This window comes from Sebastes fasciatus, chromosome 11 (assembly GCF_043250625.1).
Source record: "Sebastes fasciatus isolate fSebFas1 chromosome 11, fSebFas1.pri, whole genome shotgun sequence".
NCBI classification, from domain to species: Eukaryota; Metazoa; Chordata; class Actinopteri; order Perciformes; family Sebastidae; genus Sebastes; species Sebastes fasciatus.
In genome coordinates this window covers 24,952,742-25,066,541 of record NC_133805.1, presented here as the reverse complement: position 1 = coordinate 25,066,541, position 113,800 = coordinate 24,952,742, and the positions used below count along the sequence as shown (strand labels likewise).

Sequence of the window (113,800 nt, the reverse complement as noted above, 5' to 3'; positions counted from 1 at the left end):
TCAAACAGCAAAAGGATGACAGGAGGAGCACTAAACCTGCATTCACTCTGCAGTGCTTCACCTGATTCAAAGATGTTTTTACCTCCAACCGATCACTCTCTTTATATATATCATGAAGCGGTTTTGAATGATGTACTGGAAAACATACAGGCTCCAAACAATGAATGCACTGTTAAATGCACAGATGTCGGGTATTTACAACGAAACAGAGCTCAGTCACAGCTTAAGGAAGCAGCGAACCGGGAAGATTAAGCGCAATTGAAATGGTTTATGTTGGAAGTCACCAAGGTGCTTCACTGCCAGAGTAGATTGTCTATGTTATTGAAAGTGTCTGGAAAATACCCCCGACTCCCATCATGTCGACTCCATTCTTGTCTGTCTGGGACAATATTTGCAGACAGTGACTAGGATCATTGTAGCGGAGGGTTAAATCAGTCTGAATCTGAAAGTCTGATCTGAACAGATGTAACACCATTAAGAGTCTACAGCCATGCAAGCAGCTCTGCGAGGCTGAATGCTAACACACGCTCAATGACAATGTTAACATGCTAATGCTAAGTATGTATACTTTTTTACCATGGCCACATTCCAAATCACATACTTTTTATTTTTACTGCAGCTGCCCTTACAAAGTACATACTGTTGCATGCAGTATGCGCACAATTGAAACATACTCGTAACATTAGGCTCGTTCGAGATGAGCCGGGACTGCGCAGAATCGATCATCAGCGATCGGCGCGCAATGCATGCCGGTTAGATTTGTGTCCGACTTGATCTCGACTTGCTCTGACATCATGCACACGTGGGCAACGAGATCGAGGTCCGAACACTGCAAGACCCAGGGCATGATGGGAAACGCCTGGCTGTCGCCTGATTGGCTTAGTTTTGACAACAAGCACCACGTGTTGTAGAAAGCCCTAGCTCTCTGTGTAATTGTAATAATTTACACTAGATTGCAGGCTATGAGTCTCATGTTGTGCAATGAAGGTTTGATCTGTTAATAAACACATCTTGTGTGGTTGATAATAATAATGAAGGTTATTTGTATAGCACTTATCAAAACCAGTGCTCATTACAAAGTGTTTTACAAGGCAGACATAAAAATAATAAAGGATAGAATCCAATGCCAGATACACGCACATTTCCACATATATTTACAAAAAAATATAAATGAATCCGAACATGGTCTGCAGATCAGATCTAGCAGGATGTAACTTTTCCTGTGACTTCCTGTGAATTCTTTGAAGGCTGCTGGAAACGGCAGCTTTTTGTCTCCGCCTCCTGCTGCTGCTGCCGCCTGATCTCGTCTACTTTCCAGTCGAGGCTCAGTCCATCTCGAACAAGCCTTTTGTGAATTGAACTTTGACCCTCTTGCTCTTATATCCACTGCGCAGAGGATTGTGGGTCAGAAAAGCATTTTGGCTTTCATACTGCAAAACAACCACGTATGTATTGGGACACACTAAATCTTTCTCTGGCATACTAAATAGTATGGTAGTATGGGTCAAGACATTTGACTTAAAAACAATGTCAACCTCATGGTGGCGCTCGAAGAAAAGTCAGTGGATAAACAAAGTGATTAGGCTTCATCTTGTCTGTACAACATTTCATTGCAATCCATCCATGAGTTGAAGAGATATTTGATCAAGATGGTGGACCGAATGACAGAGAGACAGACAGACGTTGCCATCGCTGGCGCCCCACTTGATTTACACCAAGAAAGATGTCTTCCATTAAAGTCAATACCATCTGTGTATAATCAAAGTTTCTGCAGGATTTCCATGTTTGTTTCGCTATTTGGCGTTAATCTTCTGATTTTTTCACTCTCTTGACATTGTGTTTTTTACTCACTTATAAGTCAGGCCAACATTGCCATCCCCAGAGCCAATAAAAATTCAAGGGATGTTGAACTTTAAGCTGTTCTAACAAGCCGATCAGGCGATGAGTGTTTGGCTGAATGTGTTCCTCAGAACTCAGCTGGTCTCCTCCTTTTTGGACCAGCGTGTCATTTTAAACATGTCATGCTGTAGAGAAGACGGCGACTGTTTGCTCAGCTGTGGAGCTTCACACCAACATCTGGACGGAGTCTCTCGTTAGCCTTACACAAGCACAGAGCAGCACTGGCAAAGGCCAAAAAGCAAAAGAAAAAAGGCAAGCTGGCACCTCTCAACAAACACAATCCAGCGTACAGGTAGGTAAGGTGAGGAGGGGACGGGTTTTGCCATCTGCCTGCAGCCTATACTGAACATACTGTGGCAAGGAGACACATTTTCCGGATGCATCTGCACGTAGGTGGGCAGTGTTTGGAGAGGTTACTAAGGCCAGGGTTTGGTATTTCTAGGTCATATTTCAACAAAGCGGGGCCACATGAGAGCCGGCGGGAACGTACCAGAGGAACGTGCTCGGCCTAAAAAGAGCGTCTTGACAGGTTGGTTTAGGCACAGAGCAGAGAAATTCCTCAGCAGTTCTGTCATCCCGTTGAGATTAAGAGCAGTGCTGAGGTCGGCCGTAGACCAGCGAGGGCGTGTAGGGCAGACGCACTGGGCCACTTCCTCACCCGGGGGTCACTTACACAACCAGCAGACACAGTGTCGTAAATTCAGAGAATGAAAACTACACTGAAACAAATCACAGAGGAGTCATCTTCGAGTGGGACTGATGATGAATTGTGTTTCTCTTTCAAGCTGGGTGGTATTGTGACTTGGGTGGCATTCGGAGGGATGTTTCAAAGGATTTGCTATTCTTTGATTGTTGATCCACTGTACTGTCTGTCTGTAAGCTCTTCATCTCTTACTTCAAACACTTGTATTAATTTGTTTGTGAAGCAATCTGTTTTGTTCATTTTAAAACGCCCAGAGGAAGCCTGGAGAACTGTTGTGATTGTGAGCTTCTCATTTTCTTGAATCAAAATGAATCCCTTGTTTGATTGTCTTTGAAAAATCTGACTACAGAAAGAAAAGTGAAAATCTCTAATTGATCATAAACAGTTTTCTGTTTAAAAGCAAAGCAACTCAGTTATTGTACTTCAGGATTACCTTCACATAATCTAAGATGTTTTAGTTTTGGGTTCATCAACAAGTACGGTGAAATAATACATGGCTTTTGACTACTTATTTAAGTTTATAGACATTATATACGGTATATAGACAAGTTATTTTCATTATACACGGCAGTGACTATTATTTTAAAGTTGATTGTACAGTATGTAAACAACTGTGGTTTTATTTTCAGGGGACTTCTTTTTATTTTATATTTTGGTTGTGATCATGTAGTGATCAGGAGGCTGGAGCCGCGGTCTCAAGGTCCCGCCCACACACCCATCCAATCCAATCATGAGCCGAGCACGGCCGCTAGCGTGAGCCACCTAGCTGCTACGTTAGAAAGGCACAACAACCATAATATCTCTATAACAACATTTATGATCAAATTGACACATGTTCTATTACACAGGCTCGTGACGGTTATGGAAAGTTAAAGTTACGTCTCCTCTCTCGTATAATTCCCAAGCCTCCGGATGTGCGGCTACTGCCCTCAGAGCAGCTGTCAATCACAGCTGTCAATCATGACGTCTCACCCCCTTTTTATTGCATCAAATAAATAAAACCAAACTTATCAGAAAAATGAACACTTGAACATACATCAGAGTGATAAGAACTACCTAAAATGACAGAAACTATCTTTGGGAAAAATTTATTTGAGGCGTAACGTACATTAACAATATTCCATACACTAACAATGTTCTGTACGTAACCTTTTTTCGACGATCACTGAATAAATACTTCCAGGTTGTGCATAAAAGTTATATGAGTGTCATCTCACAGTTCCCCGTCTTTCATTCCCAGCCAAACAAGAGACCTCCACGTCATTTCTTCCTGTGAGATTTGTGCAAGCTTGCGAGTTGCGCCCACAGGGTACCGACTGCAGCTTGAGAGGGGATGAATAGAGCAGCAAAAATGTACATTTCAACTTAATTTATGCATCTCACAGTACTCTAGTCTGTATGAAATGATTATTATGCCATCACAAGTTGTTAAATATATTCCCCTTTGTTGAATAAATGCTTTCAAATGAGTTTTTTTTACATCATTGCCACGCACTGACTGCAGCAGCAAATCTGTCAACACGGATGCTGTTTGCATGTAATCCTGCGCGCATCTTGATGTTACAGCGGTGTTATTTAATAAAAGTTTAATAAATTTCATGTTTATTATATCAATCAAATATTTTTTACTTTTAAAATTTTCATTAACACTTTCATTAATGCTCTGTACTGTTAATGATCTTCCGTACACAGTGGAGGTGTTACTTTTCCCCACTTTTCTCAAAAACTATTGGTCCAAAAGACATTAATCTAATCTAATGGATCTAATGGATATTCCCCCGGAGAATGAGCACATAAACATGCTTGTCAGGCTCTTAACAACAGAGGACTGCTTACTTTGACTTTTTCGTTTGGCCCATGTCCCATCCATTGAGGGGGTGGGATTTATGAGCTCTACTGCAGCCAGCCACCAGGGGGCGATCCAGACTTCTCCACTCCACTTTGGGGAGCTGTCATGTGTCCATCTTTACAGACAGTCTACAGACATGGATGTATTAAAGTTTTACAGCCCGCTGGAATCGTCTCAAAAACTATCCAGAGACATCGGAGTAGCCATTAGCAGCACTGATATGCCCTTGAACACAAGTTTTGATCACGAAACAGCAAAGGTAAGGCGTACATTATGGTTATGGCTGCTCATTTAGTTTCTTGGTGTTGTGAATTGTGTTTTGTTTCGGTAAAAAAGCTTTTAGCCGAGCTTCCTCCTGTTATGTGGCTATGCAGGATGAATATGTTGCCATAACATGTGCTTATCCTGGTGTTTGGTTGCAATGTGTGCAACTGCTGCCCACACAGGCATGAGGGACATTATGGCTCAGGTTGCTATGATTAGAAACAGTGTTTTCTTAGCCTACATGTCATTGATTTAAAAATATCGGCAAGTTAACATATCTCATATCTGAACCATTCCTCATATATCAAGGAAATGTACCAGCTTCCAAATTAAGATTAACACCTGTGTTAGCTAAAGTTAGCTCGCTACATTACATCATATTCAGCTGGGACCTGAGACTAACTCTGCACTGCACAGACAACTGCTTTCAGTCAGTGTCCACTCTGCCCTCCTAACTGCTGCTAACCATTTCTGAAATCACTTTACCTTTTTAATTAGACTATAGAACAAAATATTAGGGTTTCCTTTTTCTGTTGTCACATCCCGCTGCACAGCATGTAGAAGGCAAGTTCAAGTTTGAGCGGGGACTAGGTGAAGAGCGCTAAACGGTGGAATTACAACTTCCGGGTCAGTCACGTGATGCCATTGAGCCCAAAAGATGTTTTCCCATGTAATAGACTTACATTGGGAAAGAGACGTCTGTAATACATAGCCTATGTGCCAACCTTGAGACCCTCAAAAATAGGGAGGATTTCCAAACTAAAGCAGGGGTCTGGGTCCTCCCCCAGGAAAATTACAGTTTCAGAGACCTTGTTTCCTGTATTTTGGTAACTTTTAAAGAATGAAAATAACTAAATATTAAGTACACTGCAACAGCATTTTTTGTTAAATATGCTTACTTTTAATTTTACTTTTAATTCTCAGGAAAGAAAACTGAATAATCCAACCCTCTGGCATGAATTTCTCTGAAAGTCTCTGTTATAAACTAAGATATTATTCATCAGTTTTTATTCATTCATTCATTTGTTTTGCCCCTGCTTGAGTATCTATTTCTCTTAGTACTCTCTATTTCTCTCTCCTTCTCTCACTCACTGAAGGTCCTTTCAGACACAATGCGACAACGCCACCACTGCGCTCTTAAACACATTATTTCCAATGGCTTGCGCTACGCCACGCCGGTTTTGCTGTGATCCTGTGATGTGTGGCGAGCACAGCTCAAACCACGCCGCTGTGTCGCGATCAGTTCTCCTCCGCCGGGAAAAGACATTTGGTGTAGCTCTTTCGCCGTCCGAGTGGAAACAGGAGGGCCTATAGACGCTGTACAGTGCCAGAAACATGTTGAAATGATGGAAAGGAAAAAAAGGTGTGAAAGATTGCCATAAATCAGGAGAAATGCAGGAGAATTGTGACCCCGGGAGGAAACTGAGAGAGGGTAATGAAAAACGGATGTCTCTCGGGAAATTCAGGAGGGTTGACAAGTATGCTGTAATCTTCTCAGTACAAACACTTATATAAGCCTTATTTAAATAATTAGATCCTAAAAGTTGTAAAACGCACTAATAGCAAAATCCAGACACGAAAATACACTGTAGATAATTCTTATGTAATCAGTTAGAACTAGTCATTACCTGAAGGTTTCTCTTTATGACATTCAGCATTAATTTAGCAGCAAAAAACTATTTTTAATGTACAGATATAGAGGAGTAATGTCTACCTGAGCAGAGAATGAAGTCGCTCTCCCTGTGTGTGTGTGTTATAATCTGAGCTTCTCTGTGCTTTGTTTGCCTTTTAGTGCATGTGAGCGCGCCCCACTGGCTAGCTCACGGCCACCGCTCTGCACTGTGCTCATTTGGCGGTTACAGCCGATTACGCCGGCCCGACCGACGCGTCGTCACAGAAGCGTGGCGCTCACCCTCCATTACCCGCTCAGGTAAGTAAACACTGTTAGCTCTGTCAGCACTGTTGGCTTTGTTTGCACTGTTAGCACCATTAGCTGTGAGCCGCTTGCTCAGCCACTGCCATGTGGAGGCAATAGATGTGCTCTGAATTTGCCAACCAATTTCTTATATCACAATGATAATAAATAGATTCACAATAGTGAGAGTAGTGAGTTTCTGTATTTTGTAAATAAGGTGCCAGAGTGAATTTTAAAAAAAATCAAAACAGACTAATAGAGTTTATTTATTATGCCAGTGGAGGATCCCACAGACCCCCCGCCCCGATAGAGGGCCGGGCTAAGCCCTGAATGTCCTCAAATCCTAGAAAGAGATGAGTTATGGGCTTTTTAATGTTTATTTATTTTATCTGATAAATATTATTAATGTTTGTTTATTAACAGTAATTTTGCAAAAGCAGGTTGAGTATCCTCGTACTGTTCTTCCGTCTCCTCCTGCCTGGCCCAGTGGTTCAGGAGTCTGGCTGGATCTATTAGCACTTAGCTGTTCAGGATCCGGCCGTAGCCTCTCAGACTGCAGTTGTTCAGCCCGCTGTGGTTTTCCATCCAGAATCTAAACAGACCAGGAAACAATACTCCTCTGGACAGTAATCGAACACTTGTGGTATTAACAGCATCCTACTCATGTATTATCTTTGGGTGGATGAGACCAATGGGAGGTGGCAGTGCTAAGAGTTGGTGTTGTTCTTGGTCTGAATCTCTGTCTGAAATTCCAGAGTCACTCCAGTATTTACAAAGGCGGCACGGCCAGCAGCTCAGCCAGTGCGCCTTCTGTCTGACAAGATTCATAGACGGGGTATGCGGAAAGGCTCAGACTTGGACAGCAGGCCAAGACATGGCCTTTCTCAAAGTCTATTAGGCTTTAGGTGCAGCAGACATTATCTGAGAGCCAGGCCTGCAGACCTTAAAGTGATCGCTCTGAGGACTGATGGTTGTTTTATTTTGTTTTGTTTTGTTTCAACTTGGTATTCATACAGCGATCCGAATAAGACATTTTGTTTTAAAAGTTAGATTTTGGTCGAAAGAGTTGAAAGAGCATACTTTTATCTCACTGCCAAAGCAGACGTCTCCTGCAGCAAGCGGAGTGATGTTGTATCTGGAATATGGAAAATAGTCTGACACAGTTCATGACTAAGCTTTAAAATATTTAGTCTTTGTTCCTGCAAGGAAACACATCATTTACGAGATACAGTGCTGCACATGATTCTGCAGCAGTCCAGCCAATCACTTAAGGCATTTATTCAGCAGAAATTACAAACATCCAGCTTCTCAAATGTGAGGATGTACTGCTTTTCTGTGTTTAATACCATTTTAAAGTGAATAGTTTTGGGCAGGTCTGTTGCCATATTTTAGAAATACCGAGGTCACGAGTTTGAATTATCCCACAGTGCATCAATCTCACAATCTCAGCTCCAGATTCAGGTGATAATCCTCTGTAGGTTCATCACTATGACCGGCCCCTTTTTATAAAAATATGGATTATAGCCACTTAAAGATTCTTTTACATGGTTCATGTTTTAAAACGAATCAGCTGAAAATGTTAAAAAGCTGGAGATGGCTTTTTCATTCAACTCATGGGGCGTCATGGAATGTTAGCTTAATTGGAACGTTATCTTATTTAGCTAGCTTGCTATAACTGATACATTTTGCCAGTGAGTTTTCATTTCAGCCGTAAAATTGACCGTTGCTGGTTAGAAACTGTGGGCTTCCTCCGGGTCTGAAAAGTGAAGCCATTGCAGAAGTGCCTTAAACCTGCATTCTTTCTAATAGCCAGCAGGGGGCGACTCCTCTGGTTGCAAAAAGAAGTCAGATTGTATAGAAGTCTATGAGAAAATGAGCCTACTTCTCACTTGATTTATTACCTAAGCAAACATCGTAAACGTCGACCACTGCCATGGTAATCAAGCTCCAAATCCATCCAATCCATATTCGAATGCTTCAGGGGTTTTCTGTTTTTTGTTTTTGTATACAAGTATGTAATAATAACAATGTATAAATCCCAAAATAGCCTACGGAATAAGGAATAATCCCACAACAGTATTCATTATTCATATTCAACTTTAATTATTATTCGTTATTCTCAAACGGATCTCGCTGTTTGTTATATGTAGAGGTGTGTGTGCGTGTGTACAGTAGTGCGGCAGCGGCGCTGTCCCAAAGCTTTTAATACCTTCGAATATTTCTCAGCGAAGCTTCGAAGCCCAAAAAATTATATTCGGGACAGCCCTAATGGTCTTAATCGCTAGTTTCAAGTCTTTTTCGATACAGCATGATGTTCATTTAGTAAGTTATGGTCCCATTTAGAGTCAAATAGACCATAAAGAAGCAAGGTATGCTTTAGGGCGTGGCTACCTTGTGATTGACAGGTCGCTACCACGGCATTGTCCGGTCTGGGAGTTGTCTGTGTTTTCGTCTTACAACTTTAACCCTTTCACAGTATTTTTTGAGTTTATGACAGTTAATTATAACCTTTTGGTTGCCTAAAAATGTCTTATTCAGCATTCTGTTGTCCTTAGCTCCACCCTCTCGTGTCACTTCTGGTTGCAAAAAACCAAGATAGCGACGGCCAAAATGTCAAACTCAAGGCTTCAAAACGGCAGTCCACAAACGAATGGGTGACTACGTCCACTTCTTATATGGTTAGAAATGACAAGACTGCTTATGTCTACCTCTTTCTGAAATCAAGTACCAATTGTATCAAAGATTACTATCAACTTCAAGTTGTAAATCTGTCACTGTTATCATAAACTGCATACGTGCAGTTCTAAATTGGAAGCTCGACAGGCATAGCGATAGTTGGGGGCAGCGTCTCAGTGGTGAAATTGTGTTTGGAATTTATCCCTATTTCCTGACATAGCAGACTCTAAACTCAAAAAAGTAATGGACGGATTAATTGATAGTTAAAATAATCTTTGCAGCCATTCAGAGCATTAATTTAACTCAAACAACTATTTGCAATGTAAAGATATAGAGGAGTCATGTCTACCTGAGCAGAGAATGAAGTTGCTCTCCCTCTGTGTGTGTTGTAATCTGAGCTTTCCTGTACTTTGTTTGTCTTTTAGTGCATCATCTGAGCGCGCCCCACTGGCTAGCTCACGGCAGCCGCTCTGCACTGCGCTCATACGGTGATCACAGCTGATAAGGCCGGACCGACCGACTGCGTCGTCACGGAAGCGTGGCACCCACCCTCCGGTTCCCCCTCAGGTAAACACGGTTAGCTCTGTCAGCACTGTTGCCTTTGTTTGCACCGTTAGCTGAGAGCCATTGGCTCAGCCATCGCCATGTGGAGGCAATAGATATGCTCGAGATGGCGACGGCCAAAATGTCAAATTTGAGGCTTCAAAACGTCAGTCCACAAACCAATGGAGTGATCAATGACGGATTAATTGATTTTAAAATAATCTTTCCATCTCTAGTCTACTATTATTAAATCATGATATAATAGGATGCTCAGGGTGCCAAGAAAAAAAATCCTCTATTCATTTTCAATGTTGCTCCTGACAAGTAATAATGCCCTCTAGCACTTGACCTCACCCATCTATCTAACCTTCGGAGGTATAATCGACTCTTTACAACCTCACCTCTCACTCACCATTATAACACAATTACTCTAACTGCTATAGGCTGCAGCCACAGACGGTGATCAGTGACAAAGTGGTCAGGACAGTTAACAGTTTGCGTGTGTCATCCTCCATCTGCCACCATAGCTCTCCATCACTGATGCACACAGAGAAAGAGACAGAAAGCGAGGGTTGTTATGTGATGTGGATGGATTAATGCAGTTGTCAGAGGGTAAGCGGTGTCCTCTGATAGCAGCAGGAGCTCGTGAGAGCAGAGTGGTGAAAATCTCAGACACGATTTAAACAAACAGAGACACAGACGCTGGCCTGGCTGGCCCGGGAGGCCCTGACAGAATAAGGCCATGAGAGATCACACACTGCCATCTCCAGATCAGCCCGAGAAGTATTCCCACAATAATCACTCTGTGAATGCATACAAAATTTCCCAGATGAGTCAGGGGCAATGATATGCCGGCGTCAATTATTTTATTTCATATTGAAATGAGGGACATTCAGAGGTCAATGCACATCTCTCGGAATTAGATAAATGAGACGTCAGATTGATTTGTGTGAAAAAGGGGAGAGGAATCTTTCCTGTCTCCTTGCTGATTATTCTTCTTACATAATGTAACGACCATGTAGCAGTGGGGGTGAAAGAAGATATCGATACACATGAGTATCGAGATATTATGTTTTGTGATACTGCATCAATTCGCTTTTTAATTAACCTCTTAAGAACCTGATGGCCTGCCGGCAGACTCTTGTGGATCCATGGAGCCCAATTGTATTCATGTGTGATGATCCATTTCACATTGGGACTTTTTTTTTGCATTTTCCTAAAATTTGATTTTAAAAAATCCCAATGGCATTGCCTTGCTTACAGTAATGCAATATATCACAATATATTGAATCGTTATATTGAACCCAGGTATCATGATACATATCATATCGCCAGATTCTTGCCAATACACAGCCCTATGTAGTAGTGAGAAAAACTCTTTATTTGTAAAATATCTGTACAATAGTTTAGATGATATAAATCTCGATATAGCATACATTAGGTTAGGTAGTATCCAGACTGGTGTAAGCTGCCTGAAAATAGATTTCTTTCTTTGCAATAAAAAAATAGCCTTGTATAAAATAAATTAACACTGTCATGAAAAGATACCTTTATGTTTCTATTGGTGGTTGTTGAGTAGCAGTTCACAGGTTCTCATTATTTGCCACTACCTCACCAGAAACAGCCAAAGCATAAATTCTCAGAGAGGTTTGACTGCCACTCCTCCATGCTTCTGTGCTTTCGTGAGTCGCAGGTCGACTCTTGGGGGGAGTTTTCCCTTTGGAAACATCCCCACCTTCAGGCCGTGCTCTGTTTCCACCGGCTGACAGCTTGTCTCAGTGGCATCAGCTCCTGCTGGAAACATCATAAAAAAAGAAGAAGAGGGGGAAAAAAATAATTTAGATTCTGAACTCAGCACCTCAGAGGATTCAGACTCAAACACTCTACCTACAAACGGCACTCCCTCTCAAGGTTTTTCTTCTACCGTCATTCATTGATGGAGACGCAGCAACAGAGTGATGATCTCTGTTATTCTGAAAGTGAAGGTGTGTGTCCTTGTGAGTCATGATGCCTCGCTTCTGGAGGAGGACTGTAAACCAGATTGCATCAAAGTTTTGCTGCATGTGTGTTCATGTATTTCTGTCTTTGTGAAGACTAATGTTTTTGGCCTTGAGAGTGAGGACATTATGGAAAGTGAGGACATTTATGCCAGTCCTCGTCTTTGCAAGTGAAATATCAGACTACTTCTATTCATGGATTAGCCCTGGAGTAAAAATGAGCTAAGGTCTACTATTGACTGCCTCATTCTGTAAGCCAGAGGCAATTGACTGTGTAGCAACAAAAACACAAATCAAAGCATATCAACTAGGGCTGTCAAAGTTAACATGATAAAACAGAGTATACAGAGTATACAAGTTAAAACAATTAAAAAATGAGTTGAAATGACTAGAATGAAAGCATAAGATCATGAAGACTCTCCGGGCATTGTGTATAACACGTTGCCTTTGGGTAGTCATCAAGTACAGACCTGAAAACAGACTACACATGCCAGGTTCATTCAAACCAGTACTCCTACGCAGGAAAACTACTTGGCCTCCAGATTGTTGTGTACCAATCAATATGTGGTAATTTGATTAAACACACATTTATTTAGGTACATGTACCCCATGAATGCACAATATGAACTGAAATACTAAAGTTTTTAAATTTAGATTTTGTCACAGGACCCATTATTATTTCAGTTTTTTAGGCCCCTGGGAGATCTTGAGTCGGCGGACAGGGAATGTTGCCCAGTTTGTAATCCGGCCTTGGTTCTAATATAAATATCCACATTTGCAATCATCTTTTTAGCCTCGTCTTCTCTGTTGTCTTCAGTGTTATACAGTATAGACCTTTTGAAACTTGACAACATAAACACTCTCAATGGGCCCCTTTGTATTTCCTGTTGCAATGTTTGTTAATGCGGTAGCTGACAGAAAGTAAACTTGGACCAAAACTGTTGCCCTGGCAACAGAATGGCAATGAAAAGGTCTATATGTATTATCTATATTTCATCCGAAATCGCATACTATGTACTACATACCCAATAGTTGTACTATCGTTCAACATACTTTTGTGTGAATAAAGACTAGTATGTATCTTTTCGGACGCACCGAGCAGTAATTTACGTCGTCACCTCCTGAGAGCCTCCTTGCTGGTTGGAGACGTGTAACCATGGTAACCTGTGCCCACCTCACATTACCAAAACGAAGGTTTGTGAAAATCAAAGTCTGAAATATTTAGAGAATATATTACGCCTAGCAAAGTGAAATCTTATACTTACAGTTAAATTGAAGCGTTATTGACGTTACCGTCTTTTATGAATGTTGTTGTCACTACCGCATTGCATTGTGGGATATACCGTACACCACATTAGCTAATGATGATCATACAATCAATAAAAAGGTAAATTAGGATTTGTTTGAGGTATAAGACTATGGTTAAGGTTAGGGAATGTATCATGTCTAGGGCTTTAACTAATGATTATGAATCTGTCGATTATTTTCCTGATTAATCAATTAGTTGTTTGGTCCAAAGCCCAAGATGACATCCTCAAATGTCTTGGTTTAAAAAATTACTCAAACTGATTATGAAAATAGTTGGTTATTAATTTGATAGTTGACAACAAATCTATCTATTCTTGCAGATCTAATTATGTCACAAGTATAAAAGTACAACTGTGTATGAAATATACTTTTGTAAAAGACAAACTTATAATAAGAAATAATGTGTGGTGTGTGTGTGTGTGTGTGTGTGTGTGTGTGTGTGTGTGTGTGTGTGTGTGTGTGTGTGTGTGTGCGCGTGTGTGTGTGTGTGTGTGTGTGTGTGTGTGTGTGTGTGTGTGCGAGCGGCTTGGTTGCGTAGCACAAAATCTGTTGTGCTAGCTATTTTAACAGCGAACCTGCTCTGGGTGATTAATTCAGATGATTCAGGCCTTTAAAATGTCAACTGCATCGGTGCTTTGAAAGACTTTGAAAGTGAAAAGAAAGGGCAAAGAGTGTCGAACAGAAAAGCTACAGTACACTTACAACTAATTAAACTCCTGTCTCGCTGTATAAATGAAAGCTCAAAGCACACAGACTTTTCTCTGGCTGCCAGCCTCGACCTGAAGCTCGGAGCGCGTCTCTCCCTGCAGCATAATGTGAGGAGCTGCTTTACTGTGCAGCGATGCTTATGTTTATATGCACGTCACAAATATACCAAGTTTGCCTCACTCCGTTCTGGCATGTGGCCAGAGGGTTTTATGATTAAAACCAGATTGTGCTTGCCCAACTCCGAGAGGCCAGAAAAATAGATTGCAGTTACGCATACTCTGCACAAGAGGGAAGTACAGAAACATGCACGTCTGTCTCCGCAGCATCTGTAAAGGTGGACTTTTTGAAGGAGCTGTGTGTTTAATTCTCCCCATCTGCTGGAGGGACTTTTTCACAGATGTCATCTTGTTATTAAGTCTGCTCCTGGTTCACAGTCAGTAATGATACATCTGACTGTGGCATGAGAAGAAAGCTTTAGTTCCTCCTCCTCATCAGCCCCTGACAGTAAATTAAGCCAATTCTGAGTCAGAGCTACGATCATCCTGTAAAAATAATGACGCCTCTTTTGTGTCACATGACTGGAGTCAAGTGGCTGTGGGGTCTTCCTTCTCCAAAAACTACTGAGTTCCTGCCAACTCTTAGTGATGACTAAGTTACACTGCAAAAAAAAAGTCTGTCTTAATATTTTATCCTCCTTTTGCCTTCAGACTCCAGTGATTAAAGTGATTAAAGTGATTAAAGTGAGAAAAATTAACAAAATTCCAAAAAATGTTAAGCTGCTTAAATAAAGCTCCCCTTAACTTTGAGAGTTATGTTTTAAAAAGTGTGAATAATCTTGTTTTGCAAGATCAGATATTCTTCAAATCTACAAAAAAAAAAGTTGAATTTTACTCCAGCAAGTGACATTTTCTCACCCCGCTGGCTGCTTTGGACCACACGTGTCACCAAACTGAAGACTAAATACTCATTTCTCATTTCACTTGCCAAGACAGACACATTTTGCAGTGTAGTGAAGGCTGGGAAATCATGTGACATCAACAACAGCAGACACATTACGCCCCCTCCGCCGCCGCCCACACACACACACACACACACACACACACACACATAGACATCAAACACACACATAAACCCTTTTTCGTAACAGGGAGGAACACTGCAATTCATTTACTGACTGAAAACTACGCTGCCAGTAAACACGGCGAACGTCATCAGCTGAGAGCGCTGATGGAAACATCAACACTGTAAGAAATCTGAACTTACCATGAGTTGTTCCCCTGCCTGGTCCCACTCTGACCTCCACTCGCTGCAGCAGGGTCTCATGTTTCAGGCCCCCATGGCACTGGGGCAGACCACCCCCCCCCTCCTTCACACCATGCTGGTGCTCTGGCAGCCTCTCCCGGGGTAGGCAGGGGTCCTCACAGGCTTGGGAGGCGGGTACGGGCCCTTCCCACAGCGCCCGTTTTGAGGGTACATAGGAGGCTTCTGAGTCCTCGAATTGGAGGTGCTGTTGCCAATAATGACCTTAGGGTCGAGGCTCTGTGGGTGGGGCTCAGGATGAGTTTGGCCAACGTGGTTGGAGTCTCTGGTGGGATACAGGTGAGGCGGGTGGCCATTTACACCCAACCTTTCGTGGTTGACGTCCTTAGTGTGGCTGGGCGGGGTGAAGCGGCTGGTTTTGACGACCGACGCCATGTGAACAGGCGAGGGAGAGTTAGTTCTTAAGATGATGCGGTCTTCGTCGATGTGTTGCAACGCCTGGACTGGAGCGGGCTTGTGATTGGGCAGCGGCGCTACCCTGAGGTCACCTGGATGAGTTGAGCCGTGAAAGTTAATGGACGACCCCTGAGTGATGCAGGGCGCCTCCTCGCTGATGTCGATCCTGGCTGTGAGACGATCAATCTGCTGGACCACCTGAATGACAATAAAGAGGGTCGGTACTTGGAAACAAACTAAGTACATTTACTCAAGTACTGTACTTGGAGCTGCTACGATTAATAATCGATTAGTCTATCAACAGAAAAATAATCACCAACCATTTTGAACTATTAATTGTTAAAGTAATTTTTCATGCAAAAATGGCAGAAAATGTTTTCAGCCTGTCAAATATGGAGATTTCCTGCTTTTCTCTGTATATCATGAATATCTTTGTGTTTTTGACTGAAAAAACAAGACATTTAAAGACATCAGGTTGAACTTTGAGAAAGTGGGATGGACATTTTTTACTATTTTCTGACGTTTTATAGACCAAACGATTAATCCAGAAAATAATCGGCAGAATAATCGATTATGAAAATAATCGTTAGTTGCAGCCCTACTTGTATTTACTCGCATATTTAATTACACTTTATACTTCTACTCCACTGCAGTTCAGAGTGAAATATTGTACTTTTTACTCCACTACATGTGTTTGACAGCTACAGTCATCTTTACGTTACTTGTGAGATTAATAGAAGGGGTTAAAACTTTCCAATATTTCACAAAAAGCAAAAAATAGAGAATATTCCAAAAGAATAATAAAGATCTGTGTAGCCGAATACATTTTTTTCCTCTTTCCTCTCCCATTAATTATCTCACAACCCCTCAGATTTATCTTGTGACCTTTGGAGGGGCCCCGACCCCCTGGTTGGAAACCACTGGACTAAACTAGCTGTATGTAAAGTAGTTAACACCTTTTTACAGCAGAACAAATCTGCTTATTCATGGCTACATCAGTATTAACAATGTAATGATGTCATATGTGATGATATATCAGCAACAGGGGACATTTTTCATGAATGAGTACTTTAATTTTTGACACTTTTAGTACATTTAGCTGACAATACATACGTAGTACACAAGTTTGTCTGACTGTTCAATAATCAACAACTCAGCCAATCACTCAAATCAAAGCTGGTTTATTTTTATGTCCTTACTGGCTTAATTCACAATCATGGATGTTTATTTATTTGTAACGTTGCTTCAGGACAACGTCAGGCCTTGCACAGATGCATTCAGCTGTGAATCAATGCTATTTTACAGCTGCATGCAAAATGGATACTGTAAGAGCAAGGCATAATTTAGTAACAATCTGAAGCCAGGCTTTTTAATGTGCTGGCCGCAGCGCTGCCAATATTCTGCAGCGTTCTGCAAAAGGTCAGTGCAAATCGTTCTCAATCACCGCTTCGGTAAGAGATGATAAGTGAGTCACAAACAATGCAGTCAGCATGCACACACACACATGCCGATATGTTCTCATGACCATGGACACACAGATACGCGACGTGTGTCAAACTGATTTGTCTGCATCTGAGCTTTCTGGTTAATCGTTTTAAATGTCACAACATCCAGGGGAGCATTGATAAAAAAAGGCTGGGACATCTGCACCTGACGCAGACCTTCATCTTTAGACGCCTGCATGTAAAGAGTAAACATCTATAATGATAGACCCTCCTACCTCTTTCATCTCCACGTGAACTTGCTTCAAACCCCCCAACACATCCTCCAGATCTGTCACCACTTGTCTGATTTGATCCCTCACCGAATCCTGCCTCATCTTCTGCCTCGCCACCTCCGAACCCTGGCGCTGGTGGTCGCTGGTGGTTGTCGATTTTGAGGGCTCTGGACTGGCGATGCCTGAGGGTGGGACGCAGGGTCCCCTCTGTCTGCTTTGGTTCAAGTGTTTTTGTGGGACTTCAGTGGGGAAGAAGCCTTTGTGAGGGCCACCGCGTCCATTACAGCCCTCCTCTGATCCACCCTTCAGCCTGCTCCGGTCCTGATGGCTATCTCTTTCCTCCCCTCCCTCAAAGAACACAGGCCTCGGTCCACAGTGGCCATTCGGCATGTGTAAAGGACCCAGATGGAGATTGTGTGGCTCCGAATGATAGTTCCCAGAGTTGCATCCACAACCTTCTTCCTCCTCCTCCACAGAGACATACCTGACAGTCCTCCTGTGCCTGTACCCTTGACCTTTGACCTGAAGATGGGGGAGAGGATGTGGTATCCCGGCGTTAAAGGGGTGTGCCCTGGCGTCGCCGTGCACCACACAGCCACACTGTTCTCTGACAGACGGGTAGTGTCTCACCCCCGGCTCCGGCGGGTGGCTCCACTGGGCAGGGTTCAACTCCCAGGGGCAAACTTGGCTCAAGTCGTCTGACTGGCTGTAAGGGCTCGGCCCCGCGAATACAGGCCTCCTCTGTGGGCTGCGATGACCGCTTCTCTCAGCTCTGTCCACTGCGAAAGCTCTCCCTCCTACGTCTTTAACCCGAGGAGCCTGGGTGTCTCTCCTGCCGTCCAGAGATGGGTGGTCTGTCTGTCTGGCTGATGCTGGTCGGTATCCTGGCCCACCGTGATGGCCGTACTGCTCATAGTGGACGCAGTGCTGGCAGGAGCAGGGGGCGGCGGCGGAGGTGGTGGTGGTGGTGGTGGTGGCGTTGATGTGCTGGAGAAATCGGTGGTGTCCCGTTGATTGTGCGCCTTCTGTGTACATGTCCAAAGTAGTCCAGAGGCTTGTGTGGAAAACGCCTTAGAAAACAATTGGTTTCCTCCCTCTCTCTAGCCCAGTCATTCACTCGCTCTGTTTTCCTCATCTGAGTCTTCCCACAAGAAAACTTTTTCTTCAGCTCTTTTTTTTCTCCCTTCCTCTCTACCCGAGACTTCTCCCTCCCCTTCCTTCCTGTCTGTTGTTTCCCTTCTTCTTCTCTCCTGTAGTTGTTAATCTCTGCACCCGTTCTTTTCTTTTGCCTGGACCCTCTTTCTCCTACTTCTGCTAACTTTTTCTCTACTCCTTCTTCACCCTGTAGCCCTCTCTCCTACACGGGGCCCCTCTCCACCTCCCTCCCTCTCCGTCTCTCTTTCTACCTCTCCCGCCTCGTTGTTCTGTCTCATTTGCTGCTGCAGGCTTCCAGTCTCTCTCTCTCTCTCTCTCTCTCTCTCTCTCTCTCTCTCTGTGACTGTGTATTTCCCGTTTCCTCCCCTCCCCTCTCCCGCTCTCCTCTCTTTCTCCACCTCTTACTCCGTCTCCTGCCTCTGGTATATTCTCTCACATAGTCGGCTGTACCTGAATTTTTGAATTCCTTCTTTTCCCCTCCACCTCTAAAATCCAGCCGCCTTGTGACTGAGGCTCCTCCGGTAACGGTTTCCAAATGTGGCTTCTGTCTCTCAGAGAGTGCGTGAAAGAGTCCCAGCTCCGGTGCTGAGCTCATTAGCCCAACTAAAGCCTTTGCACTCTGCAATTAAACGCTGCCTGGGATTCCTCGGCCGGAGACTGAGGGAGGAGGTGAGGGGAGGGGAGGGGAGGAGAGAAGCACTGGGGGAGGTGGGGTTTCTAACATACACAGACGACGGAGTAGATAGCACTCTGAGTCAAGGAGACAGAGCCACTGCCTTTGTACACGGGAACATTTTTTTTCACTATTCTCCTTTTTTCTACCTCTCTCCCCACCAATCCTTTCCCCTCTTTGTCCTTTGCCACTGCTGTCATTCCCACTCTATCATTGTCTCGGTTAAAGTGGTTTCACCTCAACAGTTGAGCAAAACTTCACTCTGCCGAGGCAAGCACAGACATTATAGCTGCGCTATATAGGAAAGCACGCACCCTTCTTCCTCTCAAGTCCATACAATAGTGTTTACATGCCACTTAAACAACTCTCTGACAGAAAAGTCAAACCATATGTTCAAGACATGTTGAAGTCGTCATGCTTTTCATTATAAATCAATCTCCGCTCACTATAGATAACTATAATCCCAGGATGAATGGAACAAAAAAGTCCTCCATACAAAAGTAGCAAAGCAAGATGAGCAATCAAGATCTCTCTCTCTCTCTCTCTCTTTCTCTCTCAAAAATAGCATAGCAAGGCACCCGTGTTGTGGCTCTTAATCCACAGCGACTGAGGACAGCGAGGCGTTTATTTTCAAAGAGAATAACTGGAGCTTTGAAAACAATGGGTTGTAAAAAGAACAAAAAAACTACCGAGAATAACAGCAGAGGAAGATGAAGGGGATACATCCATCCCAGCGAGAGGATGAGCAGTCCGGTCCTAGCTGCTGGGAAAGATTGTTGTCGTAGATGAAACACATCTGGAGTGGCTTCAATTTAACACACACATATATACAGTATATATATGTTGCTATTTGACGCCCTGGGAGTGAGACCATATGTCTCACTCCCAGGGCGTCAATTAGCAAGCCTTGGGCAGTGGGCCTCGGCATCTTGCTACCGACACGCAAGCATTAATGAGTATGGTATCTCTGTATGAGATGCACCAGGCTTTCAACTAACTCCAATGTAAACCCACCTGCAGCATTATTAGATGCTCGGAGCAACTGACGTAGCATTAAGAGCGAGAAAGTCTGCTAAGGGAGGGAGGGAGGGGTGGTGAATGGGTGAAACAAACACAGGACTTACTCAGGGGACCGGCGTTCGTGAAACCAAAAGTTGAGTGATTTTTACTGACGACGTTATGTGACGCTACGCAGCAGTACGTTATGTCCACAGCTTTAGTTATGTTACAAGCATACTTATTATGAGCCGAACCATGATGTATGTCTAATCCTAACAAAGTAGTTTTGTTGCCTAAATCTAACCGCCACCGTTTCACAACATTAACCATGCATTACAACTTTAACCCCCACCATATTACAACGTTAAGCATCTGCAAACCTGCATCAAGATACTACGCAAAAGGCTGCTGACGCTGGGGGCTTCTGCTCAAACGGCAAAATAAATATGTAGGGATGACATCACATTGATATATAGCATACACTATATGTATATATACTAGGGATGTGCATTTCAAGCAAAAATACTATTCGCTGAGCTCGGTAGCGGTCGCCACAGCTTTTCATCGGAATTGCATGGCAGCTCGCCGCGGGCTGCACTCTGCCGCAGCTCTGGTGTGAATTTGGTGTTACACATCCAGCAGACACAGAGCAACATTATCATTCATTTGCAGTCATGTTTCTGTCCACCTGGTAGATGTAAGTCCAATATTCACTCTCCGTTAGCTCAGTTTTTGGTCTCCACCAGCTCCTGAGGGAATATCTGGCTCTTTAGCTGCTAAATGCTCCACTATGTTCACCAGCTACTTGTGTACAGCTGGTGTTTTGATGCTATGAGAGCGGTGAAAGTGAATCAAAACTAATATAATATATAAATATTTATTATAGCCACTTTAAATATCCAGACAGGAATTTTTGTTTTTTGGTTTACGAGTGAATTAAATGCCTGAAAAATCAAAGTACGTCACATTGCTGCAAAATTCATCCAAAAATCCAACATTGTCATTAATGAGTCCTTACAACATTACCCACAGTAATCTAATACACTAAGAGAGAAATTAAAGGGACAGATGCACAGTACAGGTAGCCTATAAACCGTATGACAAAATCTTTGATAGTTGACAAATTTCTATTTTATCGGTATCAGAATACAATAGACAGTATTGTCATATGTCTCACTTCTAGTGTACAATAACCATCTGTTATAAGCACAGTCACATTTTGTAGTCTCTCAATATGCACAGAATCTGGCTCATTGTAAAATGATGAGAAGTTGAGCCACCCGCAGCGAACAGTCGGTCAGCCGAGACAGAAGAGCAATCTGGCTCTGCTTTATTTATTTATTTATTTTGAGTACCCTGTGTCCTTTTAACCTTTTTGGAGTTGCATCATCGCTCCACTTTTGAAACTCTTTTCTACTCTTTTTTTTTTACTTTCCTTGACTCGAGCAAATTTTTACCTGAGTAGGACATTTTGGTATATTTTCCACCCCTGAATATAAGCTCTTCACTCCGACTCCGTCTGTCTCATACATATGCATATATACAATCCAGACAAAAAGACAAAAAGACGATAAAGTCGATAAGAGGAGACAGTAACACCTCAACCTGTCATCTTAATCTCAGTATTTCTCGGTAGGGGTTCCTCGGGCTGATCCTTGTCTACGAGTTACAAAAGGAATATCAAAAGTTGTAGTTGTCATAGTGTCTGCACTCTTACCTATAGGTGGGTGTAGTATGTGTGCGTGCGTGTGTTGCCTCAGAAAGTTCCCAGCTTGTTCAGCTCTTACATCACGCTCTTTTGTGTTGGCCTGCCCACCACCCGCTTGGCTGCACGACTGGAGGGCAACCATGAAGTGGAGAATGGGAGCCACACTTCACTGCTCTGCCACTCTGCATTCTCCTGTCCTCACCAGGGTCAAGATGACCTAATTAGAACATATGGATACCTCTCAACGAGCCTATAACAAGAGCTCAATATGGGGTCGGTGATGTGTCAGATGGTATGTGGCCTATTTACCGTACCTTCCTGCAGATGCACGAGCCCAGATATTTACTGATGCAGACGCATTAGTTTGCAAGAGATACTGTATATGATATGATTGTTTTGTCTGTGATATCATTATACTGTATAGGCTAGATTTAGCCTCATTAATCTGGCTCCCAGTGTGTCATATTGATTTTAAATTTTAAAGAGGACGCATCATGCTTATTTTCAGGTGCATACTTTTTGTTTTGTGTTTCTACTAGAACATGTTTACCAGCTTTAATGTTCAAAAGACAATTTTTCCCATACCGGCTGTGCTGCAGCACGTCTTTTCACCCTCTGTCTGAAACGCTATGTTTGAGCTCCTGCCCGAAAAGCCCAATCTGCTCTTATTGGTCAGCTGGCCCACTGTTGTGATTCGTCAACCGAACCAAACTCTTCGCACTCCGCTCCAGCTCCACTCTAACTACTTTTGTTTGAAGGCTTGCCAAACTAGCAGCTAGGCAGGTATTATGCAAACGTGTTACTTGGTGACATCACCACGTTGCGGAAGAAAAGGCGGGACTTCAAGCAATATGTTTCAGGCACTTCAGGAGCAGTGTTTCTGTGAGTAACTCCCTTTGGCCTGGACTTTGGGCTTTGTAATATTGCAGATCTTTTACATGCACAAAAAACAATATAACACGCTAAAGGAAAGGGAAAGGCACAAAAGCAGAATAGGTCCACTTTAATTACAGGCACTGAGGAGGCACAACATAGAAAAGCTATGGACTGGAGTACATTGTTTTGCGTTTAAAGCCATATTGTCCCTCAGTCAGTCTGCAATCATCAGACTAAGGTCAAATAACGAACCCACCAAATGAACCTAAAGGAAGAGCTTATTATATCATATTTGAATAGCCAAGATGTTCGAATCACATTTAAAGCCTGTAAAAACTTCGGTCTTTTGTCTCAAACTGTAGTTATTGCCTCCCCCACATACAGTATTTTCTTGTGTCTAATGTATGTCATTTTATATACTTCACCTGTGTGTTATTGTTTTATCTAATATAGCCTATCTATATCCCCTTAAGATTTGTGTAAACTTAAAATATTAAACTAACTAAAAATAAAGTATAAGGTGTCTCAATATGCAATTGCAACATTCCCCATTATAACTATTCAATGAAAACCTAGTGCACTACCTCCAAAATACAGTTTTTAACAGATTTAACACTCTTAATGGAGTAAGAGTCTTGACAGTGATGTGTGTGTCATTTTCTGTTATGAAAATGTGACTCCCTTATCAGATTCTTACACCAGCACACAGACACAGTGTGTTTAATAAGTTCTCTATGATATGAATATCAGTGTGTGTTGCTGTGAACATTATGTTCACTAACTTTAGAACCAACAGAAGTACTATAACAATGCACTGATTGCATGCTCTTGCAACATGAAGTTCTCATGAGTATTTTAAACTCCCCATCACGTACATTATAATTATAACACTGCATGATGAAGCTAAAAAGAGCAACAGTAACTCCATCACAAACAAAGTTCTATGGAGACACTTAGTTCATGAAGCTGCTCAGATCAATGTTTTAAAGTACACTCAATGTTCGCTCGTCTTCTTCTCTTTGTCTACATCTTCTACTTAAAAACGTATACAATTTTAGTAAATAAAGTAGGGTTGTCAAAGTTGACGCGATAATAACGGCAATAACAATAATTTGTTTTAACGCCACTAATTTCTTTAACGCATTAACGCAATCGATCTTTTGGAGGTTGTAGTGGTCTCAGTTTTAAAGCTAGAGTGAAGGTCCTGTCATCATATGACACTAGAAAACCTAAGGAATCCATTGGTACCAACCATGTCATACTAGCTTGCGAAGAGGTTAAATAACGCTCCAAACTTGCACTAAATTTTGGCGAGGAAAATCTGGCATGGCCATTTTCAAAGGGGTCCCTTGACCTCTGACCTCAAGATATGTGAATGAAAATGGGTTCTATGAGTCGAGTCTCCCCTTTACAGACATGCCCACTTTATGATAATCACATGCAGTTTGGGGCAAGTCATAGTCAAGTCAGCACACTGACACACTGACAGCTGTTGCTGCCTGTTGGGCTGCAGTTTACCATGTTATGATTTAAGCATATTTCTTTAATGCTAAATGTGGTACCTGTGAGGGTTTCTGGACAATATTTGTCATTGTTTTGTGTTTTTAATTGATTTCCAATAATACATATATACATACAGTATGTGCATAAAGCAGCATACAGTATATGCCCACTCCCATGTTGATAAGAGTAATAATGCTTGACAAATCTTCCTTTAAGTTACATTTTGAACAGATAAAAAATTTGCAATTAATCGTAATTAAATATTTTAATCGACTGACAGCCCTAAAAGAGAGTCAATGACAGAATATTTTACCTGTTATTTGTCAAGCATAAGTATCCCTCTCAAGCATGAGTATCCCTGATGTTTTGTACATTCAGTGTGGGTGCTTTAATGAGGATGAGCAGTTCCTGCATCTGTAGATGAGGTCAGTTTAATTTCGCTGAATCCAATTTAACGATCTCCTAATGTGAGTCCATTATTGCATTTCCTGAAGAGACACCGTCTCCAATGAAATAACAAGTAAAATTTCCATCTAGAAAAGAGATTTTATGTTTTTCATGGTAAAAGAAAGACCAATGGTATATTTAATGTATCAAAAACAGACAAAAATCACATAAATTAAGCCAATTTGCCCCTCAGTAGCGCGTCCAAAAACCTTTGAGGGAAGGTTGTACTCACTGAGACAAGAGAAGATAGCCAGAAAAACTGCAGTCAGAAGTGATTTCTCCAACGTGGGATAGTGACTAGTGACAATGTCGAGAATATTTTTCAGAAGACCACGTTGATCTAGTGAGGTCATATCTCATATCAGTGCTCGGTGTGTGTGTGTTCACGTCCTGCTTTTAGGGAACACAATGGTTACGTTGTTCCAAAGAGGATTATAAAACAATTCCTATTTCTGAGCCAGGAAACCCAATTGCATCACGGTGCCACAAAAAAAGCTGCGTCATGCAATTCGTAAGATAAGTTGCTCCTTGAGTTTTTATGGGCGAACAAAGTGGTTTTAGTGTGATGCTGGAAGCTCAGAGATACAGTATGTTCCTGCTTTAAAGGACACTAAATAAGACTGTCAAGCAAATCCCTGCTTCTATTCCTTCATTCTTTGTGCATGACTGTCATAAGAGAAAACTTTTCATTTTCTAAATCTAAAGCTTTTAGTCCTTGAGACTATTTCACATGGTCAGCCACAATCTGCACACAATGTGTTAAAGACCTCAGGATGCTGTAGCTAATTTGTCTGTATGGGGCACATCAAGGGCACCACGCGGGAGTCAGTTGTTAGAAAAGGCCTGAAATCCAAATGACAATGGCAGAAAGCACTAATGGACAGGATAATGACGGAGGGAGAGTGAGTGTTGCCTTGAGAAGCACAGCTGGGATGGCTCGCAGAAAGCTGTTGCCATGGCTGAAAATGGGAACAAAATTATTCATTTTGCTCTGTTGGCATGAGATTGAACTTGCCTTAGTGACTAAAGAAAAAGAGCTCGTGTTAACCTGGTATTGCTCTTGAATGGTGACAAGGGGGAAGCAGAGATAGATGGGAGGGGAGTTTTATCAGCTCTGCACTGACAGCTCAAAAGGACATGTTACAGTGAAAGCAAGGGCATGTTTGTAGTTAAGACCGCCTGAGATGAATAATACGGCAATTCTAAGACCAGATCCATGTGAGCTGAAAAGGAAACCACGTCAAGACCCAAAGAAGTGCAAATCTTATCCTCCACTTGGGCAAAGCGATAAATAGTGTCTTTCAAATCATAAAATTAAAAATTTCTCAAGGATGACGGGGCGACTCCTCTGGTTGCAAAAAAGAGATCCGAACATGAGCCTACTTCTCACTTGATTCATTACCTCGGTAAACATTGTAAACATGAGCTTATGTTCTCAATCGCTAGTTTCAAGTCTTCTTCAATACAGCATGATGTTCATTTAGTGAATTATGGTCACATTTGGATTCAAGTAGACCATAAAGCAGGGTATGCTTTAGGATGTGGCTGCCTTGTGATTGACTGGTCACGGCATTGTCCAGTCTGGGAGTTGTCAGAATTTTCATCTCGTGAATTGTAACATTTTGGTTGTCGAGAAATGTCTTATTCAGCATTCGGTTGTACTGAACTCCACCCTCTCGTATCACTTTGTGTTGCAAAAAAACAATATGGCGACGTCCAAAATGCAGAATTTGAGGCTTCAAAACGGCAGTCCACAAACCAATGGGTGATGTCACGGTGACTATGTCCACTTCTTATGTACAGTCTATGGATATAAACCAAAGTGTTGGACAAATTACAATTTTGACCTGAAGATGGCGCTAGTTTTAAAGTTAAGGAATCACCAAAGTTATTACAATTCATCGTGAGGGGGACATAAATGCGTGTACCAAATGTCATGCCAATCCATCAAATGGATATTTCAGTCTGGAACAAAAGACCCACATCTGTAGAGCCACACTGCTCACAGGTGAACACTGTCTGACAGATAGAAGTCCCAAGAAAATGTTTACAAATCCAGACTCAAACACTACAACCCCGCCAGAGGATACCAAATGGCATAAAAAACAAAAGCATCCTTTTTACAGTAAAATGTTTGGCTCTTACCTTTCTGTTTTACCTGGGAACTAAACGGTGAAAACATCATGAACGCATGAAAGCCCTGCCTGGCAGCGTCTCCCTGCCCGGGACTCTTAATCTCAAACAGGAACAGACAGTCAGACTTCTTTTCACTCTGATCTAACCAGCAGCAGTACATGCATTGATTAATATGCGATTAATCGCAAATAATTATGAACAATAATGCGATTAATCACGATCAAATATTTTATTCAATTGACAGCACTAATTATTATATATTATATTTATGATTTATTATTACCGGTGCATTGATGTCTAAGTGGCATTTTACTGGTGTAGCTTGTAGTTTACTGTTGGTTTTGGTATTTAAAGCTATAACACTGCAGATGTTTTGTATAATTATAAAATAGCATAAACTGTTTGAAGGCCAGCATCTTACAGAGAAGCTTTCAAGGATCCAACTATTTTACAAAAAAAAGCATGAGCAAAGACCTTTGAGAATGTTATAGAAAAACGGTGCTTGCTTTTGACATTTACTCAAAGTTGAAGTAGTTTGTGCTCTTCTCCTTGAGCGATTGCAGGCACAGTGAAGAAAGGGAAGAATAAAGCAATGGTTTTTAATATGTCTACGTCTGCAACCTGCAGAACAGGAGAAATCCACAATATCAGCATCAGCTTGACATAAATGCAGCTTGAAAATGTTGGGGGGGAAGATTATTAAATCAACATCCCTAGTTGATGCAATGGTTCCCAGCATAGGGGGTTGTCATCCTCAAGGTGGAAGTAGAGGAAAAGTCAGGTGATCACCAAAGACATTAGGGTTCACCATCTGGGAACCAAGAATGTTTGTACAACATTTTATGACAATCTATCTGATAGTTGTTGAGCTATTTCATTCTGGACCAAAAACATTGATGCTACATCAAATTATATTTATTGTTTCTGACATTTCTCAAATCTTTTTTTACTTGTGAATAACTAGAGTGTTTTACTTCTAAGCTCCCTGACGATGGTTTACAAGTAGATATATATTTTTTTATTCTAGTGGATCACAAGCCAAAAAAGCTGGAAACCACTGGAGTAAGACATCCACATATTTACATGATGAGACATCCACATATTTAAAACTGATCACGTAACATTCGGGGAATTAGAGGCTCCGTTCATTAAACTAAGTAGACCTACTTATTCAGATTTGATTAACTCATTCTCAGATGCAGACGAGATATAATTACTGCAAACATCCTTCCTGTTATACATATTAAGCAGAAAACATTCTTTCAATCCTTTTTCTTTTTCCGAGCCTCCTGCAGTTTTAACATTTGGTTTCATAGATACCAGGAAAGAGCAAGAGATGTTCCAAACCCTCTTTTTTTTGCCGTTCGTCTGACCTCCGAGTTCACGGCCGTCCATTTGTTCAGAGCAATCTCTCATGTTTACCCAAACAACAGCTGAATCATTCATTCTCCGCCACTGTCTTGCAACCCAAACAGCGACGCCTCCATCCTTCAAATATTCGCCTTTGAAATGAATAGTGGTGCACTTAAATCGGTGCACCGAGGGAGAAATCAAAGCCGTACTCGACCTGACAGTCGCTCGCTATCTCCAGTATTGTGTTTAATTCCACATCCGTTATGATCATGTGCAAAATCCTCCCAAGGTAACCAATTAATGTCAGAATCATCATTTGCTTCTCACACGCTTCACATCTGCTTCAAGCGATGACTTTAAATCAGCCTTCGAACAAAAACTGACTCTGAATAGACAGAGTGCTGTTCTTTTGTGTATGTTTCAAGTAGCTCTTAGTGTCTTTTATTGTGTAGATATGGAAATGTGCAGCACATGGCAAAGAAAAACCATCCTCGTCCTAGTTTCTCGCTGGTGAATCCATAACTTGGTTTGCCTTGCATTGGTTTGGGCTTTGTGACCTCATTTAGAGCAAGTTTTGCAAATATGTCCTCATGTACAGCAGCCTTAGTGTGAGAATAGCTACTGATGGTCAGTGGAGGTGTTTCTATGCTTCATAAACAGCCATTTAAGAAAGTTGGGCAGTTCTGCAAGACCTTGGTTGAACCAACTCAGGAAACAGCCAAGCCCGGGAGTGTGGTTTAACACACTGTGCTGACACAACGTTCAATCTTGGCTCCAGCTATGCGACCTCTCTTATTTTCCTAAGTGGCAGTATCTCATTTAGTGCCGCAGCTCTCATATAGCATCGTCTGTGAGAGCCGAGTCTTTTTCTGTCCTCTAAATCATTATCAAAACTGTAGTGAAGACCGTCGAAGGCAACTTTTAAGCTCAGGTCCAGTTCAAGTCCAGACTGGGGACCTTTTTATCAGACTTAAACCTGCAGTAGGCAGAATGTTTTTGTCATCATTGGGGGAAGAAATCCATAATAGCCTTTGAGCATATTGTAATGCAAGTGCTCTGAGAGAAAACTAGACTTCTGCACCTTCTCATGGCTCTGTTTTCAGGCTTTAAAAAATCTATGAGAACATTTGCTCCGGCTGGTGGTGATGCCATTAGGAAACCCGGAGGACACAGAGGCACATGATTTTTTTCAGATTACCTGTCTCATGCACTATTGTCAGGATGTAGTGACCGTTTTATGATTGTTGGAAATGATCTGATGTACTACACAAAGTTTCAACAACAACCCAAATAATATGCCTTGTTATGGAGACATGTTCAAAAGTACTGCATATAGAAGACAGAGAATGGAAACAGGGAAATATACAAAGAGCATGACAGTGTGTTTATGTGCCATCTGAGAGCATCATTTCACCGCCATCAACACCAAAACAACAATGAAATCCTCTCTTTTTCTGCCATTGTCCACCACAGCTGGCCTCAGTCAAAACAGCGATTTCCATAAAACAGCTTTTGGATGATGAACATCAGATTCACTGAATACTTTGGATGAAAATGCAGCTTGTAGTTGTAGAAAACATTTTCTCACGAGACATTTTGGTGAGCTTCAACATTGTTTTTAGAGGTTTTTAGGATTATTTTGTCCTTTGCGGAACATTTCTTAGAAATATTTATATTTAAAATATGTCATAATGGGAAGAATATTTTGTGTCTTGCAACTCAACTTGGACTATAACACCAATGACTCGTGACCTTTTGACTAGAAAATACTTGATACCTTTCCCAAAGCCCAAAGAATAAAAAGTATGATATTTAAAAAGGGTGCCACAAATCATTTCCTGAATCAAGCTGTTCATTCCCAGTAAATCAACACTTAATTCCTCACATCGACTTTGTATGAACCAATCTGACAGCATCCAATCAAGTTGCAGGAGAAACCCATGAAGAACTAACGTTATGTACCTGAGTTCCAGTTGGAAAAAATTATACCAAAGATAATTTTTGATCACATACAAAATCTATGCGGTGGTCAACAAAAAATGAATTGCAGTATGCAAAACGTGCTGGTCGAAAGTTAAAGACGGAATGGCATTACATTTGGTGCCGACCGCATTATCACTTGTTTAGGATTCAAAACTTAAGGTTTAGGACTTGAGACTTGACTCGGAATTTTAGTGCAAAGACTTGAAACTTACTTGCGACTTGCAAAACAATGACTTGGTCCCACCTCTGCTATATACTGTATATTAATAACAGCCTATGTAGTATGAAATTTAGAGCTTAGTCCATCGACAGAATATTAAATTGTGTGGTGTTTTATAAAACCAAACATTTAAAGCTGCAGTGGGTTGAAATGGAGCAAATATGAGCTGTAAAATGAGAAAGTTTGTGACCTGGCAGTCATGTTGAGATCAGTTGAGGAAATACCAAGCACCGCCCACCAGCCAGAGCAAACTTTCTCATTTTACAGCTAAACAGTACACTACAAGATGTTTCAGAAAACATTTTATGCGAGAAATAGGCATTACAGTAACAGAATATTGATTCATATTTGATCAGCGCTGCCTAGTTTGACCGTTTGATCAGAGTTCGCAAGTGATTGACAGCTGCCTCTGTTGAATGAACAGCCAATAGGACGCTTCAGAGATAACGCTCTCTCTCTCTGAAATGACCTGTGATTGATCTAAGTCGATTTTTTAAAGCCTGAAAGCAGAGCCATGAGGAGGTGCAGAAGTTTAGTTTTCTCTCAGAACACTTGAATTACAATATGCTGAAAGGTTATTATGGATTATTTGCCCAATGATGCCAAAAACATTCTGCCTACTGCACATTTAATTGACTAATCAAGAAAATAATTGATGGACTATCAGATTATGAGAATTATCGTTAGTTGCAGCACTAATGGAATTGGGACACAGCTATGAAACACAGTATGTGTGAGGATATTGATGTCAGAGATGTCAGTGAAACTCACAGGAAGCTTAAGTATCAGTTTAACAAAAACTTTCATTCAAGAGTGATAAAAAACAAACATAGTGTGACCTCCTCTGAACATATCGTTTGGGGATGATTATTTATACACTTTCAAACTGAAACACTTCAAACTTCAATAAAATCAGCTCTTTGCATTTCCTGTTTGATACCACAGAGGCGGCGGGAGTCAGCGGTGCAGCCGACAGCTTGGTATGCGCCAGTGTCACTGACTCCCACTAACCACTGTGAGGGTCAAAGGTCTCCCAGCCATTTTCACAGATGCTGTTTTCCTTTTCTGTAAGCAACTGGATATCTACTGACCCCGCTGAGAGTCCACGATATCGGGGCGAATGTGTTACACATTCTGCAGCTGCTCACAAGCTAAATGATCTCGCATTTAGAACATTGTTAAATTCCCCCTTCTTCATTTTTTAACCAAGCAGGCATGAAATTGATTGAAATGATCTCTTGCACTTCTGGAATAGATTATAATTCTCATCATGATCAATAGGTGGCACTCATGATCCTTGACAGTTTTGCAAGGTCGTCTGTTCACAGGAATGAATTATTGCTGCAAACAGCGAGTTTTCGCAGTTTTTATTAATTCATTTTTGCCCTGTTACGTTTAAAAATAATGTTTATAAATGTTGCAATGATATCTGTTGTATCCTAAATGATTACACATAACTTTGATCAAATATAGAAATGATGCTGCTCAGCTTTTACATAGATGTTATTCTGAATAATCCTGCTAAGTGAAACAACCTTTTCTGCAACAAAAACACTACCCATCTCTGTCCTTCATTCTCATTCTTGGCTGCTGAAACTCTTATTCAGACATTTATCACCTCCAGATTTGATTAATGCAACAGCACCCTCTACGGCACATCATCCAAAGTCCTGCAGTACATAAAAAAAACCTGCTGCCTGAGTGCTCTCTCTCTCTCTCTCTCTCTCTCTCTCTCTCTCTCTCTCTCTCTCTCTCTCTCTCCTGCTAGGTTACATTACTCACTCAAAAAATGCCAGTTGGCTTTGCATGCAGGAAGGGATGCAGATCAATCCACTTCTCCCTGTGATGTTCATCACGTGGCTCCTTCCCATCTCTGTGGCCTTTTTAACTACCTTACACTCTTACTCCGGAGCTGATGCCAATTGGCCTGAGCCTCACTGCAAGGACAGAAAACACTCACGTCTCTCATTATCCACCTTCAATCAATCTACTAACATTCACCTTTTTAGTGACGCACGGATAATTTCGCTCTCACAGGCCATGGTGATTTGTCTAGCCGTTTTTGTGAATGTCAAATTACATAAGAATGACGGATTGGATGGAACTGATAGTGTTACTCTTACATTTTATTGCTGTATATAATTCCACTGTAGCTGTAGGCCTATTTGTCTGCAAGGAGTCTAGGAATCAAAATCAAAGTCTACTGAATTAATTCGATAGATAGATGGATAGATGGATGAAGAAAAGGGCAGTGAAAGGACCAGTGTGTAGCATGTAGGGGGCTCTATTGGCAGGAATTGAATATAATATTCATAACTATGTTTTCATTAGTGTATAATCACCTGAAACTAAGAGGTTTTGTGTTAGGGAGCGGGTCCTCTTGCCATGTTGCTCTGCCATGTTTCTACAGTAGCCCAGAATGGACAAACCAAACACTGGCTCTAGAGGGAGCCTTTCACGTTTTTACGTTACCTGAAGGTCACCGTAGTTTTCCAACAAAGGTAGGGGTTAGCGGAGGGGAATTCAGCTGGTCCTCACCACTAGATGCCACTAAATCCTACATACTGGACCTTTAAGGTTTCTTATCTAACAAGATTGAGAGGTTTACAGCCACGCTAGCAACTCTGTGAGGCTGTACTTTGGCACAGCTGTGATGTTTAGTAGATACAACATTTACCATGTTCACCATCTTAGGTTAGTGTGTTGGCATGGTAACATTTGCTAACTGGCACTAAAGTAAGTAAGTACAGCTGAAGGCTGATGGGAATGTTGATGGTTTTGCAGGTATTTCGTCATAAACCAGAGTAGGAGACATATTAAAATGGCACTAGTTGAAGTAAAGGGATCACCAAAGATATTACAATTCACGCATAGGGGATATGAAAGTGTGTAGCAAATTTCATGGCAATCCATCCAATAGTTGTCGAGACATTTCACTCAAACCAGTTGGAAACCTCCAGGTCTGAAAAGCGAAGCCAATACTGAAGTGCCTTAATCCTGCATTCTTTCTAATAGCCAGCAGGGGGGCGACTCCTCTGGTTGCGAAAAGAAGTCAGATTGTATAGAAGTAGAAAATGAGCCTACTTCTCTCTTGATTTATTACCTCAGTAAACATTGTAAACATGAGTTTATGGTCTCAATCGCTAGTTTCAAGTCTTCTTCAATACACATGATGTTCATTTAGTAAATTATGGTCCCATTTAGAGTCCATTAGACCATAAAGCAGTGGATGCTTTAGGGCGGGGCTACCTTGTGATTGACAGGTCGCTACCACGGCGTTGTCCGTCTGAGAGTTGTCCGTGTTTTTGTCTTTCAACTTTAACCCTTTCACAGTGTGTTTTCAGTTCATGAACTGTAACATTTTGGTCGCCTAAAAACATCTCATTCAGCATTCGGTTGTACTTAGCTCCACCCTCTGGTGTCACTTCTGGTTCCAAAAAACCAAGATGGCGACGGACAAAATCTTGAACTAAAGGCTTCATAATGGCAGTCCACAAACCAATGCGTGACGTCAGGGTGACTACGTGCACTTCTTACATACAGTCCATGGTCTGGACCAAAGTAGTTGACAGACCAACATTGCCATTCCTAGCAGGGCTGAAAATCACGACAGCCTAACAGCCTTTAAAAGAAAAACATAATTTAAAAACATTATAATAATTGCCCAACAGAATGCCAATAAACAATCTGTTTATATCTGGCAGAAATGATATATTTTCTTTATAATTTAAAATATCAGACATCAGTATCACATAATGATGTGAGAGTTAAGGGGCTTGTTGGACATCAGAGCAGTCAAAAGCAGACTCTTCCAGCCGTGGCCGCACATAATGGACAGTCAGGTCTGTCGGAGCCAGCTAGCCCATTAGCCTCGGCTAATGCATCCAGGACTCCTCGCCATGCACTGCCCATCACTCCAGACTGGATCTGGTTTCACACAGAAGCCGCTTCATCTCTTTGTGCTCGAGGCAACTCTCGCTGCAAAACAATGACCTCTGAGAAACAGTTGCTGAGAAAATGGGTGTTTTCACTCTCATACTAATAAGTTTGTGTGTTTAGTAGCTGAGGTTACAAGGTCAAATAAAGGTCTAGGGGAGGATACAAGGTATCTGGTAAAATAATAAACATTTCTGAGGTTTCACAGACGTATATTTGGGCTGGTTACAAGAGTATAGGGAACACTCTGAAATTATTATAAAATAGAGAACTTGTATATCGTACATGTGCGGTAACGCGTATCAGATTCCTGTTTCTCCTCAAAATGTAAAGTGGATATTGGCTCAATCAGAGGGTGAAATTGTTTTTGACCATGCCTGTGATCTTGGGTTTCACAGCTCTGCCTTGCTAAATGGACCGGGTGCATTAGGGGCCAGAGGAGCACGCTGCAGAGTGCTCTTAAAAGGCGAGGGGAGAAAAACAACTCGAGACAGCGTCCCTGTGTTTTTCAGCCCCGCTGCCCCGCTGCAGAGGGACAGCGACATGTACCAACCATGTATGGAAGAGCTGCGTGTCGGGTTGCAGCCGTCAAATCAAAACAATCGTCCTGATGGAGAGAGGGCAGAATGTACATGGAGGCTATGGTGACTGACATGAGGGCCCTCATGTGATGGAGGGGTAAAGTTTCCATTTCCTGCTCTGCTTTGTTACAACTGGACTGAGTTTACAACAAAAAAAACAAGAGACAAATTGTGAGTTTAGGAGTCATTCTTTGTGATTGGTAACTACATTTTCTGAATTATTACACAAACATTTCTCATCAGGTATCACAGGGAGGAACAAACTTAAGACAAGAAACAAGGAATTATACAGTATACTTTTGACATTGTTCTGCATTTTTAAGAAAAATATCACATCTTACTGGGTACAATTTCAAAAATATATAACTTATGGAATTATTTATCCCATTTGGATAAAACTGCATAAATTTAAGCTGGTTATTCTATATGTTTCTTATTGTCAACACCCACCCCCCTTGAAAAGACCAACCAACAAGTGTTCTCTCAATACTTACATCTTTAAAAATGGGTCTCAAATATATAGTATTTTCTTTAACAAAATTTTATAAATTGTTTCCTAAAAAAGCAGGACTCAGTCATTCTTTAGAAAACATCACTCAAACAGGTGCGGATTAATACACATTTTGGTTTTCTCGTGAGTATTTCTGGCTGGATCAACTCAAAATGAACTACTGTGCTCATTATAATGAAGGAACCCAGTGCAACAGCGTGGTTAATGTCTGTGTTAAAAGGAGCTCTTTGGCACAGAAGAATAAAGTATATCAGGCTTTGGCTACACAGACAATACTTGGTAGGATCAGTAAACTGTTGGTTTGACTCTGCTGCACATGGGATTTGTTGAAGATAAGAAAAATATAGAACAGCGCCAGACTCCATTAAATAATCCATTAAAGTCTAAAAGAACATGTAAAAATACATTGTATATTCTGTTTAATTATTTAGGATTTTTAATGTCATAAACTACATACAGCATATCTTTGACATTACTGTTCCCAAGGTTAAGAATGATCTATTGTTTGATATGTATGTCGGGATCATGAATTGAATAATGCCTTTTGGGGGCTTTTTTCCTCTCCTTGCACATTACTTTCTATTGTCATTTGTTTGATTTAACTTTATTTTACTTCAATCCCTGCTTCAACACCCACTACTGACTTTAGGATGTACAACAATGCTTTAGTAAGTGTTTTAATTTACTATTTTACTTTATCTTATTTCATTGTAGCTCTCAGTTTCATGTAAAAACATAAAAAGCTACCAGAAATAAGAATACAAAACATAATTTGCTGATTTAAAGGAACAGTTCTAACATTTCAGGGGATCTATTAGCAGAAATGGAATATAATATTAATAACTATGTTTTCATTAGTGTATAATCACCTGAAAATAAGAATCGTTGTATTTCCGTTAGCTTAGAAGGAGCCGTTCATATCTACATAGGGAGCGGGTCCTCTTCACAGTCCTCCAAGTTGCTCCGCCAAGTTTCTACAGTAGCCCAGAACGGACGAACCAAACACTGGCTCTAGAGAGAGCCATTCACGTTTTTACGTTACCTGAAGGCCACCGTAGTTCTCCGACACGCTTGTGAAACTGCGGTAACATGAGCCGCAGAGTGCAAAACCATGGTACCGCCAGCCACCGTCTGACTTCCGTTGCTCCTAAAGTCATGTTATTATGGTAAGGATGGCCTCTGAGTGAGGCGAATGGTGTTACCACGGTTTTGCACTCGGCGGCTCACATTACTGCAGTCTTGGAAAGAGAGGAGTGAATGGCCGTTGGTTGCAATCTGCAACCACACCACTATATGACACCAAATCCTATAAAGTACCTTTAAATGGTCAATGGGACTATCTTGACTGTGTGGAAGTTGTGATCATGTTCGCTGTCTGTGAAACTAATTTTATCACTATAACGTAATCTACTACTTCTTTTTTTACTTTTTAGTTTGTTGTGCTTATTATGCACAGATGCATGTCAATTCCACAAAGAATTGTACTCTTAAGAACTTATAAATGGCTTTTTACTCAAAGCTTAAAACTAAAATCCTGGGCCTGACTGAAACAATGATCCATCCTGCAGACAATGTATTCCTTTATATTCCAGTTTGTGTCTCTCTCTCGCTCAGAAACACATTTTCTCTCACGTCCGCCATAAGAAGGGTGACTCATCACGCTGAAGCAAACATGCCAATAGTGTTCGCTACCAGCAGGGTGTGTAAATTCCACACCTGTCCCATCATCCTCTCTCCCTCAATCCCTCCCTCCGTCTCCCCTCCTTTTTGTGCCTTCTCTCTTTTCACACATGCTCCCACCCTCGCTCACCCACACCTCTCACTGAACAGCTTGAGGAGCAGAGAGCAGCGCTGCCTTGCTAAGAACATGCAACAGAAAACAGAGAAACCAGCGGAGAGTGAGCGGGTTCAACAACACTGAGGGCATCTCTGGAGTGTCTTTCTTCTTTACAAACAGGTAAGTTGATGTTCACACCTTTTACAGGCACTTTTATGATTAGATGCATGAAGGCTGGTGTTTAAGCTCTTTGGTCAACAGAAGAGAAATTGTAGATGAAATCAATAGCAGATGTTCTGTGATGCATTTAAGTGCATTTTTCTTATTTGGGAATGTTTTCTGCTGAATGTGGCGCTGCCGTATTGCTTGTATAGCATGTTTTAGACTGTGCCGCTCTTTCCTTCTGTTCCCCTATTTCTCTCTCCTCCTATTGCACCCACTTTTTCTCATCACAACTTCACCATCTCTGAAGTGTTTTCCTCGGTTCTCCCATCTAGAAGAGGCCGTTAACCTGAGCAAAAACAACTTCCTCGAGAAGTTGAATAAAGTCATGTACGGAGGTGACGGTGGAGGCTTTGTTATCCTGCTTGTTTACCACTAAAGATGGATCTTCTCCACAGGAAAAGCAGGAGGTGGCGGGATGACAAAGGCTGCAGCTGCCTTTTCTTCTCCTGAAGCAGGGTGAAAAATGACATAATGGCAGAGGAGCTCAGGTAACTTCACTCGGACACTGATACCCTTGAAACTAATCCAACTCTTGGGTTGTGTTTACAAGATTTGTGCCGCCGCAAGAGTGTGAAATCCAAGTCACTCTGAGGACACAGCCTGTGATGATGACTTGCTTGGGTAACAAGAATAACAAAGTGATGAGGAAATTATAGAATGCTCTAATTAACACTGTGAATGAGTGTCATTATGCTCAAATGTCCTATTCTTGTTAATTAAAATTTAACTAGGGAAGAGTCTAAATACGATATTGTGACGCTTGTAGTCAAATTATACCATTTGAACGACCGAAGAGGAGTACATTTTTGAATATCAATATGTGTGCAGCAAGTTTACTCGTAAGGCTCCAGATGGAGGCGGCGTGAACGTGAGAGAGAGTTGTTTTCCACCCAGCGCTGATGTCATGACACCACTGTTTGGGCGGACTAACAGTTTATTCTGAAAACTGAGCCTGGAGTGTCCTGAGGCTCAGACAAACTATCCGAGTACAAACGATGAAGGAAGAGGCTCTTCACGGCTGGGGAGGGAAGGAATATACCCACTGTGTGAAAAGAGAAAGCCGATATCTGCATTTAGAGTTTATAAAACACCTAGTGTTTGTCATTTACATGCAGTTTACTAAACCTCCTAGCAGTGGTCTGCAGAAAGCTGAGAGCTGCATCTCGGCCTGGTTTCACCCACCACTGTTTTTTCTTCTTCTTTAGTACTCATATTTGAGCAGTGGTGGGAAGTAACTAAATACAAATACTCAAGTACTGTGCTTCACAATATAGAAGTACTTAACTTGAGTATTTATTAAATTTTTTGCTACTTTATGCTTCAACTCCAGTACACCAAAATATTGGAACTGTTTATTCCACTACATTTATATGAAAGCTATAGTTACTAAGTACTTAGCAAACTTGGATTTTATAGACCAAAACTTTTGCGATATTAAAATGCAGCTTGCATGTCTTACAAATTACAATAATTTAATAATATCTCATATAATAATATAACAATGACTGGTGCCATTCTGATTCATTACTGCAGTACATTTGCTTTTCATACTTTAAAGGTACAGTGTGTAGGATTTGGTGGCATCTAGTGGTGTGGTTGCAGATTGCAACCAACTGAGTAATGGAATATAGTATTAATAAGCATGTTTTTATAAGTGTACAATCACCTGAAAATAAGATTTGTTCTGTTTTCGTAACCTTAGAATGAACCGTTTATATCCATGTTTCTACAGTAGCCCAGAACAGACAAACCAAACACTGGCTCTATAGAGAGCCGTAGTTCTCCTACACGCTTAGCACACGGGAGCTGTTTCAGCTGGTTGCAATCTGCAACCTCACTGCTAGATGCTGCCAGATCCTACACACTGCACCTTTAAATGGTCTAAATACTTCCTCCACCACTGCATTTGAAGAGTGATGTGAGGCAATTTACTTTTTATGAGGTGCATTAACATTCAGGTTGCCGTATGAAAAGAGCTATTCATATTGCATTTTAAAGTAATAAAACTGTGAGCTAACTCTTTGGCTAACCACTCGTCTTATGTCTCCACATATTCTACATTCATATTAGTGGCCAGTGTAATATAATAGACTAATACAGTTTGATTTTATTAGCAAATTACCTCAGTGTTTTTCTATATTTAATGACATCTTTGCCTGCAGTGGGCCTGGATTTCTCATTTGGATAAATCACAGCATGAAAGCAGCCAATGGATTACGCAGCAGACATTATTACTTTTACAGGTACAAGCATGATTGCAACATCAATTAAATCCATGATCTCCATTAAAAATCTGCATAATTTTATGATTTTTCTTTTCTTGCAGAATGAGGCACACAAAGCTCAGGTTACTCTGGGATGACTTTTCTGAAGATGCAGAATTTAGCTCATTAGTGAGCATTGAACCAACGAGGAATTGTTCACAGTGGCTAAGTTCAGTGTCTGACATGAAAGAATGAGCTCCTGCATACTGTGAAGTATACTGCGAGGGAAGAAGGATGTACGTAATGAAAAGGCTGGGCCACCTGTACTGTAAAAGAGGAATGCTTTTAAAGTCTTAGCATGTCCAGACACAATGTACAGTAGTCAGCTTCTCCTGATTTATGGGGGTTTGAAGAAAATGAAGAAAGGCCAACGATGGATGACAGAAGGTCTAGTCAGTGGGATTTTTGAAGCATAGCACTCATTTTCCTTTGTTATAAGTCCATTTTTAACACTCCATATTTCTATTTCTGGTGAAGATTATTTCGTAAAGCTGCATATTTTACTAGATAAAGATGTTTTTTAGTCGATAAATCAATGTGTCAAATATGGACTTACTGTACTTTGCCTCACAGAGTTTAAAATAGAACCATCGCTTGTTAAATTTTGTGCTCATTTTTGGGATTGTGATAGTGTGGACTTTTCCCCCCCGAGTTGTGTACTCCTGTGCCTACTGAACTGGATTCAGTGTGTCTTTGCAGAACTGGCTCAGTCCAGCAGGAACAAGAGTGACACCTAATTTGACATCTTCAGCGCTAACAAGGACGTCCCTATTAAAATAATCAGAAGGAGCACGTCACAAATGACCACAAACATGTTTATCACAGCTTTCAGCAACAGGAGTGATGAATTTACATTTCCGACACAAAATAAATGATGCGTGTGTGTGTGTGTGTGTGTGTGTGTGTGTGGGTATGTATCCGTGTGAGTATATATGGGTCCTAATTTGTCTTCCTGTGTGGGTGAATCTGGCTGCCTCTGCAGGTAGTCGTTACCAACAGCAGCTGATTTGTGCTGAGTAACACTTCACAGTGCCTCTCCTCATTGCTCACGCTATAATAAGCTGTCAGTGTGCTGTCTGCGAGCTCCTTCACTAAATTGGGATACACCGGCTCAACCCCTGTGCAGTCATTATATACCTGAATGGACAGGCGCTGCATTAGCATAAGCAAAACTGATCATCACAAGGTTATTGATTTTGGATGAACTCGAGATGCCGTGTGAACAATTATTTTAGCTATCTTTCGGAGGACTAAAAAATCTGCACATGTGCAAAAATGTATATAGCCTGCTGGAAAAAGAAGAACAAAATCTTGTTGAATTAGTATAAAATGTCATTGATTTTTTCTTACACTGCAATTTGTGGCACTTAACTAAATCAATATTAAGAAAGCATAAAATACAGACTGGACTTTTTATTTCATCAGTTTGTGTGCTCAGTATTCCTCTTTCACACATGTATTATCTTTTCACACCTGAAGCTGTAGAGTGCATCTAAAAAGAGCTCAGATTGTTGAATATGTCCAAAGACTGAGCCTTCATTAGGATTATATTATATGACTAAATCCTGCAGTCAAACATCTCTTCTCCAAATAAGTTTAGTGTTATTTACTTTAACTCTCTTAGTTTTCGTTTTCACCTTGCACTTACATCTTGACCTGTATTGAATTTATTTCTGTGTTTTAATGTATTTTTTAATTGGTTCTGCCCCTTTAATTATTTGCATTTAAATGTTATATTCTGTCTTTAAAGGAACAGTGTGTAACATTTCAGGGGATCTATTAGCAGATATGGAATATAATATTCATAACTATGTTTTCATTCGTGTATAATCACCTGAAACTAAGAATTGTTCTGTTTCCGTTACTTTAGAATGAGCCCTTCATATCTACATAGGGATCGGGTCCTATTCAGAGAGTCCGCCATGTTTCTACAGTAGCCCAGAACAGACAAACTAAACTCTGGCTGTGGAGAGAGCCTTTTTTAAAGTTACCTGAAGGCCACCTTAGTTCTCCGACACAAAACTGCGGTAACCTGAGCCGCAGAGTACAAAACCGTGGCACCACCAGCCTCCCTCTGACTTCCGTTGCTCCTAAAGTAGTGTTATTATAGTAAGGATGGCCTCTGAGCGAGGAGAACGGCGTTGCCGTGTTTTTTTCTTGTTCACGTTATTGCAGTCTTGGAACGGGAGGAGTGAGCGGAGGGGTATTCTGTTGGTTGCAATCTGCAACCACACTACTAGATGCCACCAAATCCTACACACCGTCGCTTTAATGTTTATGTAAAGTGCTATTAATTGTCTTTGTGTATGAAATGTGATCTAGATTTTTTTATTTTTTTTTAATGGCAGAGGATAGTTTATACCATTACCAGCAAGAAGAAGGGAAAAAAAGTGTTCACATAAAAACATCCACGCAGCTGCAGCAGAAAATGTTCCTGTGATTCAAAATAAACTTGTTTTTTGACCTAGAAATGAACAGATGATAAAACTGTCTGTGGTCTGTAAGATCTCTATAAAGGTATTAATCATTTGCACATCACAAGCAGGTCTCAGCCTTGCAGGAACACTTCGCTGACACCGTCTCAACAACATTATACGCTTCAAGGTTTACTGCATTGATTTGCATTATATTGTCCATGTGTTGCTTTTATTGTATCCTGTATAAACTAAATATAGCATCTCATGAGAATCGTAAGGCCAAATGTTTGTGAAAGATAAGATCACTACCGGTTCACTACTCACTGCCACATGCACAGTTTCAGTCCCTGTTGAGTTTTATAATGTCCACAATAGTCCAACAGGATTATTTACATTATTTACAAAAACATTATTGGGATTTGTCGTCACCAGAAGCAACTCTACAAGCCACATAACCATAACCTTAAAACAACCTTACATAAAACCCCTTATGAATAAATAAATGTTTTTCAAGACCAAACAACCAATTAATTTTCAGCTGCTACTTTCACAAGACGGTTTGAGGCCAACATGATTTATTAAAATTGTCAAAAGGATTTGGAGCCTCTGGACCAGTTTTAAGAGAGCAGACCAGGACACAAGAACATGCCATTAAAACCTGACATTAAACCTTAATCACCAAAAGCTCTTTTGGGCAACACTGTGGAGCACCTAATGTAAACAAAAAGAAAAAATAAGGGGTCTTTTGAACCATATGCAACCAATATAAAGAACAAACAGCACTAAAATATCCTCATGTCAGGACATTTCAATGAATTGCATCAACTTTTGCACATATAATTCAGTATAACCGATGATTTGTGTGTGACTGTGTTGTGATAATTACTTTTATTGTGCAGTGTTGATTGTTTTGACTGTTTATTGTACTTTTTGGAGAGACAAACATAATTTTCTGACCTGATAGAAATTATATTCTATCCTTTTCTAGTCTCTTTATTCTGTTCTGTTCTGCTAAAATTATTTGAGTGTATTTATGACTATTTGATTATTAATACTGATGCAGATGCATGAATGTATAAGCAGCATTTTAATGTTGTAGCTGGTTGAGGTGGAGCTAATTTTAACTACTTTATACCACTCTATTGGTATTCAGCCCAGTGGTTCCCAGTCTGAGGGTCGGGCCCCTCAAAAGAGTCACAAAATAAATGTGAGGGGGTTGTAATATGATTAACAGGAGAGGAAATAAAAATTTAAATTTGTATAAATTTTTTGACTTTTCTCTAATTTTTACCTTTTTTGTGAATTGTATGTTGTGTTTTGGATAATTTTACCTCTTTGGGCCTTGAAAATTATTTAACCCTCTGAGACCTGCTTTACTGTCTTTCAGAGGCTGTAGCAGATGATACAAATATCATATGAAGCTAGAAAACCTGAGGAATCCAGTGGTACCAACCATGTCATACTAGCTTGTCGGGAAGGAGGCTAAATAACGCTCCAAAGTCGAGCTACATTTTGGTGAGGAAAAACTGGCATGGCCATGTTCAAAGGGGTTCCTTGACCTCTGACCTCAAGATATGTGAATGAAAATGGGTTCTATGGGTACCCACGAGTCTCTCTTTTACAGACATGCCCACTTTATGATAATCACATGCAGTTTGGGGCATGCAGTATAAATGTGTTAATTTTCGCCTATTTTAAAATGTTGTATTTGAATATTTCTGCATACTGAGGTCCCTAAACAGTCTTGGAATTACATAAATTGGGTATAACTGTAAAGCTGAGACTCTTGTGGATCCAATGAGTCCAATTGTATTCATGTGTGATGATGTCAGTCCCCATAGTAGCCATTTCATTGTATTGAGACCATTTTTTAAATCTTGACCACATGACCTGTAGTGGCCTCTAAGATAATCACAGCCTCATGAAACTTTACAACCACAAACTAAAGACCTGGATCATTCAGAGGATGGATGGTTTTCCTAGGTAGATTAACAATAAGGGGGTTTCTGAGCAGTTTCCAGAACAGAAGTGCTCGCCATCCAATCGCCAAAAAATGCAATTCTTGCAGAAATCTCCAAATGTCAAAAGTTTTTGAAACCAAATCCCAGCATGGCTTTTTCTATGGTGATCCTCAAGATCTTGGTGTCTTAATGTGGTAATTCAGAGGGATTGTAGATAATTTGTTATCAATTCTCGATTGGTAAAAAATTGTTAAATTCAACACCAAATCTGTAGAACAAATGGTATCAAACCAAAAAAATGCTGCAACAACTTATGAGACATACAGTAATAGAGCATGGGGATGGCCATCATACACTTCCATTATAATGTTCTAAAACCCTTATACACTTATAATTAATTTTAAATAATTAATTAATTAATTCATGTTTATTTCTTATTAATGTCTAGAACAACTCGACACACAGTGCTGAGGTGCGTCAAATTAATCTTCAGATTCCCAGCTTTCAGATGATGTACACCACTTATATGTGACATTTACTGTTGACCTGCTATCTCCCCCTAAGGACCCCCTGTAACCCCCTAAAAAGACAAAAAAAACAGGTCTATTGTGGGTCTCGAAGGGTAAATGTACACCATCTGATCAGTGGTTTAATCTTTAACGCCGTGCTTTATAAGCTTACTGTATCATATGCTTTTTTTAAAATATTAAATCTGAGAAGCGACTACTTACTATAGCTGTCAGATTAATATAAAATCACTTTTATTTGTCACATACAAAATTATACAGTGTACAATGTGTAGTGAAATCATTTTACAATATATACAATACTATAACATTTTAGGAAAATTTAATTAGAGTATATGAATGGCTCAATAAGGAAGCTGGTTAATAATTAACTTATGGAGAAGGGGTGGGATTAAATAAATTTATACCTCTTCTCACTCCTTTTCGAATATGTAAATCAAGGCATCAAGTGTTGACAACTTATTTTTCTTATGCTTTTCATTGTATGTAAATACTACTTGTTTCTGACTGTCCACTTGTTGGTATGATCATTATTTTTCTTTATTTTTTATTTTCTTTTTCTTTTTGTATTCTACATGTTCGAAATAAATTTTGGAATGAAAATGAAATGAAATAAATATGTATATAATGAAAATAATAAATTCTATAAAATAGAATAAGAAAAATATTTTACAAAGAACCCATAAAACAACATAATTATATAAAGAATAATATAGTGGAATAAAAAGTAAATTTCACCACTGCCTTTATATGTGTGTGCGCTGTGAGGTAGTTGTAATACCTCAAACATCCACCAGAGGTCGCTCTAGTCGAACAGTTCCGTCTTGATAACAATGAGGTCAATCAAACTGCTCCGTGGTGTCGCCCTCTATTAACGTCTCCACCTCCTCGGTGAGCTGAAGTGTCAGCTCCTCTCTCTGTCACAAAGTCCTGTGGAGTTGTGTCTTTGTTTTCTCCACCGTTTCATCTCCTGTTGGCTAAAGTGTGACATCTTTCAGGTCAGTGAAGAGAAAACCATTCATTTACATCTCGTCGACGGGTCTGTGTGTGTGTCAGTGAGTCCGTGTGGAGGAATCTAGGAAGTAAACCTTAGGCTGAACTCTAACTCCTCGACCAGGACGACGTTAATCCTCTATTTCCTAAAGAAAAGTGTGATTTATGAGAGCGATAACGTCGCCGAACTGCTGGGAAATTATTTTTTAATTATTTAAAACCAGAAATAAGCAGTTTCTTGCCTCACCTTTCTTTTTGTAGGAAGCTCAGGTGAAAAACTTGTTTTTTGTTTTCCTCAAGTTTTGTGACTGGAGTTCGTTCTTCCTCTTCACTTCCTAATTCCGACTTTTAAAGATGAAATGAGTGTCTTTGTCTCGAAAGGTGAGGCTTATTTTGACTTTATGGTGTTGTTTGACACTTTTATTTGTCACCTGGACGGATGTATATGTGGGAATTATGATGTGAATGAGGGGAAATGTGGACTATGGTTGATGCAGTATGGCTAGCCTATACATGTTCATAGACTGGGTGGAAAAGAGACATACAACATTGTACCAGAAATAATGTATTTTACTGTAATTTCATTTCAAAATGTATTTAGAGCATGTAGAATACAAAAAAGAAAAAAGATAATTAAAGAAAAATAATGATCATACCAACAAGTGGACAGTCAGAAACAAGTAGTATTTACATACAATGAAAAGCATAAGAAAAATAAATTGTCAAACACTTGATGCCTTGATTTACATATTCGAAAAGAAGTATAAACTTATTTAATCCCAACCCTTCTCCATAAATCAATTATTAATTATTAACAAGCTTCCTTATTGAGCCATACAAATACTCTAATTAAATTTACCTAAATTTGTCTAACTATAATTATTATTATTATTTATAATTATTCTAACTATAATTATTACCTTTAATCTGTGTCATACAGAAATATAAATTGATTACTGATATAATTATCCTTATCAAAATATAAATTTGTTAACAATCCAGAATACCAATTCATCACTTATAATATAACTTAATCACAATACCAATTACTTACATATTTATCTTAATCATATTGACTATTTGTTATCTTTTCTTATATGTGCAAATTATTATTTATAATAATACAATTTATAATATACACATGCAATACAACCTGCAATACATACACACATACATGTAATGAGTATGTTTGAAATGTAAATGGTCTCAACCTTTGATGAACCAGTACTTTTACCTGCTTTATTCCCTTCATGTTAAACTGCCATTTGGTCACATTACTGTGTGTGTTTCCACAGTGGATGCTGGCAGAGAGTTAGGGCAGTAAGTTATGCTGAAGCCCGCCTGTCCGTCAGGATGAGCACCACAGACGGAGCCGGGCCCCCTGAACATGTTGGAGAGGCCCGCGTTGTTCAGATCTACCCCAGGCCGCCCCAGGACGCAGCTACCTACTGTCCCTTGCAGGTCAGCGCTGGGGACACGACAGGGTCGGTCATCCGCAATGCCGTGGCCTCTCTGGGCCTGGATGACAGCCAGAGGTACGGCCTGCTGGAGGTGAGGAGGAGCGGCGGAGAGGAGAGGCCGCTGGAGGCCGGGGACTACCCTTTGGAGAGAGTCCTGCTGTGGCCTCGAGGGGCACAGAGGTGGCACCCTCAGAGCCACGGGTACTACTTCATCCTGCAGCAAGCCAACAGTGGAGGCAACCAAGTAGAAAGCAGCAGAGAAGACTATGATGACCTCTGTAACCTCCAAACTGTGACTGAGGAGAATATCCTGGAGGCTTTACGCCAGCGCTTCCGCAGGCTCAAACTCTACACCTACGTCGGCAACATCCTCATCGCCATCAACCCCAATAAGTTCCTGCCTCTTTACAATCCCAAGTATGTGAAGAAGTACGAGAAACAGCCACTGGGCAAACTGAGCCCTCATATATTTGCCATAGCAGACGTGGCCTTCCGTTCGATGCTGACCCGGCAGGTGAACCAGTGTATTGTGTTGTCTGGGGAGAGTGGCTCAGGGAAGACTGAGAGCAGCAGTTATCTCATCCACTGCCTGACTGCCCTCAGCCAGAAGACGTACTCCAGCGGGGTGGAACGGACCATCCTTGGGGCTGGCCCGGTGCTGGAGGTAGGTCACTGTGATGTGAAGCTGCTTAAAACACCGACACCCACATCTGTTGAAGCATTCCACACTGTTCACTTCGTAGAGGCAATAAGAAGAGTAGAGCTGAAACGATTAATCGATTAGTTCGTCGTTTTATTCGTCGCTGTAGAGGGAAAAGGTCATGAGGGGGTCCTGCAGCTCTCTGAGCCGCTGTTTAACCAAACCTGTGATGGTGTGGATGGGGTAGTTGTCTTAACACGGTCCCTCAGGATCTGATGCCATGAGACAGAACACACCAATAAGGACCAAAAACTGTTCAATTATTTTATTAGTATATGAAATTACTTTTTATTTTTCACAGCCGGGTGACAAAGGATGTGATAATGGAATATTATCATCATGATGATTGAAGAATAGAGTTCCTTAAAATTGCTTTTGAAACACAGCATACAAGTTGTCATAAGTTTTAAGTTATTCATTTTCTTAATTTTAACTTGAACTATTAAGAAACAAATACCCAAACATACTATTAAGAGAGGGAGAATATTCAGTCAAATCATATCAAGTGTCTCCCTAGTAGATAAAGTCATTTTCTCCAACTTGAAGTCCACTAGAGTTGCAACAATTAATTGATTAATTATCAACTATTAAATTAATCACCAACTATTTAGATGATCGATTAATCGGTTTGAGTATGTTTTGTTTTTTAGAAAAAAAAGTCTAAATGCTCTGATTCCAGCTTCTTAAATGTGAATATTTTCTGGTCTCTTTACTTCTCTATGACAGTAAACTGAATAACTTTGAATATTGTTGAGTTGATTTTTTAAAAACATTTTATAGACCCAACAAAAAATCGATTAATCAAGAAAATAAACAGATTAATTGACAATGAAAATAATCATTAGTTGCAGCCCTAAAAAGACAGTTTGTCACTTCTGTGGTGTCTCATCATCTGTATCAGATATCAAATGTCTTTCAAAATTCTTAGACCAAGGCCTAAAACGATCAGTCAATCAACAGAAAATGAATCAATTTATTAATCCGGTCATTTGTCAAGGAAATCTGATAAACATTTTCTAGTTCCAGATTGTCAAATGTTGGGATTTACTATTTATTATCAATGCAAGTAGAATATCTTTGGGTTTTATAACTGTTTGGACAAAACAGGCAATTTGAAGATACCACTGTGGCCACTTTTCACTATTTTACGACATAGACCAGGGGTTTTCAAAGTCTGAGACTGAGACTGTGGGCCTCCCCTCAGACAAAGCTTGAAAAAGGCGCCCCCTCACCCCTCCGCAGTTTACTTGTTTAGCTTCGCTCAATTCCTGGATGCCTATGGGATCATGATTATATGTGATTTGATCTCATAAACACTCAATAATTGAGCCAAGATAGCTTAATATTGCTGTTTGATAACTTCAGACTACACCAGATACATAATAAAGATCTGTCATGAGGTATTTATTAGTTTCTGACTCTGGGAAAGTGGGAAAAACAGCAAGTTATTTTGATAACTAATGTAATATTTTGTTCACTTCCAATCACTGAGCCTGCCCTGAAACTGTTTGGAGGCCCCCTGGAGAGGCCCGCCTCACACTATGAAAACCTCTGACATACACTAAACCAGTGGTCCTCAAACAGGGGTTCTTGAGGGAGTTTCAGGGGGTTCCCAGATTAATGGGGAAATAGTTTATTTTCTCTATCTAGTTCATTATAGAAGTGAGCCCAATATGAGTAAGAGTCATAAGAGTGACTATTCTCATCATAGGTTTCAGTTCCTCCACAGTTATCTCCTCAACTGTAGGTGACAATTATAGAATTCTGGTCATGATCATATCTAACAACCAAATTATGTTCAGATGGAGGTCCCTGAAGTGAAATCTTATCAATTTAGGGGTCCTTGATACGAAAAAGGTTGAGAACCACTGGACTAAACAACTAATCAAAGCCCCTGAGAGCATATTGGTCTTGCCCTCCCTTTGTTTCCTTTATTATTGACAACATTTGAGGCATTTCCAGCTGTAATCCGCCCCAGATCTTTCACCACACTAGAAATTAACATGCTTGCACAAGTGGGGGAAGAAACCCATGATGATGCTGGGTTGATTCAGAGAATGCTTATCTTGCTGGTTTCACCATGTGATCATCTGCAGCCTGCAGAGAGTGACATGAAGTTAGACTCTTATACTAGGGCTGCACAATTAATCAAATTTGAATCGCAATCACAATTTTGGCTTCCTACAATTAAATGTACTGGGATATTGACATTTAAAATGCTGCACAAGAGACCTAAAGCCACAGCCCGTGAGAAACCTTCCTGAATGTTGCAGCTGCAATCCAGAGTAGAAGAGTAAATATACTGTATATTACTCGTTTTGACAGAGAGCAGACAAACAAAACGAAACATGCACTGAATTCAGGTGAAGAAGAGCCTTATTTTAACTCTTATTTTGATGCAGAAATTTGTTAATTAGCAGGACAAAATGAAAGCACACCGTGAAAGGGAAAGCAGTGCTCTGTTGATTTTAATTTTGGGTAAAAAGTTTTGCTACAACTTTGTTTATTTAGCTTCTAGGAGATGTGAATAAGGACCAGTTTTATTTTTGATTCAAAGATTTGTACATTAGCAGGCATGTAGCACAGCATGGAAGTGAAAGCAGTGCCCTGTTTATTTAAAAATCTATGAATAATCATGATGAATAATAAATAAATAATCTCAATACTGATTAAAATAATCATGATTATCATTTTGGTCATAATCGTGCAGCCATACTTAATCCAGTCACAGTGATATGAGTTTACTGATCACCAGATTGTTGTTTCTTGTTTTGTTGCTCTAGTTCAGGGTTCAGAGTCTAACTGAAACTGCTTTTGCATCATAAAAATAGCCCACTCTTTTTTCATATAGTTTTTTTTTAGACAGAAATTAGCGTAAAGAAACCGCTCCCTTTGCACGGGAAATATGTATTTATCAGCACCATACAGTATGTTTTGCACTTCCTGGAGTAAAAACAGTGATTCAGTGTGATCAACAATAACCACAAAAACAGCTGTGTGCTCTAAAGCAGGAAGAACCTTGTGGTATTTTGTTAGTCATCTAAAGGTTCACAAACATTTCCCAGTTTGAATAAGAAGGCAGACATCTGTTTCGTTGATGCTGATCAGTAATCTATTTAGATATCAGTGTTTGCATAGTTTGTTTTGCGACATTCCTCTCCACATTTGGATTTCCGTGAAACTCTATTTCCTCAAATCAAAAAACATCAAAGACCAAAACAGTGTTTGTCAATTGGGAACTTTTTTTTTAACTTCAGTTTCACTCTCAGTCATTTAGGTTAAAAGGTCTCTTTGTTGGCAACCACATCAGCCTTGTCATACCGTAACCGTGTCAATGATTAACACGTCCACACATTCGCCAACGTTTCCCTGTGAAATGTTCTTTCTGTTTCAGTTGTCTGTTGGATTACACAACGTGCTTCAATAATAACTGACGTGAAACTAGGTCACATGCTTTATCTAGGGGAAAAAGCACTTTTTCTACAAGTCAGAGCACAAGAACTGAGGACAAATCTGCAAGTGGGAAGCAAGGCATTAGTTGGTTTCAGTTCATTTAAATACATTGTTCACGTTGTTTTTGAAAGTGCTGCTTGTGGCTCTTTACTTTACTTTAAATCTGTTCCAGCAACAAGTGCACAGTTTATACCATCAATACACCAACTAACCTTTATCACAAAGGATCCTGACCCGCTTGGTTACTGATCACACAACCCCAAGGGGCCAGCCTTTTGTTAGAGAGTGACTAAATATGGATTCTTCCATTCTCTCTCTCTCTCTCTGAACGAGTCCAATGAGTTCCTCTTTTAAATAAGCAACAGCTTAAGTATTTTTCCTGTGAACTGATATTTCTGGCAGTGTGTTGTTTTGTGCTCTTCTCCTAATAGGCGTTCAAAGAGGTGGAGATTTAGCTTGAGGAGAGAAAATGCCTTGTAGATGGGTGTGATTTGATTTTTTTTTAGCGGGGTAAATGAGGAACTTAGTGAAGATTGAGATGTCATGCCACAACAGTTAGCCTTAGGTTTATTGAGAGGTGGCCATGCACACCCAAACTGAATATCAATAGAGGCCAAGCCAGACCTATTAGCAAGATGCCTACTCTAGTAATGACGATCAATTGATGTGTTAATGTGTTGTTTGGGGTTTTATGGGTCTGTTGTTTGTCTGCTTTGCAAAACGCCTTCTGCCTTCTTGGGATTTCCTTTATATGCATGAGTCACACCCTGAAATACTTCTTCCTCTTTGCATGAAATTGCAAAATCAGGGCTGTGTCCAAAATTACTCACTACTCACTATATAGTGGACTATATGGTCCACTATATAGTGTCTATATAGTGGACTATATAGACACTATATAGTGGACTATATAGTGAGTTCGCCATTTTTTTAGTGCTGTTTGCATGTATAGTGAGAATTATTATACCCTATCCAGTGGACTCAAAGTATCCCACATGCATCTTGAAAAGTCATGGACAACGACAAAGAGTATAGAGGCAAAGAGGCGAAACTCTGGTGCTTTTTTGACAACAGCTGCTAGATGGCGTTTCGGAAGCACCCCCGCCATTTTGGACTGAAAACGAGTAGATAAATCATTATGTCTTAAATGTTAAATTCACTACTGGCCAAATTCAGATTTGTTTTCCTCAGCATAATAAACGTGCATCAGACCCACGGGACTGCACCGCCCTGCACGCTCATATGGCATATCCAGTTCTGCCAGCTTCCTGCTAGCTGTATGCAGCTGTAATAATGGATATATTGTCTGTAATTCATCACTTTTCTTATCTTATAATACACCCATGGGCTGTATGCTGTAAGCCTGTACCGTGGTGGATGTATTAACGTCTCCTAAACGACCAGTTATCGTCCAGTAGCTAGTAGTGCTAGTAGACATAAACAGAATTTAATGTAGTTGTAGGCTATTTACTACCACGCAGGGCAAAAGCACAGGACACAACCTCGCATACATCCATGGTCTGTGGTCTATCGGACATCATTTATGTCCATCGCTCACTTTATGCTCTTCTGGGAAGCAGACGGGCAAAAATGTTTAATAAATAAATGAGTAAGTAAGTAAATAGTTATAATAGTGTGCATATTTATAATATATTATAATTATATTTATTATTCAACATAGGCATTTCGGTAGAAGGCATTAAAATTATGACAATAGAATAGAAATTATTTTTGTTTTACTTTTGTCCAGCACTTTGTAAGTGGACGTTTAACTGGTGTCATGGTAGTCGACTCGATTACAGTCCAAAATGGCGGAGGCGTAGGACTGTTGCCGGGCGCTGGCATTGCAGTGGAATGTATAAGTGACTTTCATTTCATAACAATATACGTTCTTTGACAACGATGGTCACTAACCGAGCACTATATACCATCATGCATTGCGCTGAAAGAAAAATGTCAGACAGACAGACGAGAGGAGAGAGAGCAGCGTGATTGAGACGAATCCATGAATTGTGGCGCAAAAATAATCACAACACAAACGGCCACAAAAGTGTTTTGAATTTATTGATTTGTGAAAATACGCTTTTTGCCCCCACATTCACAATGGCTGTTAAATCTTCCCTTTCACAATAAAAGCCCGAGACATATACTCTGCATCACTGCTTACCAAGGGGAACTTAAATTCACTCAGAGCATCATTTCGCTAAGAGACAACTCAAGAAAATAGCTTAATTATGTATTTATCACACACAAGAATACATGTCAGTATGTAAGTGTTTTGATTGTGCGACAGCAATTACGTAATTAATGGCGCCGAGAAAATGGCTTGAGTAGTGTCTGAAAGTGTTTTTTTAATTTAGCAGATGAGCTCACTATACAGTCGTCTACATAGAACTCCCTGGATAGTGAGTAGGGAGTCGTGAATGATTTCAGACACTCCCAGGACTCATACTTCTTTCCCTCTAACTGTTAATTTAATGTTATCTCTCTCGACATCGGTATGTAGCAGAAACTGCACATGATTTTGATCTTCCTGATGCAAGAAAACTGCAGCTGACTCATGTATTCAGTGCCACTTTAAAATGTTCTATTTACTGAAGATATTTGTTTAATTTCAAAGTATGGAAATGATTTGCAGTCAATAGCTAGCAGGCGGTTGCACCTTGCTTTCAGTATGGTGGGTGGTTGTAGCTCGTGGTTTGTTATCGGGAAGCAGAGCGCTGAGCTCCACAGCGGGAATTTGCAGGGCGTTGTCTTTGAGGGATCACCAGAGAGAGAAGAGAAGCGGGAACGTGTCGGAACAGGTTCAGCCAGGTTTGCGGGCAAACCTACACCACAAAGTATAAATCTCTCTCTTTCTCTCTCTCTCTCTCTCTCTCGTTTTGCTTAAACCTCATTCTCACAATTGCACTCTTTGTCCCATTCTTCCCCCTTTTGTTCAGCTGTGTTTCAATTCAAGGATTGCAGGGATTGGCATTTAAAGGTGGAATTTGGTTGAAACTAGGGCTGTCAATCGATTAAAATATTAAATCATGATTAATCGCATGATTGTCCATAGTTAATTGCGATCAATTACAAATTAATCACACATATTTTATCTGTTCAAAATGTGCCTTAAAGGGAGATTATTTAATACTCTTATCAACATGGGAGTGGGTAAATATGCTTGCTTTATACAAATGTATGTATATATTTATTATTGGAAATCAATTAACAACACAAAACAATGACAAATATTGTCCAGAAACCCTCACAGGTACTGCATTTAGCATAAAACAATATGCTCAAATCATAACATGGCAAACTCAAGCCGAACAGGCAACAACAGCTGTCAGTGTGTCAGTGTGCTGACTTGACTATGACTTGCCCCAAACTGCATGTGATTATCATAAAGTGGGCATGTCTGTAAAGGGGAGACTCGTGGGACCAATGGATTCCTTAGGTTTTCTAGTTTCACATGATACCAGCATCTTCACTCTAGCTTAAAAAGCCCACTGAAACCTCCGGAAGATCGATTGCGTTCATGCGTTTATAGCAAATTTGTTTTAATGTGTTATTATCGCGTTAACTTTGACAGCCCTAGTTTAAAATAAAAATATTAAAATACATTTATGTCTTTTAACAATTTAGTTTTATGTGTTTTCTGTCACGTATTGGGATTTATTGTTTGGTGTTTGCCTCATTTATTACACAGATACTGTGGGGTCACATTTTCTCACGAGTTTCTGGTTCTCTGTGGTTACAGATTTCGCTGTAACACTGTCGAACATGAAACACCAGTAATAAAAACAGAAGGGGCCAGTGCAACGGCACGACATGCTCACGATGGGAAAAGAGTATATCTGCATGAACGCGCTAGTTTTGGTGGAAAAAGGGTATGAGGGAGGAGGAGCGAGTTCAACCTGGCCCTGCTCATGATGTTATCCTTCAGAGGATCCAGCTCCTAAACTGCCTCGTGGCAAACACCTGTTTCTCTCCCTCCTCCACATACCATCTTCTCTCCACATGCCTATCATATTTTTTCAACTTCTTTATATACATACGTTTGATAGGTCTGTTTGGAAATGAAAACCATGCACTGTGTTTACAGAGGTGCACAGGGTAGGAACATTCCAGCAATCCAAAAGGTTTACCTGCCAGCGTGCGATCAGTACAGTTTGCAGGTCTAGCTCACTGTCTGCGTAAGCATTGCTCTGGCCTGTTAAGACACGACCATCAGCAGAGCTCACGCTGGAATGAGGGAGAACGATACCTTTTAGATGCTGGGCGCAGTTTGGATTTTTCTTTTCCTTTGGGAAAGGTTCAAACTTGGGAAGTACAAGCTGATCCAGAGTCAGCTGCAGCAAATGGGCGTTCAAAATCCTGTATGTGTAATTTTACCCAGTGGTGACTTTGCGTGGGTGGAGTCTGTTGTGTTGTTGATAGTGATCCTTAGATACGGTCTCCAGTCACAGAATAACAATCCACGCAACTGTGACATCAATCATAAAGTTTCCTCTTGAGCTGCAACTAATGATTATCTTCATCATTGATTATTCGAGCACAGTGGTTTTCAAAGTGGGGTTCGGGGGCCCCAGGGGTCCTTCAGGGGGTCTCAGGGGGTCCCAGCAAAAAGAGGAATAATTGATTTTCACTATAATTCCATCCATAAGTAACACAGTAACAGAATGTATGACTGTTTTGGTGAAGAGTTTCATACACTTTCTGTAATAGAGCATTTAAAAGCAAAACTCCTATCAGATGGCACAAAATATTATCAAATACGGTCTAATTCGTGTCAGTTTAGGGGTCCTTGACGTGAAAACGTTTCTGTTCTAGCAGATGGTTTTTGATTGTTTAGGCTAGAAGATAATGACAAATTGTCATTGTTTTTCAGACTCCAAAGTGTCTTTTATTATTTACTCTGTCTGAACAGTTGAAAAATAAAGCATTTATAATGATATGAAACAGAAAATAGCTGAAAATCCTCACATTTGAGTTGTAGGAACCAGCTAATGTTGGGTGTTTTAACTTGATAAATAACTTAAAATGATAAATTCATTGATTGTCAAGATAGATGTCAATTTTGTGGTGTTTGACTAATCAATCAAACGACCAATCAATCAGCTGATTGAGTTATTATTTATTGTACAGTTTTCTAGAATGACTGCTTCATCAGCCTTACAGTAATTCATTTTCACTGAAATGTAATAGACTAGCAACTACGGAAGAAGGAGCTGTGTCTTAAATGAGAGTGAAACTCCACTCTGTTTATTCAGAAGCCTTATTGAGAACTTAACAAAAGGATGCTGCTTGATGGAGTTTTTATTTCCAATGCTTGTGGCCACTTAACGATGTGCATAATAGATGTGAGTCTCCTGGTTTAATTGCTTTACTGATGAAAACACGGAGAATGCATTGCAGTCATTGTGTTCAGCCAGGTGGACTGAAATATAATGCAGAGATGCAAATTAATTATTAATGATAATGTTGTGGTAATGGACCCTCCTGGTAGTGTTCATTTGGAGGCAAACAGTTCCAGTATATGTAAATAAATCATGTGAAAAATCACAGCATCAATTATGTCAGAATTCAGAAAAGTTTAATTGTATATAATTCATTTAAGTAATTTGATCTAAATTGTTTTCTCTCCTGTGTTTATGATTTAAGAACAGGTGAAAAAAAGTTTTGGCAGTGTTTGTTGTTATACTCATTTTGGCCACGAGAGACTGAAGTGCATCACTATTTCATGTTATAAATATGACTAAAAGCATTCATACTTCCTTTCAGGTGGGTTTTAATTTGCACAACTTGCTAACACACAATATATGTGCTAGGGATGTCCCTTTCTTAGTTGATTAGACGACTAATTGGCCGTTTTTATGCTTCTTTTCATGCTGATAACTCATTTCTAAGAAACTCATGAGCTCATCTCTAGTAAACACAAGATTTAAAGTGGAGCTTTTGTGTGATTCTTTGTGGAGAAACTCAGTTTTACATATCTATCAATAAAATCAACTAATCGATTAGTCAACAAAATCGTATGAGTGTTAGTCGACTAAGAATTTCTTTAGTCGAGGACAGACCTCATTTGTAGCTTGTTTAGGGTGCATGGAGAAATTAAAATTCACCTGGAAGAAAACATGAATGCTTTTAGTCCTATTAAGAACATGGCGTAGCTGTGCACTTCCGCCTCTTGTGGCCGACATTAGTATTACAACAACAAACACATTAAATAAATAAATAATAATAATAATTAAAATAATTAAGGATTAGGATTATCCCAGTAAAACATTTTTTCAAGTGTTTTTAAGTCATAAAACAGACTTGATTTAGATCAGACATAGAAAATGGATCACCAGAATTAGTTTTGTCTCTTGCCTCTCAGGGCTTCCATATACATCAGTTAGATAATGCCTTCTAATATTGGTTTCAATTACTGTCTAATTTGTCTAAATGCTGATTAATTCTCAGATGTTGTTGCAGACTTCACCCATGAGTGTAAAGCTGCAACAATTAGTAGAATAATCAATTAGTCGATCAACAGAAAATGTATCGGCAATTATTATGTTAATCAATAAAAAACTTTCTTTAGTCTTTTATTTAGTTAACTGAATATACATGTATTACTGTTAGTTGTGCAAAACAAGCAATTTTGAAGACATCATTTTGGGCTCATTTTGTAATTTTCCAGTCAAACACTTATGATTGATTACGATTTGGACAAAAGATTAATCAATTAATTGAGAAAATAATCAACAGTTTAAATGATAATGAAAATAACTGTTAGTTGCAGCCCTAGTTCAGAGTTAGACCAACTTGATCTTCAATGTTTCATAAGGTTGCTAACAGAAACAGTCCCCTGCCATCCACAAACCAAAGTGATGTACTTGATCGCTGCTCTGTGCAGCAAACATTTGCAGTGTTTAAGTCTGGGTGCCAGTGTGTATGAGGAACATGCCTCCAAATTTGTCTGTTTATTTTAGTGAAAACTTATGTTCGCCATGTTTTAAACAGGCCTTTGGCAACGCTAAGACGGCAGAGAATAACAACTCCAGTCGCTTTGGGAAGTTCATCCAGCTCAACTATCTGGAGAGCGGCGTCATCAGAGGGTAAGACTTCATGTTTTATTTTTCTCACCAACCTCCTGTACTCATTTCGTGAATCTTCAAGGCTTCTGCAGCACAGTTTACCTTGGTTGATATCTTTGTTTAACAGTTTCTTTTCTTCCTGTGTCATAATTGTACAATGTTATCAGCCACACCATAGCTTCATAGGTTGTGTTGACTTTCTCTTCTTGTGTGTCTCTTACAGGGCAGTTATTGAGAAGTACCTACTAGAAAAGTGCCGCCTGGTGTCCAGAGATCAACGGGAGAGGTATGAGGAAGACGCACAGAAATACTCCTAGTTCACATTTTATTTCTTATTTATAAGTTAGTTAATACTTAACTGGTACCAACTGTGCTCACATTGTCAACAAATTGTACCTGAACTCTGACCTCTTATATAAAACAGTAAAAGCAAAACACTTTGGAGGAGGCTCAATGTCACATAATCACCTTTACAGCGTTGTTAACATGGAAATGTTGAGTAAATAACAGAGTTGAAATGAGCCCTGATTGACTGTATCGGCGCTGTGTGACCTCTGACCCGCAGGAACTACCACGTGTTTTACTATCTGCTGATGGGGGCGTCCAAAGATGAGCAGGAGGAGTTTCATCTATTAAAGCCGCAAGATTATCTCTACCTCAAGCAGGTACCTTTGATCCACAAACTTTACAGCAGCAGCAATAGAGACATGGGAGGACTAGACTTGATGTGTCATTTTATGTTATCAAATGGGGAAAACCAGTGGTAGATGTTTTATAGAAACAAACCCACAATGTCTAATTCTTTCTCAACAGTAACTCACATAAAACCGTAAAACTGTACTTTAACTAGGCTCACAGGGCATCTGCTTTCCCTCAAAATAGTTTTATTATATTGGGAATTTAATGCCATGTGGCCTATTTAATCTTGTTTATTTATGTTTTTTGAAATTGCTATTATTAGATTGAACACTGGTGGGGACGAAAAAACATTACAAAAGTACAATACAGACGTAGGCAAAGTTGTTGGTACCGTTCCGTTAAAGAGAGAAAAACCCACAATGGTCACTGAAATAACTTGAAACTGACAAAAGTAATAATAAATAAAAATTTACTGAAAATTAACTAATGAAAATCAGATATTGTTTTTGAATTGTGGTTCAACAGAATTATTTTAAAAAACAAACTAATGAAACTGACCTGGACAAAAAATTATGGTAGCCCTAGAAAAGATGTAAAATAATGTGACCATAGGGACATATTAAACTAAGGTGTGTCCTGTAAATAGCATCACAGGTATCTTCAAACTTGTAATCAGTCAGTCTGCCTATTTAAAGGGTGAAAAGTAGTCACTGTGCTGTTTGGCATCATGGTGAGTACCACACTGAACATGGACCACAGAAAGCTAAGGAGAGAGTTGTCTCAGGAGATCAGAAAGAACATTATAGACCTTCATGTTAAAGGTAAAGGCTATAAGACCATCTCCAAGCAGCTTGATGTTCCTGTGACTACAGCTGCTCATATTATTCAGAAGTTTAAGGTCCATGGGACTGTAGCCAACCTCCCTGGATGTGACCGCAAGGGGAAAATTGATGACATATTGAAGAGACGGATAATACGAATGGTAACCAAAGAGCCCAGAACAACTTCCAAAGAGATTAGAGGTGAACTCCAAGGTCAAGGTACATCAGTGTCAGATCGCACCATCCGTCACTGTTTGAGCCAAAGTGGACTTAATGGAAGACGACCCAGGAGGACACCAAATCATAAAAAAGCGAGACTGGAATTTGCCAAAATGCATATTGACAAGCCACAAAGCTTCTGGGAGAATGTCCTTTGGACAGATGAGACAAAACTGGAGCTTTTTGGCAAGTCACATCAGCTCTATGTTCACAGACGAAGAGATGAAGCATCCAAAGAAAAGAACACTGTACCTAATGTGAAACATGGAGGAGGCTCGGTTATGTTATGGGGCTGCTTTGTTGCATCTGGCACAGGGTGTCTTGAATCTGTGCAGGGTGCAATGAAATCTCAAGACTATCAAGGCATTCTGGAGCGAAATGTGCTGCCCAGTGTCAGAAAGCTTGGTCTCAGTTGCAGGTCATGGATCCTCAAACAGGATAATGACCCAAAACACAGCTAAAAACACCCAAGAATGGCTAAGAACAAAACATTGGACTATTCTGAAGTGGCCTTCTATGAGCCCTGATCTAAATCCTATTGAACATCTGTGGAAGGAGCTGAAACATGCAGTCTGGAGAAGGCACCCTTCAAACCTGAGACAGCTGGAGCAGTTTGCTCACGAGGAGTGGGCCAACATACCTGTCAACAGGTGCAGAAGTCTCATTGAGAGTTACAGAAATCACTTGATTGCAGTGATTGCCTCAAAAGGTTGTGCAACAAAATATTAAGTTAAGGGTACCATCATTTTTGTCTAGGCCAGTTTCATTAGTTTGTTTTTTTAAATGATTCTGCTGAACCATAATTCAAAAACAATATCAGATTTTCATTAGTTAATTTTCAGTGAATTTTTATTTATTATTACTTTTGTCAGTTTCAAGTTATTTCAGTGACCATTGTGGGTTTTTCTTTCTTTAACGGAAGGGTACCAACGATTTTGCCTACGTCTGTATGTGTTGTGGAGTAGAAGCATAAAGTAGCATAAAATAGAAATACTCAAGTAAAGTACAAGTACTGCAAAATTGTGGCCTACTTAAAAACAGTAATCAAGAAAAAGTACTTAGTTACATTCCACCATTGTTAACTTAAAAATACATTTAAAAACTGTATTTCCAACTCTAGTCCATGAAGTTGTGAACTATTCTGTTTCTAGTCAATACTAATAGTTATTACTGACAACTACAAGGCCTAATATTTTTAATATCACAATTCACAATTAATCTGGTAAGTAAACAACCGTTTTTTATAGTACATATTTCAATTTTGTTTGTCAAAATATTTCCCCGCGGGAGGCTGCCCCCGGACCCCTCTACTGAATCCATAGAGTAATTCTCATAACTAACTACTGTACGTCTTTATAATTGCTTTGCTCAGACATTAGAGAATAAATTGATGAAGCCTTTTAGCCAAGTCAGATGCCACATCATTTGCTGTCACTCACTGAATTAAACTTACAGGGTTGTGTATCCCTGATAATGCAGAAGGACTCTGCAAGAAAACCTCCCTATAATAACACAATCTTCAGCTTTTCAAACTATAGTCAAGTCAATTTATTTATAGAGAGCACTTACAAATAACAAATGTTGACCAAAGTACATTATATAGAATCAGATAAAACCTCAAATATTAATAGGAAAATCAATGAATTGATAAAAGTAAGAGAATCAATAATTTTGGATTCAATTATAAAAACACAAAAAGAAGAGAGGTGATTCAGTTCATTTCAATTTTTTTTTGATTTACTTATTTACACTGTGGTTATATATTGTATGTGTTTGATGCACATATTTGTACATATTTATTATATTTCTCATTTCTTATTTTTTAGTTATATTTCTCTATGTATAATGTGTTATATATTGTAGCATTATGTAAATGTTACATACTCCTTTATTTCTATTTTTCTTATTTCTTTATACTTTTATACAAGAGCAACTGTAACAACCCAATTTTCCCCTGAGGAAGTATTTCTGATTCTGATTATGTGTAGACAGTTTAGATTGACAGTGCTATCTGTATCCATTCATACACCTCTGTGGCTGTGCTTAATAATATTAACCCCCCTTTCTCTCTGTATCTCGTCTCTTTGTCCTGCAGGAAGACCTCCATTTAGATAGTGAGGAGAAACTTGGGCAGGAGTACAAGAGGCTCCAACAGGCTATGGAAATGGTTGGCTTCCTGGCCTCCACCAAGAAACAGTATGTATGATTCCCATAATGAGCAACACAACGGGAACGCTGCAGGCCGGAGTCAAACTGACCAGTGTAGCTATACTGACCTTTTAGGAAAAGTCAACAAAAGCGTTAATGGACCAGTTTAAAATGTGCCTGCAAAACACTTTGTCTGTAAATAATAATTTTATTTTTTTTTCTGTCAGACATGTGGGATTAGTCATCAAGGACACAACAGCACATGCCAGGGGGGTTAGACCATCAGAGGAATGTATATTATTACAGTAAAGCCCACTCACTTCACAGGAAGGCTGAAGAAAGCTTGGAATTGCAAAAATATTTGAAAGACAAATATTTGCTGTACACAGCCCAACAACACTGACTTGACAGTGACACCGCACAGTAATCAGTTAACTGTACTAATCTAAAACTTGCGTAGGTAGGTAAAGTTATTTAACTGCACACTCACTGTCGAAGAGTTTCTGCTTTCTATACTGGTGTCAGTGACAGGTCAGAGCTTGTCAAGTCAAACAGGAGAAAAATGCAGCAAGCATGTCGACAAGCGCCTCACAGCCTCGGGACACCGTGTACACATAAAAGCACTAGCAGCAAAGTTTGTAACCTGTTCAGGTTGGTCCTCCTGGTGAATAACCACCATTTAGTAAATCTACAGAGCAAAGTACAGTTGGAAATATAACAGGCACAAAGCCAGAAAATAAGGACAAAGTGAAATGATAATTTTTCCTTTAATAAAAGGGCTTCATACATTCCTCATCAAACACCTCCAGTAGAGTCACAAAGATCCAGTGGAGACTTGGTTATAAGCAAAGTAAATTCCATAACAATAGCTATGAATAGTCTTACATTTACATCTTACATCTGTTTGTTTGTGTGTGTCTCTTTCTACTTTGCAGCATATTTTCCATCCTCTCTGCCATCCTGCACCTGGGCAATGTGAAGTACACGCTGTCAGAGGACCCTGAAGTCCTGGAGGTCGGACCTGCTGACGTTCTGTCCACACTATCTGACCTGCTCAAAGTACGTTCCTGATGTAAAACGCTTGAATATGAATTAAAAACCCTGTAAACTTGGCATGAAATCACAGTAGCTTGAAAATATTTTCTCTCAGTGAGCAGAACAACTCCTAGAGATGAACTGCGTCACAGCTCCGCCTGAAATAGCTCTCTGTATTGTTTAAGAACAAACATGTTTCAACCTGTTCTGTTTGTCAAGTACAGTCATTAGTAGTGATTTTGTTTGGGGTTAATAACGTGTTACAGTATTGTTTAACTCTCTGTGTTTCTAACTGTTTTTCCAGGTGAAAATGGAGCCACTGGTGAAGACTTTGACCAAGAGGAGAGTAGTGACCGCTAACGCCACCGTAGTTTCACAGTACACACTACAAGAGGTATAGAGTTTAGATTTAATATCAGGGCTTCTCCTTTAATTTTAGTTATTAAATCATTAAATATGAATATGTTTAATTTGAGTTGTGTTCTACAACATTCCTTTTTTTTTTCATTTGAGTTGTAATTTGCTTTGTTTAATGTTTCTGTACGTTCAGGCCTACACAGTGCGGGACTCCATGGCCAAGTCTTTATACGGAGCTCTGTTTGACTGGATCATCCTTCACATCAACCACGCAATGCTCAACAGACGAGACATGGAGGAGTCAGTCTCTGTAAGTCACACGGGAAAAAACTGCAATATTGACTGCCACAAAATATGTGCATGATTTTGACTTTTAAGTTAAAGGTAGGGTTGGTAATGCTGAGAAACTAGCAAGAGTACACTAGATTTAAATAAGATGAAAGTAGCTAGCAGCACTAGTTCCAAGAGTCCCTAAATCAACACTGACAGTCCGTCCCTTCAGGCCTCTCTCTTAAGCCACTCCCCCAAAAATTAATCATAATGAACGTAAACAACGAACATGGCTATTGTTAGTACTCACAGCTGTCAAGCTGGCAGCTTGTGGAAGACTCCAATGATGCACAATGATGCACAATGAGTACATGGGTAGAGTGCATGCAGGCAGGTAGGTAACCTGTCCAATCATTTCATTTGGACCGAATGAAATGATTAGACGCGTTTATTACGGGTTTAACCTTTTTTTTTTCTCTTCTTTTGTCAGAGCATTTGATTTATTGATTGCTGTCGGGATGTAATGAGAATATAACAAAAAATGTATTTGAACAAAACTACAAACCCTACCAACAACTATAACAAAGTATCATCAATCACATGCCATTTTTCTACTACAAGTCTTTCAGTTTATTGCTGTGCAACGCTGAAAAGGGAATTATAAAATGTCTGTGCACTCATGTATCTGAAGTTAAAGTTGCATTTTTGAACAAAGATACATACATACATGCATAAATAAATAAATACCAGGGGCTGCACAATATATCGTGTTTTTATCATCTTCACGATGTCAACTTTTCTTAATTGTATTTTAGCAGTATACTGAAAGCAGCAGAAAGGCAGAACTGAGTACACTTTAATATCAGTTTATTTATCGCAACTAATACCGTTATCGCGTATTTTTCTGATATCTTGCAGCCCTAATAAATACATAGGTTTACCAGTAATGGGCTCATGTCTCCAGTGTGCTGCCTTTTTGTATGTTGGTTCTGAATTGTCGTGTTTGCTGTTTTGTTTATTAGTGTTTGTCCATCGGCATCCTGGATATGTGTGGATTCGAGAACCTCCAGACAAACAGCTTTGAGCAGCTGTGCATCAACTACACCATCGAGAAACTGCAGTACTACATCAACCAGCACATCTTCAAGCTTAAGCAAGTAGGTGTTTTTTCATTTTAATCTCTCATGACATTCAGTGGTGGATAGTATTCATTCTTTATTTGGACTCAGCATGGCCGACACTTTTTATTGGCTGTCCTATTGCCCTTGTAGCCTTCGCAGTGAAGTTACCACTGTGCCTGCAAAAGTCTTTAAATATCTGAAATTATGATATCAAAATGCAGGACTTACATTGTCTTACAGAAAGATGTACTGCAGTCCTTTAAGTGTTTCTTGGTGAATTCTTTTTTTAAATTATTTTTTAATCCAGTTGGCATTAAGGAGTCTTAAAACTGTCAGGCACTGTATGTACTGTTTGACTGTTACTAGTACATCTCTTCATCAGTGCTACAGAGACAAATTAAATCCATTTACTTCCCCTGAGTAACCGAATTATGCAATTGTGATTTAAATGTATTCCAGGAAGATTATGTGTCCGAGGGCATCGCCTGGAAAAACATCGACTGCACTGACAACAGTGGCTGCGTTCAGCTGATCAGCGAGAAGTCGACCGGACTCTTTGACCTGCTGGATCAGGAGAGCGAGTGGGTGCTTGTAATATGATCCCCGATGGGATTTATCGCAGTCATATGACGTATTTATCATTCATAACATATGACGGTAATATTACACTGTATGGGCCAAAAAAATAAAAAAAACCTGCATAGCGCAATCAATCCAAAGTCTTTAGGGTGGCCCTTCATAACAGAACTGTTGTTGCTACAGCTGACTGCTAACGTGCTAAAAGACACACACAGACAGTTCACTCATTGTTGCTGTTGTTGTAGATAAACGGTTGTGATTGGCTTGTCCAAAACCAGGAAATGTGAGGGGCGTAGGTTTGTTCGCGGCCGTTCTCACCACCGTTTTGGCAACAATTTTGCATTTAGAAATCCCCACACATTCGGTAGGTGGAGCTCTCCGATTGTCGGGTATCGCGAGACGAATAAATGACAAATAATTATCACCGTTTGTTCTGTGTCAGCTGATCAGTCACTACAAGAAATCCATTCATTTTCTTTCCCAAATGTTTCCCACATACCATTAGTTAAAGGCAGAATGAGTACGATTTGTCGATTGTGGTGTAAACACAAGATTTAAAGGCTCAACAAAGGTTATGGTGCTCGCCAGCAGGTGAAAGCCAACACCACATTCACTCTCATTTTGGAACAAGTTTGGTCCGCTTGGCGTTTCACCTCGCTATATTTGAATTTTTTTGGCACTGTGTTGGCCATTTTCATTGCTTCCTCTTGGATGCTTACAATCTGTCATTTAGTTGCGTCGTTTTTATAGAGGTTGACACCCAGAAATGTCCTAAACACAGCAAAATAAGAAAATCCAGGCAGAAGGCCAGGTCTCTGCAGATACAGACACTTCTAGAGTGTCATAAGTGATGATGAGAGGGATTATTTTTGTATGAGTATATACATTGTTTTTTAGGGAAATGCTACACAGTGATCCCTTAATATTGATATTCTGTTCTTCTCTTTGTGTATCTTCAGCCGCCCTCAAGCCACAGATGAAATCCTGTTGTACAAGTTGAATCAGCAACATGAGGACAACCCATTCTTTGTACCCTCCTCAAATACAGAGCCGACTTTTGTCATTCAACACTTTGCTGGAAGGGTTAAATATCACATCAAGGTGGAGTATATTTCCCACACTGCGAACATCTTTAGCCTACAAATGAAATAATAAACATTTGAAATTCAGTAAAAGTACACTTAAACATATCGAGGGTCTGCAGTAGCCTTGTTAGATAAACCACCGTGGGGAAAAAACATGGAAAATCTTTGAACCAAGTGAATGACTAATGCTGCTCCCTCCCCCAAGAGGACTGTTGTTGCACTGTGAAGTTTAAAGTTGTGAATACAAGTAATGAATGTAGAGCTCCCTTTTGTGCAAGAGTAAAGGAATACAGCATGTTAATCGTGATTCTTCTTGTTTTTCAGGATTTCCGGCAGAAAAACACAGAGCACATGCGTCCTGAAGTCATATCACTTCTACGGAGCAGCGGGCGGGCGTTCGTGCATCACTTGGTTGCATCCAGCCCAGAAGCTCTGTTCAGATGGGGAGTCCTGCGAGCCACCATCCGCATCCTCACAATATTCAAGAACCTAGGACGCCAGCGGGCAGAATCGAGTAGGTAGCTTTAGATGCTGATCGATCTGCGTTTTTAGTTGCAGCCAGCAGCTAAAATAAGTCACTCTGTTGAAGTAAAAAGACTCCCGATGTATCTTTGCATGAATTACGTTTTTTCCATCACTGATTTGTTGTATTGTCACCACAGTGTCTGCCAGACGAACCTCCCGCCAGACCCTCAGAGAATTGCAAAAGCGCAACAGTGCTGCTAAGGACAGGCTGTCCAGGTAACTTTACTACATTGTTGCATTTGAAGTCTATTTTACCGTCACTGACATGTCTCGATTCCAACCTTAATTTTAATACAACCAAATGTATTCAAACTGACAACGTGTCTTGAATCAGGCATTTTAGTTTTACAGCATTAAAGCTGTAGTAGGTGAGATTGTTATTTTTATGTTATTTTTATAAAACGGTCACTCTATCCTGACAGTAGTGCATGAGACAGGTAATCTGAAAAAAATCATGTGCCTCTGTGTCCTCCGGTGCTCCTAACGGCATCTGCAAGATTTCACAGACCGGAGATAAGCAGTCAGAGCTGACCTGAGATTTGCTGTCCATCTGCTGTCTATGAGAGCCGGCTGTCAATCACTCGCGAACTCCGACCAAACGGTCAAACTAGGCGGCGCTGATCAAATATGAATCAATAATATGTTACGTTAATGCCTATTTCTCACCTCAAATGTTTTCAGAATCATCTCAAGTCTCCCGTCACTGGCTAGATTTTTTAAAGTCTGAAAACAGAGCCATGAGGAGGTAACTAGACAGAAGTCTAGTTTTCTCTCAGAACACTTGAATTACAATATGCTGAAAGGTTATTATGGAATTTTTGCCCAATGGTGCAAAAAATATACTGCCTACTGCAGGTTTAACAACTGTAATCATCAACCATCAATTCCAAACCAGTAGACAACCTCCAGGTCTGAGAAGTGAAGCCAATGCTGAAGTGCCTTAAACTTGCATTCTTTCTAATAGCCAGCAGGGGGCGACTCCTCTGGTTGCAAAAATAAGTCTGATTGTATAGAAGTCTATGAGAAAATGACCCTACTTCTTAATTGATTTATTACCTCAGTAAACATTGTAAACATGAGTTTATGGTCTCAATCACTAGTTTCAAGTCTTCTTCAATACAGCATGATGTTCATTTAGTAAATTATGGTCCCATTTAGAGTCAAATAGACCATAAAGCAGGGGATGCTTTAGGGCGGAGCTCTTGTTATTGACAGGTCGCTACCACGGCGTTGTCCGGTCTGGGAGTTCTCCGTGTTTTCGTCTTACAACTTTAACCCTTTCACAGTGTGTTTTCAGTTTATGAAAGTTGATTATGACCTTTTTGGTTGCCTGAAAACGTCTTATTCGGCGTTTGTTTGCTGAAAAAAATGCCGAACTCAAGGCTTCAAAACAGCAGTCCACAAACCAATGGGTGACATCTCGGTGACTACATCCACTTCTTAGTCTATGTTCCAAACACAGGCACAAATACTGCCTTAATTACTTTTTTCATTTGTTCATTCATTGTCTCATTTATCTATTCTTAGATAGTTAGTCGGTTGAGCTTTATTTATTAAGGAAATCTCATAATAGTCTCATAATACATAAGATCACAAAGAAAATTCATTTACTCAACAACCATCACACTCACATGTACATTTTTCAAAGACAAAATAGTGACCCAGAGGGGACAATACATGTGGCTTACTATTAAGGAACACCTGTAAATATATGCTTGTCAAAAGGAAAATAGACCTTGAAAATAAAAAAGACTCTTTGCTGATGAAGTTAAAGTACCTCTCTTACATTTACAGCACCAGCATGACTCTGGATTTCTCCTTTGACCGCTCTGACGAACATCCTTTTGAAGTATTTGAAGACATCTTTGTCAATTATGAAAAGAGAAAGTAAGTGGGCCTCATGGCTTCAGTTTAAACACACTCCTCACTTTCTATCTCCAGAGCTGTTTGTTGAATGGAGCCTCCTTTTGTCTGTATTTTTCTGCAGGAAAAGTCGAAGCGGTCGACAGAAGCAGCTCATTCCAAAGGTAAAGTGTTAATGATGGGTGCAGTATTGATGAAGCTCAGAGTTTTTCAAGTCATTTCAAAAGCAGCACTTATACACAGATGTTTGTACATCTTAAAGCTCACAGACTTTATTTTGTCTTATTAAACAGAATCTCATGGATGTGCACTCGCTCCGACATATTGTTGGTGTCGCCGCGCATGACCGAACCAGCAAATTAATCTTCCACCCTCATCGTACGACAAAGCCCCCGACAGTTGGCGCTCAGTTTCAGGTTTGTTCTCTCTGCATCTTTGCTGACTATTATTGCTCTGTTTCATAAACTTAAATCATCAATAGGGCTGTCAAACGATTAAAATATGTAATCGCATGATTGTCCATAGTTTATCGCAATTAATTGCAGTTTTTAACTGTTCAAAATGTAGGTTGAAGGGAGATTTGTCAAATATTTATTACACTTATCAACATGGGAGTGGGCAAATATGCTGCTTTATGCAAATGTATGTATATATTTATTATTGGAAATCAATTAAAAACACAAAACAATGACAAATATTGTCCAGAAACCCTCACAGGTACTGCATTTAGCATAAAAAAATATGCTCAAATCATAACATGGCAAACTCAAGCCCAACAGGCAACAACAGCTGTCAGTGTGTCAGTGTGCTGACTTGACTATGACTTGCCTCAAACTGCATGTGATTATCATAACGTGGGCATGTCTGTAAAGGGGAGACTCGTGGGTACTCATAGAACCCATTTTCATTCACATATCTTGAGGTACAAACTGTATGTACTGTAATTTTGGAACAATATTGCAAAACATCAGTGCATGTTTGTCTCTAACTTGTTAACTGCCGGTGTAGGTGTCCATCATAGGTGAGCATAGCCGCTGACTCATGTATTGAACTACAAGAGTAGAGAGAATGAAATAGGAATATCTTTTTTTTTAAAAACTCCAAACTATTCCTTTTATTTTAGGAACAAATGCAAATAATAAAACCATCACTCACTGCACTTCTGTCTCACAGGCCTCAATTCGAAAGCTGATGGAGACGATTGAAAAAGCCGAGCCATTCTTTATTTTCTGTGTTCGCTCCAACGCTGAAAAGGTAACGTCGTGTGTGAATCTGTAACGCCATCCTGATTGTAAATGTAGTCCTACACGTTGGGCCGAATAACACAGTTCATCACTTGGGGAAAATGTTTTGTTTTTGCAGAAGCAGCTACACTTTGATGATGAACTTGTGCTCCAGCAAATCAAGTACACAGGCATCCTGCAGATGGTTGACATCCAGAAGTCTGGCTACAGCGCCAAATACACATTCAAGGTGGGCAATCACTTGAGAATGATGTATTATATATATATGTGTGTGTGTTTGTGTATGTGTATATAAATATCCTACTTTACTGTACATTCAAGGTATTTACAATGAAAAGGAAGTCTAACTCACTTCTGTACCTGTCAGAAGGTTCGCGCATGCAGAAAATTCCATTTAGATGGAAACCTGGCTAGTGAGAAGAAAGTTAATTTGCACTTCTGAAACTGTTTTTGATGACAGGAATTTGTCGAGAAGTTCAGAATGCTGCTTCCAAAAGGAGTTACTGCAACGCCAGAGCCCATAACTGAACTGTTTGAGGGGATGGAGCTGGATAAGAGCACCTATCAAATAGGAAAAACCGAGGTAAAGATTCTTGATCATATCAGTCATTTATTCAGATTTTAACTCACCATAGTCTGCTGTATCCCAATGGCCTGAGGATTAAAGTAACGTTGCCATGGTTAGAAACTTGCTTTACACTGAGGTCACCCATGACTACTGCATGTACCCATGTTTCTGTAATGTGTCTCTTCAAGTAAACCGTTATTGTCATGAATCAGAGAACCCTGTCACTTCCTAAAAAGACATCATGCTTTACATAAAATCATAAAAACACATAAAAGTCACATAAGGAGTAATGCATGTTTTTCAGGGTATAAAGGTTTCCAGTGGTTTCATCATTCATTGTGCCGCTCTTTCATCTACTCAGGTGTTCCTCAAGGAGAAGGAGAGGCAACTGCTCCAAGTCACTCACAACAAAGAAGTGATGAGTCACATCATCATCCTGCAGCGCTGGTTCCGTGTCTGTCTGATCAGATCGCACTTCCTGCAAAAGAGAGATGCCACTCTGCTTATACAGGTACCATTTATAGTATAAAATAGGAGACAATTGGAAATGTTCTCATGGAGACTACTAGACAATAAAAAGCATTCACCCCAACACAGGTTTCCATGGATGTTGTAGATCAGTCCCCATGGTTTGTCTTCTTAGTGTCCCAGCAAAAAAAAAAAATATTCCCAAAGTCTCAAGAACAAATAAAGACACAACAGACTAAAGTTGACAGAAGATTTCTGGTGTATTTTCAGAGGAGCTGGCGTCAGTTTTACGAGAAACAAAACCTGGCTGCTACAGTGATGCAGACAGCATGGAGGACTTCCCTGGATAAACATGAGACAGAGGATGACAAGAATACATCCAAGGCCCGGCCTGGACGGGACAGGTACACATACCTCTAAACCTACACTGCTTGCATTGCAGCTTCTCTTGTTGAAGAAGGACGCTTTCACAAGCCATAGTCCGATTGTCTAGTCCGAATCAGAGGGAAATTTTTTTCTCTATTTAGTCTGATTCAATTTCACAGTGCACAAATTAAAAAAGACCAAATTTAAAAATACATTTTTGCTGAGGAGCTTGTACGAAGGCGCGAATTTATATTTTTTGTCTCAAGAGCTGCCACTACGGAATCGTGGCCTGTGAAATATTGCTGTTGAATCCCCTCCCCTCCAGTTTATCTCGAAATACTTTCTAATCTTTTAGATGTAGAAAATATCTTGGAAAAGAGCTTGTCTTTAGACAGCCTGCTGATATATTGGCAAAGACAGATGAATGGGGCAGGATGCGTAGCCTTATATCATTGGGGTGGTATGATGATATGGTATTATTGGGCATCAATTTTGCTAATTTACAATTCTCATGAATGCACGCTCATTTACGCACAGGTGGCATTCATCATGTTTAAGTTATCTTAAGTTAGGAGCCTTCGCTGAATCTGATGTGGCACACTCGTACGAGCCCACAGTACGAAAAATAGTAAAAGAAAGTTAAGATAATAATACAAAACTGTTCTTGCATGAGGCCTATTGTTATAAGCCAATAAATGTTTTTTAATCAAACACATAAGGTTAACAAACATTTTTGATACAGATCCCTGAAATTTGGTTATAAAAGAATTGTGAACAAGAAGTGTACCGTGCAGGACATTTTACAGTTAAGAAATGGACTTGATACTATGATGGGTTCATACCAGGTTTTATCCTGAAGTTTTAACTAGACATTTCAGGTGGAATTAGAATCAAAACAGACAATAAAGCATTAGCCTTTATATTATGGATATGTTGTTGTGACGCCAGTCTGATTTAGTGGTTCTTGCATAACAGCTTGAAAAAAAAGGAGCTAATGAGGCAGCACAAAGTGGAGTTCAGCCCCAACAGGAGCCAGGAGAGGTCCCAGAGCAGGGAGAATCGAGAGGGCAGAGGATCCCCTCCCCCTCTCAACAGGCCCCTCTCCCTCCCACTGGACCCTAAAGTTGGCACCGATGACGGCTCCACCAGCCCCTCTAAGAGCAGCTCGCTGCAGCGCTACACAGATCTCGAGGGGATCAAAGAGAAGGCCGAGAGGTGGAGGGAGGGCCGACAGAGCGACGGCGAACCGACGGATGAATCGAGTCCAGAAGTACGACGACGAGAGGATCGGAAAGATGACTTTCAGTAAGCATCCTAAAGTTATACAAGTCTTTCTCTGTTGTAGCCCCAACAAGCTATTTTAATAATGTCATATCCTTCTTTATATTATATCATCGATTATCTCATTATATTATATATATTATTTCTCAAAATGTATGTCTGTTACCAATAATGGCAAAAGTGTTTTTTTAGTCCCACAATAGTCCACAGCTCGGTTTCTATTTCCTTCTGTAACACAGGCGCAAAATGAAGTCCAGGTCTGTTGATGAACTGTCCAAGATCAGCTCATCAGGCTCTGACAGCTCACCCACCACCAATGAGGTAATCTTTCTCCATATGTTATTATATCATCCAAAACACTTGGAACACTTAATCCATTTTCTTTTCGCTTCTCATACAGTTGTTGTTAGAGTCCTGTACAACAATACATGTTGGCATACTGTACTGTAAGTACTGTAGTTACTGTATGGGTTCTGTAATCTGACAAACACACAAATGGAGGCTCCTTACGCATGAATCAAAGAAGGCCTCCCAGTCTGTGCCTCATCACCTTTCCTGGCCCAATTAGGTCAGGGTGCATCTCCGCAAGCATCCCAAACGCAAGCGGCGCTTAGCCTACCCCCGCAGCAGTTTGATGATGACCCTTGGGGGCTCCAAGGAGAGCGAGTACTGGAGCTTTCCGCTGCCTCCCATCAGCCCCCAAATGACCGGCATGAGGAGCGCGGCCAGTAGCGTGGATGTCCGGTCCCTCAAATCCCAGGTCAAGGTACTGACCGAAGGGACGCCTTGACCGACCACGACTCTCCTCTGCATGCAGGCCTTGCATGTGTATGTCCCAAACGGACTGAAGGTTGCATTGCTCTGGGACTTTTCATAAAAAGAGCTTTTGCTTCTGAAAAACAAAAAAGGAAATCTCAAAGCCCATTTCGGATCTTTTTTGTCTCTTCACCCAAATGAGCCGTAGGTCAGCAGGTACAGTTCAGAGTCACCACAGAATACGGTGGATTGCTTTTATGTAATGAAGACAGGGATTGTGAATTTAATTATTTAATCTTTTTGCTTTATTTCCGTTCATTTTGATTATGTTCACATTACAAAAATACTAAATACCATACGACAAATTCAATATGAATCTGATTAAGGCAATTAAATGTAAGACTATTCGATTTTTGCACATTCTTTTGATTTATTAAGTCATGGACACACCTTAATCATATTTATCTTTTTAACTGTACGTGGCAACCTGTATTGAACTTAAAGCACCAGTGTGTATGATTTTAGTTGCATCTAGCGGTGAGGTTGCAGATTGCAACCAACTAAAAGTTCACCTGTTTGGCAAGCGTGTTCTAAGGTGGCTGACGCAAAAACGCAAAAGGTTCTCTTTAGAGCCAGAGTGTGGTTTGTCCGTTCTGGGCTACTGTAGAAACATGGTGGTGTAACATGGCCAACTCCGTGCTCCGTATGTAGATATAAACGGCTCATTCTAAGCTAACGAAAACACAAAGATTCTTAGTTTCAGGTGATTAAACACTAACGAAAACATACTATAATATTATATTCCATTTCTGCCATAGATCCCCCTAAATGTTACACACTGGACCTTTAAACTATATGGCATCATACACATGAACCAATCATTTTAAATTAACGCATAGTCAGGTTATGGCAAATCATTATTATCATTATTCTTCAAATCATTATACTTTAAATAATGTAAACTTTACTGGAATATCGTCATAGTCAACAATGAAAAAAATCATATAATTGGTGTTCAGAACCAATTGCATTTAATGATGAACATATAAACAAGTGAATAAGATTTAAAATCACTTGAATGTGTAAATAATTAATGTTTTAACACACTGACACAATGCTATTAATATATGAACTAACTACTCATACTAATTCAAGTTAAAAAAAATAAGGTCAACGCTCAGCTGGTGGCAGAGGGCCGTGCAGCTTTGCATGAGTTAAAAATGGTGGAGGACTACCACTATGGTGCTGATATTGTATCATGTTTACGTGGCCTGGTTTGGTGGTGGTGCAGCTGTGATGCAGCTGTGGTGCAGCTGTGGTGCAGCTGTGGTGCAGCTGTGGTGCAGCCGCTGCAGGGTGACACGGTGGGGAGAGGTGGTTTTACTATGAAAGTTGTCTTTTAGAGTTGTTTGTTCGCACATTTTATACTTTGACTGAGAACATGTTTTGATACTATAGATGATAGCAGCAGAACCTGACGGGTCGAGGTTCAGCCTTCCAGCCAGGGGCTCCAATGAGGACTCAGGACAGCAGGAATCTAACCAATCAGCACTCACAACTCCGGAGAGGTAAAACCCTCCACTCAGTTCAAAGGGAATCGTTCTATGCTTTGAGTTTTCAGGACCAAGCTTAACAGTACTTAATGTATTTGATGTAGCTGCATAGAGCTCATACAGACTGTCTTTTCTATAGGGTTTGGTTTCTCAGTAAATTCCTGAAAAAGCGGCCACCGAAATATTCCTCGGACAACGTCTCTCCGTCAGATAAAACAGGTAACCAAAAGTAGCAATCTTAATGTATTTATTTGTTCAATGCAGTTATTATAAAATGTACACATACACTTTAAATAGGCAGCAACAGAGACTGTCGCACAGTAGTATTAACAAAATGTGAATTACTTGAGGAAAAGGTCTAAAGTAAAGAGGAAACAATGACAGTGTCATAGTTTTCTTATGCTGTTGGTGGAGGTCACAGTTTACCATCATACATCACTGGTTAGCACACTTCTTCTCTTCACTGCCATCTGGAGGTTATTTGCTGATCAGCAACATGTGTAAAACAAGGTCTTCTTGTAGAAGTATCCTACACATCACCAGTAGATAGTGTTTCAACTTTTAATTGTCGTGTCAGACTAATAATGCCACACCTCCCTCGTCTGACTGCAGTCACCTTGCCCAGCTACACTCCACATCCCTACCACAAGCCAGACCAGCAGAGTGAGAGGGTCCAGCGAAACCCAACCATTAAAATCAGCCGGGCCACACGGGGATTGCAGGGCAACGCGTCTCTGGACCGTGAGATCACCGACCCCAAAGAGCTGCGAAACCTGGACGAATTCCTCGGCAATCAGGTGAGATGAACACCTGAGGAGGGGAATCTGAAGCACAGCACATAACCCCTAACTCAGGTTTTATTTACGGCACTTCCAAATCTTGACAAACATACATGGCTTTCACTTGTTTGTACTGTAGACGTGCATTTTTGTGCAGTGTTGTCACATACTGTAGCCGAGCTCTTTTACACAATCTTACACTTTTTTATCTATGTACATACATTTAGCACACACATCCAGCTGTCATGTATGGGGCGGTGTGAGTGGCTGAGGGGAGATGTGGCGGGTATTACAAACAACAGTGTTGTTAAAAGTGACATTATGATATCAAAGTGTAACTGGGAAAAACACCACTGGGAAATATTAAAATACATTCTCTACTGACTCCTAAAACTATGAGGAGCTGCAACCTTCGGTCATGCGGACAAATTATGTACAATATTCCTCGAACCCGCTCCGTCTTTGGTGAAAGTGCTTTTAAAGTTTTTACACCATCATCTTGGTGTGAGCTCCAGAGTCATTTTAAACTACATTATTTTATAAGCATGGAGGTTTTAAAAACAGGATTAAGGACTATTTGAATACTGAATGTACTCAAACAACTCTGTTAATTCATGGGTTGACGCAATTAACTGTTTAAAGTCTGTTACTTGTCTTTTTTGTGAAATTTCTTCTTTTGTTTTTTAACTTTTAGCTGTTTTGTTTTAAGTCTGTTATTTGTCGTTTATTGAAACTTTTTTGCTGTCCTCTCGGCCGGGACTCCCTCGGAAAACAGATTTAAAATCTCCATGGGAATATCATGGTAAAAGGTTAAATAGAATAAATAAATATAAATTTGTAATAGAAAGTAATTCCAGTAAAATACTTTATTTTTGATCAGTTATTGTATTATTTACAGGTCAATGTACACAGTTTTTGGTATTTATTTATATGAATATTTTATAATGCCTTATTTACATATAGAATTGTATCTAGTCAATTTTCATAGTGGAATAGTTCAATAAATTCTTATATTATTATTGCTCAATCTCCTATGGACTTTTAGAATTTAGTAGTAGAGATCTACCCCGGTAGCCGAAAGGTTAAGACACATACCACAAAACTGTCCTCTGTTGCCTGTCACACCCCTCTCACTCCAATAAAGACAAAAATGCTAAATATTCTGTGTTCAACATCTTTATAATTCCCTCATCTTTGTCTGCAGGTGAATGAGCTGCGAAGTAGAGTAAAAGAGCTGTCAGCAACAGAGAGCATCTTCATCAACGCCACCATGCAGTTCAGAAATACCATCAAAGGAATGTACTCGCTCCAGGTCAGTTCATCTTCTTCTAGGACATTTTTTTTTTTTATAGTTGTTGACTTGTTCTTTTACAGTGTTAAAATGTAGATTAATTAATTAACTCATTTATTTTACCATTGAAGTCACTTATTGTAAGTCTGCTACTCAATGTCTCCTGTGACCAACAGAAGCCCCAAATCGGCTACAAAGATCTGATGAAGGGCTACCGCAACAAAGTGAACACACTAGCGGGAACCAAGAGGAAGAAGTCAGAAGTCTCGCTGGTGGTCAACTTGTTTCAGTCTGTACTGGACGGCTTTATTAGGGGCGAGATAAAACGAATGGAGTCTGAACCATCCAAGGTAAATGAGTTAGTCAATCATCAGTCTCTAAACTACTTGGTGAGTATAACTATCCCTTGACTCACTCGTATATCTCTTCTGGCGTCTCTCAGGCCACCAAGACGACGAAGAAGAGGAGGAAAAAGGACAAATGTGTAAGTTGAATATCTTTAACTGCAATAAGAAGTTTCTGCATTATACATTAAAGTAAATCAACCCAGTGCAATATCTGTATGTCCTCTCTCTACAGCCTAATAGTCCTCTGGATCACCTGTTCAGCACGTACCAGGTGAACATCATGCAGTCATGTGACTTGTGTGGCTCCTACATCTGGGGAATGGAGAAAGCCTACATGTGCAGTGGTGAGTTCAAAGAGCTGCAACACCACAAAATGTAACAGCATCAAAAAGACAAATACAAGAGGAATGCAATTAAATTCAATTTATTTTTTTTCTTCTGTTTTTCATTTTAGCTTGCAAGTTAATATGTCACAAGAAATGTCTGAACAAAATCATCACAGACTGCTCGACACGATGTGCCAGACAGGTAGGAACTGACATTTTTAAATACCAACTCTTGAGCTCTTGAGCTCATCACCTTTATTTACCTTTATATACTTTACACACTGTTTCACAAACTGTTACACCTCTGTTTATATACACCGATCAGCCATAACATTAGGTCAGCATGGGCACCCTGACTGGTCTGCAGCTATGCAGCCCCATATGCATAAACTGCGATGCACTGTGTGTTCTGACACCTTTCTATCGGATCAAGCATTAACTTTTTCAGCAATTTGAGCTACAGTAGCTCTTCTATTGGATCGGACAACACGGGCCAGCCTTCGCTCCCCTCGTGCATCAATGAGCCTCGGGTCTGACCCTGTCGCCGGTTCACCGGTTTTCCTTCCTTGGACCACTTTTGGTAGGTCCTGACCACTGCAGACCGGGAACATCCCACAAGAGCTGCAGTTCTGGAGATGCTCTGACCCAGTCGTCTAGCCATCACAATTTGGCCCTTGTCAAAGTCGCTCACATCCTTACGTTTGCCCCTTTTTTCTGCTGCCAACACAAAGTTTAAAGTTCAAAATTTTCACTTGCTGTCTAATATATCCCACCAACTGCCAGGTGCCATTTTTAGGAGATAATCAATGTTATTCACTTCACCTGTCAGTGGTCTGAATGTTATGGCTGATCGGTGTGTGTATATATATATATATATATATATATATTTACTACTTCTCTATACATACTACATTCCTGTTTACACCTCTGTGTTCATATATTACTTCTCATCATGCATATAAATCCCGTTTACATTCAGTTTCCCCATCTGAAATACTGTCGTCAACAAAATTGACATTTACTTTACTATTTTATATTTACTTATGTTTATATTTAAGCCCTAGATTTTAATTGCACCAATTTATACCTTAGATTATCATTATGCTTTTACATTTACTTGTGTGATTTCCCTTTTTATATATATACATATTTTATGACCATTGTTGAAGGAACCTGAGACCAAAGATTTTCATTGCTAATGGCTGCTTTGCTAGAATTGACATATGACAAATAAAGAACCTTGAACCTTAAAATACTATAGTATGATTGAGAACATACACATCAATTTCTCAAGACTCCCTGTCCATATATCTCTGTAATCCCCCTCTCGTCTTTGCTTGTGACAGGATGACAGTATACCGGGCTCCCTTCACTTCGGGGTGCAGGTGTGCATCCTCACCAGTAAAGCCAACCCTGTGCCCAAAGTGGTGGAGTTGTTGCTGATGCACGTGGAGCTAAACGGCCTTTACACGGAGGGTATTTACCGCAAGTCGGGCTCAGCCTGCCGAGCGAGGGAGCTCCACCAGATTCTGGAGACCGGTAAGAACTTCTTTGCACATCAGCGGAAATATCTTTCAACAACAGATCCAGTCAGCTACAGTCTACTTGATAGTTTAGAGCTCCACATAACATGATGTTTCTAGTGTTATTAATTGGCATTATTAGTGTGGAGCAAGGACAGCCACAGTCAATGGAAAAAAAGTTCCTGTGGACTTAAGGGCTGCAACTAATGATTATTTTCATTGGTGATTAAACTGTTGATTATTTTCTTGATTAATCGATTAGTTGTTTGGTCTATAAAATGTCAGAAAATGGTGAAAAATGTCAATCAGTGTTTCCCAAAGCCCAAGATGACGTCCTCAAAGGTCATGTTTCATCCACATTTCAAATATATTCAATTAACTGTCATGTAGGAGTAAAGAAACCACAAAATATTCACATTTAAGAAGCTGGAATCAGAGAATATTTCCTTTTTTTTTTCTTAAAAAAATACTCCAATCGATTATCAAAATTGTTGTTCTTAGTCTAATCTCTTCTGTTAATTTGTATGTTTACGTATTTGTGTTTTAATAGTTCAGGTTAAAATTAAGAAAATATATAACTTAAAACTTAGAACCTATGATAACTTGTATGCTGTTTTAAAAACAATTTTAAGGAACTCTAAACTCTATACTTTTATCATTATTATGATAAAATTCCCTTATCACATCCTTAGTCCCCTGACCGCGATGAATGAAAAGTAATTTCATGTACTAATAAAATAATTGTACATTTTTTGGTGTGTTTCATCCGTGTGTTCTGTCTCGTGGCATCAGATCCTGAGGGACCATGTTTGGACAACTACCCCATCCACACCATCACAGGTCTGCTTAAACGGTGGCTCAGAGAGCTGCCGGACCCCCTCATGACCTTTTCCCTCTACAGCGACTTTCTGCAAGCCGTGGGTGAGTAAATATTGATAGTATATAAAACAGAATTGTTGTAGATCAATGTACTTGTGAGCTCTTTGTCATAAATGATAGAAATTCCTGATATAGATGTTTACTCTGACAGAAGTTTATTGATCTCCATGCTTGTTTGCCCCCAGAGCTGCCAGAGAAAGCTGAGAGAATAAGGGCCGTTTACCAAAAGTGTGATGAACTTCCTCCTGCTAATTTCAACACGTTAGAGCGGCTCATCTTTCACCTGGTCAGGTAGGATGATCTATAGTATTCCCTTCTACTGTGTCTACTCTTTAAAGGGGTGATGTGTAATGCCTAGCCACCTGCTCCAAAGAAATAGGAGGCATCATTTCACCTCTACTGGGTCCATACAATTATAGTCATCAGCTAACTAACAGCAGGGCAAGAATACACAATATTCACAATATTCACAATATTGTTTATTGGACTGAATCCAAAGTGGCAGAAATGAGACAACGACCCCACCTTCATCTCGTTCTTCATTTAATCCAATAAACAAACTATCAAAAACCCAAATGGACCATGGATGCATTATTGACAAGCCCTCGGAGCAGCTCTACTTCTTAGTCCTCTCATGAGGGCAGACTGGACGCTACAGTGACTCGGTATCATCTCTCGGGGAACAAGTGGTATTACAAGACAGTATGGGCTGGACCTTGCTGGTTGGTAAAATCCTGGCCATATCTTACACATTGCTCCTTTAACTGTAATGTTTATGCCTTATGTGTTGCCAAAACAAAATGATTTCCACTAAAATGCGGGTTGCAAAGAATCCTCCACTGTGATTATTTGATTCTGTTGTTTACTTGTGTGTGTGATAAAAGTCCTGCGAGATCCTTGATCTGAGTGTCTTTTTAGGGTTGCAAAAGAGGAAGAGCACAATAAGATGACACCAAGCTCTCTAGCTATTGTGTTTGCTCCCTGCATCCTGCGTACACCGGATGTTGATGACCCCTTCCTTGGTATGAAAGATGTGGGCAAGACTACAACGTGAGTCAAAACTCTTCAAGAAGTTTTATTATTATTTTATTTTGTTTTATTTAAGTATTTTTCTTGGCTATTGAAAAAGATAAGATGAAACTTTATTTATCCCGAGGGGAATTGCTGTGTAGCAGTTGCAATATTAAGTGGTAAGAGTGCAAATATAAATAGTATATGAACAATACGGTGCAAATCCAATTATATATACAATATAGACAATGTCAAACTCAGGTTAACAGTGTGGGTCATAAGATATAAACAGGTTATCGGTCGGGATCAGTCTAGGTGGGGATGCCTGGCTTCAAAATGCTGTATTTGCTCTTGTTAGATGAATTGTCTGTATTTCTAGAGATTGGCATCGTATTTATGGCGGTGTATTCATCTTTGACCTGCAGGTGCGTGGAGATCCTGATCTCTGAGCAGTTCAGACGCTACAATGAGAAGATGCAGAATATCCAGGAGCTGGAATACGCAGAGGCCCTGGCTGTCAATCAGCTCAAACTGAGGAGACAAAACACGGTGAGAGAAAACTACAAGGCCAAAGGAAGATATGATCATAACATCTCACTCCCTTTTTATAGCATCAGATAACTCATTAAAACCAAACGTACCAGAAAAATTAACACTTGAACATACATCAGCCCGATAAGAACTATCTAAAATGACAGAAACCATCTTTGGGAAAAATATATTCTACGTGTACTTTGACTTTTTAGTTTGTCCCATGTCCCATCCGCTAACATGGCAGAGGTGGGATTTATGAGCTATACTGCAGACAGCCACCAGGGGGCGATCAAGATCTTTTGACTTCACTTTTGGGGAACTGTCATGTCGTCTATCTTTATTTACAGCCTGTGGTTCAAACAAAGAAAAACTCCCTTTGTTGCATCTAGAGTAAATGACTTGATAGCTAAACTTCTGCAACATTCTGAAGAGTAGATTACAGTAGCTGAACATTTTTGGAACAAAATGTATCTGATTTGAAGCCAGTGTCTTTATTCATTTTATCAGATTTATCATGATTTATCAGCTGACATCCAACCTACTCCAACTACTCTGATCTCTGTGCAGGTGATTGTTGAAAAGCCTTCACAGCTGGACGTTCCACAGCAACAACCTCCGGATGAAATGGAGAGGACCCTCATTGATAGGATCCAGTCCATCAAGCAAGAAAAGTAGGCTGAGATTTTTTTCATTGGACTTAAATGCAATGTGTGCAATGCATATAAATTTGAATGATAATATCTTGTTTTGTTATTTTCAGGGTGGACTTGGCCTGCAGGTTACCTGACCTGGAGCAGGAGAACTCCGACAATGACAACCTGGACTCATCGTCATCGATGAGCTCAGAGAGTCTAGAGGACAGCCTGGACTCGGAAGGTCAGTAGGGAGGTACGTTATTTTCACCTTCCTCTGGGTTAAAGGAGATAACAAGTGATTAGTTTGTGTCCCCCCATGATGGTGCAGGGTATATTAGATAATGTCCTCCTGATAGTGTTCTGTCTGTCTGTAGAGGGTTCAGTATGCTTGAAAGATTGTATTAGATCAAGTTATCCTGGCAGCAACTGTTTTATCTTTTGTCGCAACAATTGTGGGATTAACAGTAGAAATATGAGGTTCACGTTACAAAGTAATCCACCAATTCTAAAACAGAGAAATTTTAGGCTAAAAATGGATGCGTTGATTGCGTTTTAGTCTGGACGGGGCGGAAACGGAGACTTTTGAAAACGATGACGCAGTCATTCACGTTCACTTCCTAATCGGGTTTTATAAGTCACAACGTGGGCTTCCCTGAATCGTCACACCCCTATCACGTGATCCTTTTCCAGAAGAAAACAATACTGAGCCTGCTCTATGGGCCCAATGGATGCGGAAGATCGCCAAATGATCCGGATACTTTATCGCTCGGCAGTCGAGCCATTTTGGCTTCATGCGCCACTGAACAACTCTCATAGGAATGAACGGGAGCCTCCAACGCTGTATCCAGTTCTCTGCATACATCCATGGTTTTCAGGCGTGTTAGTATGAACGGAAATTATTTCTGAAATGGTGCTAAAACGCTCGTGTGCACGGAGATCGTTTTTGTTTTAAAAAGCCGTTTTAAAATGGAAACGGATTAGTGTGGATGTAGCCTACGTTGGCACCCCCACTGTACCACCAGACTGGCCTCATTCAACTTCATGAGAGGGCTTTGTTTTTTCACACGGGGCTAAAGTCGGTCTGAACGTGGCGGACAAAAAAACATTCAAACCTGCCTTACTATCGCACCACTGGAGCACTTGGCCAAAAAAAGTGGGCGTCATTTTCAGATTGTCTGTCGAACACAGCCCCTTCGATGCATACAAAATAGTTTAGAGCATACTGACACCTTTAGACCAATCTCTGAACCCATCGGCTATTGGTCTGTCGACGGATAATCCTCTGGGGGAAAGGGGCTATATTTCTGGGGTTCCGGTGTAGCCAGCGGATATCCGGGCCAAGACTTGGTTTTCCGTGCGCTGCTCATTGTTTCCAGTTCGATTAGCAACTTGAGATGCGAGACTGGAGTTGGAGTTGCGAGACGACGTGTACGACCAGATTGTTTCACAAGTAGCCAGTTTACAAGCTTATTTTAAACTATTAAAAAGCGAAATCATCGTCAGGCGATAGCCAGTGGATTCCCAGATTTTGGCCAATTCGTTCCGCTTCTTTTTCTCTCCATACGGACTGTTCACCTGCATTCAACCAAAGCCTGCTCAAACGCAATTGTTCAACACTACTCGCACTACAAGCATAAACCAGAACATATGAATGCAGAATCTGTTTATAGAGATTATCTTTAGACTATCCAACAAGCACTTTGTTAGAAGCATACTGATGACCTGTGAAAGTAGTCACAACAGAGTAGATGATCTGATTAGATGTTAAGCATTGAAACTACTTCAACTCCATATCCTCTTTAACCCTACGGACCGTGTGCCTTCATTAGAATAACTGGTTCTATTTATATCAAATGTTTATTGTTTCCATTTATAATCTATAATATCAAACCAACACAGGAACTTGGGGTTGACAGCGTGTGTGTACAAGCTCATACCTAACATGTTGATGTTTCCAGTACCAGGAAAGGTGACCATGCGGTTGAAAACCCAGAAACCCGACTGCCCACCTAAACCTCCTGACCTGGCGCAGAGAATCAGAAGTCTGATGGCTCTGACAGACGATGCACAGAGTGAGTTCGCACCAGGACAAAAGAGAGATGTTACCCAATCCATGTGCTTCCTGCCCATCCAAGAAGGCCCCTCCCCAACCGACAAGCCCCAGCTCACCAGCAAGCCTTTCAATGGGAGCTATGACGACCTGGACATCCCGTACATCGATGAAGATGAACCTCTCCCCTGCACATAACACCACAAGTTCTAATAATTGGAGGAAGTGTTAATAGAAGCACTTTGTTTTATAGACTTTTCCATTTGTCAATGCTGCTATGGAAACAAAGTGCGTAGAGAATTTATATGTATTTAATGTGAGATCGTTAGGGCTCTCCCTTCAGGGTTTTATAACAGATCTGGAGGAGAACCATCAGAAAGGACTGCTCAGCCTCTTTATAAACAATACACTATATGGGATTTTAAACATATTTCAGAATTGTACAGTTCACATTTTATTAGGTACTTCTGTGAAGCTGTGTGACCAGCTGTGTCTCATCTGGAGAGAAAAGTATGAGGAGCAACTCAGGATACAAGTGCCTCCTTTACTAATGGACATTATTCTGAATTTGACCACTGTGGTATTGATGGGACTTTATGGTGTTTGTGGGGAAAAAATGTCTTGTAAGTGTACCAGAAATGTTCATATGAGAGCCAGAGTGCTTCTCCGTTGTACAGAGTGACATTGTTGCGTTTTGGCCTCTCATTGAGTGCATCTGAAACAGTTTCAGTTCGGTTTTTCTGCCTTTCGCTTCCCTGTGGTATCTACTGCTGTGGCTGACCACTGATTCAATACACCTGTTAGAGGGTTTGGTCATATTGTTGCCTGACTGAAAATACTTCCCTCTGTCACTTCTCTCGGTATTGCAAGGCTCTGCAGTTTCACCAAGTAAACGTTTTGTCCATACATATAGTTTTTTTTTTTAATATGCATGCCTGTACATTTTATAAGGGGTAGGAATGATGCATATGGGGGTGAACCTCCTCAGAGATTGTCTTTTGTCACCAACTGAAATAAACTGACCATTTTCAAATGTCTCCTGCTGTAATACAAAGGTCTATAACCAATACTGCAGCTTTGATAGTATATTGCATATTCTGTTCAAATATTAGGTAAAAATACTGACAAACTGCACAACATAAAAAAATACTTGAAATATTGTTTGAGTTGAGGTCCATCAATCAGAAACTATACAAAAGAGATTTTATATTAGTATTTTGAAATGCTATATTACATTAGTTCCATGATGTGCTACTACATTTAATTCTATACCAGACAGACTACACTAGATTTTTTTTGACAAGTGATTTAATATCAAAACTATTTTTATTAAGTTTCATCATATCACATCTGGAACCACCAACCATTTATATTGTGTAATATGTGAGGAAACTGAAATTGTACTTCAAGTGGAAATTAAGGAACTGCTCTTTTGATTTTCTATTTAATGTAACTGACATGTTAATCACAAATAGCTGGTCAGAAACCCCTTCTTCTCTTGGTGAAAATACTATTTCTAGATCTGAAAATTTTTAAATAAGGCTCTCATGCTTTATGCTAATACATCCCTAATCTGATCTTCATTCAGAAGTCCAAACTTTCATTTTTTTATTATGACTCATTATAAATTTCCCGCAGTTGCACAAACCCTGTGGCAGATCTCCAGCACAAAAGGTTTCACTTTGAGTCATTTCCCATCACTTTCTTTTCCCAGAAATCTAAAACTCAGTGAGCACCCCTCTTTTCCATTGTGAAATGTGTTGTATGGCCTCCAATTTTCATGTTTATTCTCTAAAATTATGGATATTGTGCCACTGACATGCTCTTTTACATGTAATAATTTCAGGTTAACATATTTTCAGTTAATTTGATGACCTTAGGGCATAGCCTAATGTGTGTAAATTGAAAGATAGCCGACCTAATTTTGAGATATTTGGAATCCATTATAACAGTAACAGCATAAACAAACAGCCAAGAAAATTAATTTTATCCTGTCTTCATTCAATTCAAATTGATTTCTAACTCTCAAATTTTAGTAGCTTTTTTTATTTTAACTGATGTTTGCAATACATCCTCATACATGTTTTCCTCTATTAAGATATTTATCATTTGTTATTGTGTTCCTGCATTGTATATTATTGTATGTGTAAACATAAACATCTGTCAGTTTTTCAGTACAATATAGACAGGGGACAACTTAATAAAATGTTTTCAACCTAACAAAATACACAAAAGAAACATGCAACGAGGCGAAAGAGTGACTGGCAAGGCTAAAAAAGTATTAAACATAAAAATAAAATAACAGAATACAATGAATAGAAAATACTTTGTCTGCTTTTCATGTACAAAAGGCAGAAATTTGCAAAAACTGTTACTAAAAGAGTACATTAAAACAACATATCACATCCACACAGATCACATTAAAACACATTCACATAAAAACACAATAAAAGCTACATAAAATAAAATAAATAATAACATAAAAAGCAGCACACATACAAAAACATCCCATTTACATATCATATAGTGGGCACTCCCAAAGTAGCAGGTACAAGAAAAAAAGGTAATTCCTCATTTTTTATCTTTTATGTTGTCAAAAATGTTTTTACTTAAAGACAAATCTGCAATATAATCTGGACTTAAATTGATAATAACTGTGGACAAATGTTTGAATCGGGGACAGTGGGCGTGAATCAGATCCACATACACAATTATTGACTTCATTCATCATTTAATTTCATCATACTTTCTTCTATATAAGTGCAGTGCCTCAATTTTATTTATGCTTTATCTTTTTTTTAAATGTATTTATTATTTTTCTTTCTCTTTTTTGGACCAGTCTTATAACGTTATTGTATCATTGCATTGTGGTTTGTATGTTTGTTTGTGTTTGTGTTTAAAATAAAAAGTAAAAAAAAAAAAAAAAGACAAATCTAAAAATGAGTGTCAGAAAAGAGAGATTGAATGACTTTCAAAGTGCCATTTGCCGTATTCTCAGTGTTTTATTATTATGTCTGATTTACCTAACACAACACAAACACAAAAATAAATGTTTGTGGATAGTGAAATATTTGTAGATCATGGTACACATTTGTGGAATGTATTCTGTGGGTTACAACTAATAAAGTCCAATAAAAACTTCCATAATTTATCGTTTTTTATCTTTTATTGTTGTCAAAAAAATTTAGACTTAAAGACAAATCAAAAAATGTGTGTAAGAAAAGAGAGATTGAATGACTTACAAAGTTCTATTTGCCCTATTATTTGCCACCCACTATATAAAAGACCTGATTTTATATTAGTGTTTGAAATTTTATATTACATTAGTTCCATGATGTGTTACTAACTGACATGTTAATCACATCTAGCTGGTCAGAAACCCCTTCTGCTCTTGGTGAAAATACTATTTCTAGATCTGAAGATTTTAAACAAGGCTCTCGTGCTTTTTGCTAATACTTCCCTAATTTGATCTTCATTCAGCAGTCCAAACTTTCATTTTTTTATTATGACTCATTTCCCACAGTTACACACACCCTATGGCAGATCTCCAGCACAAAAGGTTTAATTTTGACCTTTGACGATTTTTTGACAAAAACTGGTATTAAAAGAGTACATTAAAACAACATATCACATCCACACAGATCCCATTAAAACACATTCACATAAAAACACAATAAAAGCTACATAAAATAAAATAAAATAAATAATAATAACATAAAAAGCAGCACACATACAAAAACGTCCCATTTACATATCATATAGTGGGCACTCCCAAAGTAGCAGGTACAAGAAAAAAAGGTAATTTATCATTTTTTATCTTTTATTGTTGTCAAAAAAAATTGACTTAAAGACAAATCAACAAATTAGTGTAAGAAAATAAAGATTGAATGACTTGCAAAGAGCCATTTGCCCTATTATCAGTGTTTTATTATTATGTCTGAATCTGTATTGGGTTGGTGGAAGTAGCTGAACATCTTGTACACTTTCTTCATAAACACAGCCAGTGACCATATAAGGGATTTCCTCTTTTGTACACTGAACCCGCGGTGTGATGCTCGCAAATCACCATTTGAGGATCAATAGCACTAACATTTCTCTAAACCAATCAGACGCCTGCTCTTTCACCAGGCAGCCAATCAGTGAGCGGTATGGCACTGGAAGGGGGCGGGACAAACATTTGGTTCAGGAAGACGGGTTGAAGTGAGGTGTGGATGAGAGATCATCATCTAGTTAGCTTCACTGCTAGCTGCCTGGAGCGTCACCACCGAGCTGTTATGAGCTTTACAGCCGAAATACAGTAGATTATCTCAGTCTTGATAGGTGCGACGATGACCCTCTGACACCAAGGATGGACATAAGTTAACAATGACGGGGGAGAAAAAGAAGAAAAAGCGGCTGAACCGCAGCATTCTTCTGGCTAAGAAAATTATAATAAAAGATGGAGGAAGTGTGAGTTAAATATTTATTTATCTTCTCGTTCAGTCGGCTTCACACGGAGCTAAACTGCTCTTCAGACACTAGAGTTAGTTAGTAGTTTATTTTATGTAAACGCTGCAGTAAGTAGCAGCATTTTGTTTATGTCTTTCTGTCTTTTAGTGGTTTGTCTCACAGTGGATATAATGTTAACCGTTAGCTGGGTCCGCCTAGCTAAGACAGCTAGCTACGGCCACGGCCTATGGAAAGGAGGTTGAGACACGTGTCATCAACACGTCATACCTCCTGGGGGTATTGCACATGCGCAGTAGAATCTGGTGTAAATTGAGCCAATTGGTAACGCAGCTTGAGTTACACTGCGCATGCGTCGTGCCTCGTAAACAAGACCCTTTTCCTATCCTCCTTTTATAGTTCTTGTTTAGCTGCTAATGTTAGCGGCCTACGTTAGCTGGTCGTTTACACGTCAGCTCAGGTAACTAGCTAGCTGTTGCTAATGTTAATTTAGCCGTGTTTATCTTCCACACAGTAATACCCCTGAATATAACTTAATATATAACTTTAAACCAGCGCTTAGTGTTGAAAGGTTAATCTCACGTTTGTTCAGATGTTATGTAAATTACGTGAGCAAGTCAACGCATCACTAGGAGGCACAAACAGGTTAGCATTAGCTCACTAGCATATGTGTGTTTAATTGGGGTTATATTTCAAGATTCAAGAGTTTTATTTTCCATTTGCACCTAATATAAGTACATTCTGAGCAGTTTACACCAAAGTCAACTTTAACAAAATAAAAAAAGGTAGAAAAGGCACAAGGTAATTACAGTACAAAATGAGTAGCACATTCAACTCAACACGATAAATAAATAAATACATTATTAAAACATAAAACGTGTAGTGTAGTCGATAAATAAACTAAACTACCCTCTGCATAGGATATTTATCCTGTTACAACAAACAAAGGATGGTTAAATAAAAAGGTTTTAATCAACTAATGTTACTATCTAGCTAATTGATTAAGAGACAAAGTAAGGTAAGTTAGTCGATAATGTGATTTGTAAATGGGCAGGACTTTTAAACACAGGGTTTGGTAACGTCGGCTGACAAAGAAGCAAACACGACGGTTAACGTTAAGTCAACATCCCAGGGGAGCCACATTACAGGCTGCCATTGATGCAACAACTGTGTAACATAACAAAGCTTATAATGCCAATGGTGGCTGTTCATGAATGATTGGTTAAATATCAGCTTGTTTTTTCCTGACACATTTATACTTCTCTGAGTCATTGACACCTGTAGTCCAGGTAACCCATACTATAATGTGATAAGATGCCCTTATTACCTGGAAGCATCATTGTGTGTCTGCTTTTGAGTCCACGCTTTGTTAAACCAGAACATAACAAAAACTCAGTGAGCACCCCTCTTTTCCATTCTGAAATGTGTTGTATGGCCTCCAATTTTCATGTTTATTTCTCTAAAATGATTTGATATTGTGCCTCAGAATGCACTGACATGCTCTTTTACATGGAAATAATTTCAGGTTAACATATTTTCAGTTCATTTTATGACCTTAAGGCATAGCCTAATGTGTGTAAATTGAAAGCTAGCTGACCTAATTGAAATATTTTGAATCCCTTAACAGTAACGTTGAGTCAACATCCCAGGGGAGCAACATTACAGACTGCCATTGCTACAACAACTGTGTAACATAACAAAGCTTATAATGCTATGGTGGCTGTTCAGAATGTGGTGCTAATGATTGGTTAAATATCAGCTTGTTGTTTCTGACACATTTATACTTCTCTGGGTCATTGACACCTGTAGTCCAGGTACGACAAACCCCATCCTATAATGTGATAAGATGCCCTTACCTGGAAGCATCAAACTTTCTCAATAGACAACTAACTATCATGTCAGGGATTGTATTTATTTGGGTAATTTTTTAGAAGGTGGAAGAGATGATTGTCCCAAAATTAGGCTGTTGGCAAGGAGTGAGTATGGTGGGATTGTTAAAATACAGTGAGGCATCAGTGCTGCTTATGTAATCAGTTGGACAGCTATGCCAAACATGCTGGGTATCCATATGAAGACACACAAATATGTAATCCTAATGAAGAGTACAAAAAACTGTTGTTTTCCCTCAGTAATGGTCCTGTCATCCTGATACCTAACACCTTGTGTCTGTACCTTTTTTAAACACCTGACATAATGTGTCTCTATTCCAATGAAGAGCTGAGTTCAGATCATTATTATTGTCTCACTTTATTTAGATATGCACCGATCCTACTTTTTAAGTCCCAATACAGATACCGAGTACTGATCCGATACCAGTGTTTAATTGATAAGCTGTATGCCTCACTGTGTGGAAGTGACTGGGATCATTCATTTTTATGAAAGGAAACATCAGGCTTGACTTAAACATTGATTTCTTAACTTTGTAAAACAAAATGTAACAAATAATAAAAAATTGTATTCTATTTATACAAATTTAATTTTTATTTATTATTAAAGTAATAAATCGTACACCAGCAACATGGTAAAACGTCTTAAAAATTAACAGAATTTTTATTTATTATTAAAATAATAAATCGTACACCAGCAACATGATTAAAAAAAAGTCATTCAAAATTAACAGGAATTACAATTCAGGTGTAAACATTTTCAATGCAGCAAAAAATTGGTCAAAACTCCAGTATATAATGTACATAGTATATAAACATAGAATTGAATAGATCGGACCCATTGTCAACCAATACCCGATCCAGCTATTTGAGTCAGAGTTGCATTGGTGCATCCATAACAGTATTATTGCAGCTAGGTCTGACCACTCAGCCATTAAGATTTCACTTTCAACATGCACCCATTGATTACAGTCATAATAAGCTTAGACGCTCACTGGTCAATAGCAAAATGTGATCTCTAAAGATGTAGCTGGTCGTCATTTCAGAAAAGAGGAAGTTGCATCATCCATATAATGAGACGGTTGCAGATTGTTCCTCATTTATTTCAGTTAAGCAGGTGGTGTGATCATAGACTTGTCATTGAACAAAAATGGTGGGAGTATCCTCTTATTTGTTGCCTGCGCCCTGATCAGTCATACTCATACCTGTAGATTGGTTTTCTGCGATGCATTCACCCTTTCCACGTAGGGAAGTGACAAACCACATGAGCGAGTAAACTAGCAGCTAGTGTCTTTGTTAAGTTGGCCCTGGCCTACTTTACAGTCTCCACAATTATCACACCGCCCTGTGTTTCCTGCCAAAGATCCTGCTCAGCATCCACGCTCACTCATCACACTTTCTCTTCACCGTACAGACATATATATGATTAATATAATTTATGACTTATGTATAGATTTTACCATGGCACACTAAAGTGACTGCTTCTCTAGGGAGCGGGTTTTTACAAAAGTTAACAGGATGTCTATTTATGTTTTACTCATTATGGATAAAGGTATGTATTTAGAGTGACCCAGTAAACTATAGTACAGAATATTTGGTTATTTTACCTGTGGGTATCAACACTTTGGTTCATAGTTGTGAAATTTAAATGAAGAAATGCTTCACTTCGATGTTGAAGAATTGTCAGAAATGACTTTTAAATCTTTTTATGAAATATTGTGCCAGTAAAAGGGCTACACAATCACAGTTGACGCTTCACCATGTATGAATTTGAAATGAAATGCTCTTCTCTTGCTTCAGCCTGTACATTAACGTGTACTCGACAAAATTAATTTGTAATCAGAGTACGGCAATATAGCTAATATTGCAGATGTCATATGCACAGCTTAACCTTGTGTCACTCACATTAATGTAATAATTAGAGTAAGTATGACTGGATTAATTGAGGTACAGTGATCGCCTGCATTTAAATTACTCTTGGCATTCGGGCTGCAAAATGAATCAAAATTTTATCGAAATCGCAATATGGCCTGCTGCAATTTTCAAAACGGCGCAATATTTGTTTAAGGCAAAATGTGTCAAAATACCAATTTAAATCAAATATTGTGGTGCTGCAGAGATGTTCTGGCCTACACAGCAACATCTTTGTTTGGTACAGATCCCTGCAAAAATCACACCATAATTATTTTTAATATGTTTTTCATTGAAAATGAGAATAATAATGTAAAAATGATCATTCCCTCTAATACCGCAAATCATATCGCAATTGTATTATCAGTGAAAATAATTGTAATAAGATATTTCTTTTAAATCGCGCAGCCCTTCTTGGCATGTATCGCTTTTTGTTCTTGGATCTTCAATTTTGATACTTGATAGTGTGTGTGTGTGTGTGTGTGTGCGTGCGTGTGCAGGCACCACAAAGCTCATGTTGTAGAATAGAGAAAAAAAATGCTAAATGACTTGTGGCAATGACAATTTTTTTTTATTTTGGCAGCAGATATACAGCTTAATTCTCTGTTCTCTGTAAACTCATCAGTTTACAAAACAACACCATTTTCAATATGTTCTTATTTCTTAATCGTCTGCAGGATGCAGAAAATTTTTTCTGACTATCCGGTAGGGCTGTGTATTGGCAAGGATCTGGTGATACGATACGTATCATGATGCGATTTCAATGTGTTGCGCTACTGTGAGCAAGGCAATATATTGCAATTTTTTTTTTTTTTTTAACTAATTTTAGGAAAACTGGCATAGTATAAAGAACACATCAGAAATATACCAGAATAAAACACATTTGTATTTCATGCAAAAAACTCCAGTTTTTTTTGTGCAATGTTATGGAGTTATTGTGAATCATATGAATACCTTATTCAGAAAGTTCCCTTAATAGGTCTATGTACAGTGATCGCATTATTTGTGTGCATGCAAATCTACTGAGTGATTGTGTCCTGTGAGCAGATGAAGGTTATATAAATTTGAATTTCAATTGAAGGAGAAAGACAAACAAGTCACAGAGCAATTCTAGTATGATTGGTGGTAATTCAACATTCAGCCCGGTATTGGCTAAGTTAAAACTTCCCCAAGGGTACATACTTCTTCTAAAAGTCGAGAGTGAAAGAATATTTCACATTTTCTTTCTCACTCTTACTCAACTGTGGGCTGTCCCACAGGATCAGGTGATGCAGAGTCTTTATCATTAGGCAAATGCTGCTATGAAGTTTAAGTTTTTCAGTTTAAGGTTCAATCTGTTAATGTGTTACCATTTACAGACACTTTGATGCTTGTAAAAATGTTTGTTGCTTCTCAGCTAATTACCTTGCTATTTGTCTATGTGTCTCTCTGTCTCCATCCAGCCGCAGGGAATCGGTGAGCCCAGTGTTTACCATGCTGTGGTGGTCATCTTCCTGGAGTTTTTTGCATGGGGTCTTCTCACCACCCCGATGCTCACGGTAAGCTCGGACAAACACGCACTCTCACGTAGACACAATGTTATGTAAACTGACATAACAGTTAGTTATATATTCATACGCCTACGCGAAACCCCGCAAAAGAGTGGCATTTCCCATTGACTGGAACCACACAAGGCCCATCAGTGTCTGTGAATGATTGAATTCCTAATCAAATGAGCGAGGCCCCGTGTGACGCAGTTTTGTTTTTTTGTGCGTATGTGTTGGCAGATGTTTTACCAAGCACTAATGGACTGAGAAATATGAAAAGGGCATCAAACTGTTGTATTGTCTGAGCACCAGTTCTTTGTTGAAAAGGCTTATCAGGGGGTCACTGGTTTGTGTTGTCAGACCACAGCACAGATGCCGGCCAGGCAAACCTCGCCACACATTCACCCTCAGTGCACTGCAGAGTGGCGTGGCTTACGTATTTGCTACAGGCAACTCAAACGCTATTATTTAGAGGATTGTCTTTCCAAAATGTAACCTGTGTTTTTGAACATGTTGCGTTTTTGGACATGTTGGCAACAGAAGATCATCGGCTAGTATTTAAAAAAACTCAGATGATCGTTTTTTTCAAAAACGGATCTAACTTATAAGCAAAGTGCTAAGATGACTCATAGTGACGACATGCTTTATTCCATACCAGCAGGGATTGTGTATTAATAGTTTTTCCTTTTTCTGACAATAGCTTTCCATTTTTCAGCCAAGCACGATATTTACTGAAATCTTGTCCATTTTTTTAAACGTTTTTCTCTACCTACGTAAATTACTTTTTTGTAGAAACTGGTATGTCAAACAAATGATGAGCAAACATCTGTGCGCCACATGATGTGAACCAGACAGGCTTATGCAATGCATGCTTTTCATCAGTCTCTTGTTTGAAGAGGTGGTTGTATGTGTAACTGTTAAGCATTAATTACTGGGGGTCTGTAAAGCATTAATTACTGGGGGTTTGTTGCCCTCAAGATCCCTGGGCGGAGGCAGGATTTGCATTTTGGACTAATCAGAGGGCGCCTGAAGATGAGAGGGACTGCTTCACTGCTCCCAGTGAGCACACTGCTTCATTAGTATCCAGCAGCAACAGTCGTCACTGAGCATTCACAGTCTCTGTGTGTTGGGTAACTGACTCCCAGAGGAAGAGAGGGGATTCTTAGCCATGCCACAAGCTTTCCCTCTGTACTCCTAAACAATAACCAGATCCAGTTATTCAGTCTCAGTCAAGCTCCACATGTCCTAAATTAAACCAAGGCTTCATGTTCCCTCACCAGTGTCAATGACTCTTGTGCTTCATACTTGCTGCACACTGACGTTATGGACTTTGAACATGCCATGGTTTTTAACTATCTGAACAGCCCTCTCCCCTCTGCATTCTCACAGATATAAAGTATTGTAGGAACACAGTGTCTACCCAAAGCCCAGTTATCGCTATCGTTATCAGGACTGAAAAAGTTGGATCGGTGCGTCCCTAGTTTTTAAAGACAGCAATACACAGAGTAAACTTTCCAAATTTTTTTAAAATCTAAATCAGTATCCAACCGCACAAATTCCAAGTTAAGAAAAACTTTTTTCTACAATTAAGATCAAATGTGGAGGATTGTGCAGCCTTGATGGGGTTTGCACTCTCTGAGTACTTTTAACGAAAGTTTGATAACAGAGCAGTTTTTCAGCAAAAAGTTTGTCATCTAAAAACCAACAAACCGATGTCACTGTAATGTACTGTAAATGTTGTATCATGATGTTATACCATGAGAAATGTGACAACGGTGAAAATATTTTGCTCCCTGATGCTACTCAGTTTATGGCCAGTTTAATTTGCTCTTTAGTCTCTGTGGCTAAACTTGGACTGTTTCACAATCATATTCACTAAATTAATTAATGTTCAACCTCAACAGAGCAGAGGGAAACAAACAAACACAGTTTGTAACAGGTAAAAGGATTCATCCATGGTTATCGCTAGACTGGATGACTGGATGTCACCTGAAAGCATGACAACACTTAAAATAGGGCTGAACCGAATGCTTCGAAGCCTCGGCCGTTGCCATGGTAATCGACCTCTGAATCAGTATTCCAATGCTTTGTTTTTTGTTTTTTTTATATACAAGTATGTGATAATAAGAAAATAAGGAATAATTCCACAACATTATTCATATTCAACATTAATTATTATTATTAGTTATTCTCAGACGGATATCGCTGTTTATCTGTAGAGGTGTGTGGGTGTACAGTAGTGCAGAAGCGGCACTGCCCCGAAACTTCGAAGCCCAAAAAATTATATTCAGCATAGGTATAATACTCGGCATAGACAAAAGATCAATCTGTGGGAGCTTAATTTGCAAAGATTGACAGATAAAGTGACCTCTTTGAAATCTATTATAGTTTTTAAAACCTTTTTATTAATGAAATGGAAAGAGGAGAGATTGGTGAATGTATTTTAGTAAATATGTATAATTTGTATAGTGAGTAATACTTTACCTGCTATAATCTGCATGTCACAATTTGCAGTTAGTAATGTAGCAGGGGACCAGCAATCTGTGTTATTGGTGGTGTTGATGGTCTTGGGCACCAAGGACCACTATGAAAATAATTTATTTTAACTTTTAGTGTTTTTATCCTGGTTCACGCTTCAATTTTATTAATAACACTTTGTTTTATCCGCTGTTTACAGTTGTTTTCAGCGTGTCCATGTTTTACGTTGTTTTGAATCGTTGTGCTTTTGTTTGTGTTTCCTGTTGATTATGTGAAATGTTTAATGATTCTCAACAACGTAGGTCATATCCCTGTGGAAGGGCTCAGAAAATGCATAAAAGATCAGATATTTATGTTTGCAATATTTGATTGTTTTTTGTTGGGGTTTTTTTCATTACAGTGGGAATTTGAAACATCTAGTTTTCTGCCATAGGCCTCAATGATTGAATCAATACTTTATTTTTCATTTCAACCCTCCATCATCTGGTACATTTGGTCGATTTTTGTCCCGTGGCGTCACACTTGTTTTGCTCCCTAGTTGTAGTTTAACTCTGAAAAGTACATAAACCAGTGTAGGTCATTGTTTGTTTGAAATGTGATGCAATGTGTGGGTAACGTGGTGTTATCTGTGTTTGTTCTCCAGGTATTACACCAGACATTCCCCCAACACACATTCCTGATGAATGGGCTGATCCACGGTGTCAAGGTAAGACATCAGTACACATAAACAGAATATTCTGTCTCTCATGACGGCAATATAGCAGTGACACAATGCTAGCAAGTTACCTCTAGTTGTTTTATTGACCGTAACTCAATAGCAAGCAATACATTTTGTGTTGCTTAAAATGTAATGACTTAAAATAAATGGAAGGGCAAACATTTGTGTGCACTGTGGAGTTGATCGGTCGTTGTTCACAAGGAATAAATAAGCAAAAATAATAATAATATTTTTGCCACCTTTTATACGTCTGCAATTTGTGATGGTTTTGTGGATTAATTCAAATATTAAATACATTTTTCTGGCCATATAAAACCAGACAGTAAGGCATGCCAGAAGCCATGTGTTTTTGATGTTTTTGGTACCACAGTTGCTGTTAAGAAACACTTTTCTTCCTCAGCAAGTTTGTCTTGCTCTTATTTGCCCTTGGAAGATTTGCTGAGCGTGTGTGCTCTTGTTCAGCGACGCCCTGCGTGACACCAATGCAGTTACATGTTAACACCTGCAAGCTGTCCAGTAACCCTCGCAGGTTCTCCAGCTGGCCACAGAATAGCACATAGAAGCATGCTGACCTTGATGGTCCTTATCCAGGGAAAAGGAAAGTATGTGTAAAGATAGTTGGAGATGCTTGTAATTATTTTAGATTTTCTTGTTGTGATGTTGAGAAAAAACATTGTTATTCGCTGAGCAAGAAATACAACAATGCAAACAAGCTAAATCGAGTGGACTAATCTATTAGTGATCACCATAACCCACTTATTATGACAATTTGTTGTCTATATGTCAACATAATGGATTGATTGTTTCTGACTCCCTTAACACATGCATTTTGGGTGATCGGATTTCCATCAGATAGTGCTTGACCACATGAAAGTACAGGTGTAAATGCACCTATGACGCATTGAGGACAGATTGTTATGCTATCGGCCAAACAACCTCCGGAGGTGGTCAGGGACACATTGTGACCACATTGAACACAAAGTGATAATGCAAATACATTTCAACCTACATGCAACAACTGTGTGCACGGCTGCAGGCCCGAGCGTATGAAGCCTTCCTCTCAGCCCTTTCAGACAGAGCCACCGGATCTCAATGTGGACAGTGGACACACATTAATACCAGATGTAAATGTAATCAAGTTAAATCATATCTAGCTACAATCTGGATACAAGACACATTTTAATGCCAGGTGTGAAGGGGGTCTTTGTTAACTATTTTATATAATTAAAAAAATACTAAATAACTGTCTTTTTATTAGTACGATTTTTTTTTTTTTCAAAGATCATCTTTGTTTTTTGGCTTTCGCCATGTCATCCCCAACTGACTTATCTTCAAACCAGACCTCTCACCAGCAGGCCTTGAGTGCTTTGTTATTGTACTACTTTTCTTTCAAGTCTGTCAGCTACAATAGCCGGGTGATACCAGATTTTAAAGTCTATGTAAGACTTTAAATGGCCAAAACGATAGATGGACTATAAAGGCTAAAATTGATGAGTTTTAGATGTGTGGCTGGTGTTATTTTTCCACTTGAGAGTTAGCCATAAGGCCAGTATCATACATAGATTATAGTTATATATTGTACACGGCCCTCTACCAAACCTGCTGGCTTCAAAACTATCTGTGTTGCCAGGGTGTGTGCATGTACTCGAATCACAGTCCCTGTGAATCTGTGAGTGGTAACTTCACTCAAGTTATCCATTTACAGCACTTTTCTGATACATCTATCCACCTCCCTTTCTCTCTTTATCCTCTCCAGGGCCTATTATCATTTCTGAGTGCACCGCTGATTGGAGCTCTGTCAGACGTATGGGGACGCAAATCCTTCTTGCTGCTAACGGTCTTCTTCACGTGTGCACCAATACCACTGATGAAGATCAGCCCATGGTGAGTGCAAAACACCGACAGCTCTGTGCAGTTATTCAGTCGTGTTTTTAGGGAGACGGTGAAGTCTTATCCTGTGCTGGTTGAAACACCATACAAACAATATAATGCAATCTAATACAACAGAATGAACTACAGCCCCAAAACGACCAATTAACAACGTTATAAACTTCACAACGGTAGAATTTACATACAATGTAAAATGGCGGCATTTTAGTTAGTGTCATGTCAGTTTTGGTTAATTTCACTTTCAATAGCCCAACACCCATTAAACCGTAACCAACCAGTTCATTTTTAAGAGTGAAAAAAAAATGCATAATGACGTGAAATTCAAGTATTTTTGCTCCAGCACTCCAGCTTTGGTGCCGAAAAGCGCCATATCCATCAAATTTGAATGTTTTGTACTGTAAGTGTAGCCTTTTATTTTATTTTATGTTGGCTTTGCTGAAGTTTATTACCACATTTTGATCAGGTCACAGGTGCTCCTATTGATCGGCCACCGATCGTTATCAGCTGATATTTTGTTCTAAATAGTTTTATTGAGGCGCTCGCCACGGTGGGTCCTGTCTGAACAGCTAAATTGGTTAACATATAGGGCCCTATTTTAATGATATATAGTGTATGGTCTAAAGTGCATTTAGGGCGTGTCCAACTCCAATTTTGCTAGTTAAGCAGCACATTATCTGGGCGCAAAGTAAGACGCAAAGGGGTTGTATTTAGTCTCTTAATTAATCATACTGTAGGTGTGTTTTGGGCGTAACCGGAATTAAACCAATGTGTCATCTCCCATTCCCTTTAAAAGCCAGGTGCACCTGCACATTGGCGCATTGTTATTTAAAAGGCGGATTTGGCAAATTGGAGAAGCGAGCTGTTTTCTGCTGAGGAAATGAATCTGCTCATGCGCCAAGTGAAAGTGCGCGAACAGATGTATGTGGTGATTGGCCGATGGTCCCTCTTCCTCCGCCATCTCCAAATCCTCTTTCCCATCAACAACTCCATTTGACTGCATAAGCAGATGAAAATATAGCGCCAGACTTTAGACCAGGTTGTTGTTGGTCAATGGCGTAATCGCTTTGTACTGCCTCAAGGTAGTAATGAACCAACAATGCACCTGACCACACCTCACTTTAACACCAGCACGCCCATGGGTGCACAAATGGGCGCAAGTACATTTGCTACTTAGACAACGTGGACGCTGGGCTTAAAAATGACAACTGTGTTGGTCTGAAACTAACAATGACAGTTGCGCTGCGCTTTGTGCCGGGTGTAAGATGGAGCCCATAGACTGTAAATTAACCTGCTGGCCGACCGGTCAAAATTGTTCTCCATTAATCAGTCAACCTTTGATGTCCCTAGTTGTAGCCATTTTAATTTGTCTGTGATGATGAGCCAAACTCTTTTCTTCTTCCAGGTGGTACTTTGCAGTCATCTCCATGTCCGGCGTCTTTGCCGTCACCTTCTCTGTGATCTTTGCCTATGTGGCGGATATCACGCAGGAGCATGAGAGGAGCACAGCATATGGTTTGGTAAGGAGATTGTTGACCAAAACAGAGTCCTGTTAAAATATGTGTCTTTAAACTCCTCCAGAATGATTGAGGCAATTATCAATGAAGAATCATTCCTGTATTTGATTATCACTTTTCAATACTGAACAAGTTCTTAACCATAGAGTCATACCAGTTAAAAAAAAATAACTGCATGGAAGAAAAGATGAGTCACTTCCTGTTTTGCTCACCCTCAGCTCTGCTTCTCTCTCCGTCAAGGTATCAGCTACCTTTGCGGCCAGCCTGGTTACCAGCCCGGCCATCGGAGCTTACCTGTCTGTGGCCTACGGCGACACCTTAGTGGTGATCCTGGCTACCGCCATCGCCCTGCTCGACATCTGCTTCATCCTGGTGGCCGTACCGGAGTCGCTGCCAGAGAAGATGAGGCCAGCATCGTGGGGAGCACCCATCTCCTGGGAACAGGCAGACCCCTTCGCTGTGAGTAACAACATAACACTCTTAGTTGATCATTTTCAGTTCATGTCAGTTATGACCCAGCATTATGCACAGGTCTCTAACAACACAGCAGTTGATTGCAGTGTGTTTCATCAGCTATAAGTGTTTTATTGGAATAAAAACATGTTTGGCTAGATAATGATTTAAGGTTAAGCTATTGAGTGGAAGCTTTTACTTCACAGTAAAATGGATCTGTATAATTAATGTTTTCCATTATAGCAGAGAGCGTCATGCTGGGAACACACTTGATAGTGCTGCAAAAGATGTGCAAGGGCACGTTGCCCACAGACAAATACTTTCAAGCTCAGACAAAAATTAACACAATTCTTTCATTCAATCATGAATTCCTGCATAGCAAGGCAATGATGCATGACCAGATTCCCTTATTTGTAATGAATGAATTTTAATAAAAGAATAATGCTTTAGCTTTAGTGATGACTTGGTTCTTTATAATGAAAAACTACTGTAGTTTACCTTTTTTTTAATGTCTGTTATGTTGGCAATCTGTGTGTGCAGATCTGATTAGATTTTAGTCCTCCTTGTTGCCTAAATTTGCATATTGGCAAAGAAAATTTATTTGAAATTGTAAAAATCATTAAAGAGCAACTAAACACCAGGCTGAAAAGCAGTGTTTTGCTGTCCTCTCTGGCTTAAAGTTTCAAGCCTGTCGAACCTGTAACCACACCCAACAGTGATGTCACAGGGAGTCCACCTGTACTTCACTGCACAACAACTGGAGGCCAGCAAAGACAACATACTCAGGAGGCGGTGTTAAGTTTCTTTTTAAAGCTGCAGTCAAGAACTTTGAGAAAATATGTTAAAAAGTTTATAAAACTGTTACTGTATCCTGCCAGTAGTGCATGAGACACATAATCTGTGAAAAAAATCATGTTCCTCTGTGTCCTCCTGTGTGGCATTTGCAAGATTCCACCACGCCCGAACAAAAACAACCAATCGGAGCCGAGCAGTCTCTAAAGCAGCTGTCAATCACTGCTCGCGAAACTCGCAAACTCCGATCAAACTGTCAAACTAGGCAGCGCTGATTAAATATGAATCAGTATTCTGTTTCTGTTATGCCTATTTCCTCAAATGTTTTCAGAAACATCTTGTAGTGTACTGTTTTGCTGTAAAATGAGAAAGTTTGTGACCGGCCGCCATGTTGGAAACAGTTGAGCCAAAACCAAGCACCGCCCACTGGCCGGGGAAAACACAGATTCTAAATCTACTGGAAACATAAACATTTGTCTTGGGTGATCCAATCACAAGTGAACAGCTCGTACGTCTGTTAACACCTGGCATTAGCATGCATCTTCACATGCGTCTTGAGTGACCACTTGTGATCGGATCTCACTTCCCTGCTCTATATGCAAGTAAACACGTAGTAAACGCATGGCTAATACAGTATCAGTTTGTCTTTACACCCTTAATTGGCATATAGCCAAGGTGAAACTAATTGAAACATTCCTCCTAATGCACAAGTTTTGCTTTTTTATTATTCAATTTCATAGCATAAGAGATGCTTTTCAGTTTTATAGTCTCTTGTGATCTGTTGCCTTTTCGGGAAGTGTTTGTTCAGTGTTCGTACAGTGGAATACAGAAGTGTTGGAAATGTTCATATAATAATTTGCTTGGAGCAGGTGGCAGTCTAATGTATGCCTATTCCACCCTGGGGGCTCCGATGAGATGAACACAGATGAAAATAGTTTACCAAAGTTGCCAGTGGGCAAAATGCTGCCTCAGTCCCCAGCAAGAGGATTGTGTCTGTCTTTGACATTTGCACTGCTGCGTATTTTCAATGTGCATTTGAAATAAAAGACAGTGCAGTCACATTGTTAATATGAAAGTGACAAGAATTTTAACTTTTTTCTGTAGATTCAGGCTGCCTTAAAGTTGATGAAGATTAGAACAGATATTTGTGTGATTTTTATTCTAAAATATAGTTGGATAGTTGTTGTTTTTTGTTGAGAAAAAGCCCCCCCGAGGTAACCTCTCGCCTTCGTTGCTCGTCGCACAAACTGGACACCAGTTTAAAAAAGTTCAGTCCAAAAAAAAATCTCACCATCACCCGTGTGTAAGCGATCGAGACAAAATCCACAGTCCTTGTTCTGTGCAAAAGTATATTCCAAAGTTTATCTAAAGATAATAGTCAGCAGTCTGAGTGTGACAAATCAATCAAGTATCTCCCAAGTTTACTGTCGTTTTTCCTTTTTTTGTGACTATCCCTTCGCTGCAGCTCATCATGGAAACACTGTCCAGAGAAACAAACAAAAAACAGGGAATTTTATACAAAAAAAAAACTGACTTTGTAAGATACTCACAGGACAGTTTAAATATGATGGTGATTATGGCAGGGCATTGGGCAGCAGATGTGTCTTATATTACATTAGGTGACGATGGTCAAGTCAGTATGTCCAAAAAGCCACTGATATTGTTCATGTTTCAAATTATGTAGCTATTAAACAAGTATTCTTGCTGTTCTCTTGGCCAGTCTCTGCGTAAGGTGGGCCAGGACTCCACAGTGCTCCTCATCTGTATCACAGTGTTTCTCTCCTACCTCCCCGAAGCCGGCCAGTACTCCAGCTTCTTCCTCTATCTCAGACAGGTAATGCTCTGCTCTTCCTTCTTAGACCATTAACATGACTGGATTATACACACAAGTTATCCAAACAAACATTGTTCACACACATCATATACACTTCCTACTGCATGTAACATCACCGACTTATCCAAATGTGACATTGAATTGTTGTTTAAGGATTCAACTGTATTCACAGTCTATGCCAACGGCCCCTTTCTCTGTGGTATTAGACAGATTTTTGTGTAAAAATTAATTGGACATTATCATATTGATATTCAAAATCTAAGACACTGCTTTCTTAGGTGAAGTTATGGTTTGTTGTGCATGCTGTATGAGGCAGAGTCATACTTTAGCCATTTGTTTTGCTGAAATTGTGACTGGAAAGCTCAGGGAATAATGTCAGTACAACCCCCCTCGACACACACTTTTGCCTACATCGCTCTAAGATTGGATCAGCAGGTTTGCTGAGCAGCCGGTTTCAGTGTGTGAATAAGTAGAGCAAATTCATTAGGTGTCTCAGCAAAATGCTACCGCAGGAAAACCAATGTATTTTAAAAACACAAGTAGCCAGAAATGTACAGCTTCAGTCGTTATGCAAATGTAGGGTGGCAGTTGGCAGCTTCGAGGTGAACTGACAAGATGTAATCGTCTTTTCCAACCACTTGAAGTGAGGATTGTTTAGTTTGTGTAAACAGTGTCAGATGAACCAGTCGGGCGAGTCTGACACACATACCATCGTGAAACAGCAGACAAGTAGTTCTGGAGCATTGGGGCTATTATTGCTCTACACGCCTTCCTGACCCCTTTATGCCGAAGTTGCTTTATCATAGATCTCTCCTAAGTCATTGTCATGAATTATACACACCTCGCACCAGCTGCCCTACTCCTGAGGCTACCTGTATTGAAGGAGATAAAGGGCAGCAGATTTGACCTAAATACAAGGGGAAGAAAAAGAGGAGCGCCTTTTTGTTGTTCCAAGATGCAGTAGGAAACAGCATGTGTTTACAAAAGGCCAGAAAAACGAATCCCCTTCTTCCTTTGTGTTTGGTGAAACATGGAGGAGGGCTTTGTGTTTGAGCTACTTGTCTTGTTTGTCTCAGTCTGTGCTTGTCTTGTCATGTCCTAACTTGTGTTATCTGAATTCTCTCTCACCCTGAGGTCATAGGCTTCTCATCAGCGACAGTGGCTGCCTTTATCGCTGTTGTGGGGATCCTCTCAATACTAGCCCAGGTACTGAAAAATGCACTTTTTCTTTTGCTGTTGAATTACCTCCTCTCCTCGTGTTTGAGTATTGTTATTCTTAATCGTTTTGTCTATATTACATGGCAGAAAATAGTGAAAAGTTTCACAATTTCACAGAGCCCAAGTTGACAACTTGAAGTCAGGTCAAATTTGATGTGTACATCACAGTGCTTTACAATCTGTACAGCACACCATCTGTTCTCAGAGCCACAGATTGGATAAGGAAAAACTCCACAAAAAAAGCTTTAACAGGAAAAAAAGGAAGAAACTTCAGGAAGAGCAGCTGAGGACGGACAACCATGTGATAGATGTGTAAACAGAGTAGACAGAAATAACAATAGGGTCTTCAAATAGCTTGTTTCGTCCAAAAAACAACCCAAAGTTATTCAGTTTACTATCACGGAAGAAAAAGAAAAGCAGAAAATCTTAATATTTGAGTGGGTAGAGCTTAGTGTTGTCACAATATCAAAATGATGACTTCAATACAATACCCTGATAAATATCTTGATGCAATGCTGAAACGATACCACAGCAAAAATCTTAAACATCAGGAAAAGTAATGGAATAATAGATGACAGGACATGGAACTTAAAATGTATCACAAAATAATAATAAAGTCAGATGAAGTTCTGTGAGGTGTTGATGATGCAGGAAAAGCTGCTAGAATCAGGAACCACACCACAGTAACTGTAGACAGCTGTGTGTTGTGTTGAAGTGGTGTGAAGGGAGAGAAGATTCACTCTCACAGGACTCCTTTTCCTCTCCGTCCATTTCACATTACTGAGGCACATGGTAAAATAATACTTTAACACATGCTCTTTGGTGGATAATGTGTTTGACGAATTACAGGAGATGCTCGGACAGATTCAGAAAAGATGGTGAATCTAATTTTATAGGTGCATTTGACTGGTAATAAGAGCTGTGCTGTTATTTCCTTGTTTTTTTTAAGGGAGTTCGACTGATGCAGACCCCAGCTCAAAGCGGCACTGTGCAACCGGCGAGTGGTTCATGAACTGCTTTAATCTTCTTTTGAATTTCATTTGTTTCATTTCCATCCTTCTGGTTATTGTTATAACCGCTCGCTCCCGCAGAATCACAATCCCGTCCTATAAAGCAGCGCACACACACTGCCCCGCTGTCACACATCAACACAACTCATAGGAAATAGCCTGCGGCTCTTATTAAAACACACATTCTTACAGTAATGGAACTAATAAAATGGGATATCATACCGTTTTTAACGGCAGGATATCGCAATACCTTTCTAGTAGCAACACTAGTAGAGCTAGGGAAACAATTACATTTATCTTAAATATTGTTGCAGATAATTTTTCTGTCCGTTGATTAATCATTAAACTGCATTACTTAATGCCTCCTTAGAGGTTTCTTGTATGACCTGTGTGCTGTGTTTCTGCAGACGGTGGTGTTGGGGATCCTGATGCGTTCCATAGGGAACAAGAACACAATCCTGCTCGGCCTCGGCTTCCAGATCCTCCAGCTGGCGTGGTACGGCTTCGGCTCTCAGCCCTGGTCAGTAACATCTAACACACACACAGACACCTTTCCACTATATTCATTCAAAGGGACAGAGACCTCACGCACTAAGAATCAGAGAGTCATTATATAATCAAAATGTGATTTTTGATTCCTGCAAGCAAAGTTTGAACTTTCCGTGCCTCCATTTGCAGCTCATGTTCAAAAGTGTGGGCGAGCTTCACAAAAGATAGCAGTGATGCAGAGAAATGTTATCAGTAAATATTATTCAAGAGAAGAAGGAAGGAAGTTTGTCTGAAATGACAAAGCATTTCCTGCAGCATGACGCAAAACCGCAGTCTTGCTCATAATGCCTCTGAATCAGTTAATGATGGCTCATTCACCCCCAGTAAAACGACAAATATTTACCTTGTGCATGGCAATTATGGATTTGCCGTTCCGACTTTTTTACTCCCGATAGCAATACCTGGGCTTTGGGTATCGGCCGATACGAGTACTGATCCGATACCATTGTTTAATTAATAAGCTGTATTCCTCACTGTGTGGAAGTGACTGAGATCATTCTTTTATGTGTAAGACAACATCAGGCTAGACTTTAACATTGCTTTCCCAAAAAAAAAGTAAGAAATAAATACATGAATTGAACACTAAATTTACAGAATGTATTAAAATAATAAATTGTACACCAGCAATTTAGTAAAAAATCTTCCAAATTAACAGGAATTTGCAATTCAAGCGTAAACCTTATTAATGCAGCAACAAATTGGTCAAAACTTAAACAGGAATTAAAATTCCACTTTATAATGTATATATATTATGTAAACATAGAATTGAATTTAATAGATCGACCCTGTCGTCACCGATATCCATTTTCTAATATTCTTAATTTAACCTTTCAAGCCAAAAGAATCGCAACATACTTACTAGGCCTGTCAATCGATTAAAATATTGAATTTAATGATTGTCCATAAGTAATTGCAATTTAATTTGTGTTGGTTAATCGCACATTTTTTATTTGTTCAAAATGTACCTTAAAGGGAGATTTGTCAAGTATTTAATACTCTTATCAACATTGGAGTGTACAATTATGTTTCATAATGCTTTATACAAATGTATGTATATATTTATTATTGGAAATAGATTAACAACACAAAACAATGACAAATATTGTCCAGAAACCCTCACAGGTACTGCGGCAGGTTGTGGTGGCTGTGGCTCAGAGGGTAGAGCAGGTCGTCCACCAATCGGAAGGTCGGTGGTTCGATCCACAGTCTTGCTCACAAGACACTTAAGACACAAGACACAAGACACTTAACCCCAAATTGCTCACGACAGCTGTCAGTGTGCCCGTGTGCTGACTTGCCCCAAACTGCATGTGATTATCATAAAGTGGGCATGTCTGTAAAGGGGAGACTGGTGGGTACCCATAGAACCCATTTTCATTCACATATCTTGAGGTCAGAGGTCAAGGGACCCCTTTGAAAATGGCCATGCCAGTTTTTCCTAGCCAATATTTAGCCAACCTCCAAAAGTTTAGAGTGTTATTTAACCTCCTTCGCAACAAGCTAGTATGACATGGTTGGTACCAATGGATTCCTTAAGTTTTCTAGTTTCATATGATACCAGTACTATCTCTAGTTATAAAACTCAGCTCACTAAACATCCCAAAGATCGATTGCCTTAATACATTAAAGAAATGAGTGGCGTTAAAACGGTTTTGCGTTGACAGCCCTAATACTTCCTTTATGACAAAGGTTTGTGGAAGTCAAATCTGCTGGAAAATGTGTTATTTTGCTTTCAGTGTTCCTCAAATAATATTCAAAGAGCCTGAAGCACGGTCAGATAACAACCAGAATCTATAATCAAAATCAATAAAAATCTAAATCGCACCCAACCACATGTGTTTCAGGCCCAATCCCCCAGTGAACACTGCACACATGGTCAGGGCACTATTGTCATGTTGTGCATTAGAATCTGTTATTGTCCGCTGTTGTTGTAATACCCTGACAAACCACCAGAGGGAAGCATAGCCTCAATCAATAGTACTGTGACAATGTAATCTGATACTTGAGACTCTTAAAAGGCATCAATGTAGTTTTGTAACTCAAAAGATTTAGTTTGACTAATGTAAAATGATTTTTGTTAACATATGTACAGGGCTTTTACTGTCCTGGAAGTTACAGTTTGAGATTTAGTGCCTTTTGAAACCTGATTTATTTTTTTTATTTTTTTTTAAAGCAAAATACAGTAGCACAACTAATGTTTTGTGTGTTCATTCACGTGAAACCTGTAAATATGAAGAAAAGGGGCTTTTACTAATCAACCACCACCCATACACACAGAGCACACTATCAGTTTCACTTTTCCTGAAGTGAGATCATAACAACTGCGTCAGTTTCTCTTGTTGTTTGGGCCTGGAGGGGAGGGCAGAGTGACCCATAATATCTATTGATTCTGAGAATAAACATTCGCAACATGTCGTCTTGTTGCTCCTCTCTGCTTTGGTCAATACCCAGGAAATCAAGTTAAATAAAGGTCAGGTTGTTCCATGTTCACAAAAAAAGATACAGTTTCCATTAGTGTCTGAACATTACCAGAACTCTAAAGCAGCCACTTGACAAAAACATACAAATCCTTTGTCGTGGCTTTAGTTTTTCATCAATTGAATAGGAAGTACAGCTGTATCTAAAATTGGCTTTGACATTTTGGTCTCTGGAGGCTCAGTCGCTGCTTATCTTATAACTGCAGTTTGGTTACAGAAGCAAGTTTTTCACAATTTATTCAGGTACGTTTTTTTTAGCCATAAGGCGTAACAACCTTTTAATGATGTGTGTGTGTGTGTATATACTGTATATATCAGTTTTTTGAAAGGTTAGATAAAGTTTTGTTTTCTATCCTTAACAAATGTGTGTTGTTGGTTGTAGGATGATGTGGGCTGCTGGAGCGGTCGCAGCCATGTCCAGCATCACTTTCCCCGCCATCAGCGCCATCGTGTCCCGTAATGCAGAACCTGACCAACAAGGTAAGCTTCTCAACCGTTAAAGGGTAACTTGCGTATTAGTCAACCTTTTCCCATGTTTTTGTGTTGAAGTGACTAATGGGAACAACAATTTGTGAAACTGGTCCAGTATTGAGGAAGAACGCTGTAAGCGGCAGCCACTAAACGAGCTGTGAAGGCAAGAGAGCAGCGTCAATGTAACGTTGCGTTCACTAAAAGTGCTTGTTTTTACCACTGACAGGCTCAGATTGTTATTTTTAGTGTCTGACAACATTATGGAAAGGACCCTACAGAGTAATAAAACTGTTATTGTGTCCAAGTCCCGCTCAAGGAGAAATTGTTGTGAAATCTGAATATCCGTATACTCTGGCTCAAATACATACGGGCGGCCATCGAATTCAAAGACCTCATCAACATTGTGGAAATCATCTAAATATTCAGCCATGACATAAAAATCTTTTAGATAACACTACGCTATGCTTTCTGTACTTCAACACAACAAACTCTGCCTGGCTGGCACTCAAGTTTCCACAATGGATGTATTCCACGTTTCCACCGTTGTCTTCCAGCAACACGTCACCTCGCCAGATTTCAAAACCAGACTTCTCCTTCAGCGAGACTCTGTCCATAATGTCACACACTTATAATAACAATCAGAGCCTGTCACGGCAAAAAACAAGCACTTTTAGTGGACGTAAATGACGGTGCCAGCTTGCCCCAAATGGAACCATATTGCCGTCTGTGAGCAGCTGCTGTCTACACCGCTCTCCCTCAATACTGAATCAGTTTCAGAAGTTGTTGTTCCTGTTAGTCAGTTAGACACAAAAACATGGGAAAATAGGGTTCAGGTTGAAAAATACCAAAGTTACCCTTTAACACCTCTCACCTTTTTCTATTTGATAAAATAAGCATGCATCAGTGTTTGATATTTTCTCAACACAAAGCGCTATATATGAACTTGATGCCCAAATAAAACAGTCTAAAATAAGTTATGTCATTATTTAAATTATTGAATATCTAATCACAGTATATGTGACCAAGATTAAGAATTTGACCCCTCATTCAATGCCAAATTTAGGTTGTTTTTTTCTTTTACAGTTTTCTATTCTAGATGTAAGACACGCACTTCAGTCCGTACATAAAAAGTATTGAAGTTCAGTACCTCGCCTTTTTCATTTGTTAACATAAAGGGCATCTGTGCTCAATCATTCCACAATGATATACTTGAAAGAGGAGGGGTAAACACAAGTACACAAATAAAACGGGCACTTTATCCTGACAGTAGTTCATGAGACGGGTAATCATGTGACTCTGTGTCCTCCGGTGCTCCTAACGGCATCTGCAAGATTTCACAGTCCAGAGGAAAGCAACCAAATGTTATTTTCTGCTATATACCTGTGTCCGAAAAAAGATGTCTTGCAGCTGGCTGATGTATCCCATACATGTTTATTTGCTTTACAAATAACCGTAATTGTCATTCTGATTGTGCCACTGAAATGTAGCATCTAACAGTGTTGTGTTTCTATCCGTCTGCCTGTAGGTGTTGTTCAGGGGATGATTACTGGTATTCGGGGCCTCTGTAATGGTTTGGGCCCAGCTCTTTACGGTTTTGTCTTCTACCTGTTCCACGTGGAGCTGACCGACACGGACGGCTCCGGTAAAGGTGCCAAGTCCAACATGGCCAACCCCACTGATGAGGTAGTTACACAAAACAGTTATACAAATAATAAGTTGCACATATGGTAGCTGTACTTAAACAAAAATGTTCCTCTCTCTTCAGAGTGCCATCATCCCGGGTCCTCCCTTCCTGTTTGGTGCATGCTCAGTGCTGCTGTCCCTGCTGGTGGCCCTGTTCATCCCGGAGCACACAGGACCCGGGACGAGGCCCGGCGCCTATAAGAAGCACAGCAACGGGGCACAGAGTCACTCCCACAGCCCTCAGGGCAGCGGGGCCGAGGGCAAGGAGCCGCTGCTGGAGGACAGCAGTGTATAACCACCGCTAAGGGGGGCAGACGGCGCTCCAACGCACACATGGACACACATTTTACCACACGGACACACACTCACCTCAGGCACACATCAGACTCAAGTGCCATGAAGAGGTGTTTGTGTCCACGGCACAAAAGAAGTGGGCACTCCTTCCTTAGCAGCCCTTTTCTTTTTTTTTAAAAGCAGGGTATTTGTGAGGACTCTCTAAAGACCCTGTATAAAGAGAGAGTGTTGAGTATTTTTTTGGGCTGCAGTGGAAAGGTGTGTGACTTGGCTGAGCTGGACTCTAATCCTTGGTTTCTATAAAGCGGTAACAGAGTGGAGCATACAACAGCTTGCCCCCCCCCCCTCCTCCTCCTGGTGCAAAACAGAAGTGAAATGATTTGGTTTAGAGTGTGAGTGGGGTAGATCTCTACTGTTACTAAATCCCTGTGTGACTCTTCATATTCTTCTGTAGCCAGTGAAGTGGCAACTTTGTTTGTTTGTCCAACGGGAGTGTAACAAACAGCTAGTTGAGCACTTGTCTCTTTCACAAGCTAACTTCTGTTGCGATGCTTGTCGTCGGCTCTGTTAAAGCATCCGAGAAGGGAACACAGTTCCTCTGAATGCACAGCGGCGACTGTACACCTGCGAGGGGAGTCTCTGCAAACCAGTGTTGGGAGAGGCGCTGCCTCATCTAGGTCAGGATGGGTCAACCAGTTCAGATATAAAAAGCTTCGTAAGACCACACTTTGTTCAAACATCACACTTCTTACAGAGAGAAGTGTGCGAGAAAGACCACTTTATTAGCGGAAACTGTTTTTCAATGTTTACTTGCCATTCTCTAGATTAGTAGTACAGTTTGGGTTGTATATTTTTCTCTGTTCAAACTGAAGGCTAGTTGTGCTTCAAGTTTTTATTCAAGAAACAAATGTTGCCTCGAAGTGACTTAATATATATATATATATATATATAAAAATATATATATTAATTACGTAACCTGTATGAAGACCGAGGTCTGAGAAGGCTCTGTAATCTTACGCTATCGCTCCCATCGGAGCCGTTACACACTTTTTATTCTCTTTGTTTTCATGCCCCTTCCTGTTACGTTGTTTCCTGACATTTATCACCATCGGGGTTAAAGCTTACAGAACCATGGTTTAATTTTAAGAGGACCATTTGGAGCTAGAGCGTTGCTATCAGCAAGTCAGTGTCGGCACTGACCGTTTAATACGGACTCTTTGAATTAATATCATTAGGTTAAACAGAATATCACTCGTGCTGCTGCAGTAGATAATTCAAAGGTTAAGTGTGATGTAATGTGGCGGATGAAGATTTCTACAGTGGCAATATGAACAATGAAACGGTTTCACAGAATTTAAGCTTCCATACAAACAGCTATTTACAGGCACTGCAGGTTTCTCAAACAATAACGAACAGATGGTCGAAACTTAATATGTGAAGCACCTCAAGGAACTGGCTTCAAACTCCCATTTAACAGGCTTCAGAATTCTCCACAAAAGCGAACCATGTACATGTTAACCTGCACCACCTAAAGGGAAAAAAGGTCGTTGCAACTGTAGTTCAGACTAATAGATGCAAAAAAAGGTCTGTCGCCCCCTACAGGCAAAGAAGGTTACAGTTGCTACAATTTTAGCAGATGTTGCCGCTACAGATTTTTCTTTTTAAAAGCAGATGAGTGTTTTTAAGGTTTTACATTTTCCACAAACACCTGTTAACTACGATAAAGTAAAAAAATATTGTCACTCAAGGTTCAATATTCAATTTATTCATTCATAAAAACAAACTAAGATTAGAAGTCTAGTTTAATTTAGTTTTTGTCCTCTCTTCTACCCTCCCTCTTCAAATATCAACCTACAAAGTAACCAGGAGGTCGGAGGTTACACGATGACATTGAGAGCATTGTGAATGTCCCAGAAGTCAATAATAAATATGATCCGGTTAACAAATGAAATAAAATGTAAAACCTAAAAATATGCACACTATCAAGAGCCTGAAAGTGTCCAAACTGCAGCATGTGTTGCGTTTCTTCCCTGTGGATGGTGCACATCAGCACATCTGTCTGCAGGTGTAAAGTGCTGCGGTTACCCTTCTTGCCAGTAGATGGCGCCAGTTGAACATGAACTGCAGGATGATATGGGTCTGCGCCTGGTTTTG

At 39.8% G+C, this 113,800-nt stretch overlaps 3 protein-coding genes across 8 annotated transcripts; 2 read left to right on the top strand and 1 right to left on the bottom strand.

The window, feature by feature from the left end:
* Positions 1–10,683: 10,683 nt before the first annotated feature.
* Positions 10,684–19,103, bottom strand: LOC141777495 (uncharacterized). Of its 2 annotated transcripts, none has more exons than XM_074651795.1 (3): positions 17,299–19,103; positions 15,126–15,776; positions 10,684–11,640 (listed from the first exon to the last, which is right to left on the bottom strand). In XM_074651795.1, exons 1-2 carry the CDS (start codon positions 18,328–18,330, stop codon positions 15,231–15,233), a joined length of 1,578 nt encoding a protein of 525 aa, XP_074507896.1. In that variant the 5' UTR covers positions 18,331–19,103; the 3' UTR covers positions 10,684–11,640; positions 15,126–15,230. The 2 variants fall into 2 exon arrangements, with proteins under 2 accessions (XP_074507896.1, XP_074507895.1); XM_074651794.1 differs by having other exon boundaries at positions 10,684–11,643; positions 17,299–19,102.
* Positions 19,104–45,409: 26,306 nt separating this feature from the next.
* Positions 45,410–85,533, top strand: LOC141777494 (myosin IXb). Of its 5 annotated transcripts, none has more exons than XM_074651788.1 (41): positions 45,410–45,545; positions 46,836–47,664; positions 58,150–58,244; positions 58,447–58,509; positions 58,789–58,888; positions 61,998–62,098; positions 62,986–63,109; positions 63,390–63,479; positions 63,636–63,752; positions 64,735–64,869; positions 65,293–65,414; positions 66,372–66,513; positions 66,822–67,011; positions 67,160–67,238; positions 68,817–68,909; positions 69,010–69,049; positions 69,179–69,301; positions 70,059–70,139; positions 70,248–70,358; positions 70,590–70,712; positions 71,059–71,208; positions 71,436–71,569; positions 72,507–72,836; positions 73,052–73,133; positions 73,381–73,578; positions 75,027–75,136; positions 75,261–75,340; positions 75,734–75,918; positions 77,105–77,212; positions 77,368–77,541; positions 77,634–77,675; positions 77,771–77,882; positions 77,993–78,066; positions 79,211–79,403; positions 80,180–80,308; positions 80,452–80,557; positions 81,185–81,316; positions 81,703–81,826; positions 82,379–82,482; positions 82,572–82,687; positions 84,405–85,533. In XM_074651788.1, the coding sequence occupies exons 2-41, from the start codon at positions 46,894–46,896 to the stop codon at positions 84,692–84,694; spliced, it is 5,673 nt and encodes a 1,890-aa protein (XP_074507889.1). In that variant the 5' UTR covers positions 45,410–45,545; positions 46,836–46,893; the 3' UTR covers positions 84,695–85,533. The 5 variants fall into 5 exon arrangements, with proteins under 5 accessions (XP_074507889.1, XP_074507893.1, XP_074507892.1 ...); XM_074651792.1 differs by having other exon boundaries at positions 82,572–82,699; XM_074651790.1 differs by having other exon boundaries at positions 45,512–45,921.
* Positions 85,534–88,680: 3,147 nt separating this feature from the next.
* mfsd14a2 (major facilitator superfamily domain containing 14A2) lies at positions 88,681–113,429 on the top strand. Its single transcript, XM_074651787.1, has 12 exons — positions 88,681–88,945; positions 94,182–94,277; positions 97,387–97,449; positions 99,218–99,345; positions 100,754–100,868; positions 101,106–101,324; positions 103,831–103,944; positions 105,079–105,150; positions 106,580–106,692; positions 109,581–109,678; positions 111,195–111,352; positions 111,435–113,429. The coding sequence occupies exons 1-12, from the start codon at positions 88,862–88,864 to the stop codon at positions 111,645–111,647; spliced, it is 1,473 nt and encodes a 490-aa protein (XP_074507888.1). The 5' UTR covers positions 88,681–88,861; the 3' UTR covers positions 111,648–113,429.
* The last annotated feature ends 371 nt before the right edge of the window (positions 113,430–113,800 follow it).

What these genes read in the sequence shown, in the direction of transcription:
- LOC141777495 (XM_074651795.1), bottom strand. Translation starts at nt 18,330, where the DNA reads ATGTACACAGAAGGCGCACAATCAACGGGACACCACCGATTTCTCCAG. An exon ending in TTCACGTGGAGATGAAAGAG is followed by an intron (nt 15,777 to 17,298) that starts GTAGGAGGGTCT and finishes ATTGTCATTCAG; the next exon opens with GTGGTCCAGCAGATTGATCG.
- LOC141777494 (XM_074651788.1), top strand. Translation starts at nt 46,894, where the DNA reads ATGAGCACCACAGACGGAGCCGGGCCCCCTGAACATGTTGGAGAGGCC. An exon ending in CACAGTACACACTACAAGAG is followed by an intron (nt 63,480 to 63,635) that starts GTATAGAGTTTA and finishes CTGTACGTTCAG; the next exon opens with GCCTACACAGTGCGGGACTC. An exon ending in TGGAGTCTGAACCATCCAAG is followed by an intron (nt 77,542 to 77,633) that starts GTAAATGAGTTA and finishes GGCGTCTCTCAG; the next exon opens with GCCACCAAGACGACGAAGAA.
- mfsd14a2 (XM_074651787.1), top strand. Translation starts at nt 88,862, where the DNA reads ATGACGGGGGAGAAAAAGAAGAAAAAGCGGCTGAACCGCAGCATTCTT. An exon ending in TAATAAAAGATGGAGGAAGT is followed by an intron (nt 88,946 to 94,181) that starts GTGAGTTAAATA and finishes GTCTCCATCCAG; the next exon opens with CCGCAGGGAATCGGTGAGCC. An exon ending in GGCTTCGGCTCTCAGCCCTG is followed by an intron (nt 106,693 to 109,580) that starts GTCAGTAACATC and finishes TGTTGGTTGTAG; the next exon opens with GATGATGTGGGCTGCTGGAG.